This window comes from Triticum urartu, chromosome 2, assembly GCF_003073215.2.
Source record: "Triticum urartu cultivar G1812 chromosome 2, Tu2.1, whole genome shotgun sequence".
NCBI lineage: Eukaryota > Viridiplantae > Streptophyta > Magnoliopsida > Poales > Poaceae > Triticum > Triticum urartu.
Window position 1 is genome coordinate 725,286,948 of NC_053023.1, and position 123,139 is coordinate 725,410,086.

The 123,139-nt window shown below is 44.7% G+C and overlaps 15 protein-coding genes and 1 pseudogene across 16 annotated transcripts; 13 read left to right on the forward strand and 3 right to left on the reverse strand.

Moving 5' to 3' along the window:
• The first annotated feature begins 29,927 nt into the window (after positions 1 to 29,927).
• LOC125540169 (protein Rf1, mitochondrial-like) lies at positions 29,928 to 33,248 on the forward strand. Its single transcript, XM_048703756.1, has one exon. It carries the CDS (start codon positions 30,334 to 30,336, stop codon positions 32,659 to 32,661), a length of 2,328 nt encoding a protein of 775 aa, XP_048559713.1. The 5' UTR covers positions 29,928 to 30,333; the 3' UTR covers positions 32,662 to 33,248.
• Positions 33,249 to 33,902: 654 nt separating this feature from the next.
• Positions 33,903 to 37,466, forward strand: LOC125540171 (histidine--tRNA ligase, chloroplastic/mitochondrial-like). Its single transcript, XM_048703759.1, has 9 exons — positions 33,903 to 34,441; positions 34,655 to 34,784; positions 34,870 to 34,962; positions 35,110 to 35,184; positions 35,856 to 35,973; positions 36,172 to 36,314; positions 36,403 to 36,531; positions 36,855 to 37,015; positions 37,108 to 37,466. Exons 1-9 carry the CDS (start codon positions 33,996 to 33,998, stop codon positions 37,244 to 37,246), a joined length of 1,434 nt encoding a protein of 477 aa, XP_048559716.1. The 5' UTR covers positions 33,903 to 33,995; the 3' UTR covers positions 37,247 to 37,466.
• LOC125540170 (glucomannan 4-beta-mannosyltransferase 1-like) lies at positions 37,424 to 40,095 on the reverse strand. Its single transcript, XM_048703758.1, has 2 exons — positions 39,460 to 40,095; positions 37,424 to 38,985 (listed from the first exon to the last, which is right to left on the reverse strand). The coding sequence occupies exons 1-2, from the start codon at positions 39,760 to 39,762 to the stop codon at positions 37,705 to 37,707; spliced, it is 1,584 nt and encodes a 527-aa protein (XP_048559715.1). The 5' UTR covers positions 39,763 to 40,095; the 3' UTR covers positions 37,424 to 37,704.
• A 5,022-nt stretch (positions 40,096 to 45,117) lies between these two features.
• On the reverse strand, positions 45,118 to 64,966 carry LOC125540172 (protein Rf1, mitochondrial-like). Its single transcript, XM_048703760.1, has 2 exons — positions 62,015 to 64,966; positions 45,118 to 45,132 (listed from the first exon to the last, which is right to left on the reverse strand). Exon 1 carries the CDS (start codon positions 64,610 to 64,612, stop codon positions 62,288 to 62,290), a length of 2,325 nt encoding a protein of 774 aa, XP_048559717.1. The 5' UTR covers positions 64,613 to 64,966; the 3' UTR covers positions 45,118 to 45,132; positions 62,015 to 62,287.
• On the reverse strand, positions 45,318 to 48,510 carry LOC125540173 (protein Rf1, mitochondrial-like). The gene has a single exon (XM_048703761.1). The coding sequence runs from the start codon at positions 48,114 to 48,116 to the stop codon at positions 45,816 to 45,818; it is 2,301 nt and encodes a 766-aa protein (XP_048559718.1). The 5' UTR covers positions 48,117 to 48,510; the 3' UTR covers positions 45,318 to 45,815.
• A 4,170-nt stretch (positions 64,967 to 69,136) lies between the features above and the next one.
• LOC125540174 (nucleolar protein 58-like) lies at positions 69,137 to 71,754 on the forward strand. 2 transcript variants are annotated; one of them, XM_048703762.1, is made up of 7 exons: positions 69,137 to 69,374; positions 69,635 to 69,747; positions 69,826 to 69,867; positions 70,476 to 70,643; positions 70,724 to 70,900; positions 71,031 to 71,228; positions 71,312 to 71,754. In XM_048703762.1, the coding sequence occupies exons 1-7, from the start codon at positions 69,197 to 69,199 to the stop codon at positions 71,537 to 71,539; spliced, it is 1,104 nt and encodes a 367-aa protein (XP_048559719.1). In that variant the 5' UTR covers positions 69,137 to 69,196; the 3' UTR covers positions 71,540 to 71,754. The 2 variants fall into 2 exon arrangements, with proteins under 2 accessions (XP_048559719.1, XP_048559720.1); XM_048703763.1 differs by having other exon boundaries at positions 71,322 to 71,754.
• Positions 71,755 to 72,361: 607 nt separating this feature from the next.
• LOC125540175 lies at positions 72,362 to 72,954 on the forward strand. The gene has a single exon (XM_048703764.1). The coding sequence runs from the start codon at positions 72,519 to 72,521 to the stop codon at positions 72,789 to 72,791; it is 273 nt and encodes a 90-aa protein (XP_048559721.1). The 5' UTR covers positions 72,362 to 72,518; the 3' UTR covers positions 72,792 to 72,954.
• Positions 72,955 to 75,539: 2,585 nt separating this feature from the next.
• On the forward strand, positions 75,540 to 76,179 carry LOC125534384. Its single transcript, XM_048697633.1, has one exon. The coding sequence runs from the start codon at positions 75,760 to 75,762 to the stop codon at positions 76,030 to 76,032; it is 273 nt and encodes a 90-aa protein (XP_048553590.1). The 5' UTR covers positions 75,540 to 75,759; the 3' UTR covers positions 76,033 to 76,179.
• Positions 76,180 to 83,212: 7,033 nt separating this feature from the next.
• On the forward strand, positions 83,213 to 83,852 carry LOC125534385. Its single transcript, XM_048697635.1, has one exon. The coding sequence runs from the start codon at positions 83,371 to 83,373 to the stop codon at positions 83,641 to 83,643; it is 273 nt and encodes a 90-aa protein (XP_048553592.1). The 5' UTR covers positions 83,213 to 83,370; the 3' UTR covers positions 83,644 to 83,852.
• Positions 83,853 to 85,766: 1,914 nt separating this feature from the next.
• On the forward strand, positions 85,767 to 109,773 carry LOC125540179. Its single transcript, XM_048703767.1, has 2 exons — positions 85,767 to 86,268; positions 109,690 to 109,773. Exon 1 carries the CDS (start codon positions 85,936 to 85,938, stop codon positions 86,206 to 86,208), a length of 273 nt encoding a protein of 90 aa, XP_048559724.1. The 5' UTR covers positions 85,767 to 85,935; the 3' UTR covers positions 86,209 to 86,268; positions 109,690 to 109,773.
• On the forward strand, positions 88,943 to 89,480 carry LOC125540180 (annotated as a pseudogene).
• On the forward strand, positions 93,520 to 94,129 carry LOC125540178. Its single transcript, XM_048703766.1, has one exon. It carries the CDS (start codon positions 93,708 to 93,710, stop codon positions 93,978 to 93,980), a length of 273 nt encoding a protein of 90 aa, XP_048559723.1. The 5' UTR covers positions 93,520 to 93,707; the 3' UTR covers positions 93,981 to 94,129.
• LOC125540181 lies at positions 106,147 to 106,705 on the forward strand. The gene has a single exon (XM_048703768.1). It carries the CDS (start codon positions 106,333 to 106,335, stop codon positions 106,582 to 106,584), a length of 252 nt encoding a protein of 83 aa, XP_048559725.1. The 5' UTR covers positions 106,147 to 106,332; the 3' UTR covers positions 106,585 to 106,705.
• LOC125540177 lies at positions 109,199 to 109,773 on the forward strand. The gene has a single exon (XM_048703765.1). The coding sequence runs from the start codon at positions 109,357 to 109,359 to the stop codon at positions 109,627 to 109,629; it is 273 nt and encodes a 90-aa protein (XP_048559722.1). The 5' UTR covers positions 109,199 to 109,356; the 3' UTR covers positions 109,630 to 109,773.
• Positions 109,774 to 114,482: 4,709 nt separating this feature from the next.
• On the forward strand, positions 114,483 to 115,026 carry LOC125534386. Its single transcript, XM_048697636.1, has one exon. It carries the CDS (start codon positions 114,639 to 114,641, stop codon positions 114,903 to 114,905), a length of 267 nt encoding a protein of 88 aa, XP_048553593.1. The 5' UTR covers positions 114,483 to 114,638; the 3' UTR covers positions 114,906 to 115,026.
• Positions 115,027 to 116,333: 1,307 nt separating this feature from the next.
• Positions 116,334 to 116,606, forward strand: LOC125534387. Its single transcript, XM_048697637.1, has one exon. It carries the CDS (start codon positions 116,334 to 116,336, stop codon positions 116,604 to 116,606), a length of 273 nt encoding a protein of 90 aa, XP_048553594.1.
• Positions 116,607 to 123,139: the final 6,533 nt, after the last annotated feature.

Consider the following 123,139-nt stretch of genomic DNA (forward strand, 5'->3'; position numbering starts at 1 on the left):
AGTTGTAAAGGTTGTGACTTATCTCGCTAAACTTGATGCTAAACAGCTGTCACTTGAAGCTTCAACGATTTCCTTAATACTATCTCTCTTCTCAAGGAAAGGGAAATTAAGGGAGCACGTAAAATTGCTTCCGGTAAAGTACCAGCCTCCTGAGATGTTAGGCTGAGGATTGATACAGTACACTTGAAACTACCTACTGAAAAACAAGGTGGTATTCACTTATAGCTGACACAATGGCATAGCCCCCCACCTGCCCTTTTGGGAAATGCAGATAATTCATCCATTCTGTTGTTGCCTGATGTTTGATGTCACGTTCTAAATTAAAATAACAAGCCTGAGTTCTGAGGGTCATATGAGTGTCCCCCTTTTTGTGATTAAGAAGGCGCAAGTCTTAACTGGAAAGTTTGAATATGTCACACATTTAGGCCTATTCAGATTTCAGAGTATCCAAATTTGTGGCAAAGTACTTGGCTGCCTGCCTCTGGGAATACCCAATCTTGGTCTTTACACGCATTTATGCAGTATGATGGCTTGACCAAGGAGTGCAACACAAACATGATATAAAATAGTTTGTTTAACAACTGTGATATTTTTCAGTAATGCCTCTCTCAACAGTAGTGCTATTTCTTGGGGGGAAAGTGTTAATTGCGTTGTATTCATGAGGTGCAGACTGGTAAACAGAATTGAACTGTGTTAGTCATCTAAAATCTACTCCTAGTTGCCAGCGGTAGTGCACTTTAGTTAGTAATTTGATGTTACTTCAGGGCTATTAAGCATGTTTTTTTGCTACTCCCAGGAACTGCTTATTGACTGTAAAAATACATTGCAATCTCTCCAGTAGGAAATATTTACCTTGATTCACTGTCTATGTTATTTTCTCTGCTCTAGGGTCAGTTTGTTGTACCGCCGTTGGGATTCTCGTCCCAAAAACACTTACCATGGTGCATTCGATGGCGTTGTGCAATTATTCTGAAATCAAATTTTAGACAAACAATTCTGCAGACTGGAGGTGACTGGCTGGCGCGACAAGCCAGAGGAGGCGGTCCTGCAATTGGTGAACGTAGAAGTTGCGACCGGTGACGGGTGGCGCTGTTGACACACGAACACGTCACGTGTACCCTCGACGTCGGGGGTGATGCACCGCAGCTCACGTCGAATGAGACCCGACCGACAGCGCGATACGCAAGACAGTCGGCGGGCGCTTTTGCAGACCCGAAACCCCGCGCACCCGGGAGGGACCCCGTCAGGGATTGCGGCGGCTATGGGCTGCCCTAGGTCGATTCGCTCGCCCCTAGAGCCTCGGAATTCGCAGCTCTCAAACACGAAGAACAGCGAAGAACGAGAGAGAAAAACGGTAGAGAGATAAAACGTAGATGAAAAAGTAGTATATTGATTGGTTCGATTGTGTGTTGTTCAATCGGCCGACACCCCCAACATATATAAGAGGCGGCTGGACTTCCCGTACAAGCAAAGGATTCATCTAGGCTTTCCTTACAAGAAAATTACATCAATTCACGACCTAGAGTCCTAGTTCTGGTCCCACTTGGATTCAGCCCGAATCTAATCCAGTCTTCTGTCTTGCTCCTTGCGCGGGCCGTGGAATCTGCATATGACTTCCGATGGAGATGGTTCAAATATCAATTTTGTACGCTTCGATGAGGCCAACAATCCGTATGTTGACCACTTTTCCAAAATAAGGCCATCTTGAATACTCCACGGGGTCATCTTTAATTTCGAGTCCGACTCGGTCATGTAGCTGACTGGACCATCCGACTCTTGTAGCGTCTCTGTAGGTCGTATACTACGTTGGATGATGATGACTCCAAAAGCAAAGTTGACCGTTTCGATGTTACGAATAACTTTCATGTTGAACACTTCTTCATCCGAGTCCATCTAGATAATCATTTGAGCCCATCTTCAGCGTCTGGTCGGATTGGCCTTGACAGTTTCCACCCAGCAAGCTTTTTCCCAGCAAGTTTTTCAGCCCTGGCATGGTCTTCGCCCGGCAAGCTCTTCCCCCGGCAAGGTCTTCACCCAGCAAGCTTTTCAGCCGGCAAGCTTTCTCCCTCAGCAAGATTTCATACCGGCAAGCTTCTCCGCCGGCAAGCTTTCCACGCCGGCAAGCTTCTCCGCCGGCAAGCTTTCCACGCCGGCAAGGTTTTACCCCCGCAAGGTTTCATTCAGCCGGCAAAGGCCGAATACTTTCTCACTCAGGGCCGGCCCGTGAAGTGTTGCCTCTAACTTTTGCATACGAACCCGGATTCGTGACCATACCAAAATCTGGTGTCAACACATGCCCCCTGTTTTTCGGCAAAGCTTGTGTGCCAAAAAATAACTTGTATTGTGTTTGTTCTAAGAACGATGTCAACACTCCATCGGCCATTTATTTTCCTCAGGATGATAATCAGGTATCGGCCATGTTTGTGCTAAGGGCGATAGTCATATATCGGCCATTGCCCACTTAGGCTTCTTGCCACACACTTGGGTGGTATTTCTTCAAGTACTTGCCATTGAGAGCTCGAGGTAACAGTGCCCCTTGTACGGATTCCACCAAATAAGAGTTTCCGGGAACTATTCTTGCAATTCTAAAAGGACCTTCCCAACTTGGAGACCACTTCCCGAATTTTCTGTCTCTTGAACCAATCGGGAGAATTACTTTCCAGACGAGATCGCCAACTTGAAAATTCTTCAACTTAACCTTCTTATTGTAAGCCCTTGCTACCCTCAACTTGTCCCTCTCTATGGCCTTCAAAGCAGCCAAACGTTTATCGGCAACCTCATCAATATTGTCCATCATCAAGTTATAAAAGTCTACTGCCAATAAATCATTTTGTTTGGCTATTCTCAAAGCATTCAAATTCACTTCCACCGGTAAAACAGCCTCTTGACCGTATACTAGCTCATATGGAGTCACCTTTGTAGCACCATGTCTTGAGATCCTATGTGCCCACAAAGCTTCAGACAACAACTCATGCCATCTCCTTGGATTATCCTCCATCTTCTTCTTGATGAGCTTGATTAAAATTTTATTGCTAGACTCAGCTTGTCCATTGGCTTGGGCATAATATGGAGAGGAATTGAGCAATTTTATGTTATAAGATTCGGCAAATTCTCTAACTTGGTGTGACATGAAAGAGGAGCCTTGATCTGTAGTCAATGTTTGAGGAATGCCGAATCTATGAATAATGTGCTCGGTTATGAATTTAATCACCTCCGTGTGTGTCATGTTCTTGAGAGGTACTGCTTCAGACCATTTAGTGAAATAACCGGTTGCCACCAATACGAACTGATGCCCCTTTGAGGAAGACGGATGAATTTGTCCAATAAAGTCTAAACCCCATCCTCTGAAAGGCCACGGCTTGATAATGGGATGTAACATAGCAGCAGGAGCCAACTGAATATCACCAAATTTTTGACAAGCTTCACATCCTTTGTAATATCTGAAGCAATCATTAATCATAGTCGGCCAATAAAATCTAGCACGTCGTAGCAACCATTTCATCTTGGGAGCCGATTGATGAGTGCCACAAATACCTTCATGGACCTCCCCCATAGCAACTCTCGCTTGGTCCTCATCCAAGCACTTTAGAAGAACATCATCAAGCGTTCGGCGATAGAGATCATCATCTCTCATTGTATACTTGAAAGCCATCCGCCAAACAGCCCTGTCCACCCTTCTACTAGGATCACACAAATAATCAACAATGGGTTTCCTCCAGTCTTGACTTTCTCCTGCATTGAATATTTCATTAGTGGCCGAAACGGTGGGCTCCGGTTCGGCCTCCCCTACGTCGGCAAGACTAGACATCGGCTTTTCAGAAATATGAAACACGCCATGATCAACATGGTAGCCGGATGCCTGTTGTGCCAACTCATTTGCTTTCCAATTGTCATGTCTAGATATATGAGCAATGCTAAAACAATCCAAAGTAGAAATTATATCTAGACATTTATTAAGATAAACATTAAGTGATTCGTCCAAACACTGAAAGACTTTGGATATTTGCTGTACCACTAGTAACGAATCACCATAAGCCTCAATATGTGTAACACCTATAGCAAGCAACATCTCTAAACCGAATAAAAATGCTTCATATTCGGCTTGATTATTTGTGCAAAAATATTCTAAGCGGCATGAGGCTTCAAAAACAGCACCATGAGGAGATATGTAAACAATACCAACACCTTGGCCATTGCTACAAACTGAACCATCAAAATATAATCTCCACGGTACTAATGAGACAAGGTTTATATCAATGTCATACTTGTCATCAATCCGATGTTCAACAATAAATTTAGCAACGATTTGGCCTTTCATAGATTTTAGAGATTCATAAGCCAAATCATATTCAATCAAAGCATAAGCCCACTTGCCAATTCTACCACTAAGAATTGGCCTATGCAACATGTATTTAATGACATCGGTTTGACAAGCTACTATACAAGCACTCGGCACTAAATAATGTCTCAATTTTGTGCAAGCATAATATAAGCATAGACATAGTTTCTCAATAAATGTATACCTTGTCTCGGCGTCCAACAAGCGTCTGCTCAAATATGTAATAGCATGCTCTTTTCCCTCGGTTTCTTGAGTCAAAATAGCACCAATAACTCCTTCTTCTGCTGCAATGTAAAGCCTGAAAGGTTCCCTATGCTTGGGTGCTTTCATCATCGGAGGAGTGCACAAATAATTCTTGATCATATCAAATGCTTCTTGCTGTTTTGCCCCCCAAGTGAAATCAGCATCATTCTTTAACCAAAGGATAGGAGTAAACGCATCAACCTTCCCTGACAAATTAGCTATGAACCTCCTCAAGTAATTGACCTTGCCAAGGAACTTTTGCATATCTCTCTTGCACCTTGGAGCTTCCACTTTCTGTATGGCCTCTATCTTTTTGGGATCAATCTCTATGCCATCTTCATGGATAATGAAGCCCAAAAACTTACCAGCTGACACACCGAATGCACACTTCAAAGGATTCATCTTTAGTCCATAGTTTCTCATTCTTTCAAAAGCTAAACGCAAATCAGCCAAGTGAGATTCAAAAGCGTCCGATTTGACAACAATATCATCAATATAGACTTCAAGTATGACACCAAGTAAATAATAAAAAATCAAATTCATAGCCCTTTGATATGTGGCGCCAGCATTTTTTAATCCGAATGTCATCACTGTCCACTCGAATAAACCAAGAAAACTAGGGCAACGAAAAGCTGTCTTGGACATGTCCTCTTCGGCCATAAAGATTTGATTGTATCCGGCATTACCATCTAGAAAGCTAATAACTTTTTGTCCAGAAGCATCGTTAATAAGCATATCGGCTATTGGCATGGGATACTCATCTTTGGGTGTAGCCCTATTCAGATCTCTGAAGTCAATGCACACCCTCAACTTGTCGGATCCTTTCTTTTCCACTGGGACAATGTTAGAAATCCACTCGGCATACCTGCAAGGTCTAATAAAATTAGCTTTAAGCAAACGACCGATCTCTTCCTTGATCTGGTCATATGTTTTTGGATTAAACTTTCTGGCCGATTGTTTATATGGTCTAAAACCAGCCTTTATAGGTAACCGATGCTCCACTAGCTCTCGGCTTAAACCTGGCATCTCATGATATTCCCACGCAAAGCAACAGACATATTCTTTCAACAGCTCGATCAACTTAGCTTTATGATCGGCTCTTAAATTTGCATTTACAAATGTCGTCCTAGGAGTTGAACCATCTCCTATATCTATCTCTTCTTATGGATCGGCCGATGTAAAACCTTGTCCTAATTTATCCATATCATCTAACTCTTCTATGGACTCATACATATCGTTCTCATTGGACCGATATTCTACAAGTCGCTTTTGTAACCACTCTGAGTTAGGATCCATTTAAACATATCATACCTTGGAGCCGATTGCATTCAGTCGGCTTTAAAGAGACGGGCACGAAACCATTCTTGGTTGCGCTGAGAAAATCGAATTCTGACAAGTCACGTCCCATCAAGCAAGTAGAATTTGGGTGTTGCCAATCCACCGATGCCTCGGCCAAAGCAACACAGGCCGAGTTATCCGCATGAATGACGTCCACTTCATCATCAACCCACTGGATCAAAAACTGGTGCATAGTGGATGGCACGCACTGGTTTGCATGAACCCAATCACGGCCTAGTATGACATTGTAGTTACCTTGTACCTCAGCGACAAAGAATGCGGTAGCCAAAGTTTTACTTCCCACCATGAGCTCCACATACATCACACCTTTGGCTTCAGTTTTCTCTTTGCCTTCAAATCCATTGAGCACCATGTTGGTCTTTATCAACTCTTCATCATGCAGCCCCAATTTTTTGAAGACCGAATACGGCATAAGATTCACCACAGCACCACCATCAACCAGCATCCGAGTGAGCGGTGATCCATTGATATGACTTCTGAGATACAATGGTTTCAGATGCGTTACTGGGTCTTTTGGCTTCTCGAATATTGCATTTTTAGGGCCAAAATCCAGCTGAGCCGCCTCCCCTTCCTCATTGACAGCACGAAACTCAGTAGGTAAGTAATATACCATATTGATATCCATACCTTCATGAACCGGCGTAGACTCATAGTCCAACACATCATCCTCTTCTTCAAGTGCATCCACCGATTCTGAAATGTGTCCAAGTGAAGGAGAAGTAAGAAGTGTCGCAGACGATGTAATAGCTGTCGCATTGTCCTCCTTTGGTGGCGCAGGTGCTGCTATGATAGGTGTAGAAGCAACTGCATCTGGTATTTGCTTAGGCCTCCACACTTGTTTTGTAGGCACCATGCGCCGAGTGTCATTGAACAACTTATCTCTTTGCTTCTCGGCTTCTTGTTCTGTCATCTCTTGACTCCTTAACCTCTGTAATTTCCTCTTTTGTGTTTTTGTCAGCCCTGGAGGACACCACTTTGGCTGAGTGTATTTAGGATCTCTCATCTTTACTTGGCTGGTGTTTCCTTCAAGGTCATTAGCCGAGTGCTTTGGTGCGATAGCAAGTATCAGCTCAGTCGGATTGCTATGCATAATCGGCTGTTGTATGGTGAATGTTTCGGTGCCCAAGATGAGTGAGTCGGCATCGGTTTTTTCCTTGCCTTTGCTTGACTCGACCGTTACAGCACTCGGCGACTTGACACGCCATTCTTGCTTGCCGACCCTTTTTTGATTATCTTGCACTGGCCGATTGACACTATTGTTCAAACGGCCTCGTGTGGGATAAGAAAGTCTCTCATGAACGGGCCTCCTTTGTTCTGCCCAACCCGGATGAAAAGCATAAGGGGCCATTGGGGGCTGCCACCATCCTCCATTGAAGTCTCCCATGTAATATGGTACATAGGGGAGAGGCGGTACCCATGGTCCCGGCGCCCACGACCCATATGGCCTTGCATGATGCTGAAATTCTTCCCGAGGAGGTGACCTTGAGCGCTTCAAATTTGGTGACCGGTTAGAGCTAGAACCGGCTACATGATTGGCATACTTGGACAGCAACATATCAAAAGTTGGCTTGATTTTCTTGCGCTGCACTTTAGCTTCATTCGTCTTCCACTTGCCGACTTCTGGACTTTTGGGCTTGACAAATTTAACACGAGTATTTTCTTGCGCTTGCAGTTGCCCCCCGAGCGTAGGATTCTTGATGGTGATTTTGATTGTCTCCTTGCCACAGGGTTGCTTGTCAAGCACAACCTGTCTCCCCAAGACCTTGTCGCCCTCCTTGTCTTTCCTGGGCTCACCAATAATGACATTAGCTTTATTAGCAGATTCAGCAACCTCCAGCCGAATGAGTAGCTTCTTTCCCTCCAAATCCATGGTATTCATTGGAAAAGGCCGTTTATCAACTTGCATCTCAGAAAAGTTCAATCATCCGTCATTAATGGCCGATTGTATCTGTCATCGAAAAACATTGCAATCGTTAGTAGCATGAGAAAAAGAATTATGATACTTGCAATAAGCACGCCGTTTTAGCTCTTCAAACGGTGGTAAAGTATGAGATATTCTAATAATCTTAGCCTGCAGCAAAGCATCAAATATTCTATCACACTTAGCAATGTTAAAAGTAAACTTTATCTCTTCATCACGATTCTTATGAATCGGTTTCAGATCATTGCAAGTAAAGGGTTTGGCCTTAGATGGCCAAACAAATTCAGTAGAAAAAACATCACCCTCATCGTCCGAGTGATCACTATCATATTCCACCATATTCATCTTTGGACAATCGGCTTTGTATCTATGCACTTCTTTGAGGTCTTTGCTTCGGCTTTCCTGAGCCAAAGCCCTTTGTAAGACTTGGTTGATATTTAAGAACTCGTAGCCTTCTAGCTGTTCTCTAATGGGAGTTCTCAAACCACTCAGCACTAGGTCCGCCAAGTCCCTCTCGGTTATCACCAAACTAAAACACCGGTTTTTTGTTTCTCTGAATCTCTTGACGTAATCGGAGACCGATTTATCATGCTTCTGTTTAACCGATGTTAGATATGACAACTTGAGTTCATTGTCGCCGCTATAAAAGTGATCATGAAACTTCTGCTCTAGCTGCGACCAAACCCGAATGGAACCATGTGGTAAAGAAGAAAACCATGAAAATGCGATACCAGTTAATGATAGAGGAAATAACCGCACTTTCAACTCATTTAGTGAGCCTGCTTCACCTAATTGTGCCAAGTATTGACTAGCATGATCCCATGTGGTTTTTGTGCCATCTCCATTGAACTTAACAAAATCTGGAATCTTATATCCCAGAGGGCACTGGATGGCATCAAAGTACTCGGGGTACGGCTTTTGGTAAATCCGATTCCGAGGTAACTCAACTCCAAAATTCTCTCGAAGCATCTTAGCCATCTCCTCTCTAAGATTAGCTAGACCATCATCCACAGTGGACGATGCAACTTGTGGCAGCAGCATAGGAGGAGTAGGACTACTAGCAGTAGGTATGAACTGTGGCACGTATGCCGAACTATAGTTCGGTAATGGCCGAGTGGTTGTAGCTGTAGGTAGGGTTTGGTTCAGCGTTGCCACCGAACCTGGCATGCTCATAATAGGATTGATGGGTGCAGTCACAATCTGATTTGTTTGGGTAGGATAATAAGCCATCGGCACGGGAGGCGCCGATGCAATAGAGCCATATTAGGGTTTTGCACACTAGCAGCTACACCATCATTACCACTAGACGAGTGAGATGTATTATTCTGAGCATTAGTATTTTCTATGAAAGTTTGGTAGACTAGATTGTTACCATCAGCAATACGACTTTCAATCTCAGCCCACTGCTCAGGAGAAAAGGCAGTACTTACAGAGGGTTTAACCCGCTCGGCTTGAAGAGGAGGGAACTTGATTTCTTCAATTGGAGTGATGTTGCCTTGGCGATCCTTCTTGAACTTTGCAAGGAACTCCTGCAAGTCCTTCTCCTCGCGCGCCTTCTTGTACTCCTCATAAACTTGGCGATGATCGGCCGATATCTCATCAAGACTGGGCTTAATGATGTTATCGGCGTCTACCTCAGATGGCTTGGGAATATCAGACATGGTGGATGATGACGATTGATCTTTGTTCCCCAGCGGAGTCGCCAAAAAGTGTGTTGACACACGAACACGTCACGTGTACCCTCGACGCCGGGGGTGATGCACCGCAGCTCACGTCGAAGGAGACCCAACCGACAGCGCGATACGCAAGACAGTCGGCGGGCGCTTTTGCAGACCCGAAACCCCGCGCACCCGGGAGGGACCTCGTCAGGGATTGCGGTGGCTATGGGCTGCCCTAGGTCGATTTGCTCGCCCCTAGAGCCTCGGAATTCGCAGCTCTCAAACACGAAGAACAACGAAGAACGAGAGAGAAAAACGGTAGAGAGATAAAACATAGATAAAAAAGTAGTATATTGATTGGTTCGATTGTGTGTTGTTCAATCTGCCGTCACCCCCAACATATATAAGAGGCGGCTGGACTTCCCGTACAAGCAAAGGATTCATCTAGGCTTTCCTTACAAGAAAATTATATCAATTCACGACCTAGAGTCCTAGTTCTGGTCCCACTTGGATTCAGCCCGAATCTGATCCAATCTTCTGTCTTGCTCCTTGCGCGGGCCGTGGAATCTGCATATGACTTCCGATGGAGACGGTTCAAATATCAATTTTGTACGCTTCGATGAGGCCAACAATCCGTATGTTGATCACTTTTCCAAAATAAGGCCATCTTGAATACTCCACGGGGTCATCTTTAATTTCAAGTCGGACTCGGTCATGTAGCTGACTGGACCATCCGACTCTTGTAGCGTCTCTGCAGGTCGTATACTACGTCGGATGATGATGACTCCAAAAGCAAAGTTGGCCGTTTCGACGTTACGAATAACTTTCATGTTGAACACTTCTTCATCCGAGTCCATCTAGATAATCATTTGAGCCCATCTTCAGCTTCTGGTCGGATTGGCCTTGATAGTTTCCACCCAGCAAGCTTTTTCCCGGCAAGCTTTTCAGCCCTGGCAAGGTCTTCGCCCGGCAAGCTCTTCCCCCGGCAAGGTCTTCATCCGGCAAGCTTTTCAGCCGGCAAGCTTTCTCCCTCGGCAAGATTTCATACCGGCAAGCTTCTCCGCCGGCAAGCTTTCCACGCCGGCAGGCTTCTCCGCCGGCAAACCCTCACATCGGCAAGGTTTTACCCCGGCAAGGTTTCATTCAGCCGGCAAAGGCCGAATACTTTCTTACTCAGGGCCGGCCCGCGAAGTGTTGCCTCTAACTTTTGCATACGAATCCGGATTCGTGACCATGCCAAAATCTGGTGTCAACAGGCGCGACAAGCCAAACAAGGCGATGCTGCAAATGGTGAACTCAGGAGCTTTTTTTAAAATTATTGTTTAGAAAAGGAGGATCGCCTCCGGCATGGCGATGAGCTGCGACCCAGCAGGCGGTGGATGCAATGCAAGCCAGCCGCCGTCATCATCTCGTTTGGATTCGTCTGTCATACACGTGCTGTTTGCAATCAAACGCTGAAATGAAGCAAGGAAACAAATGTCCTCCTGCTCCTCTGGTTTTCTTCACCAGCTGTCGTAGTACTTGTGGTCTCACTGTCACCAGTCACCGGAAGCGCGTGAGGTGATAGATAAGGTTCTCCAGTTTATTTGGGTTGCTGATGGCCCCGATACTGATAGTCACCACCCTCCTCACCGGCGATCTCTTCTTGATCTCTGCAGCGGCACCGGCAAAGTAGGAGGAGCTGAAATAAAATAAAAAAGTCAAGCCCGAGCCTGATGAGTGCGGAGTTAGAAGAGCAGGAAGGAAAATGAGATGCTTGCTCTGCTACGGCCGGCGGCGAGCAGGGGAAGGGGGAGGAGCTTCCTCGTCCACGACCACGCCGGCCCGTGGCGACATTTTCTGACATTGACTGACAGAAACAAAAAGCATGCTCCAAAAAAAAGCTGAGAAACACTGGCCGAGGTGGTTGAAAAAAGATTTTCCTAGAGAAGATATCTCGATTCAGTCAAGATTTATAACAAGAATCATATGAAATCTATAGCTAACATGCATTGTTACAACAGTATATGTCTACAAGAGCAATGCTACACTTTCAGGCATTTTTCAACAGACTTAAGCTTACGGAGAGGGATGTCATTAAAAGATTGGAGGGAATGGAGCCCCACCCCGGGATTTCAGGGGAGTGGGATGAATTAGTCGCTGCCACCTCCGTCCGTAGGTGTGTTTCTGTGAGTGATGTCCGTGAGTGAAGCAATCATGAAGGTGAGTTTAGTAAATCGACAGAAAGCAACTCACTTATTTTTTTAGAAAAGAAGGATGATCCCTAGCCTTTGCATGTGGGAGATGCATACGGCTATTTTATTGATTATTCTCGAAGACCTTATAAAGTAGTACAACAATATGCCTGAATCCACCATCTTAGCAACATCTGCCGCTACTCCAATCCATATGATAAAGGGTGCAAGCTGGGCCAAATACCCAGACCTCTCACCTAAGCCTAACATCTAAAGCCGGAGTCCCCGACCGAGCCACATACCGGGTCAGGGGCACAAACCGGTCCGACGCACTCACATGTGTCATCGTCGCCATCTTCCACTGGTCCATCTTCAGAGCAGATTGAGGTGCCAACCTTGGCAGGTGCCTCCGCCATCGACGCCAACATGACGCCAAACGATGACCTCCACCTATGCGAGTCCATCTCCAAGCAATGGACGCAGATCCATGCTAGGATAGGGCCGCACCACCGCCGTCGCCCACCACCCACAAGCGCCACACCCAGCCCCAAGGTTCCCAAAGCGGCGCCTTCAAGAAGGGAACGACGCCGTGAGCGCTGTCGCCGCCCAACAAAGTTAGGGCTTTCGCTCGGGAGACCTAGAGGAAGGGGAAGTGAGGGGATCAGTCCATACCGAAGCCTCCAAGGAGGGGAACGACGCCCTCAGGCGTCGCAGTCGACGCGGCCGGCCAGGGATTTTGCCCGAACTAGATCCCCGCCACCAGCAACGCCTTGTGTACAGAACCGGCGATCCAAGGAAGCGCGGCCCGACGAGGCTGGCCCGCACGCCGAACAAGGGAGGAGGGGAGGCGCCAGATCGCGCACACCGGCCATCACAGAAAACCGCCGCCGACCGCCAACGACCACCGGATCCCGCCGCCCGCGCGGCCGAGACGCCAGATCCACCGCCCGCACGGCTACTAGCTGGTCGTGCCTTGCCAATGAAGCCGCCGCTCCAGATCTGTGATTCCCCACGCAGAGGCAGGGCAACCGAGGCCCCGCCGCCACCATCCTTGGCGCCCCGGGCTTGCCCAGCGGCTGCCTCAGGCGGCGGCGAGGAAGGGAAGAGGAGGAGGGGCGGCTAGGGTTGGGATGAAGGAGGAGGAGGGGCGGCTAGGGAAGAGGAGGGAGGAGGAGGAGTTTTTTTTAAGGAAAATGAAAGGAGTTTTGCAAAAGCAACTCACTCATAATTATTTTAAAAAAGAAATTGAAATAGTGATCTTCCATTGGGAAGTGTGTATACATTATACAACACCACTACACAGAGTTATGAATTAGAAATCTGAAGATTATCAAGTAAAAAAACACATCATGAGCAAGGTCCATCACGGGACTAAGATAAATATAATGAGCAATTCATGCTTGATAAAAAGGTATAACTCTTAATGTATCTTTAGTGATTCTATAGCTAGAGCAAATTAGGACATACAATTCCATTACTAACTCTTAAGGCATCAATTCATTTTCTAAGAAGGCATTTTCATCACCATTCTATGTTTTAGAAACTACCCCTACCTGAATGATAAAATCTTAATAAAAGAATACGCAGACTTAAAATCTTAAGAATTGCATTTCAGGGTATATGTAAACACTCTCTTTCGGTAAGGACATAAGGTGGATTGGCAAGTCCCACTTTAAGGGTGAATAACCTGGATTGCGAACATTTTCAAGTGTTTCTTTTAAGTCATATTCATGGTCACCCAATATAAAAGGTCCAGAAAAAATATAGTTATCGAAAATACTGCAAGGCAGCCTGAAGATAATGACGTTCTGCATTTCTAAGACCTACCAACAGGCTTTTCCACTTTGAACCAGACCACCTAATGGGGTCCACTTCACTAATACCTTTAATCATTCGAAATCGCTTACAAAACAAGAGGTAAAACTCAGTAAACATTGTACAAAACTGAATTTTAGTTGAGTTTAAATGGACATACCTGTCATTAACATCTTCATTCCCATACTGAATCTTAAACCTCATTCCAAATACAAAATGGACAATTCAACCGGTATGTCACACTACACATTTATTTGACTTGCAATGGAGCCCTACAAATACGGTGCTAATTAGCTTATACGTAGATGCATACTGGAATTATAATAACCTGATAGGAGGTGAGAAGTTTGCCTCGGCTTCCTTGTTGGTCACCTATGTTTCACCAAAGCCCAAAGGCATACAAGAACTTGCATTGATGGGCAGAAAGAGAGAGAGAGAGAGAGAGAGTGATAGAGATCAGGAGCAAAGGGGGGTTAAGGATTCAGAGAAAGCTCACCTTGGCATTACCGACGGCGCTGCCACCTCGACCTGAGAGCGCCTCCTCGGTCCGCTGGCGGCACAACAGTAGATTGACTGTATCCCTGCACCGCCACCTTGGGCCGTCGCCTTGCAGCCTCGCCTGCCCCACCTTGTTTTCCTAAGGGAAATCCTGCTGACAAGAAAAACATGTGTCTGAGTAAGGCTTGATGACTATATACAAAATTTCCTATTAGAACTCATTGTTAGATGTGTATAGTCTCCTTTTCTGTATATCCCCATTGTATTGTATAAGGGACTTTCTACACTTTACCACACATGTACATATATTGGCCTTTGGCCTCTGTGAATGTTAGTTGCTCATTATTCAACATGGTATCAGATGCTAGGTTAGCCTCTCTCCCGCACGATGCAACTCCGTGCGTGCTTCATCCCAGCCGCCGCCGCTGCTAGGCCCTGTCTCTAGTATGCCTCGTTCCGGCCGCCCCTACTTGGATCCGCCCGCCGCCGGTTGTCTCCGCCCGTCGCTGGCAATCTCCGGCGCCCACGCTGCCTGGATTCGCCCCCTCCTCGTCATGTCGCCGCCGCCTGTCCGTCCGGCCGCTGCTGCCCCCTCCTCGCCCGGCCGCCGCCGCCTGCCTCGTCCGGCCGCCACGCTGCGTCCAGGCCGGCTGGTTGCTATCCGCCGCCTGGCCACTGCGTCCAGGCCGATCCCCGCTCGTGCTCTGGGCTCGGGCGTGCCTCAGCCCGATTCAGATCGGGCCTCTTGTGACAGTTGACTTCAAAAAAAAACAAAGAGCTCAGCATGTCTTCTTCGGGCTATGTCGTTGTTCCTCGGTGCTCGGTGATATTCGATGGCACCAACTATGCTGAGTTTGTGGGTTTCATGCCTATTCACATGCGCGGTCTTCTCCTGTGGGGCGTTCTTTCTGGCAAGGTTCCCTGTCCGCCATGCCCTGTTGCTCCCGTGGCTCCTGCCCCTCTGATGCCGCCTGTTCTTGCAGCTGATGCTTCTCAGGATGATCGGGATGCAGCCAAGGCTCTCGATGCTGCTGCGGTTGATGCTTATGATCAGCAGGTCTCAGCTTATTCTGATGCTCTTTCCGTCTACCACGATGATCTATCTGCTTACTACCAGTGGTGCAATGATGATGCTCGGACTGCTGTTGTTCTCACTGCGAGTGTCCTTCCTCAGTTTGCTTCGGAGTTCATGGGCCTCAACACCGTTGCAGCGATGTGGTCTTATCTCTGTCAGTGCTATCAGCCTGCTCTCTACTTATCTGTGCTGCATCAGGAGCACGCTCTTCAGCAGGGTGACTCTTCTGTTGATGAGTTCTACTCGCAGAGCTCTGCCATCTGGCGCCAGCTTGACTCTCTCCGGACAATTGTTTGTGGTGCTTGCCGTTGCTGCCATACCATGCGATCATACTTGGAGTTTCAACATGTCCATGAGTTCTTATCTCCCCTCCGCTTCAAGTTTCAGCCTCGACGTGCTCACCTGCTTGCTCGCGACCGTGTCCATATCTCGGAGGTGCTTTCTAAGCTTTGTGTTGAGGAGACCCGTCTTCATTCTACTGGGTTGCTTGCGGTTCCCTCTGTGCTGGTTGCCCAAGTTCCTGTGTCGCCTGCTCGCCTCACCGCTCCATCGCTCCTGCCCACACCTTAATGGGGGTGGGTCGCCCTCCTTATGTAGAGAAGGGTCGGTCGCTCCGTGATTCTTTCTATGGCTACTGCTCCAGGCCAAGTCACCCAGAGTCAGACTGTCGCCAGAAGCAGCGAGACTAGAGGTGCTCTTCTTTCCAGTGGGACTCATCTGTCTTCCTCGACCCCGTCACTCACTGACCAGGACATTGTGCGACTCAAGCGCATACTGGCTTCCTCCAGCTCTTCATCAATGGGTTCCGCTACCGTTGTGACTTCTTCCATCTCTCCATCACTGCCGGCGCCTACACAATCAAGTACATCTTCGTGGGTCCTGGATTCTGGAGCTTCTTTTCATATGTCTTCTCATTCTTCCTCACTGTCTTCTCTTCGACCTCTTGATTCTCCTATTAATGTTCTCATTGCCGATGGCACACTCCTTCATGTTGCTAGTCGTGGCACTCTTTCTACTTCGTCTTTTTTTTCTGTTCCTAGTGTTTCTCATGTTCCCCATCTTACCATGATTTTTTTTCCGCTGCTCAGCTTACTGATTCTGGTTGCCGTGTCATTCTTGATACTGATTATTCCTCTGTTTAGGATCATCGCACCAAGGCTCTAGTTGGTGCTGGCCCTCCGCGTCGTGAGTTAGAGGGCCTTTGGGAGGTTGACTGGCTTCGTATTCCTTCGGCTGCCACCACTTCTGCTAGTTTTCATGCTCTTGATGCCTCCTCTTCTGCGTCTTTTCAACAGTGGCATCGTCGACTTCGTCATATCTGTGGCTCCTGCTTGTCATCGTTAGTGCGTCAGGGCCTCTTAGGGTCTGTCTCTGGAGATGTTTCTTTACATTGTGATGGTTGTAGACTTGGCAAACAGACCCAATGAGTTGGTATCTCAGTGTCCTTTTGACTTAGTTCACTATGATGTTTGGGGTCGTGCTCCCTTTGATTTGAAAGGTGGTCATCGCTATTATGTTATGTTTATTGATGATTTCTCTCGTCACACTTGGCTCTACTTTATGAAATCTCATAGCGAGGTTCTCTATATATACAAGCGATTTGCTGCCATGGTTCACACCAAGTTTTCCACGCCCATTCGCACTTTTCATGTCGACTCCATTGGAGAGTATATCTCCCAAATGTTGTGTGGTTTTCTTGCGAAACAGGGTACTCTTGCCCAGTTCTCATGTCCTGGTGCCCATGCTCGGAATGGCGTTGTGGAACGTAAGCATCGTCATCTACTTGAGACGGCTATTGCGCTAATGATCGTCGCCTCTCTTCCACCACACTTTTGGATTGAGGCCGTTTCCGCATCCACCTATCTCATCAACATTCAGCCATCGACTGCCTTGTAGGGTGGTATTCCTATGGAGTGTCTCAATGGTTGTTCTCCTGACTACTCAACTCTTCTTATGTTTAGATGTGTGTGCTATGTTCTTCTTGCCCCACGAGACGCACCAAATTGACTGCCCAGTCGGTTGAGTGTGTTTTTCTTGGCTACAGTGATGAGCACAAGGGCTATAAATGTTGGGATCCTGTTGTTCGTCGGCTGCGCATTTCACATGATGTGACATTTGATGAGTCTCGTTCTTACTACCCGCGGCCTTCCTCCTCGAGCTTTTCTGTGGATGATATTTCTTTCCTTCTCCTTCCCGATACACCCTCCTATGTGCCTCCTATTTCCCCCTTTCTCTGGCACGTCTCACTCTTCCTCATCCACCACTGACACCACCTTCCCCTCCATCCTCCTCCCCACCCTCATCATCCACCTCTCCACCATCCTCTCCAGTATGTCGGCCTCTCTCTCCTCTTCCTCTCCACTACACTCGCCGCCCTCATGTTGAGGATGATTCTACTAACACGCCTTTCACTTTCGGCACGCCTCCTTACACGCCTTCACCGGTTCATAACCTCCGTGCTTGGCCCTCGCCCCCATCCCACTACTAGGGAAAACCTTATACACAGAATCTTAGCAGCAGCGCGGTCTAAAAATAGACGCTCTGCTAATTAGCAGCAACGAGCTTTAGAAAAGAGCGCTGCTAATGACTGAGTAGCAGTAGCGCTCTAGGTGAAAAGAGCGCTACTACTATAATTGCCACGGTGTTGCCTCCAGGCTAGATATAGTAGTAGCGCCCTTCCCGTGGACGCGCTACTGCTAAAGAACTTAGTACCAGCGGTTTTGCTCAAAACTCGCTGCTGGTAAGTATGACCGCAACTAATTAAGTTTAGTCCCATACTGCTAAGCGAACAAGGTGTTTACCACCTTAAATATGTTGCTTCTCAACCTATCTCGAGCACTTGGTCTTCATTGAACTATATGTGTATGATTTGTGGTTGCAATATGAATCCTCACCTGTACCTATACAGGTACAGTGAGGATTCATGTTGACTATTTAGATTATACACAAAAAGATCAATGATGACCAATGTATATTTTTGATGTTTTTACTAAACAAAAGAAATAACTGCTTCCATTAGCAGTAGCGGTTTTTCCCAAAACGCGCTGTAGATAAGTTAGCTATAGTGTGTTTTCTGTACGTGTGCTACTGCTAGTTCGAGTTAACCACCCCCCGCATCAAAATTTCGCTAAGTCCTCCTTCCCCCCCCCACCGGCATGTTCCCCTACTCCCTGTCGCCACCGCCCGAGCCCGAGCGCGCCTGCGCCCTCACCACCGCCGCCGCCGCCCGCCCTCAACCTCACCGCCGCCGCTCTCGACCATACTGTCGCCGCCCTCGACCGAGCCCGCCGCCCTCCCGATCCTGAGCCCGCCCTCGCCGCCCCTCCGTCGCCGAGCACCTCCCCGCCACCGGTCTCTCCCTCTGTAAGCCCCCCACCCCTCCCCAACCCCCTCTCTCTTTGCTTAGTTAGTAGATGATTTTAGTAGTAGTAGATGTTAATTTAGGGTTCATAGATAATGATTTTTAGAAGTAGTGGATATTAATTACTAGTAGTGATGGTAAACTAGTTGTATAATTAGCAGTAGTACATGTTAATTAGTAGTAGATGTAGTAGTTAGATGTTAATTAGTAGTGGTAGATGTGCTAGTTTCTTTCTATTTATAGTAAGTTTATATTTAGTAAGAACTAGTTGAATTAATAGAACTAGTTTAGTTTTAGTTGAACTAGTTAAGTTTTAGTTGAACTAGTATAGTAAGTAAATTAATAACTAGTTGAACTACTTCATTTTTAGAAAGAACTAGTTTTTTTCTTTTTATACTAAGTTTATATTTAGTAAGAACTAGTTGAATTAATAGAACTAGTTGAATTAATAGAACTAGTTGAACATGCCATATTTGGTGTTATTTTTTAGTTTAAGCAATTATTTCATGTTTTGGTTACACCTCCGAGTGGCCTATGTTTTGCCGGAGTGTTGATTAATTTCCGTTCCGGCAAATTTCAGGCGCTCGATATGTCCTTTTTTAGCAAAGGTCATGCCGGATTTTTTCCATGAATTCTGGCATGACTTGTGCTAGAATATGTGAGAAATATCGAGTGGCCTGGATTTTCTTTGAAAAATAATGATCTAATTTAGGTTTTTTAGTACATATATTTAATTGTACAAGTTTAATCTTTGAATTATGAACGTAGGAAATGTCGTACTCGGACGACGACAGTCTCCGGGGGAGTGCAGCTGGTGCCACGACGATCGAGGTATGTGCGACAAGTTCGTTGAGCTGGACGAAGATCGGCGCTTCAGCATTAAGCTCGAGGAGACCTTCGATGTTGAAACGGTACACAACAACGACAAGTGTTTTTTTCCTAATTAAGCATGACTTCAACTATTTCAACGTCTAATTTTCATATTTTACAATTCGACTAGCTTATCCCATGCCATGCAAGACGCTATGTCTTGGAGAGGATGGGTTTTGAAGACCATAAAAATTTTCAAACAAAGAAAATACACCTAAGGACCCATCATGATATCGATTTTGAAGTAAATATGTATAATTCTCAGAGCGTAACCCATTTTGGTTGTCAAAATTGGGAAGCACTTTGCAAAATGTATGGTTTTTATGAGGGTATGATTGTCACCATGGATCTTGGTCATCCTGAGATCGAGCAAGACAATATGGACATTTGGGTCCTTGTTGATACGCTTCCGATTCTACCGCAATGTGAGTTTCTCAAACATAGTTATTAACTAATTTATATTGTTTATTTCAAAATAGTTGACAGCTTATTTCCATTGACAACTTATTTTGAATTTTCAAAGAATGTGCAGAAGATGGTAGACAAAACCCACTACACTGATGGCTCCGAATTAACTTATAAGGAGAAAAATCATCTGATTGCTTATTGTACTTTTTTGAGAATTATAATACCTATTATCGAACTCCTCCAAATTATGGTGAATACGTGCCACTAGTGCATGTGTTGAACCACGATAACTTCTATCGAGATACCCTGGTAAGATATTTTACTATTACGACATCCGTGCATCTTTTGCATACTTCTAAAACTAGTACATCATTGCTAACTACGAAGTTATTACTATGTTTTTCAACAGAAAATCCCGATGGATTGTGTGCCTCATCTGATGTATTACAATGGTCGCCTTGAAGTTCTGAACCTACAGCCAGGTCATCCTACGGATCTCACCTGTGCATATCGAATTTCTGAAACCGGTGAACACATGCTAATCAAAGAGTGGAAAAATGTTTGGACATTCGTAAGGAGGTTCTTGGAAGCAACGTTAAGCGAAAGGCAAGAATTGGAGACAGGATAATCTGCATTCTCCATAATGGAGAGCGAGGGGCTATCTTGTTTTTTGCTATTTTACCTTAGAGAATATAGTAGGTCCTAAGAGAATGTAGTAGGTCCTATGAGGTACAATATTGTTGGGGAACGTAGTAATTTCAAAAAATTCCCTACGCACACGCAAGATCATGGTGATGCATAGCAATGAGAGGGGAGAGTGTGATCTACGTACCCTTGTAGATCGACAACGAAAGCGTTAACTTGGTTGATGTAGTCGTACATCTTCACGGCCCGACCGATCAAGCACCGAAACTACGGCACCTCCGAGTTCTAGCACACGTTCAGCTCGATGACGATCCCCGGACTCCGATCCAGCAAAGTGTCGGGGAAGAGTTACGTCAGCACGACGGCGTGGTGACGATCTTGATGTACTACTATCGCAGGGCTTCGCCTAAGCACCGCTACAATATTATCGAGGACTATGGTGGAAGGGGGCACCGCACACGGCTAAGAATATGATCACGTGGATCAACTTGTGTCCTTAGGGGTGCCCCTTGCCTCCGTATATAAAGGTTCAAAGGGGGGGGCGGCCGGCCAAGAGGAGGCGCGCCAGGAGGAGTCCTACTCCCTCCGGGAGTAGGACTCCCCCCCTTTCCTAGTTGGAATAGGATTCGCGGAGGGGGGGGGAAGAGGAGAGAGAGGAGGAAGGGGGCCGGCCCCCTCTCCTTGTCCTATTCGGACCAAGGGGGGAGGGGCGCGCGGCCCATCTCTGGCCACCTCTCCTCTCTTCCACTAAGGCCCACTAAGGCCCATATACCTCCCGGGGGGGTTCCGGTAACCTCCCGGTAATCCGGTAAAATCCCGATTTCACCCGGAACACTTCCGATATCCAAACATAGGCTTCCAATATATCAATCTTTATGTCTCGACCATTTCGAGACTCCTCGTCATGTCCGTGATCACATCCGGGACTCCGAACAACCTTCGGTACATCAAAACGCATAAACTCATAATATAACTGTCATCGAAACCTTAAGCGTGCGGACCCTACGGGTTCGAGAACAATGTAGACATGACCGAGACACGTCTCCGGTCAATAACCAATAGCGGGACCTGGATGCCCATATTGGTTCCTACATATTCTATGAAGATCTTTTATCGGTCAGACCGCATAACAACATACGTTGTTCCCTTTGTCATCGGTATGTTACTTGCCCGAGATTCGATTGTCGGTATCCTATACCTAGTTCAATCTCGTTACCGGCAAGTCTCTTTACTCGTTCTGTAATACATCATCCCGCAACTAACTCATTAGTTGCAATGCTTGCAAGGCTTAAGTGATGTGCATTATCGAGAGGGCCCAGAGATACCTCTCCGACAATCGGAGTGACAAATCCTAATCTCGAAATAGGCCAACCCAACATGTACCTTTGGAGACACCTATAGAGCTCCTTTATAATCACCCAGTTACGTTGTGACGTTTGGTAGCACACAAAGTGTTCCTCCGGCAAACGGGAGTTGCATAATCTCATAGTCATAGGAACATGTATAAGTCATGAAGAAAGCAATAGCAACATACTAAACGATCGGGTGCTAAGCTAATGGAATGGGTCATGTCAATCAGATCATTCAACTAATGATGTGATCTTGTTAATCAAATAACAACTCTTTGTCCATGGTTAGGAAACATAACCATCTTTGATTAACGAGCTAGTCAAGTAGAGGCATACTAGTGACACTCTGTTTGTCTATGTATTCACACATGTATTATGTTTCCGGTTAATACAATTCTAGCGTGAATAATAAACATTTATCATGAAATAAGGAAATAAATAATAACTTTATTATTGCCTCTAGGGCATATTTCCTTCAGTCTCCCACTTGCACTAGAGTCAATAATCTAGTTCACATCGCCATGTGATTTAATAGCAATAGTTCACATCACCATGTGATTAAGACCCATAGTCCACATCGATATGTGACCAACACCCAAAGGGTTTACTAGAGTCAGTAATCTAGTTCACATCGCTATGTGATTAACACCCAAAGAGTACTAAGGTGTGATCATGTTTTGCTTGTGAGATACTTTTAGTCACCGGGTCTGTTATATTCAGATCAGTAAGTATTTTGCAAATATTTATGTCAACAATGCTCTGCATGGAGCTACTCTAGCTAATTGCTCCCACTTTTAATATGTATCTAGATTGAGACTTAGATTCATCTAGATTAGTGTCAAAACTTGCATCGGCATAACCCTTTACGACGAACCTTTTTTCACTTCCATAATTGAGAAACATATCCTTATTCCACTAAGGATAATTTTGACCGCTGTCCAGTGATCTACTCCTAGATCACTATTGTACTCCCTTGCCAAACTCAGTGGTAGGGTATACAATAGATCTGGTACACAGCATGGCATACTTTATAGAACCTATGACCAAGGCATAGGGAATGACATTCATTCTCTTTCTATCTTCTGCCGTGGTCGGGCTTTGAGTCTTACTCAATTTCACACCTTGTAACATAGGCAAGAAACTCTTTCTTTGACTGTTCCATTTTGAACTACTTCAAAATCTTGTCAAGGTATGTATTTATTGAAAAACCTTATCAAGTGTCTTGATCTATCTCTATAGATCTTGATGCTCAATATGTAAGCAACTTCACCGAGGTCTTTCTTTAAAAAACTCCTTTAAACACTCTTTTATGCTTTGCAGAATAATTCTATATTATTTCCGATCAACAATATGTCATTCACATATAGTTATCAGAAATGTTGTAGTGCTCCCACTCACTTTCTTGTAAATACAGGCTTCACCGCAAGTCTGTATAAAACTATATGCTTTGATCAACTTATCAAAGCGTATATTCTAACTCCGAGATGCTTACACCAGTCCATAGATGGATCGCCGGAGTTTGCATATTTTGTTAACACCTTTAGGATTGACAAAAACTTCTGGTTGCATCATATACAACTCTTCTTTAAGAAATCCATTAAGGATTGCAGTTTTGTTATCCATTTGCCAGATTTCATAAAATGCGGCAATTGCTAACATGATTCGGATAGATTTAAGCATAGATACGAATGAGAAACTCTCATCGTAGTCAACACCTTGAACTTGTCGAAAACCTTTTGCGACAATTCTAGCTTTATAGACAGTAACACTACTATCACCGTCTGTCTTCCTCTTGAAAATCCATTTATTTTCTATGGCTTGCCGATCATCGGGCAAGTCAACCAAAGTCCATACTTTGTTCTCATACATGGATCCCATCTCAGATTTCATGGCCTCAAGCCATTTTGCGGAATCTGGGCTCATCATCGCTTCCTCATAGTTTGCAAGTTCATCATGGTCTAGTAACATGACTTCCAGAACAGGACTACCGTACCACTCTGGTGCGGATCTCACTCTGGTTTACCTACGAGATTCGGTAGTAACTTGATCTGAAGTTACATGATCATCATCATTAGCTTCCTCACTAATTGGTGTAGTAGTCACAAGAATAGATTTCTGTGATGAACTATTTTCCAATAAGGGAGAAGGTACAATTACCTTATCAAGTTTTCTACTTTCCTCCCACTCACTTCTTTCGAGAAAAACTCCTTCTCTAGAAAGGATCCATTCTTAGCAACGAATGTCTTGCCTTCGGATCTGTGATAGAAGGTATACCCAATAGTCTCCTTTGGGTATCCTATGAAGACATATTTCTCCGATTTGGGTTTGAGCTTATTAGGATGAAACTTTTTCATATAAGCATCACAATCCCAAACTTTAAGAAATGACAACTTTGGTTTCTTGCCAAACCACAGTTCAGATTGTGTCGTCTCAACGGACTTAGATGGTGCCCTTTTAAATGTGAATGCAGTTGTCTTTAATGCATAACCCCAAAACGATAGTGGTAGATCGGTAAGAGATATCATAGATCGCACCATATCTAATAAAGTACGGTTATGATGTTCGGACACACCATTACACTGTGGTGTTCCAGGTGGCGTGAGTAGTGAAACTATTTCACATTGTTTTTAACTGAAGGCCAAACTCGTAACTCAAATATTTTACTTCTGCGATTATATCATAGAAACTTTTATTTTTGTTACGATGATTCTCCACTTCACTCTGAAATTCTTTGAACTTTTCAAATGTTTCAGACTTGTGTTTCATCAAGTAGATATGCTCATATCTGCTCAAATCATCTGTGAAGATCAGAAAATAATGATACCTGTCGCGAGCCTCAATATTCATCGGACCACATACATCAGTATGTATGATTTCCAACAAATCTGTTTCTCGCTCCATTGTTCCGAAGAACAGAGTCTTAGTCATCTTGCCCATGAGGCATGGTTCGCAAGCATCAACTGATTCATAATCAAGTGATCCCAAAAGCCCATCAGCATGGAGTTTCTTCATGCGCTTTACACCAATATGACCTAAATGGCAGTGCCACAAATAAGTTGCACTATCATTATTAACTTTGCATCTTTTGGTTTCAATATTATGATTATGTGTATCACTACGATCGAGATCCAATGAACCATTTTCATTGGGTGTGTAACCATATAAGGTTTTATTCATGTAAACAGAACATCAATTATTCTCTAACTTAAATGAATAACTGTATTGCAATAAACATGATCAAATCATATTCATGCTCAACGCAAACACCAAATAACACTTATTCAGGTTCAACACTAATCCCGAAAGTATAGGGAGTGTGTGATGATGATCATATCAATCTTGGAACCACTTCCAACACACATCGTCACTTCACCCTTAACTAGTCTCTGTTCATTTTGCAACTCCCGTTTCGAGTTACTACTCTTAGCAACTGAACTAGTATCAAATACTGAGGGGTTGCTATAAACACTAGTAAAGTACACATCAATAACATGTATATCAAATATACTTATGTTCACTTTGCCATCCTTCTTATCCGCCAATCACTTGGGGTAGTTCTGCTTCCCGTGACCAGTCCCTTTGCAGTAGAAGCACTTAGTCTCAGGCTTAGGACCAGACTTGGGCTTCTTCACTTGAGCAGCAACTTGCTTGCCGTTCTTCTTGAAGTTCCCCTTCTTCCCTTTGCCCTTTTTCTTGAAACTAGTGGTCTTGTCAACCATCAACACTTGATGCTCTTTCTTGATTTCTACCTTCATTGATTTCATCCTCATGAAAAGCTTGGGAGTCGTTTTCGTCATCCCTTGCATAATATAGTTCATCATGAAGTTCTACTAACTTGGTGATGGTGACTAGAGAATTCTGTCAATCACTATTTTATCTGGAAGATTAACTCCCACTTGATTCAAGCGATTGTAGTACCCAGACAATCTGAGCACATGCTCACTAGTTGAGCGATTCTCCTCCATCTTTTAGCTATAGAACTTGTTGGAGACTTCATATCTCTCAACTCGGGTATTTGCTTGAAATATTAACTTCAACTCCTGGAACATCTCATATGGTCCATGACGTTCAAAAACGTCTTTGAAGTCCCGATTCTAAGCCGTTAAGCATGGTGCACTAAACTATCAAGTAGTCATCATATTGAGCTAGCCAAACGTTCATAACGTCTGCATCTGCTCCTGCAATAGGTCTGTCACCTAGCGGTGCATTAAGGACATAATTCTTCTGTGCAGCAATGAGGATAAACCTCAGATTACGGATCCAATCCGCATTTTTGCTACTAACATTTTTCAACACAATTTTCTCTAGGAACGTATCAAAATAAACACAGGGAAGCAACAACGCGAGCTATTGATCTACAACATGATTTGCAAAATACTACCAGGACTAAGTTCATGATAAATTTAAGTTCAATTTAATCATATTACTTAAGAAATCCCACTTAGATAGACATCCCTCTAATCCTCTAAGTGATCACGTGATCCAGATCAACTAAACCATGTCCGATCATCACGTGAGATGGAGTAGTTTCATTGGTGAACATCACTATGTTGATCATATCTACTATATGATTCACGCTCGACCTTTCGGTCTCCGTGTTCCGAGGCCATATCTGTATATGCTTGGCTCGTCAAGTATAACCTGAGTATTCCGCGTGTGCAACTGTTTTGCACCCGTTGTATTTGAACGTAGAGCCTACCACACCCGATCTTCACGTGGTGTCTCAGCACGAAGAACTTTCGCAACGGTGCATACTCAGGGAGAACACTTCTTGATAATTAGTGAGAGATCATCTTATAGTGCTACCGTCAATCAAAGCAAGATAAGATGCATAAAAGATAAACATCACATGCAATCAATATAAGTGATATGATATGGCCATCATCATCTTGTGCTTGTGATCTCCATCTCCGAAGCACCGTCATGATCATCATCATCACCGGCGCGACACCTTGATCTCCATCGTAGCATCGTTGTCATCTCGCCAATCTTATGCTTCCACGACTATCGCTACCGCTTAGTGATAAAGTAAAGCATTACAGCGCGATTGTATTGCATACAATAAAGCGACAACCATATGGCTCCTGCCAGTTGCCGATAACTCGGTTACAAAACATGATCATCTCATACAATAAAATTTAGCATCATGTCTTGACCATATCACATCACAACATGCCCTGCAAAAACAAGTTAGATGTCCTCTACTTTGCTGTTGCATGTTTTACGTGGCTGCTACGGGCTTAAGCAAGAACCAATCTTACCTAAGCATCAAAACCACAACGATAGTTTGTCAAGTTGGTGCTGTTTTAACCTTCACAAGGACCGGGCGTAGCCACACTCGGTTCAACTAAAGTTGGAGAAATTGTCACCCGCAAGCCACCTATGTGCAAAGCACGTCGGGAGAATCGGTCTCGCATAAGCGTACGCGTAATGTCGGTCCGGGCCGCTTCGTCCAACAATGCCGCCGAACCAAAGTATGACATGCTGGTAAGCAGTATGACTTATATCGCCCACAACTCACTTGTGTTCTACTCGTGCATATAACATCAACATATAAAACCTAGGCTCGGATGCCACTGTTGGGGAACGTAGTAATTTCAAAAAATTTCCTACGCACACGCAAGATCATGGTGATGCATAGCAACGAGAGGGGAGAGTGTGATCTACGTACCCTTGTAGATCGACAACGGAAGCGTTAACTTGGTTGATGTAGCCGTACGTCTTCACGGCCCGACCGATCAAGCACCGAAACTACGGCACCTCCGAGTTCTAGCACACGTTCAGCTCGATGACGATCCCCGGAATCCGATCCAGCAAAGTGTCGGGGAAGAGTTCCGTCAGCACGACGGCGTGGTGACGATCTTGATGTACTACTGTCGCAGGGCTTCGCCTAAGCACCGCTACAATATTATCGAGGACTATGGTGGAAGGGGGCACCGCACACGGCTAAGAATATGATCACGTGGATCAACTTGTGTCCTTAGGGGTGCCCCTTGCCTCCGTATATAAAGGTTCAAAGGGGGGGCGGCCAAGAGGAGGCGCGCCAGGAGGAGTCCTACTCTCCTACTCCCTCCGGGAGTAGGACTCCCCTCCTTTCCTAGTTGGAATAGGATTCGCGGAGGGGGGGAAAGATGAGAGAGAGGAGGAAGGGGGGCCGGCCCCCTCTCCTTGTCCTATTCGGACCAAGGGGGGGAGGGGCGCGCGGCCCATCTCTGGCCACCTCTCCTCTCTTCCACTAAGGCCCACTAAGGCCCATATACCTCCCGGGGGGTTCCGGTAACCTCCTGGTAATCCGGTAAAATCCCGATTTCACCCGGAACACTTCCGATATCCAAACATAGGCTTCCAATATATCAATCTTTATGTCTCGACCATTTCGAGACTCCTCGTCATGTCCGTGATCACATCCGGGACTCCGAACAACCTTCGGTACATCAAAACGCATAAACTCATAATATAACTGTCATCGAAACCTTAAGCGTGCGGACCCTACGGGTTCGAGAACAATGTAGACATGACCGAGACACGTCTCCGGTCAATAACCAATAGCGGGACCTGGATGCCCATATTGGTTCCTACATATTCTACGAAGATCTTTTATCGGTCAGACCGCATAACAACATACGTTGTTCCCTTTGTCATCGGTATGTTACTTGCCCGAGATTCGATTGTCGGTATCCTATACCTAGTTCAATCTCGTTACCGGCAAGTCTCTTTACTCGTTCTGTAATACATCATCCCGCAACTAACTCATTAGTTGCAATTCTAGGTATTGGTCGGTGATGCTATGATCATCACCAACGACGACTCTGACTATATTGCCTTTGTTAAGGCCTGCCTTCGCGACCAGTTCCTCATGTCTGATCTTGGTCCACTTAGCTATTTTATTGGGATTGAGGTTTCTTCAACCTCTGATGGCTTCTTCATCTCGTAGGAAAATTATATTCAGGATCTTCTTGCTCGAGCTGCTCTTGGTGATGAGCGCACTGTTGTGACTCCTATGGAGCTCAACGTTCAACTTCGTGCTTCTGACGGTGATCCACTTCCTAATCCCACTCGCTATCGCCACCTCATTGGGAGCCTTGTCTATCTAGTTGTTACTCGTCCTGACATATCTTATCCTGTCCACATTCTCAGTCAGTTCGTTTCAGCCCCCACCTCTGTCCACTATAGTCACCTCCTTCGTGTTCTACGATATCGTCGTGGCACGATCTCTCACCGCCTTTTCTTTCCCCACTCCAGCTCTCTCCAGCTCCAGGCCTACTCCGATGCTACGTGAGCTAGTGATCCCTCTGATCGACGCTCGCTCTCTGTTTATTGTGTCTTTCTTGGCGGCTCTCTCATTGCCTGGAAGACAAAGAAACAAACTGTAGTTTCTTGCTTGAGTACAGAGGCTGAGTTGCGAGCTATGGCTATATTAACGGATGAGGTAATCTGGTTACGATGGTTACTTGAGGATTTTGATGTGTCTGCTACTACACCGACTCCCTTATTGTCAAACAATATCGGTGCTATCAGTATTGCTCGTGACCGGGTGAAGCATGAGCTCACCAAGCACATTGATGTGGATACCTTCTTTGTGCGTGCTGTTGTGCAGAGTAACCAACCGGTGGATTTTGGCCAGCGGCGTAAAAAGGTACGAACGAAGTAGATCGTAGGCACGAAAACGACCGCACGACGCAGATAGCCAAGATGGGCGGGTAGTGTAGCTGGTTTTATAGGAGAAATGAATAAAATTGCAGATGTTTCTTAGAAAAAAAATGTTTGGGTACCGCCTATGATTGGATTGAGGGAAATATCAGGTGCTCCCATCCTTGGGATGCTCCCTATGCTCCAAGGCTAAAACATCAATTTTAAATGTTTCAAAAATTCTGAAAAAAAAATTGTTAATGTTCACAAGAATGTAACTACACCCCATAAAAATTTTAGGCCCAAATTCAAAATGTACATTGAGAAACAAAAAAGATAAATTCAGATGTGAATAGTGTCAAATGTTGCTTTTGTCTTCTTATGACACTATTCATGCTAGATTTCACATTTTTGTTTCTCAATGTGTATTTGAAGTTTGGGCCAGAAATTATTAGGAGTTGTAGTCACATTTCTTGTAAACATTCATATTTTTTCAGAATTTTTTGAAACATTTAAAATTATTATTTTTGAACTTGGAGCATGGGAAGCACTCAAGGAGGATGGGAGTACTTGATACTCCGTATTTCCCCGATTGGATTGGACGAAGGATTCAACGGCGTAAATCCAACTCCCCCACTCCGCCGGCAACCTCACCCCTCTCCGTTCACAGTCTTAGATTCGTCAACCGCCTCCTAGGCCGCTCGCCGGCGGCCAGGACCACCGGAGTTTCTGAGTCCCCTTTCTCTCTGACGGAGGTGCGCTGCTCGTCCTGCGCTTGCCGCTCCTCTTCATCGCCACTGTTGAGGGCATCGATTGCAACCCGCGGCGGCGGCGAGCGGTTCCCCCGAGAGCTTGGTTAGTGCGCGCGCGCGCCGAGCATCGCAGGTGACGCCACTAGAGCGCGGTGCGGCGGCGCACGCACGGTCAGCCTTCCCGGAGGGCAAGACCCGCGGCTGTGGCGGGCCGAGCTCCGCTGGAGACGGCCAGCAATGCCAACCGGCCGGCTGTCCTCCATCTTCACCAGCAATGCAACCTCCTCCTTCAGGGCTCCTTCGCCACAGCCACGAGCCCCCCTCGCCGCCTTGGCTGCCACCACAGAGCGCGTGTGTGCCGGAACGCTAAGACCGGAGGAGGCGCACCACCTGTTCGACGAATTGCTGAGCCAAGCCGCCGCCGTCCCGGAACGCGGGCTGAACAACTTTCTTGCCGCACTAGCCCGTGCTCCACCCTCAGCTGCCTGCAGCGATGGCCCCGGCCTTGCCATCACCCTCTTCAACCGCATGTCCCGAGGCGCTGGTGCACAGGTGGTGTCGCCCACGCTCTGTACCTATTCCATTCTCATGGACTGCTGCTGCCGTGCAGGCCGCCCGGACTTGGTGGTTGCCTTCTTTGGCCGCCTCCTCAGATTGGGGCTGCGCTTGAATGTCATCTCCTTCAACAACCTCCTCAAGGGGCTCTGCCAGGTCAGTACAAATGAGGCTGTGGACTTGTTGCTCCACCGGACACCTGAACTGGACTGTGTGCCTAATGTCTTCTCGTACAGCATCGTAATCAACGGCTGTTTTAAAGAAGGTGAAGTAGACAAAGCGTGCAATCTCTTCCATGAGATGCCCCAACTGGGAGTTCAACCTAATGTGGTCATCTACACCTCAATTATCGATGCACTAAGCAAGTGCGGAGCCATGGACAAGGCAGAAGTGGTCCTTCAGCAAATGGTTGATCAAGGCATTGAACCCAACATCAGGACATATACTAGCCTGATACATGGATATTCCGCTTCGGGTCAGTGGAAGGCGGCAGCTAGAGTATTCAAGGAAATGGTAAGTGTTGGTGTTCTACCAAATGCTGTCACTTTGAACTCATTTATGGATTCACTTTGCAAGCATAGAAGGACAAAGGATGCTAGAGATATTTTTGACTCCATGGCTGCAAAGGGCCAAAAACCTGATATTTTCTCCTACTCTATTATGCTAAATGGGTATGCTAAAGAAGGATACTTCGAGGATATGACTGATCTCTTCAATTTGATGGTACTGAATGGTATTGTACCTAACCACCATATTTTCAACATACTGATCAATGCATATGCTAAACGTGGACTGATGGATGAGGCTATGCACATGTTCGAAGTAATGAGGCAACAAGGAGTAAACCCAAATGTAGTTGACTATGTAGTAGTAATGGATTCACTTTGCAAAATGGGTAGGATGGATGCTGCTCTGGACAAATTTACTCAGATGGTCAATCAAGGAGTTTCACCTAACAAAGCTGTTTACCAATGCCTGGTTCTGGGTTCTTGCTCTCATGGTCATTTTGTGAAAGCCAAGGAATTGATCTCTGAAGCAATTAATAGAGGTCTGTTTTCTAACAGTGTGTTCTTCTATCCTGTAATAAACGACCTATGCAAAGAAGGAAAGGTGAAGGAGGCACAGGATATGTTTGACTTCATTCTAGGTATTGGTCGGCGGCCTGATGTGATTATGTACAATTCACTGATGGATGGATATTGCCTTGTTGGCAAGGTGGAGGAAGCACTGAGAGTACTTGATGCTATGAAGTCTGCTGGCCTCCAACCTACTGCTGTTACGTATGCTATACTTCTTAATGGCTACTGTAAAATTGGCAGGATCGCCGATGGATTGAGTCTTTTCAGGGAAATGTCACTCAGCGGGGTTAAACCCACGACTTTTATGTACAACATTATACTTGATGGGCTGTTTCGCTCCGGGAGAGCAGTTTCTGCAAAGGAAAAATTCCGTACGATGAGCGAAAGTGGCATACCAGTGGGCATTGTCACATACAACATAGTTCTTCATGGATTTTGTAGAAACAATTGCACTGATGAAGCAATAGAGCTGTTCAAGAAACTACGTGGAATGAATGTGAAGATTGATGTCATAACACTCACTACCATGATTTCTGCAATGTTTAAAACTAGGAGAATTGAAGAAGCCAAGGATTTGTTTGCTACTATATCAGCCATTGGGTTGGTGCCTTCTGTTGTGAGTTACAGTGTAATGATGACGAATTTCATAAAAGAAGGGTTGCTGGCAGAGGCTGATGATATGTTTTTAGCAATGGAGAAGGCTGGCTGTGCTCCTGACTCGAGACTGCTAAATCACGTGGTCAGAGTGTTGCTGGAGAATGGTGCAGTTGTAAAGGCTGCAACTTATCTCGCTAAACTTGATGCAAAACAGCTGTCACTTGAAGCTTCGACGGTTTCGTTAATACTATCTCTCTTCTCAAGGAAAGGGAAATTAAGGGAGCATGTAAAATTGCTTCCGGTAAAGTACCAACCTCCTGAGATGTTGGACTGACAATTGATGCATTATTACTTGGAACTTCCTACTGAAAAACAAGGTGGTATTCACTCATAGCTACACAATGGCATAGCCCCCCACCTTCCTTTTTTGGAAAATGCAGAAAATTCATCCATTCTGTTGTTGCCTGATGTTTGATGTCACGTTCTAGTTAATATAACAAGCCTGTGGCCTGAGAGTCATATGAGTTTCCCTATTTTCTGTGATGAAGAAGGCGTAACTCTGATCTGGAAAGTTTGGATATGTCACACATTTAGGCCTATTCAGGGTATCCAAATTTGTGGCAGGGTACTTGGCTGCCTACCTCTGGGAATACCCAATCTCGGTGTTTACGCATTTATGCTTGACCAAGGACAAGGAGTGCAACACAAACACGATATAAAATATTTTGTTTAACAGCTGTGATATTTTTCAGTAATGCCTCTCTCAACAGTAGTGTTTTTTTTTGGGAAAGCGTTAAGTGCGCGGTATTCATGGGTTGCATACTGGTAAACAGGATTGAACTGTGTTGTCATCTAAAATCTAGTTGCCAGCGCTAGTGCACCTTAGTTAGTAATATGATGTTACTTGAGGGCTATTAAGCATGTTTTGTGCTACTCCCAGCAACTGCTGACTGTCAAAATACTACATTGCAGTCTCCCCAGTAAGAGGTATTTACCTTAATTCATCGTATATGTTTTTTTTTTCTTTCTGCTCCAGCTAGAGCTATCAAGGGGAGAGACGAACAGAGCATGAAGGATCAGTGTTGTACCGCCGCTGGGATTCTCACACTACCAGAAACATTTAATACATCTGTTCATTGTCTATGTTTCTTTTTTCTGGTGCAGCTAGAGCTATCAGAGGGGAGATGGAGAGAGCGTGAACGATCAGTTTGCTGTACTACTGCCGTTGGGATTCTCATCCCAGGAAAATGTAGGGCGGCGCATTCGATGGCGCTGTGCATTTGCTGTTAGGGTTCTCCAGTTTTATTTGGGTTGCTGATGACAGAAACGAAAGCCATTTCTTGTGTGCTGATGACATGATGAGTGCGTGGTTACAAGTGTTAGGAAGGAAAATGAGATGCTTGCTCTGCCACGGCCGGCCGGCGGCGACATTTTGTCACATTGACCGACGACCTTCCCTTCCCTTCTTCCTTTCCTCGTCAGGGAGTGGGCGCTGAATCGATGCAAAAAAAAAGGGAGTGGGCGCTGAACTGAACTAGACCGGGGTCGGGCCTGGCCTTGAATGAATGGGCCGGAGAAGCAGGCCCAGAGGAAGGAAGGAAGTTATCTCATCTTCGGCGAGGCAGAGCGGAGCTCCTCCCCACCTCCCTCCCCTCTTCGGCGACGGCGATGGCCTCCGCATCGTCGGCGGCGGCGTCGCTCCGCCTCCTCCGCCGCCCTATCGGCCTCGCCCCCCTTCGCCCCGCCCGCCGCCTCCTCTGCGTCGCCTCCCCCACGGCCGCGCTGGCCACCGACGGCGACTCCTCCCCTGCTTCTTCTGCTTCCATGGCGCAGCCGGCGGTGGTGGACGTGAACCCGCCGCGCGGCACCAGGGACTTCCCGCCGGAGGAGATGCGGCTCCGCTCCTGGCTCTTCGACAACTTCAGGGAGGTGTCCCGCTCCATGGCCTTCGAGGAGGTGGACTTCCCCGTGCTCGAGTCCGAGGCGCTCTTCATCCGCAAGGCAGGGGAGGAGATCACGCAGCAGCTCTACAACTTCGAGGACAAGGGCGGCCGCCGCGTCGTGCTCCGGCCGGAGATCACGCCTTCCCTCGCGCGCCTTGTCATCAAGCAAGGGTATGTATCTATCTACTCCTATCTATGTACTGTATGATAAATGATGGCTGGATTGGATGCCAATCTCAGTTAATTCAACCATTAGATTTGTTTGGTTGGTTGATTTTGCCCAACCTAGGATACTAGATACCAATCTCACTTCATTCAGTTTGTCCCAATTGACGCCTACTAAGTGCATTTCTTCATCTACTTATTGTGAATGTCTCTCTCTAGAAAGTCGGTCTCCCTCCCACTCAAGTGGTTCACCATAGGACAATGCTGGCGATACGAGCGTATGACAAGAGGAAGGCGCCGCGAGCATTATCAGTGGAACATGGACATTTTTGGTATGCCTAAAGTCCGGGTATGTATGTATCTATGCCCATTCTGATTCACCTTGTTCTCTATGATTCACACTCACTTCACTTCTCCACCTTGTTCAAATTCAGGCTGAGGCTGAGCTCATTCAAGCCATCGTTCTCTTGTTCGAGCGTCTTGGGATTACGTCTTCGGATGTGGGGATCAGACTGTCCAGCCGAAAGGTAGCCCTTTCACTTCACTATTTGCCCTCTAATTACTAGTAAAAAATCATGCTGTCCCTTTTCGTTCGATGGCATACATGTCCCATGCATGGGTTTACTAGTACCAATCTCTCTGTTTTGTGCCTCACTGTTCTCTCTTATCTCCAGGTTCTTCAGGCCGTGTTGGATATGTACTCCGTACCACAAAACTTGTTTACTCAAGTTTGTGTTATTGTTGACAAGGTACATCCAAATCCTCCTTCCACCTTCCGATTTGTTGTACCATGATGCCTTCATGCACATCCTACTTTGTTTCAAGCCTAACTTTATCAGCGATGGCATTCTGAATAATGGTATAGTTTGGAAGTTTGCTCCTAAACTGCTTTTGTTCGTATGCTGATGTTAAAAAGGTTCATGTTCACCTCTTTCCACTGCTCATTAAAAAAACATAGTAAGATCTTTATGTTTTTATTTATTTGTACGCACTTTCTTCTTAGCTATGCTGTCCGGGTGGAGACCTAGGATAAGATTGCTAAAAAATCAAGATGTTGATTTTTGTTGGACTTCGTTCTGTTTATCCTTTACTATGCAGTCCATCTAGAAATTTTGGAAATGATCACTGAGTGTTCTTTGTATGACTCAGAACTTGGTAGCTAATACATATCACATGGGCCAATTTCCCCATGCTTGTTTCTCAATTTGTGATTAAAACCCGTTTTCATCTAACCCTCTATATTGTAAATAACTAGTAAAATAGTCATTACAAAACCACAATCCTGTTTGTCTACTGATTTTAAAGTTAAGCACATCATAGTTGTTTCTGTGTTGCATATTTACTCTGTTCATAACTACTAGATGAATTTACATGCACTATGTAATTGTTTATTGCATCATGAATTTACAATATTGTGCAGCTGGGGAAACTGAGTAGGGAAGAAATTGAGAAGGAATTGATTTCAACTGGTCTGTCATCTGAAGCTGTACAGGGTATCATTGAAGTGCTCTCTCTCAAGTCACTGTCCAAACTTGAAGGTCTGTTACTGGCTTTAGCATTCGACATGTGCTTAAACTATTGGGCTGTACTGTGGTACCTTCGTGTTAAACTTCTTGTTGATACTGTCCAAACTCTTTTTCTTATGGCATCCATATTTGTGCAACTTTTTGGAAAAAGAAATCAAAGTCGACCCTTTTATCCAGAAAAGGATCGCTCATTTTGATATTCCCATGCAGAGGTGCTAGGCTCCGGTGTTGAAGCCGTTGCTGACTTGAAGAAGCTCTTCTCGCTTGCTGAGCAATATGGTTATGCTGATTGGATCTGTTTCGATGCATCTGTTGTTCGTGGCCTTGCATACTACACAGGGATTGTTTTTGAGGTCCTAATCAAGTGGCATTCCATCTTTTATTTTATGTTTTGTCACCAACTATTGTTTCATGCCGAACTCTCTTGATCCATGTTTTCAGGCTTTTGATAGGGAAGGGGAACTGAGAGCGATTTGTGGTGGGGGGAGGTATGACAGGCTACTGTCAACATTTGGAACTGAAGATGTACCAGCCTGTGGCTTTGGATTTGGAGATGCTGTTATAGTGGAGGTATGATACTATTTTCCCCCCTTTCTCTGGTTCCTTTTCCCGTGTCGAGCGATGCTGCTTGGTCGAAGATTAAAGTTCCTGTAAAATTGATATTTTGATAAAGATATGAGAAACACTTGCTAATATTAAGTAAAAAAAGTAACAGTATAAAATTCAGAAGCACAGCATTGCACAAGGTTGGGCCAAGATTTTATCAAGTTGAGTAGTGGTGAGAACATAAATTCATGTGGAAAAGATTGTCGTTGTTTACATGTCATTATGAATTTGTGATGCAGTTTGAGTGGCAGTAATACCAACTCTATAATTTACACATTTTCTGGCAGCTGTTGAAAGAAAAGGGTCTTTTGCCTGACCTGCCACGTCAAATAGATGACATTGTGTTCCCATTGGACGAGGAGCTTGAGGGGCCAGCATCTAGTGTTGCATCCTCTCTGCGGAAGAAGGGCAGATCTGTAGACCTTGTAGAAGACAAGCGTCTGAAATGGTATTGCCTTTCCTGAATTTCTACTGTTTTTTCATTGTGTTGAATACTTATGTGGGTGGGTGTATCTGTAATTACTTTTTACTACGCCGCAGGGTGTTCAAACACGCTGAGAGGATAAACGCTAGCAGGCTGATCTTGGTTGGGAAATCCGAGTGGGAGCGAGGCATGGTTCGTGTGAAGATACTATCAACCAGAGAAGAGTTCGAGGTCAAGGCGGGCGAATTGCAGTAGCTGTTAACTGATCTGGTCGATTTGAAGGTTTGACTTGTCCCCTTCTTTGATCATCTTCAACACTGTAGGTTTTGCAATACACGTTGTGTATACAAACAATTGGGTGGCTTTGAAGGCTATTGCTATCTTCTTTCGGATCATTCATCTTGCAACAAACAAAGAAATTGTAGGTTTTGCCATTCACCAACATGTATTGAGAATGCTCATCTGCTTCGAACTAGTGCTGTTCTGAAGCGATTATTTTTGGTTCTGTACATGATGCGAAATAGATGAATGAATATAATGAAGCAAGTAATTGTCTTGCCCTGGAAATTAAGCTGGTATATGTATGGATTGTTCGGTCGGTCCTGCAAAACAGCAAAGCTAGTATGCAATGCAAATTAAGCTGATAGTAGCTTATTCACTAGGGAGAGGCGGCCGGCAGGTACGGGATTTTAATTTGTTTTGTTGGTATCACTTCATTGGGAGCCGACGTAGCCGAATCCGATGACGAAGGCGGCGGCGGACTGCATGAGGAGGTAGACATAGAAGTGATCGTGGCCGAAGAAGATGTCGTAGACGGCGCAGTAGAGCAGGCATAGCCCCATGACGATCTCGGGCGCCAGGATGCTGCTCTGGCTCTTCTTCTTCTTCATTGCCCCCTTGTTGGTGGCCATGGTGGTCGTCGCGGCAGGGGTGGAGGTCACCGAGCCGAGCTTCTCCGTGACGACCCACTCGTTTGCGCGGCTGGCCTCGACGAGCCCGATGATGGTGGCCTTGGAGCGGTGCATGGACATGACGTTCTCGAAGAGGATCCAGAAGACGAGCAGGTGCCAGGACCTCGGGGTGCAGACGGCGTTGAGCAGGGTGATGATGGCGGGCACGTACATGGCCACGTACTTGGGCAGGCGCACGTCCTGGCCGCCGACGAGCACGTAGGCCGGGATGACGACGCAGTAGAAGAGGAAGGTGACGAGGTGCGCCACCACCTTCCTCACGAAGAAGAAGCCGTAGAGCACGTGCACCTTCTTCCACGCCGACACCTGCCGGCTCGCCACGATCTCCCAGAACATCTTGCGCATCAGGTTCGCCGGCCCGCACGACCACCGGTGCTGCTGGTACCGGTACGCCTTGAAGCTGCTGGGCAGCTCGTTGCGCACCTGCACGTCGCCGGCGTAGACGAACCTCCAGCCCCGCATCGACGCCCTCACGGCGAGGTCCATGTCCTCCACGGTGGTGCGGTCCTTCCAGCCCCCCGCGTCCGCCAGCGCCTGCACGCGCCACACCCCCGCCGTGCCGTTGAAGCCGAAGAAGCCGTGGCAGGCCGACCCCACCTCCTGCTCCACCGAGAAGTGGTAGTCCAGCGACATCTCCTGGATGCGGGTCAGGATGCACTCGTCCGCGTTCACGAACCGCCACCGCGCCTGCACCAGCGCCACCGCCGGATCGGCCTGGAGGACCGGCACCGTGCGCCGCAGGAAGTCGGCGTCGGGCTGGAAGTCGGCGTCGAACACGGCCACCAGCTCGCAGTCCTTGGCGTACCCCTTCTTGAGGCCCTCCCGCATGGCGCCCGCCTTGTAGCCGCTCCGGTTGCTGCGGTTCTCGTACCGGATGTGCACCCCCTTGCCCGCCCACCGCCGGCACTCCGCCTCCACCATCGCCCGGATGCCGGCGTCCGTCGAGTCGTCCAGCACCTGGATCACCAGCTTGTCCGCCGGCCACCACAGCCCGCACGCCGCGCCGATGGACAGGCGGTACACCTGCATGCATGCCACCATTCTTTCGTAAGTATGTTGTCACTCCCCACATCGGACAAAGTACCACCGTAGGTAGCAGAGAGAGTTGACTCTTGTCTTTGCGTGCAGTAAAGCATAGCGCTAGCTGTTTCTCTTTTATTATCTTGATGATGAATTTGGATGGACGTACAGGAGTGCAACAACAATGGCAATATTTGTTGTGCGTGCGTGCATGCATGCATGCATATGTTGTGGAAATGGAGCTGTAAAGCAGCGGCTTTTGCATGATGATGGTTGAAGAAGGCAACAAAATCGAGTACACATGCAGCTAGCGTTACCAGCAGCAGTGCACTGCTCGATCGCAGGCAGCAGCAGTGCAGTATACGAGTGATGGGTCATGCGTGCGGCAAGCAACAGCCATCACAGTGGGCATGCATATCATATCATATATCATCGTAGATGAGCAATCGATCGATCATAGAGTACGTACGTACTGACCTGCTTCTCGTTGAACATGGGGATCTGGACCAGGACCACGGGCAGGTCCTCTGCGGCGCCGGACTCCAGGTCGCCGACGTCGTCGTCGCCCCCCTTGTTCCTGCCAGGGTTGCGGCGCTGACGGCGCCGGCGGCGGAGCCATAGCGCCGCGACGACGAGCCCCATGTAGAGGCGCTCGGCGAAGAGCATGAGGGACATGGCGGCGCAGAGGTACACGGCCAGCTGCAGCAGCGGCACCACCACCGCGTGCCGCACCGCCGCCCACGCCGCGCGCGCCATCGTCAACATGCTCACCCCCTTCATCCTTCTTCTTCCTCCTCCTCCAATAGAGAGAGAGAGAGAGAGGAAGAAAGAGATTGAGCTTCTTCTTCTTCTTCTCCTGATTAATTCGAAAGGTTGGATTGTAGAGTTTTGCTAAATAGATCTTGGTAGGTGCGTATATAGATAGATTGGTGGAGGCTAATCTCTTATATAAATTGCATGAAATTGGGGGCCAGGCTAGATTAGGACCCAAAGGGGGAGGTTATAAACTTGGGGCATGGCATTGACCTGGGGACAGCCAGAAAGCACTATCTGGCACAGTTGAGGGCAAGATTAGTACCAGCATTAGTGCTTGCTATCTGTACTAATACAGGGGGTGGGTGGGTGCAGCGGTGCAGCCAGCCACAAAGAGTGAAGACATGCATCACTACTGGAAACGCCACGTGTACAAATTGCCACATATACGTGCAAGCTAAGCTAGCCGAGCGAACCACTGTCTTTGTAAGTATATTGATTGATCGGTGAAGAAACAAACAAACAAGCTCCTTCATGGTGAATCAAGTGTGTTTCGCATTCACATACTACCAACACAAAACAGAAGAAAAGCAAATTCAACTGAGTTTGTACTATGTTGCATGGCATACATCCATCTCTTTCTGTTGTGCATGATTGAACCTATATTTATTTATTTATGCACATTTATGCATATGAACACGCTAAGCTTAGCTAGCCAGGAGATATACCATATATACGCACTGGGAATTAAGCAGAGAAATTAATAAATAAAACCGTGTGCGTGCGTGCGTGTGGGATCCATCTATATGGACTGGAGTTGCCAACCGTGTCGTGCTGCATCCATTCCATGGCAATGGCAGCAGGCATGCACACCATCCATCCATCTATAGTTGTGTGCTAAGCTAGCTGTGGATTCCTCACTGCCTGCCTTATTTGGAGGGAGGGAGGGAGGGAGCTAGGTTTTTAATATGCTACTCCCTCAGTTCACATACTATAAGATGTTCTAACTTTTTTCAGAATCGGACACGACACGTTTTAGTGTGTTTATTATTCACTCATTTCAGTCTGTATGTAATACACAGTAGAATAAAACATATTATATTTGTGAACCATGTTATCTGGCGTCCATCAGATTTTTGGCATCTGCCAGTGAACGCCGTCCCCACCATTGCAAGGATCTCAGCGCAGGGCCGATGCCAAGTTCAGATTTTGAAACTAGTTTGCTATAAGATAAAACCAAGCGAACATTTTATTTCTCAAACGCCCCTGTGCACTACACTTGCTAGCGGCGTGAGCTTGCACATGGAAGACTTGGGTTTGAATCCCAAGCCCTCCTTTTTTGACTTTTTTTACCATGATGGAATTTTATGTTTTTTTGGCTTAGGTACATGGCAAATTTTCTAGAAAAAAAAGCAATATTGCAGTTTATAAATTTTAGAAATACGTCACATTGCAATTAAACATTTTTTCACAAGTCAAGTTTGTTTTTGTACATGGCATTTTTTATTTTAAGATATGACATGTTTATTATTAAGAGACGACATTTTTTATTATTAAGAGATGGCATTTTTATTATTAAAAGATGGCATTTTTATTATTAAAAGACGGCATTTTTATTATTAATAGACGTCATTTTTATAATTAGGAGACGGTATTTTTTATTATGAAGAGATGGAATTTTTTATTATTAAGATATGTCATTTTTATTATTAAGATATGACATTTTTTAATATTAAGAGATGTCATTCTTGTTATTAAGAGGTGACATTTATACTAATAAGTGATGGCATTTTCTAAATATTATTATCCAAATAAAACATTTTTTATCTACAGGATGGTAGTTTTAAAGTTTAGCAACAAGGCAATGATATGTTTCCTAGATCACACGACCTCTTTATGTTTTATCATACTTATTGTAAATTTATAAATTAAAGTAATGTCAGTTTTATAAAGTAGCATGACATTTTCCGTAATTTGTATCAGGGGCAAAATTGTTCTCTACAAGATGGCATTTTTTATATTAATTTCTTTTACATACATCATACACATCTTTCTTTTTGACATTTTTTTATTTTTTTGTAGAAAATAAAACGGTCATTGGGCATGGAGGCCTAGAGGCCCATGGGGGAAGCTAAAGAGGGCCTTTGTGGGCTGGTTCGCTCGATACTTGTTGCATGATTGAGTAGTGATACCCCTCAAAAAAAAAAGAGTAGTGATGGATGCAGACAATCACAAGCCTACTTTGTTTATAGAAAAGAGAGTATAATTTTTGATCCCTAACTGTTGTAGGAATCTATTGTGGCCTCCTCTTATGTGTCATTTGCCGTCTATTCCCTCTGTCCGGATTTATTAGGCCTCCTCATATTTTGAGACAAAGTTTGACCTAACCATACATTTGCATAATAAAATATAAGTTATACATCAAATAAATGGTATTATTGAAAAAATCATTCGAATATGAAATATAACAATATAATTTTATGACATAAAACTTATATTTTGTAAATTAAATCGATGGTCAAAGTTTAGACAAAAATACAAATGGGTCTAATAAACCCGGACGGAGGTAATAATGCACTATTTTAGTATAATGTTGTTTGACTCTTTATTTTTTTAAGGGTAAAACTGTCGATCTATTGATAATCAATCATGATAGTACAATGAACACCAGAGAGGTAACAAAATTTCAGGGCCAGTGGATGAAGCTTGGTTCTAAATCCAAATAAACACATGCTTTTTATTTCTTTTTATTTGTTTACTGAGTGTCTTGTAAAAAAAGACTTGGCAAATACCTATTTTCCGAGTGTTTTCAAAGTCCCTACTTTGTTGAGTGTAGTACTCAGCAAAGTGACGTGAAGTTTCTATTTGCCGTGAGATACTCAGCAAAGACCTTGTTTGCCAAGAACCCCGTGAAAAATCACTCGGCAAACAGCCCAACACTCTACATATAACATTTTTGCCATAGTGTATACATAATTCACATGAGTGACAATCTATGGAAAGAGATGATATATTTTGTAAAATTAAATTTAGTTATGCTCATTGAATCTTGGCCAGAAGTAATTGACTCGACCGGCCAACTAATCCCCTCTTGATTGTAAATATGTGTGTTGCAATAAACGCTGATGATGAAAGCTTCCCCAATTCGAATTCACATTGCCCTGCTCCAGAAAAAATGTTCACAGTGCACCCCAAACCAGTATGCCCGCTTAGGATTCTTCTGGAAGATTATTGCTTCGAGTTGCTTCTCGTCCCGGTAGCGCATACACACATGATTTCATTTTATTCCTTCGAATTATTCCGCTTCCAGTTTCGTTCAAATGAAACCATCCAAAGAACCTCAGGCCCGGCACAGATTATTTCAGCATCCTTAAACGTCTAGTCTAGAGGAAAAAATACTGCATTCTCTGGCATGTCTCTTTCCTTTGGAAGAGAGAGATCAGCAACTGCAGCTCAATGGTTGAAGCTTCGAGTACTAACTTTTTCTCGTCAATTTTAGAAAGATTACTTCACCTTTCTCCAGTAACACCCTGTTTTTTTTGCAACTGAGAGTTGGAGCACAGCCAGTCTTCTCCATTGTTGACAAGATATTGTCTGCCCCTTCCAGCAACCCTCCCTTTATGAGATCCAGTAACACCCTGACCACATGTTTTTTGGCAACTGAGAGTTGAGAGCACAGCTAGTCTTCTCCATTGTTGACAAGATATTGCCTACCCCTTCCAGGTTGAGATACAGGTTGACCAGAAGGTCACAAGACTAACAAAATAATCAACTCATGCGATTTCCACAACAGAAAGCCAAAGAATAATGCAGTATTTATTTGGTTTCAGAGACAAGCATTGTGTTTCAACCAAAGGAGCTACAGACTATGTGTAATGTGTGCATCCATTGGAGGCCTCCAGATTGCACAACTTTTTATCTAAAAAATTTCTTCAAGGTAATCGCACAACACCCTAGAATGCACCAATGTTTGAGATGAGAATCCCGATGGCAGTACAGCACTGATCCTTCACGCTCTGTCTTGGTAAAGAAAGCGAAAGAAGCGCATGATGCACCGGTGTTTGAGATGAGAAGCAAGACTGTAAATGAAGCCTATGGTCAACGGATGGTTGTATAATCTGTAGAGGTTTTGGCATGAATCAATTACAATGTAAATTTTGTAAATAAGTATCATGATGATGACGATGAAAACTGCTGACACTTGAGTTCAAAAATTACAATGCCCTTGCTCCAGAAGGAAATTTGCATTGCCTCCATTTGGTTTGAAGTTTACTATCAAGGATTACTAGCTTTAAGCTTGTAACAAGTTCTGCACTTTGCTGACCGACATCTGTAAGGCTCAAGAGTGATAAGAGAGTATTTTTTTCGGATCACCCTTTTGAACCACGTTTAAACACCTTCTGAACCATGTTCTTCTTCCAGTTTGTACACACGACAATCATAACTCTAACAAGAGTGGATCAAGCATAATTGTATACAGGAAAAACTCCACTGTCATTTACTGCAACCAGAAACAACAGCATGATGTAGCTGGTTTACAAGAAGTACACAGAGACTGTTAACTTTTTTTTTCAGAGAAAAACTCTAGTTTATGCAGCGTTGTAAAGCAAAAAAGAAAAAGGAAACCAAAGATCCAGAAAACATTTATCAGAGCCAGGTTTCGATCCTGGGACCTGTGGGTTATGGGCCCACCACGCTTCCGCTGCGCCACTCTGATTTGTTTGATTTTCAGTTGCACCGCTCTTGTATTTCAACGCTTGCTGATTAACAGCAAAAACTCTACTTTCTGGCATGCCTCCTTCCCTGGGAAGAGGGTCAGCAACTGCAAACTCAATGACTGAAGCTTCAAGTACAAAATTCTTATCATCAATTTCAGAAAGATAACCTCCGGCCCTGATTATCACACCTTTCTCCAGTAACACCGTGGCCACAAGATTTCGCAACTGAGAGTTGAGAGCACAGCCACTCTTCTCCATTCTTGAGAAGATATTGCCTGCCCTTTCCAGCAACCCTCCTCCAATGAGATGGTCACAAGTATAATAAATACTTAATTCCTGTGATTTCCACAACAGCGAACCTGAACAAGAAGCTCTCATGTTCTCTTGGAAATGCATATTTTGCCAGATAGTTCCTTGCGCTCCTTCCAAATAATACACTATTTATTTGATTTCAGAGACAAGCATTGTGTTTCAACCAACGGAGCTACTTTCGCGCATTGACTGACCATGACCATACAGAATACGTGCGATGTGTGCATCCATTGTTGGCCTCCAGATTGCAGAACTTTTTATCTAAAATTTTGCCTTCACAATAATCACATAACGCCCTAGAAGGCGCCATGATAAATGTTTTTGAGATGAGAATCTCAATGGCAGTACAAAACTGATCCTTCATGCTCTGTTCATCTTCCCTTTGATACCTCTAGCTGGAGCAGAAAAAAAGCATAGACAATGAATTAAGGTAAATATTTCTTACTGGAGAGGTCCAGGCATCTGCAATGTATTTTTACAGTCAGCATTTCCTGGGACTAGCTTAGCGCTTCTCATCTTCAAAACATGCTTAGCCTGAACGTAACCAGGATATCACTGCTGAGAAATTGGGTTTAAATGCAATGGTTGCTGAAATTTACAAATGCAAGCAATTAACCTAGAGGAACCTAGCTTTCCGTAACATTACAAAGAGAGAGATCATAGGTTAGTTGAAGTTTTAAGAGTGAACATAATAGTAACTATCATCAACAGAGAGAAAATGCAGTGCATCAACCATCTGACAGTTGTTAAACAGACTGTTTTATATCCGGTTTGTGTTGCACTCCTTGGTCATGCCTTCTTGTTGCATAAATGCATAAACACCGAGGTTGGCTATTCCCAGAGGCAAGTAGCCAAGTACTTTGCCACAAACTTGGATGCTCATAAATATGTAATGTGTGACACATATCCAAACTTTCCAGATCAGAGTTACGCTTTCTTCATCACAAAAAGGGGGGAACTCATATGACCCTCAGGCCTCAGGCTTGTTATTTTAATTTACCACCTTGTTTTTCAGTAGGAAGTTTCAAGTAGACTGTATCAATTGTCAGCCTAACTCTGAGGAGGCTGGTACTTTACTGGAAGCAACTCTACATGCTCTCTTAGTTTCCCTTCCCCTGAGAAGAGAGATACTATTAACGAAATCGTTGAAGCTTCAACTGACAGCTGTTTAGCATCAAGTTTAGCGAGATAAGTTGCAGCCTTTACAACTGCACCTTTTTCCAGCAACGCCCTGACCACCTGATTTAGCAGACTGGAGTTGGGAGCACAGCCAGCTTTCTCCATTACCAAAAAGGTATCATCAGCGTCTGCCAACAACCCTTCTTTTATGAAATTTGTCATCATTAAACTGTAAGTCACAACACAAGGCACCAATCCGATGGCTGATATAGTAACAAACAAATCCTTGGCTTCTTCAATTCTCCTAGTTTTAAACATTGCAGAAATCATAGTATTGAGTATCATGACATTAATCTTCACGTTCTTAGCACGTAATTCCTTGAACAGCTCTATTGCTTCATCAGTGTAATTGTTTTTACAAAGTCCACTAAGAACTATGTTGTATGTGTCAACGCCCACTGGTATGCCACTTTTAATCATCGTATCGAATTTTTGCTTTGCAGAAACTGGTCTCCCAGAGCAAAACAGCCCATCAAGTATAATGTTGTACATAATAGTAGTGGGCTTAACCCCGCTGAGTGACATTTCCCTGAAAAGACTCAATCCATCGGCGATCCTTCCAATTTTACAGTAGCCATTAAGAAGTGTACCATACGTAACAGCAGTAGGTTGGAGGCCAGCAGATTTCATAGCATCGAGTACTCTCAGTGCTTTCTCCACCTTGCCAACAAGGCAATATCCATCCATAAGTGAAGTGTACATAATAGCATCAGGCCGCTGACCAATACCGACAATGAAGTCAAACATATCTTGTGCCTCCATTACCTTTCCTTCTTTGCACAGGTTGTTTATTACAGGATAGAAGAACACACTGTTAGAACACAGACCTCTATTAATTGCTTCAGAGATCAATTCCTTGGCTTTCACAAAATCACCATGAGAGCAAGAACCCAGAACCAGGCATTGGTAAACAGCTTTGTTAGGTGAAACTCCTTGATTGACCATCTGATTAAATATATCCATAGCAGCAGCCATCTTACCCATTTTGCAAAGTGAATCCATTACTACTACATAGTCAACTACATTTGGGTTTACTCCTTGTTGCCTCATTACTTCGAACATGTGCATAGCCTTATCCATCAGTCCACGTTTAGCATATGCATTGATCAGTATGTTGAAAACATGGTGGTCAGGTACGATACTATTCCGTACCATCGAATTGAAGAGATCAGTCATATCATCGAAGCATCCTTCTTTCGCATACCCATTAAGCATAGTAGAGTAGGAGAAAATATCAGGTTTGTGGCCCTTTGCGGCCATGGAGTCAAAAATATCTCTAGCTTCCTTTGTCTTTCTATGCTTGCAAAGGGAATCAATAAATGAGTTCAACGTGACAGAATTTGGTCGAACACCAGCACTTGCCATTTGTTTGAATATCCTAACTGCTGCTTTCCACTGACCCGAAGTGGAATATCCATGGATCAGACTAGTATACGTAATGATATTGGGTACAATGCCTTGATCAACCATTTGCCGAAGGACCACTTCTGCCTTGTCCATTGCTCCGGACTTGCTTAGTGCGTTGATAAATGAGCTGTAGGTCACCACATCAGGTTGAACTCCCAGGTTGATCATCTCACGGTAGAGATTGCACGCTTTCTCCACTTCACCTTGTTTCAAACAGCCGTTGATTACTATGTTGTACGAGACGACATCAGGCGCACAGTCTAGTTCGGGCGTACGGTGGAGCAGCACGTCCAAAGCCTCATTTGTACGCTTGGACTGGCAGAGCCCCTTGAGGAGGTTGTTGAAGGAGGTGACATTCAAGCTCAGCCCCAACCCGAGGAGGCGGCAGAAGAAGGCAAGCACCATGTCCGGGCGGCCTGCGCGGCAGCAGCAGTCCATGAGGATGGAATAGGTACAGCACGTGGGCGACACCACCCGTGCACCAGCGCCTCGGGACATGCGGTTGAAGAGGGCGACAGCAAGGGCAGGGCCATTGCTGCAGGCAGCTGAGGGCCGTGCACGGGCGAGTGTGGCAAGAAAGTTATTCAGCCCGCCTACTGGGAAGGCGGCAGCTTGGCCTAGCAATTCGTCGAACAGGTGGTGCGCGTCCTCCTGGCTTAGTGTTCCGGCGCGCACACGCTCCGTGGCAGCAGCCAAGGCGGCGATAGGGGCTCGTGGTTTTCCTGAATAAGCCTTGAAGGAGTAGGACAGGCGGGCGGTTGGCATTGCTGGCCGTCTCCAGCGGAGCTCGGCGCGCCAGTGCCGCGGATCTCGCCCTATGGGGAGGCTGAGAGACCGTGCGTGCGTCCCCTGACGAGGCGCTCCGCGCTCGGGTGGTGTCACTCGGCGCGCGCGCAGCAACCAGCCTCTCGGGGGAACCGGTAGCCGCCGCCGGCGCGGGTTTCAATCACTGCCGAACGCGCTCAGCAGCGGTGAAGAGGAGGCCCCGGCGCCCGAGCGGAAAGCACGGGAGGAGCAGCGCACCTCCACTGCTCCTCCGTCGACGAGGACGGGAACGCAGGAGGCCGGACTGGTGGGTCTGGCCGCCGGCGAGCGGCTGACGAGTGTGGACTGGAGAGGAGGAGGGAGGACTGGGGAGTGGGGAGATGAATCTCTATGCCGTTGGATCATTCCTCAGTCTAGACGGCACTTCATGATTCAGTATTCTTTTCTCTTCACGGATGGCAAGCTTCGTTCAATTTTTTCCCTTCGAAAAGGATCCAGACACGTCAAGATAGCAAAAATTATACATACACAGTCAAAAAATAAAAATTATACCGAGGTCCCGGGACCATCGAATGAGTCATTGACGCGTCAGAGTCGGCCTGACCTTGTCGATGACAGCCGAAAAGTCTTAGTACACAATCCCCTAAAAACTAACACCCGAAAACCACAGTCTTCATCGTTGAACCCTTGAATCGGTCTGAAGTGTCTGACTGTCACGAATGTGGGGCGAGAAACGCTAACCTCGCAGTACCAAAGAGCTGCCAGAATCTACATCGGACTCGTCGTATCTGTTCTCATGGATGAACTTGAGGAGGATCGAAATGTTGGAAATATGCCCTAGAGGCAATAATAAATTGGTTATTATTATATATTTCCTTGTTCATGATAATCGTTTATTATCCATGCTATAATTGTATTGATAGGAAACTCAGATACATGTGTGGATACATAGACAACACCATGTCCCTAGTAAGCCTCTAGTTGACTAGCTCGTTGATCAATAGATGATTACGGTTTCCTGACCATGGACATTGGATGTCGTTGATAACGGGATCACATCATTAGGAGAATGATGTGATGGACAAGACCCAATCCTAAGCATAGCACTAGATCGTGTAGTTCGTATGCTAAAGCTTTTCTAATGTCAAGTATCATTTCCTTAGACCATGAGATTGTGCAACTCCCGGATACCGTAGGAATGCTTTGGGTGTATCAAACGTCACAACGTAACTGGGTGACTATAAAGGTGCATTACAGGTATCTCTGAAAGTGTCTGTTGGGTTGGCACGAATCGAGGCTGGGATTTGTCACTCCGTGTAAACGGAGAGGTATCTATGGGCCCACTCGGTAGGACATCATCATATGCGCAATGTGACCAAGGAGTTGATCACGGGATGATGTGTTACGGAACGAGTAAAGAGACTTGCCGGTAACGAGATTGAACAAGGTATAGGGATACCGACGATCGAATCTCGGGCAAGTACAATACCGCTAGACAAAGGGAATTGTATACGGGATTGATTAAGTCCTTGACATCGTGGTTCATCCGATGAGATCATCGTGGAACATGTGGGAGCCAACATGGGTATCCAGATCCCGCTGTTGGTTATTGACCGGAGAGTCATCTCGGTCATGTCTGCATGTCTCCCGAACCCGTAGGGTCTACACACTTAAGGTTCGGTGACGCTAGGGTTATAGAGATATTAGTATGCGGTAACCCGAAAGTTGTTCGGAGTCCCGGATGAGATCCCGGACGTCACGAGGAGTTCCGGAATGGTCCGGAGGTAAAGAATTATATATAGGAAGTGCTATTTCGGCCATCGGGACAAGTTTCGGGGTCATCGGTATTGTACCGGGACCACCGGAAGGGTCCCGGGGTCCACCGGGTGGGGCCACCTGCCCCGGGGGGCCACATGGGCTGTAGGGGGTGCGCCTTGGCCTATATGGGCCAAGGGCACCAGCCCCAAGAGGCCCATGCGCCAAGAGAAGAGAAAAAGGGGAGAGTCCTAAAGGGGGAAGGCACCTCCGAGGTGCCTTGGGGAGGATGGACTCCTCCCCACCTTGGCCGCACCCTTCCTTGGAGGAAGGGGCAAGGGCTGCGCCTCCCCCCTCTCCCTTGGCCCTATATATAGTGGGGAAAAGGAGGAGCAACCATACCTAAGGCCTGGCGCCTCCCTCTCCCTCCCGTGACACATCTCCCTCCTCCCGCAGCGCTTAGCGAAGCCCTGTTGGAATCCCGCTACTTCCACCACGCCGTCGTGCTGCTGGATCTCCATCAACCTCTCCCTCCTCCTTGCTGGATCAAGGCGTGGGAGGACGTCTCCGTTCCGTACGTGTGTTGAACGCGGAGGTGCCGTCCGTTCGGCGCTAGGATCATCGGTGATTTGAATCACGACGAGTACGACTCCATCAACCCCGTTCACTTGAACGCTTCCGCTTAGCGATCTACAAGGGTATGTAGATGCACTCTCCTTCCCCTCGTTGCTGGTTTCTCCATAGATAGATCTTGGTGACACGTAGGAAAATTTTGAATTTATGCTACGTTCCCCAACAGTGGCATCATGAGCTAGGTCTATGCGTAGATTCTATGCACGAGTAGAACACAAAGTAGTTGTGGGCGTTGATTTTGTTCAATATGCTTGCCGTTACTAGTCTTATCTTGATTCGGCGGCATCGTGGGATGAAGCGGCCCGGACCGACCTTACACGTATTCTTACGTGAGACTGGTTCCACCGACTGACATGCACTAGTTGCATAAGGTGGCTAGCGGGTGTCTGTCTCTCCTACTTTAGTCGGATCGGATTCGATGAAAAGGGTCCTTATGAAGGGTAAATAGCAATTGGCATATCACGTTGTGGTTTTGCGTAGGTAAGAAACGTTCTTGCTAGAAACCCATAGCAGCCACGTAAAACATGCAAACAACAATTAGAGGACGTCTAACTTGTTTTTGCAGGGTATGCTATGTGATGTGATGTGGCCAAAAGGATGTGATGAATGATATATGTGATGTATGAGATTGATCATGTTCTTGTAATAGATGATCATGGAGCCCCAAGATGGAGATCAAAGGAGCTACATGATATTGGCCATATCATGTCACTATTATTTGATTGCATGTGATGTTTATCATGTTTATACATCTTATTTGCTTAGAACGACGGTAGTAAATAAGATGATCCCTCATTAAAATTTCAAGAAGTGTTCTCCCCTAACTGTGCACCGTTGCTACAGTTCGTCGTTTCGAAGCACCACGTGATGATCGGGTGTGATAGATCCTTACGTTCACATACAACGGGTGTAAGACAGTTTTACACATGCAAAACACTTAGGGTTAACTTGACGAGCCTAGCATGTGCATAGACATGGCCTCGGAACACAGAAGACCGAAAGGTCGAGCATGAGTCGTATAGAAGATACGATCAACATGAAGATGTTCACCGACGTTGGCTAGTCCGTCTCACGTGATGATCGTACACGGCCTAGTTGACTCGGATCATGTAATCACTTAGATGACTAGAGGGATGTCTATCTGAGTGGGAGTTCATAAGATGAACTTAATTATCCTGAACATAGTCAAAAGATATTCGCAAATTATGTCGTAGCTCACGCTATGGTTCTACTGTTTAGATACGTTCCTAGAGAAAAATTAGTTGAAAGTTGATAGTAGCAATTATGCGGATTAGGTCCGTAAACTGAGGATTGTCCTCATTGCTTCATAGAAGGCTTATGTCCTTAATGCACCGCTCGGTGTGTTGAACCTCGAACATCGTCTGTGGATGTTGCGAACATCTAACATACACGTTTTGATAACTACGTGATAGTTCAGTTAAATGGTTTAGAATTGAGGCACCAGATATGTTTTGAAACGTCGCGAAACATATGAGATGTTTCGAGGGCTGAAATTGGGATTTCAGGCTCGTGCCCACGTCAAGAGGTATAAGACCTCCGACGATTTTCTTAGCCTGCAAACTAAGGAGAAAAGCTCAATTGTTGTGCTTGTGCTCAGATTGTCTGAGTACAACAATCACTTGAATCAAGTGGGAGTTGATCTTCCAGATAAGATAGTGATGTTTCTCCGAAGTCATTACCACCAAGCTGCTAGAGCTTCGTGATGAACTATAATATATCGGGGACATGTATGATGATCCTTGAGATGTTCGTGATGTTTGACACCACAAAAGTAGAAATCAAGAAGGAGCATCAATTGTTGATGGTTGGTGAAACCACTAGTTTCAAGAAGGGCAAGGGCACGAAGGGATACTTCATAAAACGGCAATTCAGCTGCTGCTCTAGTGAAGAAACCCAAGGTTGAACCCAAACCCGAGACTAAGTGCTTCTGTAATAAAGGGAACAACCACTGGAGCAGAATTACCCTAGATACTTGGTAGATTAGAAGGCTGGCAAAGTCGATAGAAGTATATTGGATATACATTATGTTAATGTGTACTTTACTAGTACTCCTAGTAGCACCAGGGTATTAGATACCGGTTCGGTTGCTAAGTGTTAGTAACTCGAAATAAAAGCTACGGAACAAACGGAGACTAGCTAAAGGTGAGATGACGATATGTGTTGGAAGTGTTTCCAAGCTTGATGTGATCAAGTATCGCACGCTCCCTCTACCATCGAGATTGGTGTTTGCGTTGAGCATAGACATGATTGGATTATGTCTATCGCAATACGGTTATTTATTTAAGGAGAATAATGGTTACTCTGTTTATTTGAATAATACCTTCAATGGTCTTACGCCTAAAATGAATGGTTCATTGAATCTCGATCGTAGTGATACACATGTTCATGCCAAAAGATATAAGATAGTAATGATAGTACCACCCACTTGTGGCACTGCCACGTAAGTCATATCGGTATAAAACGCATGAAGAAGCTCCATGTTGATGGATCTTTGGGCTCACTCATTTTTGAAAAGTTTGGGACATGCGAACCATGTCTATTGGTATATATGCATGTAGAAACTCCATGCAAATGGACCGTTTTGTACTCACTTGATTTTGAATCACTTGAGACATGCAAATCATACCACATGGACAAGATGACTGAAAGCCTCGGTTTCAGTAAAATGGAACTAGAAAGCAACTTGTTGGAAGTAATACATTTTGATGTGTGCAGTCCAATGAGTGCTGAGGCATGTAGTGGATATCGTTATGTTCTTACTTCACAGATGATTTGAGTAGATGTTGAGTATATTTACTGGATGAATCACGAGTCTGAATTATTGAAAGGTTCAAGTAATTTCAGGGTGAAGTTGAAAGATCGTCGTGGCAAGAGGATAAAAGATCTATGATATGATCATAGAGATGAATATCTGAGTTACAAGTTTGGCACAGAATTAAGACATTGTGGAAATTGTTTCACAACTAATACAGCCTGGAACACCATAGTGTGATGGTGTGTCCGAACATCATAACTGCACCCTATTGGATATGATGCATACCATGATGTCTCTTATCGAATTACCACAATAGTTTATGGGTTAGGCATTAGAGACAACCACATTCACTTTAAAAAGGGGCACCACGTAATTCCGATGAGGTGACACCGTATGAACTATGGTTTAGAGAAACCTAAGCTGTCATTTCTTAAAAGTTTGGGGCTGCGACGCTTATGTGAAAAAGTTTCAAGCTGATAAGCTCGAACCCAAAGCGGATAAATGCATCTTCATAGGACACCCGAAACAGTTGGGTATACCTCCTGTCTCAGATTCGAAAGCAATAAGGGATTGTTTCTAGAATCAGGTCCTTTCTCGAGGAAAAGTTTCTCTCGAAAGAATTGAGTGGGAGGATGGTGGAGACTTGATGAGGTTATTGAACCGTTACTTCAACTAGTGTATAGCAGGGCACAAAGAGTTGTTCCTATGGCACCTACACCAATTGAAGTGGAAGCTTATGATATTGATCATGAGACTTCAGATCAAGTCACTACCAAACATCGTAGGATGACAAGGATGCGTACTACTTCAGAGTGGTACGTAACCCTGTCGTGGAAGTCATGTTGCTAGACAACAATGAACCTACGAGCTATGAAGAAGCGATAGTGGGCCCGGATTCCGATAAATGGCTCGAGGCCATGTAATCCGAGAGAGGATCCATATATGAAAACAAAGTGTAGACTTTGGAAGAACTACTTGATGGTCGTAAGGCTGTTAGGTACATATGGATTTTAAAAGGAAGACGGACAATGATGGTAAATGTCACCATTAAGAAAGCTCGACTTGTCGTTAAGATGTTTTCCGACAAGTTCAAGGAGTTGACTACGGTGAGACTTTCTCACTCGTAGCGATGCTAAGAGTCTGTTGGAATTATATTAGCGATTACTGCATTATTTATGAAATCTTGCAGATAGGATGTCAAAACATTGTTTCCTCGACGATTTTCTTGAGGAAAGGTTGTATGTGATACAACCGGAAGGTTTTGTCAATCCTGAAAGATGCTAATAAGTATGCAAAGCTCCAGCAATCCTTCTAAGGACTGGAGTAAGCATCTCGGAGTTGGAATGTATGCTTTGATGAGATGATCAAAGATTTTGGGTGTATACAAAGTTTATGAGAAACTGGTATTTCCAAAGAAGTGAGTGGGAGCACTATAGAATTTCTGATGAATATATGTTGTTGATCGGAAATGACGTAGAATTTCTGGAAAGCATATAGGGTTATTTGGAAAGTGTTTTTCAATGGAAAGCCTGGATTAAGCTACTTGAGCATTGAGCATCAAGATCTATAAGGATAGATCAAAACGCTTAATAGTACTTTCAAATGACGAAGGACGAAGATCAAGCTCGACCGCGGCAGAATAGAGAGAAAGGACGAAGGTCGTCCCCTATGCTTAAGACATAGGCTCTACAGTATGCTATGCTGTGTACCGCACCTGAAGTGTGCCTTGCCATGAGTCAGTCAAGGGGTACAAGAGTGATCCATGAATGGATCACAGGACAGCGGTCAAAGTTATCCTTAGTAACTAGTGGACTAAGGAAGTTTCTCGGTTATGGAGGTGGTAAAAAGAGTTCGTCGTAAAGGGTTACGTCGATGCAAGCTTAACACCTATCCGGATAGCTCTGAGTAGAGATACCGGATGCATATAATGGAGCAACAATTTAGAATAGCTCCAAGTAGAACAGTTATTTGGAATAAGCTCCAAATAGAGCGTGGTAGCTACATCTAGGAGATGACATAGAGATTTGTAAAGCACACACGGATCTGAAAGGTTCGGACCCGTTGACTAAAACCTCTCTCACAAGCAACATGATCAAACCTAAAACTCATTGAGTGTTAATCACATAGTGATGTGAACTAGACTACTGACTCTAGTAAACTTTTGGGTGTTAGTCACATGGCGATGTGACTTGTGAGTGTTAATCACATGGCGATGTGAACTAGATTATTGACTCTAGTGCAAGTGGGAGACTGTTGGAAATATGCCCTAGAGGCAATAATAAATTGGTTATTATTATATATTTTCTTGTTCATGATAATCGTTTATTATTCATGCTATAATTGTATTGATAGGAAACTCAGATACATGTGTGGATACATAGACAACACCATGTCCCTAGTAAGCCTCTAGTTGACTAGCTTGTTGATCAATAGATGGTTACGGTTTCCTGACCATGGACATTGGATGTCGTTGATAACGGGATCACATCATTAGGAGAATGATGTGATGGACAAGACCCAATCCTAAGCATAGCACTAGATCGTGTAGTTCGTATGCTAAAGCTTTTCTAATGTCAAGTATCATTTCCTTAGACCATGAGATTGTGCAACTCCCGGATACCGTAGGAGTGCTTTGGGTGTGCCAAACGTCACAACGTAACTGGGTGGCTATAAAGGTACATTACAGGTATCTCTGAAAGTGTTTGTTGGGTTGGCACGAATCGAGACTGGGATTTGTCACTCCGTGTAAGCGGAGAGGTATCTCTGGGCCCACTCGGTAGGACATCATCATATGCGCAATGTGACCAAGGAGTTGATTACGAGATGATGTGTTACGGAACGAGTAAAGAGACTTGCCGGTAACGAGATTGAACAAGGTATAGGGATACCGACGATCGAATCTCGGGCAAGTACAATACCGCTAGACAAAGGGAATTGTATACGGGATTGATTAAGTCCTTGACATCGTGGTTCATCCGATGAGATCATCGTGGAACATGTGGGAGCCAACATGGGTATCCAGATCCCGCTGTTGGTTATTGGCCGGAGAGTCATCTCGGTCATGTCTGCATGTCTCCCGAACCCGTAGGGTCTACACACTTAAGGTTCGGTGACGCTAGGGTTATAGAGATATTAGTATGCGGTAACCCGAAAGTTGTTCAGAGTCCCGGATAAGATCCCGGACGTCACGAGGAGTTGCGGAATGGTCCGGAGGTAAAGAATCATATATAGGAAGTGCTATTTCGGCCATCGGGACAAGTTTCGGGGTCACCGGTATTGTACCGGAACCACCGGAAGGGTTCCGGGGGTCCACCGGGTGGGGCCACCTGCCCCGGGGGGCCACATGGGCTGTAGGGGGTGTGCCTTGGCCTATATGGGCCAAGGGCACCAGCCCCAAGAGGCCCATGCGCCAAGAGAGAGAAAAAGGGGAGAGTCCTAAAGGGGCCTTGGGGAGGATGGACTCCTCCCCCCCTTGGCCGCACCCTTCCTTGGAGGAAGGGGCAAGGGCTGCGCCTCCCCCCTCTTCCTTGGCCCTATATATAGTGGGGAAAAGGAGGAGCAACCATACCTAAGGCCTGGCGCCTCCCTCTCCCTCCCGTGACACATCTCCCTCCTCCCGCAGCGCTTAGCGAAGCCCTGTTGGAATCCCGCTACTTTCACCACGCCGTCGTGCTGCTAGATCTCCATCAACCTCTCCCTCCTCCTTGCTGGATCAAGGCGTGGGAGACGTCTCCGTTCCGTACGTGTGTTGAACGCGGAGGTGCCGTCCGTTCGGCGCTAGGATCATCGGTGATTTGAATCACGACGAGTACGACTCCATCAACCCCGTTCACTTGAACGCTTCCGCTTAGCGATCTACAAGGGTATGTAGATGCACTCTCCTTCCCCTCGTTGCTGGTTTCTCCATAGATAGATCTTGGTGACACGTAGGAAAATTTTGAATTTATGCTACGTTCCCCAACACGAAACTCGAAAAACCAACTCGAAGGTGAGACACCGTCATCCGCCAGTACATCATCCCTATGAGAAAATAGCCTAACCTAAATTACTACCTGGAGCTAAGGTATTGGGATTTCCCTCCCTACCATCGGCTGCCAGAGTGGCAGACAGAGGGAAGGAGAATCCACGGGCGGATCAGTGGAGCCAGAAGGGATTGAATAAGTAGCTGCGGTCGCTTGCCTGGAGCGAAAATAGCCAGCTTTGTTCATTTGTAAATATAGTCACATCATCCACGACGCTTGCGAGAATAAATCTAAAGGATAATCGTCCCAAATACAAGAAATAATATAGGTTAGTAAATAAACTTAGCTAACTGTGGATGAATTGATTTGCTTCTTGGACGCAGTGGCTAATAACTATGTTCCCAATGGACAATGACCAATGTTGGCACAATTACTAGTTGATTCACTCCACCACACTTCTTCACCAGTGCATGCCCTGATTACACATAAAGAATCAGCTTCAGCTTGCATGTTCTTGCACCCCATGGAACTAACCAGTAGAAGTCCCATTGCATTGCAGTCGCATTTGTTGTTAAGGCACACGATGCACGACCATGTGAGAGCAGGTGGCCGCAATAAAATTCCCATTTGAGTCCCATAGAATGCCTCTCGTCGCTCTGACCCCTTTCTCTTCATAGAATGTTGCATCGACCAACTTCAGGAATCTCGCATCATGTTTACTCCATTCCTGGTTAGTTGGTCTAGGAGTTCTATGATACACCAGTACACAGTTTGATGCAAAAGTGAATATGGAAAACGACATGTTTGCCGTCACTGAGACACGTTCACTAAGAACATGAGATGTTTGATAACATCGAATTTTTGGAGTCGCTTCCAAACCTCTTGTGCTGGCTGACATAAGAACATGAGATGTTTGATATCTTGTGAAGCATTGATTACAAATAGTACAACTACCATTTAGCCATATGAGGATTTGCCAAGATCACCTTGACCAGAAGTCCGGAATAGCTCTATGTAACACCTTCCAACAGAAGATTTTCACTTTTGCCTGTGGTACATTCTCTGTTTTGAACAAGGTTCGACACCGACGAACCAACTCCACTTGAAAGCATTATCAGATTTTCGAACTGGTGGTGACACTCCACCTAGCAGGCCGACCTGACACTAAATGTGCCAATTCTCGTAAAGTACCATGCTATGAAATCTTCAAAGCAGTTCGTGATCTGCATGATGCGACATGCATCCAACGTTTTAAATATACTACGAACAAGGCCTTCATCCCATGTCCCGGTCTCAGGCATGATAAGATTAGAAACTTTCTGAATGACACTTGTGCCTCGTCTCATCATTTCCTTCCTGATCGGGCTAGAAGGAATCCAAGGATCCAACCAATGTTTATACTACTATACTACCATCTTCAATCCTCCAAATATAGCCCCGCTTGAATGTTTGAATGCATGCATACATGCGTTACCAGGTGAAAGAAGAACCCTTTTCAGGACACGCCTTAAGAATATGACATTTGGGGTCATACTTTGTTTTGAGCACTCTTGGAACGAGTCTGGTTCCATGATTTATCATACATTTAAACGCATAATGTATTTAAAAATGGCTGTCATGTATCTTCAAAATTATTTATTGTGTATTTCAAATATATTCATCATGATTTTCAAAAAGGTTCATTGTGTATTTAGAAACTATATTTCACCTGGTATTTAAAAAATGTTCATCCTATATAAAAAAATTATCATGTTTTTTAAAAGGTCTATCATGCATTTAAAAATTGTTCATCGCGTATATAAAAAATGTTCAACATGCATTTAGCAAATATATATCATGTATTAAATAATGTTCTTCGTCTATTTTCTAAAATTGCATTGTGATTTAAAAGTTATTCATCACCTATTTTATAAAATGTCTGTCGTGCAAGTACTCATCGTGTATCTTTAAAAATGTTTGTCACGTTTAAAATAATGTTCATCATGTTTTATAAAATGTTCATACTTTTTATCAAATGGTTATCACCTACTTTGGAAAGTGTTCATCATGTTTTTAGAGAACAAGTTAGATGTCTGTGCGTTGCAAGAAAAGCAAAAAAAAAACTAGAAGTGGCGGCATTTTTGTAGAGAGGAAGCACAAGTGGATTTGAATATGACACTTAGATTTGTCGCCTTTCGATTTTTGCAATTTTAGTATTCATTCTTAATTGTGAAATTTTCTCAAAACCACCGGGGACCTTATAACACTTTACCATCGGTTTTGTGTTGTACAACACATAGCCACATGTTTTGGGCTAACAAGTTGAGACCTAGCTGACACCAAAATTGGCAACTTGGGCCCATATGTCGGGTCCGGCAACACCCCTGCACATGGATCTCAGCACAAGGCCGATCACACTTCAAATTTTGAAACTAGTTCGCTATAAGATAAAAGCAAGAGAATGTTTTATTTTTCTCAAAACACCCATGCACACTACACTCGCTAGCCGCGTGAGCTTGCACATGGAAGACTTGGGTTCGAATCCTAGACCCTCTTTTTTTGCCCTCCCTTCTTTTACCATGATGAAAATTTATGGTTTTTTGGCTTAGGTACATGTCATTTTTTCTAGAAAAAGAATCTACATGGCAGTTTATAATTTCTTGAAATACGTAACATGGCATTTTAAACATTATTTTCACAGTCAATTTTTTTTGGTACATGGCAATTTTTATTATTAAGAGATGGCATTTTATTATTAAGAGATAACATTTTTTATTATTAAGAGATGTCATTTTTATTTGTTTTTAGTTATTAAGAGATATTATTTATTATTATTAAGAGATGGTATTTTTATTATTAGGAGATTACATTTTTATTATTAAGAGATGGCATTTTTTATTATTAAGTATTGCCATTCTTAATATTAAGAGGTTGCATTTTTATTAAGAGATGGCATTTTTCTAAGTTTTTGTTTTCCAAATAATACATTTTTCTCTACAGAATGGCAGTTTTAAAGTTTAGCATGGCAATTATATTTTTCATAGATCACACGACCTTCTTTATTTTTTATCATACTTATTGTAAATTTATAAATTAGAGTAATGGCAGTTTTATAAAGTAGCATGACATTTCATAATTCAGATCAGGGGCAAAGTTGTTTCGTATAAGATAGCAATTTTCTGATACTGCTTTTTTTTTACATACATCGTGCAAATCTTTCTTTTTTACTTTTTTTTTAAATTTTTGTGTGAGATACTCAGCAAAGGCCTTGTGTGCAGTTTGCCGAGAACCCCGTGAAAAATCACTCGGCAAAGAGCCCGACACTTTGCATGTAACATTTTTCCATACTGTATAGATAATTCACATGAGTAACAATCTATGGAAAGAAATGATATATATTTTCAAATCAAATTTAGTTATGTTTATTGAATCTTGGCCAGAATTAATTAATCTTTACTTATTAATTGTAAATATGTGTGTTGCGACAAGCGATGATGATGAAAGCTTCCCCAATTCGAATTCACATTGCCCTGCTCCAGAAAAAACGTTCACAGTGCGCCCCGAACCAGTATGTCCGCTTCGGATTCTTCTGGAAGATTATTGGTTGGAGTCGGTTCTTGTCCGGTAGCATACACACAAATTAAACCGTCCAGAGAACCTCAGGCTCGAGACAAATTATTACAGCTTCCTTATAAACGTCCAAAGGAAAAAAAAACGACTATTTTCTGGCATGTCTCCTTCCTTTTGAAGAGAGAGGTCAGCAACTGCAAAGTCAATGGCTGAAGCTTCAAGTAGTAAATTCTTCTCATCAATTTTAGAACGATAACCTCCGGCCCTGATTACATCACCTTTCTCCAGTAACACCCTGACCACATGTTTTTTTGCAACTGAGAGTTGAGAGCACAGCTAGTCTTCTCCATTGTTGAGAAGATATTGTCTACCCCTTCCAGGTTGAGATACAGGTTGACCAGAAGGTCACAAGACTAACAAAATAATCAACTCCTGCGCTTTCCACAACAGAAAGCCAAAGAATAATGCAGTATTTATTTGGTTTCAGATACAAGCATTGTGTTTCAACCAAAGGAGCTACTTTTACACCTACTGGTATTGACTGACTGGCTGATCATGACCATACAGAATATGTGTAAATGTGTGCTTCCTTTGGAGGCCTCCGTATTGCACAACTTTTTATCTAAAAAATGTCTTCAAGGTAATCGCTCAACAGTCAACACCGTAGAATGCACCATGACAAATATTTCTGAGATGAGAATCCCAATGGCAGTACAGCGCTGATCCTTCATGCTTTGTTCATGATTAGTCAGTTAGTCAATACAATGAATAAACGTAAATATTTCTTACCGGAGAGACCTAGGCGTCTGCAATGTATTTTTACGGTCAGCAGTTCCTGGGAGTAGCTTAATGCTTCTCATCTTCAAAACATGCTTAGCACAGAACATCAAATTACTAACTAAAGTGCACTAGCACAGGCAACTAGATTTTAGATGAAAACACAGTTCATAACACACTTAACGCTTCACAGAAAAAATTAGCACTACTGTTGAGAGAGGCATAACCGAAAGTAACCAGGATATCACTGGTGACATGCAATGGTTGCTGAAATTTCAAAAATGCAAGCATTTAATGTAGAGCAACCTAACTTTCTGTAACATTATGAAGACAGAGATCATAGCTTAGTTGGAGCTTTAAGAGTGAACATAATAGTAAGTATCATCAACAGAGAGCAAAAGCAGTGCATCAACCATCACACAGTTATTAAACAGACTATTTTATACCTGGTTTGTGTTGCACTGCTGGGTCACGCCTTCTTGCGGCAGGAATGCATAAACGCCAGAGATTGGGTATTCCCAGAGGCAAGTAGCTAAGTACTTTGCCACAAACTTGGATGCTGATAAATATGTAATGTGTGACAGATATCCAAACATTCCAGATCAGAGTTACACTTTCTTCATCACAAAAAGGGGGAAACTCATATGACCCTCAGGAGTCAGGCTTGTTATTTCAATTTACCACCTCGTTTTTCAGTAGCAAGTTTCAAGTATACTCTTTCAATTGTCAGTCGAACTCTCAGGAGGCTGGTACTTTACTGGAAGCAACTCTACGTGCTCCCTTAGTTTCCCTTCCCCTGAGAAGAGAGATACTATTAACGAAATCGTTGAAGCTTCAACTGACAGCTGTTTAGCATCAAGTTTAGCGAGATAAGTTGCAGCCTTCACAACTGCACCTTTTTCCAGCAACGCCCTGACCACTTGATTTAGCAGACTGGAGTTGGGAGCACAGCCAGCCTTCTCCATTGCTAAAAACATATCATCAGCATCTGCCAGCAACCCTTCTTTTATGAAATTCGTCATCATTACACTGTAAGTCACAACAGAAGGCACCAACCCAATGGCTGATATAGTATCAAACAAATCCTTGGCTTCTTCAATTCTCCTAGTTTTAAACATTGCAGAAATCATAGTATTGAGTATCATGACATTAATCTTCACGTTCTTAGCACGTAATTCCTTGAACAGCTCTATTGCTTCATCAGTGCAATTGTTTTTACAAAGTCCACTAAGAACTATGTTGTATGTGTCAACGCCCACTGGTATGCCACTTTCATTCATCGTATGGAATTTTTCCTTTGCACAAACTGTTCTCCCAGAGCAAAACAGCCCATCAAGTATAATGTTGTACATAATAGTAGTGGGCTTAACCCCGCTGAGTGACATTTCCATGAAAAGACTCAATCCAGCGGCGATCCTTCCAATTTTACAGTAGCCATTAAGAAGTATACCATACGTAACAGCAGTAGGTTGGAGGCCAGCAGACTTCATAGCATCAAGTACTCTCAGTGCTTCCTCCACCTTGCCAACAAGGCAATATCCATCCATCAGTGAATTGTACATAATAACATCAGCCCGCTGACCAATACCTAGAATGAAGTCAAACATATCCTGTGCCTCCTTCACCTTTCCTTCTTTGCACAGGTCGTTTATTACAGGATAGAAGAACACACTGTTAGAACACAGACCTCTATTAACTGCTTCAGAAATCAATTCCTTGGCTTTCACAAAATCACCATGAGAGCAAGAACCCAGAACTAGGCATCGGTAAACAACTATGTCAGGTGAAACTCCTTGATTGACCATCTGATTAAATTTGTCCAGAGCAGCATCCATCCTGCCCATTTTGCAAAGTGAATCCATTATAATTTGATAGCTAAATACATCTGGGTTTACTCCTTGTTGCCTCATTACTTCGAACATGTGCATAGCCTCATCCACCAGTCCACGTTTAGCATATGCATTGATCAGTATGTTGAAAATATGGTGGTTAGGTACAACACCATTCTGTAGCATCGAATTGAAGAGACAAGTCATATCATCGAAGCATCCTTCTTTCGCATACCCACTAAGCATAGTAGAGTAGGAGACGATATCAGGTTTTTGGCCCTTTGCAGCCATGGAGTCAAAAATAACTCTAGCTTCCGTTGTCCTTCTATGCTTGCAAAGTGAATCCATAAATGAGTTCAAAGTGACAGCATTTGGTAGAACACCAACACTTACCATTTCCTTGAATACTCTAACTGCCGCCTTCCACTGACCCGAAGCGGAATATCCATGTGCCAGGCTAGTATATGTCCTGATGTTGGGTTCAATGCCTTGATCAACCATTTGCTGAAGGACCACTTCTGCCTTGTCCATGGCTCCGCACTTGCTTAGTGCGTTGATAATTGAGGTGTAGATGACCACATTAGGTTGAACTCCCAGTTGGATCATCCCATGGAAGAGATTGCACGCTTTGTCTACTTCACCTTGTTTAAAACAGCCGTTGATTACGATGCTGTAGGAGAAGACATTAGGCACACAGTCCAGTTCAGGTGTCCGGTGGAGCAGCAAGTCCACCGCCTCATTTGTATGCTTGGCCTGGCAGAGCCCCTTGAGGAGATTGCTGAAGGAGATGACCTCCAAGCGCAGCCCCAACCTGATGAGGCGAGCGAAGAAGGCAAGCACCAAGTCCGGGCGGCCTGCGCGGCAGCAGCAGTCCATGAGGATGGAATAGGTACAGAGCGTGGGCGACACCACCCGTGCACCAGTGCCTCGGGACATGCGGTTGAAGAGGGCGATGGCAAGGCCGGGGCCATCGCGGCAGGCAGCTGAGGGTGGAGCACGGGCGAGTGCGGCAAGAAAGTTGTTGAGCCCGCGTTCCGGGACGGCGGCGGCTTGGCCAAGCAATTCGTCGAACAGGTGGTGCGCGTCCTCCTGGCTCAGCGTTCCCGCGCGGACACGCTCCGTGGCGGCAGCCAAGGCGGCGAGGGGAGCTCGTGGCTTCCGTAAAGAAGCCTTGAAGGAGGAGGCGAAGACGGAGGACAGACGGGCGGTTGGCATTGCTGGCCGTCTCCAGCCGAGCTCGGCGCGCAAGTGCTGCGGGTTGCAATCAATGCCGACCGCGCTCGGCAGCGGCGACGAAGAGGAGCGGAAAGCGCGGGAGGAGCAGCTCACCTTCGTCAATGAGGACGGGGGCGCAGGAGGCAGGACCGGTGGGTCTGGCCGCCGGCGAGCGGCCCCGGAGTCGGCTGACGAGTCTGGAGTCTGGACGGGAGAGGAGGGAGGCCTGGGGGAGATGAATCTGTGCCGTTGGATCCTTCCTCTGGCCTAGACAGGCACTTCATGATTCAGTATTCTCTTCTCTTTACGGAGGATGGCAAGCTTTATTCAACGGTGCGTTCTGCATTTGGCTCACTCTGCTACTCCGATGGGCGCTTCTAAATTTTTTCAGAGCTAATTCCCGATGATGCAGACTTGCAGAGCAAAAAAATAAATAGATAAACAAAAAACGAAGCAACAAATTATCAGAGCCAGGTTTCGATCCTGGGACCTGTGGGTTATGGGCCCACCACGCTTCCGCTGCGCCACTCTGATTTGCTTGTTTTGTTGGTGCAACATGGTATATTATTTATACTGCCTGATCAACAGCATGACCAATGAACACCAGGCCTTACTTCTTAGTTATGTCCCAGGAAAATTCTGCTCTTTCAGCACTGGCAGCTTGTAAACATGATCTTGTAATTTAGCAAACAGATGAAACCTGGCTCTATTGCAAGCCAAACAAAATTATGCAACAAACCCAAACTTACATGATCACCATGTCAATATGCCACTTGAAGCTAGCGCTAACGCAAACCAGCACGGATAGCTGTATAATCCATACAGATTTAGGCGTGCATGATTGTTCTTCCTTGAGTTGAGGCGTGCATGAATTAGAATGTAGCTAAGTAGCTCACAGAAATTTTGCTGGTCTATCTTACAATGTAAAGAAAGCCTATCGGAAAAATCTTATATTTTAAAATTTTATAAAAATTCTGGGTTAGTTTGCAAGCTGAAAAAAATAACTACAGACAAAAATTTCTGTGAAACTTTAGCCATTTCTTTCTTCTCCCTCTCCATCCCTCTCATTCTCCTACCAATGGCACAGCCGCGAGTACTACTTTCGCACGTGCAGTTTCCATGAAAACAAAATGCCCATTAGTGGGCAGCCCTGTGTGTCTTGTCCATCTGCGCCCTATCCCCCTTTGTTTCCTGTTAGAGTGTCCTTTTCGAACCGTTTTTCCCGCCAGAATATGGTTATATAAATTGACATTTCTTATAATTAATGACTGGGATGCTAGTGTACCGTGGGTCACATTTTTTCAAATCGAGTTCCCCGCTCGCCACCACGCAGCCATGCTCATCCATCTTTCTCTTCCCCACCCACTATTTTTCTCCACGACCACCTCGCCTAAGCCATGTAGTGTCCAAGCCCTCCTCGTGAGTCCTTCTCGGGCAAGACGAAATAAGAATGTGCCGAACAGTAAATACTGACGAACAAATAAAGACACTTACATGTGGGTCCACAAAATATGGAGTTTTGAGTTATGAAACTCTGTGTTCACGCACAATCCTCAAAAAATTATGAAGCCCGGCATAAAATCGTTTTGGAGCCTATGAATACGACACATCCACTAGAATTCATCTTTCTGTAGTTTTTCAATGCAGAAATGAAGCATGTGGCCTTTGGTATGATGGGAACCGTGTCCCTAGCCTCCGGTTTTCCTTGTCTTCTCCAATATTTGTAGTTTGTGTTCTCACTGTCACCGATCATCGAAGGAGAGCATGGTAAGACTCTTCGGTTAAATTGGTGTAAAAAACTTAAAAGGCCACACCTACATAAACATGGTTATGTTGCATATGCCTAAATAGTTTATCCCCATTATTTAGTTCTATTTCTTTCGACATGCACAAATCCGACCTCGTCACACATGACACCTAGTTGTCCACGCCATCAATTACATGCAATCCTTTATATACCTTTATGTAGGAGATGAGTCATCAATGTCATCAAGCACATATAAAGCCTTCACATCATTAAGTTTTACTAGCAAAACGGCCAATGCGTTACAACGGGAGAAAAAAAATTCATAATCTCCAACGACCATGATCACATTTTGCTGCAACAGCAAGATACACTATCACTCTCATATTCATGAAATTGTGAACAATTTTTGAAAATCATGAACATTTTTCTAAACTCGTGAACATTTTCTATAATCATAATTCATGAACTTTTTTATTGTATTAGCAAATTTTTAAAACAATTTTCTTGAATTAACGAGCATTTTTTGGAAATTGGTGGAACAATTTTTTAAATTAACGAATATTTTTTTGATTTAACAAACATTTTCTAGAATGCATTATCATTTTTTGAATCACTGAACATTTTACGAATGAATAACCTATTTTGTAAGTCACGATCAGTTTTTACATTTTAGATTATTTTTCAATTGATGAACATTTTTTGATTTGGTGATTGTTTTTTCAATTTTATGAACATTGTTTAATACACAAACTTTTAAAAAATCATGACCATTTTTAAACTTGCCGAACATTTGTTTTCAAAATTGTGATTTTTTTAGAAAATCGTCAAATGTTTCTGAATCGACAAAAAATTATGAATTATGAAATATTTTATTTCAAATTTCTATTTTTTTAATTTTCGGAACTTTTTGAAGTGCCAAATTATTTAGAGTAGGAAAAACAAAGACGAAAAAAACAAAATTTAAAAACAGGCCACCCGGACATGGGCTGGTCCAAACAGGCGCACTTTGTTTTCTGCCAGCGTGCATAACGTAGTATAGAAGGTTCCTACTGCATGGGCCGCCCAGGCGGAGTGAAACATTTTTATCACTTATAGGTGGCATCGATGGATAATGTTTTGCAACTTTTGGGGCAATTTCGGTGACGTTCCTCCAGAAGCAATAGCCCATTTATTATTAGGCATGAATTTTTTCAACAACAAAACAAGCCCCCCTCCTCCCCTCCTCCCGCTGAAGTCACAAGGTCACGATGTACTACAATGTGCAGCCAACTTCCATTTACTGCTAGGTATGTACCGTTCATATATGACGAGAATGTAGAGGGGCATTATTCTCATATATTCTAATTTTATTGGTGACAAATTTATGGCTATTAATTTCCACAACAATGTGCGGAGATATTATCTAGTTTTCCTCATGATGAATCTTTTCTCTTACAGAAATAGGAAAAAAAAAGTAAAGACATTTTGAGGACTTGTTTTTTGGTGTACGATGAAAAAAACATGCATGAAGATTTTTTAATTAGGAATCATGTAATTTATGTTAAAAAAAAGTACACTGTTTCGAAACCAAGGAAGGTGCAATGCCTTTGTTTTAGGCGGGGAAGGTGCAATGCCTGGTTTTTCCTTCACGGGTTGGAAGTTTCCGGGAGCAACTAGTTAACGATCGCTCCTTCTCCTTCGGGAGCCTTGCAACGATCAGCGCCACTTGGCGCGCTCTTAGCCATTCGCCACGTGTCGTGCTCTGGACGTTCCCTTCGGATTTTGTTTTTTATTTTCCCGCACGCGTTTTCGGCTTTTTAAACGGTTTTTTCGACGTTTTGGTTTTCTCCCAGTCTTTCTTAACTTTTCGATCAAAAATATTTTTCGAAAAAAAAACTTTTTGCGCGAAAAAACGCGTTTTCTTTTTTTCCTTTCGCAAAAGTCACGGTTTTTCTTCCGCGAGAGGCACGGTTGTGCTTTATCGAGAGTCACGGCCGTGCCTTTCGGAAACGAAAAAAAAACGCGTTTTCTATTTTTTTTTCTTTCGTGAGAGTCACGGTTTTGCTTCCGCGAGAGGCACGGTTGTGCTTTCGCGAGAGTCACGGCCGTGCCTCTCGGAAAGAGAAAAATAAAACGCGTTTTCTGTTTTTTTTTCTTTTATGAGAGTCACGGGTTTGCTTCCGCGAGAGGCACGGTTGTGCTTACGCGAAAGTCACGGCCGTGCCTCTTGGAAAGGGAAAAAATACGTGTTTTCTGTTTTTTTCTTTCGCGAGAGTCACGGTTTTGCTTTCGCGAGAGTCACGGCCGTGCCTCTCAGAAACGGAAAAAAACGCGTTTTTTATTTTTTTTTCCTTTCACGAGAGTCACGGTTTTGCTTCCACGAGAGGCACGGTTGTGATTTCGCGAGAGGCACGGGCGTGCCTCTTTCGGAAAGGGAAAAAAACCGTGCTCCCGGTTCGGTTTTTTCGCCCGGTTTTTTTGTCAGGTTTTTTCGTGAAAAAAAGTTTTTCAAAACCTATCAACATGGGATCTAGTTTTGAAGATCTCGACGCGAGAAATCCAATGGTGAAAACGGTTCAAGATTTGGACGTACGATTTAAGAGATAAAACGTTTTGAATAAACGGATCTACGAAAAAAGGGAAAACTCCCATGTTGCGACAAGTGGCGCGCTGCATGTGCGCCACTTGTCGCGACATGGGAAAGTGGAGTGTTCTTTGCAACAAGTACTCCTTAATTAGTGATTTGGGAAGTTTCCTCTCATGTTGGTATAGCCCCCTACCTTAGCCGGCCCAATTGCCCCCTCCATTCACTGGGCTTCGTTAGGCCGCTGTCGGGCAGTGGAATTTTGTTGGAGTATATGGTATTGGCGGTTCCCCCATTCACGCGGCAGCAAATCCCAATGCCTCCTCCCGTCGTGCGGCGCCGCGGGCCTGCCACTCCGGCGCCGGATCCTTCTCCGGCGGGTCGTCGTCCTCCTCCGGCGCGTCGACGGAAGATTATACCCGGTACTTTTGGGGAGCTAGCCGCAAGTATAGGTGAGCAACCAGCCCGCCGTCATTATCTTATCCTCTATCTCAATCTGCCCCAATGGAAACCGTGGCGGCAGAAAGGTTTTTCCGTCTAGGGAACAAATTACTATGCATCCGATCCCACATCTTGCCCTCTATAGATCGGCGTGTTAGGGTTCGTGGAGGACCTTTCACCTCGGATCTAGGCTTCACGCTTTTGATATCTGGATGAGGTTTTTGTTTCCCTTCCTTAATCCAGCTTGCTTAATTTTGGTGTGTTGGTATAGGCGATGACTTTGCGAACAACAATGGGGTGCTCTTGGTGCTGCTAGAGACGCCATCCGGCTTTGCGGTTTTCAATTTCTGTGGGATTTACCTCTACTTACCAGATGCAATGCAGGTTAATTATTACTGATGTGCTTGGCTTCCTCTAGTCGTCGATACTAATAACTAACCTATATTTCATCCTTGTCTCCAGAGTATGTGGGTAAAATTTGCTAACTATTATAGGGCAAGGCGGGTGAGTCTTTCCTTTCCTTCCCTTCCCTTCCCTTCTTATTTGTCACGGCTTCTTATTTCGTTCTTTGTATGCTTATCGCCAAATCGATTCGATTAGGAACCTTGCATCGTTTATGATTGACATTTTTTTTCTGTTTGTGTTGACGGGGGCATATAAACACAATTCCGCTCTTTACTAATTAACAGGATGAAAACTTCCCTGGGTCTGTAATCCATGTAGCATGATGCTCCAAAATTTGTTTTGCTAAATGGTCACATGACGGCTGCAAGGTGATTTGTAGATGATATGCACCCAACCTGGTGGTGGGTGTCTTTGAACCAATTTATTGGGCCTTGACGTGGCGCTACTAGTTAAGAAGTGAATAAAGTCACTGAGCTTTATTTCCAAAATTACAATGCTTTACCTTAGAACACCAATCTTTTCTGAATTACACTGCAGAGTTTTGACAAACGAGGGCTTGAAAAGGGGTACATATTTACAATGGAGATGCACCTACCGAATTTTGTTACAATGTCTTAAGTTCTCCTAATTAAAACATTGCATGCTTTTTAATTAATTGTTTCTCCTTGCCCCTGAACCTGCTTATCTTTGGTTGTCTCTTTTATCAGGTTGTTTGGCTGAAGGAATTTCAAACTTTTGATGACAAGTCCAGCGCCATTAATGTTGATACTGGTGTTAACAAACAACTCACTGAAATGATCTTGAAGTGGCGCCGTCCTGGGCAGGAACTACTTGTTGGAAAACCGGAATATAAATCAATAATTGAATTAAGCTTGGTAAGTATAAGCTCCTTGTTTCTTATACTATTTCTGAACAACTTTGAGCGCCATTTTTCATATATGTTACTTCTTTTCAGGGAATACCCTGCCGGCATGATGAACTTGTGATGGAGGTAATGTGGGGCATGAAGCGTTTCATGCCTAGTTTGGTGCGCAGAGAAAAATCAGAGCTTCCTAAAGAAGATCTGCTCCCAGTGAGTCAAGGACTACAAATGCTATTGAGTAGTTACGGCTTCGATGTCAAACCAGAGATGGTGAGTTTACCAGCTGCCATGCTTTTGCCTTATTCTCACTGAGCAAAGCTTTGGATGCAATATCTTGTAGAGTAGAATAAATTTCCATTGCATTTTCATTTAAATGATGAAGCAACATCTTCGTATCCAGGTCAACGACAAGATTGTTGTGACTGCATCCGTCTTGTTTGATTGTGATGCTGCTGAGAAGGAACAGTACAGAGCCTTCCATGCTCTTGGTCGCCACCTTAAGAATGTGTCTGGCATAGAGTATGAGAACTGGGACCTTCTGAAACTCGCGACGGCTTTTAAGATCATATGCAGCCGTGAAATTGGTGATTCGGATGAGGTAAAAACCATACTTTGCAAATGGGTTCTCAGCTGCTCGCCGTGCATTTCATATACACTTGGGTTGAGTCATGTCTCTTGCAGATGCTTTCAGAAGACGTGCAAGCAAAGTTGCTGAATGATGCGGATAAATACGAAAAGAAGATAAATAAGCTAGCCTGCATGTTGAATCACAGTGAATTAGTGTCTAACTATCAAATCAAGACTCGCCACAAAGATATGTTGGCTGGCTTGGTAAAGAAAGCTAAAGAAGCGCGCGTCCGGTGTCCCATGAGAAGAAGTAAGAAGGTAAATAAAGCCTATGGTCAATGAGGGATGTCTGTATAATTCATAGAGGCGTAGACATGCATCAATTAGAACGGTAGTAAAGCAGTTCATAGAAATTTGATGATCTTGCTTCCTCAATGTAAAGATTTTTTTTAAGAAAATCATACTGTATATTTTAAGGTCTTACGAAATTGCTGAGTTAGTTTGCAAGTTGGGAAAACAGCTAGTACTAAGCAGTTGATAGATGATGACTGCTTTTACTCGTTTCATCTTGATACATGTTCTCCATCCATTACCCCTGTCTTGTCTCGGCCATCTTGGTCTGGTGGCAGTGGACAAAACCGCATCTTTTGGCCTGAATAACAAAGATAAGACGGGCTGAGGTGGGCAGCCACTGCTAAGTACCAACAACCAGAGGCGCGCCTGGTTTTTCTCATAAACTTTCGATCTTATTTAACTTATAAGCTGGATCAATTTTCATTTTTGAAATGAGATCGAATTTAGGTGGGGAGCCTTCTCCTGGTGACAGCTTCAAATGAAAAGTGTATGAGAAATAATGATACGGCTATTTATGTGTTGTTGTTTCTAAGATGTCTGGTATAAATCACTCGCAGAATCAAATTTTCTTTCGCTCACCGAATCATGGCACTCATTATCTACACGTCATACCAATCTTATCTCTGTCGGATTGAGCCGATCCCAAACTCTTGCAATGGACAAAACTGCGGCGAAAAAACAAAACACCAAGTTCCACTGCACCGGCCGGGACGACAAGGAGAGCTGCGGCGTACACAAGCAAAGTGACCCTGACACCGACAGCACCCGGTATCCTGGAAAACCAACGTCCCAGCCTCCTGTTTTCCTCTGGCCCTCCTGAATATAACACCATCCGGCTCCCACTCTTCCTCTCATCAACACAAGCAGCCAGTTCTTCACTTACTCAACAGATTCTACACTCGACTACCGCCCAATCTTCAGGCATCACAGAGTTTTCCACCAGCGAGACAAGAAGAAGAGGGAGATCATGGCGGGTGCGGCGAAGGCGTCATGGACGGCGGCGATGAGCGTGGGCGCCGTGGAGGCGCTCAAGGACCAGGCCGGGCTCTGCCGCTGGAACTACACGCTCAAGTCCGTCCACAGGACCGCCAAGGCCAGAGTAAATGTCCACGGTGGCGCCTCGCAGAGCACCAAGCAGCTTCCAGCGTCTGCCGCAGCGGTGGCGGAGAGGCGGCGAGCGGAGAAGGCCGAGGAGGGGCTGAGGACCGTCATGTACCTCAGTTTCTGGGGTCCCAATTAGTAGTAGCTAGCCAGAGGTGTTTCTAAAGTTCTGCTAGCTTCAGCCACCAGCAACGACAACCTTGCCGTATGACTTGGCTGGTTAATTCCCTCACGATTGTAAATATGTCTCACCATGATGATGATGATGATGATGAAATCTTCCCCACTCTGAGTTCACATTACCCTGATTCAGAAAAATGTTTGCATTGCCTTCCAAACAGGTCTGTGTGCTTAGGATTCTTTTGGAAGATTATTGCTTCGAGTTGGCCACACACTTTGCCTGTTGCTCTGTCCTGTTCGCTGCCTCGACAGGCAAAGCAAGATCGGAAACCCAAAAAATTGATCCTGGTCCTTTTGCTATTTCTTAGGTTCAGTTTCATAAACAAACGAGGGATATGTTTCCACTATTCTTTTTTTTTTTGAGGGATATGTTTCCACTATTCATTGGTCGACTTTGTTGTGTTGCGTGACCATTAACGAACAACCCCTGAAACGAAGCATCCGGCTCCTCTGGTTTTCCCCTTGTCAACTCTCATACATGTGGTCTCACTGTCACCTGTCCACAACATGAGCGTGGGGTGATACAGATAAGATTTTCCAGTTAAGTTGGCGCAGAAACTTAAAATATTTTGATACCGCACTGAAAAGGTGATTGCTCTTAAATAAAAATTTGTACAATTAACATTTCTTGTCTTTACATGTCACACCAATTTTTTTAAACAACTAAGGTCATATCTATTAAGTACTATCATAAGTCCTTACAAACACACTTATACATCAAAAATTACATTCAAATGCTTGGCCCTTGCGGATTGCCGTGCCGAAGTCTTCTCCCTCTCGAATCTTGGAAGTCGTTGATGTAGGCGCCCTGGAGAAGAAAATGCTGATAAAGGCAAGTAGATACTCTGAAGAGCACAAAAGGCGTCCGAATCCAGACGGTCTACCAGAACCTAAACCAACCGGATCCTGAAAGACCCATGAGAAACATGCCTCCACACACCCTACGATGGTGATAGCCACACCAAAGAAATAGTGAAAGAGCGGGGAGAACATTATTCCTAGTTCCTACATTGAAACCACACCGCTGTCTCGCCGACCCAAACCAAACTCGAAGAGTCCCTAAAGAATACGTGAAAAAATCATTCAAGCCGCTGCACAACAGGCCAAATGTCAAGATTGTTGCCAACTATGACCATGCATCAACTCCTTATTCTCCGGTGACGTAGCGAGGTCGGGCCACCTATAAAATATGCCGTGCTGAATCACCAACGCCGCCATCAAGCACCACCCAACAAAGACTGTCACTCAACCACACATCTGTAACTGCAACCCTCCAATGCCTCCACAAGCAGGATGCCCCCGATCAGGACCTCCCCTCTACCGTGCCGCACAGGCTTTTGCCCGGCGACACGCCCTGGCGGCAGCGAGAGGGGGAGTAGATGGGGCAGCGATTAGGGTTTCAGTCGCCGGTCCTCTCCTCACGAGATGTTTTCTTGTACTTATGGTCCGTCAGTTGTCAAAGTATCTAACTACGATGTGGGAAGTTTCTGGTCTCCCAAGTGTCAAATTGTCCAGATTTGCATCTTAAACCATTTACAATTGTCTTACCATAAAGTTGGCATGATAATTTTGCATACAAGAAATTCATATTAATTCTTAGATAAAAATATGGTTCTTCAACTATTGTCAAAGCTTAAATTTGGCTCTGCATTTCCATCGTGGAAAATTCTTTGTCCAAGTGTCAAAACCGTCTAGATTTGGTATTTTGCCCCATTTAAAGTGGTTTTGACAATATTGTGGCATCGGTTTTTTTCATATGCAGCAGCATAGTCACCACAATGTTTTATTTTGGACAAAGCTCAGGAAAGATGAGAAAATAGAAATATACTCCCTCCATTCACTGTTATTAGATATTTTGGATGTTTCAATATGGACTACATACGGACTGAAATGAGTGAATAAATGCACCAAAACATGTCTACATACATCCGATTTAAAAAAGGTTAGAACATCTTATAATAGTGAACGGAGGGAGTACAACATTAGAAAATAAAATCCCACGCAACTAGAAAACTAGGGAACAAACAAGTCAAAATTTCAAACATTTGGTGAACAATATGTTTACTTTAGCAATTTACAAGTCTATAAACACAACTTCGGAAATGAAGAGTTACAAGAAATTTGGTAAAAAATGAAGGATTTTAGAACAATCTGGAATATTTCAAAATTTAATAAAACAAAAGGAATTATTAAATGTGAAAGAATTAAAATTTGGCAAAATAAATCTTTAGAAATTTTCCAGATTCCATGGTTTCCAGAATATTTATGATAGCTATTCAATTTCTAAATTTCTAGAATGTCAGTTGATTATTTTTATGTATTCCCTGAAAGTATTTTCATTTCCCCATTTTATTCTTGTTCCGTTTCAATTTTATTTGCACACTCAGCTACGACATGTTCAAAACCACCTCTATGGCAACCTCAAACAATTCTGAGTTTCTGACATTTGGGACAAAAACGAATTTTGACTATGCATAGTGGAGGGGCCATCGATGTTTTTTTAAAGACAATTATGTATCCGTCATTCCAATCTTATCTCTGTCGGCCTGCGCCAATCCCAATCCCGGACTCTCGCGATGTCCAAAACCGCCACTTCCACAGCGAACAAAACGCCACGAAAGCGATAGGCGCGGCGTGAACAAGCAGAGCAGCAGCAGAGTGGCTCCGGAAGCACCCGGTATCCTGCAAAACCAACGTCCGCGACCACTGTTTTGCTCGGGAACTCCCAGCCTCCCTCCGTCCCTCGTGTATATAATCTCGTCCCAGCCCCGCTCTTCGTCTCATCAACACAAGCATCAACCAGCCTTCAGCTCAGTTCATTCGTAACCACAAGGCCCACAATCCTCAGTCGACTGCTAGCAACCAATCTTTAGGCATCATATAGTTCAGTCAGCGATGCTGTCTCCACCAACGCATATAGAAATATCATGGCGGGTGCGGCGAAGGCGTCTTGGATGGTGGCGACGAGCGTGGGCGCCGTGGAGGCACTCAAGGATCAGGCTGGACTCTGCCGCTGGAACTACGCGCTCAGGTCCATCCACCGGGCTGCCAAGGCCAGTGCCAACGTCTGCGGCGCCGTCTCGCAGGGTGCGAAGCAGCTTCCGGCCTCTGCGGCGCCGGTGGCGGAGAAGCGGCGAGCGGAGAAGGCCGAGGAGGGGCTGAGGACGGTGATGTACCTCAGCTGCTGGGGTCCCAATTAGTTGCTGCAACTTGGTAGTACTCCAGCTAGGCGTGTCTGTGTTTGCTGCAACAACCATGGCCTGAAACCTGGCTGGCTTCCCGTGGAATCCCCCATTGTAACATACCACGATGACGATGATGATGAAAAATGATGTTAATTGAGCCCATGTCTATTTGCTCATTATTATCTTGGTGAGGAATATGCATACATGCTCTGATTTGGTGTCTGCTTACAACCCAGAAAGAACTTACAAGTACACTTCACAAATCGTAGCAAATTGTAACGGTCAACGGGTTAATAACCTATTGGTAGCACACACCGAATAGGTTCAGATCAATTTTTCAGTGTCCAACAAGAGGATTTTGGGATACAGGGACAGCAAGAAGAGGAGAGCAGGTGAGTTCTATCTCAGTTCTGGATAGATGCACTCCCGGATCCAGACCATTCTTCAGTTACATACAGATACAGTAGGCATCAGCCTCCAATCTTCACAGACATGCTGAATTTCTTCAGTCCGCCGCACTTTGTTGAAGTGACACACGCAATAAATCCTCGTATCAGTTGTACTCAAGGTGTCATCAAGCAACCAATCCATTTATAGTACTTATCAGTTTTGTTTGGACCTGTCTTCGGTTGCTTTATTAGTCCAAAACCAGAAGTACTTTGAATTGGTTGAAAGTACTTTCTTTCTTATTCTTTTTTGCGCATAGGTTGAAGAAAGTACTTTCTGTGGCTCCAGTCGACCTGATGTGCGACGAGGTCGAACAAATATATTTTGAATTTCTTTGTTGTATATTCGCTAAACTGACACAGTAGTAATTCAACTAAACATGATACAACTCCTGAATAGTAGAATAGACCACATGTCCACATTAATAAGTAAACATGCTTTCTGGTCATAGCTATCACTGAAATTATCATATGAAACCAACATTCGGTGGAAACCGATGAAAACCACGTGAAAAATGATGTTTTGAAGTATTGAAAAAATCTTTAAAAATTACGGAATATTAAGAGAGTGACGTTCTATTGCCTTGCAAAATTTTAAGTTCAAACACATTACGAGATATGAGCTATGAAAAATAAAACAAATTCAGCAATGAATAGTGACAAAAATCAGCATTGAATAGCGCCGAACAGTAGCGTCACTATTCATTGCTGAATTTGTCTTTTTCATAGATTGCACCCCGTAATGTGTTTTGACTTGAAAATTCACATGACAATAAAACATCATCCCCTTAACATGTCACATTTTTTCAGAATTTTTTGAAACCTTCAAACGTGGTTTCCACGAAGTGTTCTTTGAATGTTGGTTTCCGTATGATTTGTTCTCATTACGCTCTCATCACAGAGTGAGGCACATCAAGGTTACTCCATATCTTTCCAGGTTCCACTGAAAGACCAACAATTTGGATTTTTCCCTAGGGCCATGAAACCAAAAGAGAAGAAAAACAAATAAAATCAGAGATTCAATTAATAGGTACATCGGGTGCACAATAGTTCCTTCCAATTAATATGCTGATTTATATAAGATAAAGAATACTTACAACTAAGATAAACAAATTGTCCTCCACAAACTTGTACTAAGATATTTGATAGCCGCTTATATTATAGAATTCTATAGGAAAATATCCAAAGGTAACAAAATAGATGCATAACTAAAATTATTTTGTATATGATTGATCATCTAATTTTTCTCTTATATGTATGGAATTTAACTTACTTAAATTATCCAAACATATTTGAAAAATAATAATATAAGTTTTACAACAAATTGGAGTTGGTTTGTCATTATAGTAATTTCAATTTTTTTTATAATATTCAACTATAAGTTACTACTTGGGGTTCATTTTGTTAGGTATAGAGACATTTTTTCTAAATGTTTTACCCTCTCCGATAAAAAATGTGTCTTGAAGTAAAACTACGACACTTATTTTGGATCGGAAGGAGTATCAATTTAAAACAAAATTACGTATAGTACATTTGATATATAAAATAAATAAAAGGGTTTGGTATAAATAAGTTATCCCGGCGGACAACGAGGATGCCGTCAATAGTGGCTGCGTCCCGGCGGACGAACATGTTGGTGCCACCCATGGTGGCTACGTCCCAACGAACGATGAAGTTGGTGCCGCCCATCGTGGTGGACCAAGAGGAAGTGAAGGCCGACCGGACGGAGGGAGTTGTGGCGCCGTGCCGTGCGCCAATGTTGTGTGATCGAAAAGACTCGAAGAAGAAGTCAGTAGCGCCATGTCATGCGAAAGCAGAGGCATCAGGGCCATGGTCCTCGCCATACTGGAAGCACGGGGCAAGTTGAATCTATGGTGGGGGAGAGGAGGCGGTGGCGGTAGAAGAATTTGATCCTGAAAGCGCTGGGCGGGAGAATCCGCGGTGAGGGTGGGAAGCCGAGACGAGGGTGAATAAGGTGGAGGCGTGGGGGCGGCATAGGACTGGCCGCCACATGGCTGCCGGTGTGAGAGGGAAAGCTCGAAGCTTTTAAGATTTGGGGATTTGTGAATGGATGCCACCCCGCAAGGATGAGGGCGTCTTTAAAGCATTCGGGGTGCGGGTGCGCGGAGCTAGACAATGCTGTGAGCGATCTGCGGCGTGAAAAACCTAGTTACTTTTCCTTTGTTTTGGGAGGGTAAAAGCATTGATAATACTGGATGGTATCTGCTTCTACCACTCTGTCTGCACTCGGAGCTCTTTTACGATACCCTGGTACTTCCTAAGGGTCCTGTGGAGTACCAACTAAATCCATCATTGATATTAAAGGGTATTATAGAATTTTACAATTTATGCTGGTGTTTCGATTAACTTTAGCCTGCTCAATTTCTGAAACCTCCACAACAATCCAATCAGCCACCGCCAGCTTCATTCTGAATCGGCTATCACCGTTACGACGAATCGGGCGGCGCCGATGCGATTGAATCAGCCGCCATTGCCTCTTACTGGTTACTAATTCCCATTTTCAATCAAGGGTGTTGCGAAGATTGAATCGGGAGTGTTGATCACAGCTGACCTGGTTAAGAAATACTCACCATTTCGCGCGGTTCGGGGGACACTTGAATAAGCTGCCGGCACCCGGCTGCGTCTTTACCCTTATCCAATTTTTGGGCCAATTCCCCCTTCGTACTACCAAAAAATGAGATTCTTGCCGAATCCAAGTTTGCTGTCCCAACCATTACAAAACTTATTTTGGATTGTTCCTAGCTGCATGATTTTGTGTTTCTCTAGACCAACAAAGCAAAGAAATAGGGATTAATCAAGTCGAATGATGCTAATTCCAAAATCAGGTCTCTCCAGATCTGCCTGATAATGGATGAATCATAACTCTCTCCCATGCAAATAACTTGGCACAATTATCGGATCGGTGCATGCATGCAAGATAGATCTCATTGCAGGAATAGCATATCATAGTCATTAATTTATTTCTAAAAATATCATAAATCCGTATCCTGAGTTTGACTCTCTTAAATGACAAATCTACCCTTAGAATTAGGTACTCCCTGATTTTCAATTATAGTACTCCTTAATGCTTACAATGGAGCAAGAAGATGGGAGCAGGTGAGTTCTATCTCAGTTCTGAATAGATGCACTCCCGGATCCAGACCAATCTTCAGTTGTGGCACTTTGTTGAAGTGACACCAAGGTTTTGGTTACCGAATGGGGCATTTTTACCGAGGGGGGCCAGTAAATGTGGTTACCACGATTACCATGAAATTTTGAGAAAATTTTGAACGAATTTCGAATGAAATTTATAATTGAATTTTGAATTCAAATTCTTTCAAAATAGATATCGATAGCACAGGTGCTGCCACACTTTACTATACATTGAGCATTTGAATTCAAAAAATTCAAAAATTCAATTTTTTTTGCTGGAAATGCCCATTTACTGAGGGGGACTGAAATATGCGGTAACCATGGTAAATCTCGAAATTTCGAGCGGTAACCAAAACTCTGAGTGACACACGCAATAAATCCTTGTATCTGTTGTACTCAAGGTGTCATGACGCAACCAATCCATTTAGTTCTTAGTACAGTATCAGTTTTGTTGGTGGACCTACCTTCGGTTGCTTTGTTAGTCCAAAACGAGACCAAACGAGAAGTACTTTGAATTTGTTGAAAGTACTTTCTGTGGCTCCAGACCTGATGTGCGATGAGGTCGTGGAGATTATGTTTTGAATTTCTTCATTGTATATTCGCTAAACTGACACAGTAGTAATTCAACTAAACATGATATAGCTCCAGGTTAGACCACATTAATAATAAGTAAACGTGCTTTCTGATCAGAGATATCACAGAGTGAGGCGCATCTTTGTAGTTTCCACTAAAAGACCAGCAATTTGGATTTTGCCCTAGGGCCATGAAACACAAAGAAAAGAAAAATAAATAAAACCAGACTTTCAGATAATAGGTACAATCGGGTGCACAGTAGTTCTTTCCTTCCAATTAATTAAACAGATTGATATAAGATAAAAATATTCTAAGGTAATAAACTTTTACTAAGATATTTGTTAGTTGCTTATATTATAGAACTCTATTGCAAAATATTCAAAGGTAATAAGACAGACGCATAAATAAAATCATTTTGTTTATGAATGCTACTTCTATCTTTTTCTCTGATAAGGATGGAATTAACTTACTTAAATATCCCAAACATATTAGGAAAAAATAATATAAGTTCTAGAACAAAATGGAGTTGGTTTGTCATTAAAGCAATTTTGATGGTAATTTTTGTTGATAAATGTTAACTCTAAGTTACTACTTGGGATTTATGTTGTTAGGTACAATTTTTTTGTTTTTCTAATTAATTTAAAATGAAATAATTTATAGAAAATATGACATATATATATATATATGTATATATAAGAAATAAAAATGTTTAGTATAAATAAGTTATAATCATTGACGAAACCAATCAAGTTTTGTCAAGGGGGACGTACGATGACATTGCTCAATTAGTTTATTCCCATTGGTCATTATGTATTGTAGGTATGAATCGTCATCGGAGACCCGAGGCGATCGACCATGCGCACCCCGATGGTGAATCTGGCTCTAGTGATAATCATATTTTAAACTGCATGGGCAATTAAAATTGATTATTCTAATCAATTGTTTATGATTTCACCATGTTTTGCGATTTTTCTCTTACTATGTGTTGACCTTAGTATGTCATCATTGTTATCTTCAACACTATCTAAAAAGATGCAATATTTCGTCTCACGTTTTACATCTTCTCTTTCATCCGATCTCCCACATCTCTGCATCCCCACTTCGTCTGCCTTTTTTTTGTACATATCCGCTTTATTTTCGTGTGACTCCCATTCTTGGTTCGCTAGGACGCAACCCACCACAATCGATCGCTACCGACACCTCCCTCACCCTTCTTAGTTGGTCCCAAAACCTAGGGTTCCCAGCCCCCACTACTACAAAACTGAATAACACCGACTTGCCAAATTATATCATTATTGTTCACTGATGCGCTAACGACACGTTAGTAGTTCCTGGCCGGTGATGATTTTATCATCACTGACGAGCCCGGTGGCCAAACAGTGATGATGACTACTAGTTGAATGGTTGGTCGAGAAGCCAAAAAGTTGAGGCACACTAACTAAAATGAACTTAGGGGGGGGGGGGGTCAACTTTTAAAGAAATGTTGGTTGTTTAGAATAACCCTTTGGTTCATATTCCAATCCATCAAAGTGAAACAAACATCAGTTGCCAAAAATGAACTAGGGGAAATCCAGCTTTGAAAGAAGCGTTGGTTGTTTAGAACACCCCAGCCCTTCGGTTCAGATTCTAGCCTTCTTAGCCAAAAGTTGGCGGCTTAAACTGAAACGGACACAAGCTTGTGGTCTCGCTATCATCACAAGAGCGTGTGGTATTTTGGTAAAACTCTTGTGATTGCCGTGGCCCTTGCGAAATGTCAAGAGATTTGAGCAATGAGGAGATGACGGTTTTGCATACGTAACAACATAGCTGCCACAAACAATGGACAAAACTCAGAAACAGAGGACATAAAAATTATATTTCATTTTATGGAAGCTCAGCGAATATCAATAATAACTCTAGTAAATTTATTATCTTTGAGTATTAAGAAAACAAATAAAAATGCAGGATTTCATTTAGATAAAACTTAAAAAAAATATTCAGAAGGAACTCATAGCAAGGAAATAAAAATAACCAAAAACTCCATGATATTCTAGAAAAACATTAAAAATATGGGGACATTAAACTAAAACTAGGAGAAAACTGCCACCGCTTGATCTCGAGCAAACAGCTGTGAGGGGGTTCATTGTGAGCTGCCTCCCGGGGAATGAAAGCCAGTTAGCATAACTGAAACCAAAAGCTTCTAATTTTGATCTAACTCTATGTTGTTCATAACATTTTTTATTTTTTGCACACTTAAATTTCTTAAATATTTTATAATGATCTTTCTCTTCATTTTTTCTTGACTGATTCGAATTTATTTTCTCACCGGGCTGCCATGGAAAGTGTTGCCTGTGTTAGCATTAAAATCACTTTCAGTGAAGCAACATGCGGATGTTCAATACTACTAATGTTCTAAACGATATTATATTTCTTTACAAAGGGAATATTACACATGCTTGGGAGACAAAGAAAATATTTCATCAGGGCTAACCTGATGCCAAAACTTATAAGTAGCTATTGTAGTAAAGCAATTTGTTTTCTAAACTGTGCATGAATTGAAGTTCTATAAAATTCTTAATTTCTTTTCACGCCGATAACAAAACAGGAAGCAGTATGGATGAGCCAAAATTAGATGATGATCGTTTCTTATTTGAAAATAGAAGTCGTTCAATTTTTCATGTGCCTGAGAAACAATGAGAGGGCTATTTGAATTATTGATGCTATTTCTAGGACGACAGGTTCAGTGGCTCGCAATAAGAAACTCGATTATGCTCGTTGGATATTGACACAGGCTATCTATGCGTCGTTCCAATTTTATCTCTGTCCGATCCCAAACTGTCGCAATGGACAAAACCGCTACTTCTTCCGCCAGGAATAAACAAAACAACACAACGGTATCCTGGAACGACAGCGAGAGGTGAGCAAACTAACCCTGAATTCTGAAAGCACCCGGTATCCTGGAAAACCAACGTCCGCTGCCGCCTGTTTTCCTCTGCCCTCGCGTATATATAACACCATCGGCTCCCACTCCTCTTCTCATCAACACAAACAAGCATCGTTTAGCTTGCAGCTCAGTTCCTTCACCACCACAAAATCCACACTTCACTGCTATCAAGCATCAGAGAGTTCAGGCAGACCATTCAGCGGCATCATCTCCTCCAACGCGGCGAGAAAAACAGAGTTACAGTCTTACAGAGAGATCATGGCGGGTGCTGCGAAGGCGTCGTGGATGGTGGGGATGAGCGTGGGCGCCGTGGAGGCGCTCAAGGACCAGGCCGGGCTCTGCCGCTGGAACTACGCGCTCAAGTCCATCCACAGGACCGCCAAGGCCAGAGTAAATGTCCACGGTGGCGCCTTACAGAGCACAAAGCAGCTTCCGGCGTCTGCTGCAGCGGTGGCGGAGAGGCGGCGAGCGGAGAAGGCCGAGGAGGGGCTGAGGACCGTGATGTACCTCAGCTGCTGGGGTCCCAATTAGTACTAGCTACCAAGAGGTGTTTTCTCCTAGCTCCAGCCTCTGTTAGAAACCTCTAGCAACAACCACGCCGTGTGACTTGGCTGGTCAATTCCCTGCCGATTGTAAATACGTATCACTATGATGATGATGATGATGATGAAACCTTCCCCCACTTCAAGTTCACATTATCCTGCTTAAGAAAAAGGTTTGAATTGCCTTTGAAACTGATCTGTTTGTTTCAAATTCTTTGGAAAGATTATTGTTTCGAGTTGGGCGCAAGCTTTGCCCGTTGCTCTGTTCGATGGGCAGAGCATTGATCCCGGTCCACATTTTTCCGCCAGCTTGTACAGATGATAATCAAAACCTTTTGTTTTTTCTGCGAATTAGACCCGACGGTTCAGTTTTATAAACATATGAATATGGTAGTACATTATGCATCTTTCAACTATTCGTCAACCTCACATGCGTTTCTTTATTGTGTTGATTCATCAGACGTATGCGTGACTGTTACCAAACAAGCGCTGAAACCAAGCATGTGGCGCTGAAAGTGGAAACCATGTGTTGCTCCTCTGGTTTCCCCCTGGCAGCTCTCATACTCGTACGTGGTACTCCTCACTGTCACAAGCGAGGTGAGACTAAACATTGTTCACTGCGGGTGGCAGCGCATCATCTTTAATACTGGTTGGTGCCTCCAACCGGGGGTCTTTAATATCGGTTGGAGCCACCAACCCGTACTAAAGGCCGGAGGTCTTTAGTACCGGTTGGAACCACCAATCCGTACTAAAGGCCATCATCTTTTTAGTACCGGTTCGTGCCAAGATTCGCTACGAACCGGTATTAATGAGCGCCGCCCGCCAAGCCGTTGGAATCGGCACTATTTGTCACATTAGTGTCAGCTTAAATACAAACCGGAACTAATGAGCTAAACATTTGACCATTTTTCTACTAGTGTAAGTTTCTCCAGTTAAATCGTTGCAGAAACTTAAAATATTTGGCTACTACGCTGAAAAGGTGATTGCTTGCTTAAAAAAAATTGTAGTACAATATTATTTCGAGAAAACTTTTGATCTATTCATCAACTGTCATGGTAGCACAGAGAACACTAGAAGTAAAATTTACATCCAAGTCCGTAGATCACCTAGCGACAATTACAAGCACTGGAGTGAGCCAAAGACGCGTTGCCGTCATCGCCTCTCCCTCGTCGGAGCCGGACAAACATTGTTGTAATAGACAATAGAAAAGTCATTGTAGCAAGGCCCCATAGGACCAGCGCACCGGATCAACAACCGCCGCCGATGAAGAGAAGTATAGATCTGAAGGATCCAACCAGCAGACACACCGACATAGACGAACGAAGACCAGATCAAGGCGGAACCATCGAAGACAAACGCCGACCAGATCCCACAAGATCCGCCGGAAACACACGTCCACACGCCCTCCGACGATGCTTGAAGCATCAACGGGATGGGGGCTAGGCGGGAGAACCTTATTTCATCTACAAGAAGCCGTCGCTGCCTCATCTTCTTAAGCATGACACAAACCCTAACAAAACTCTGAAAAAGCACGTAAAAACGGAGCCCTCCCGCCGGCAAGGGCCGGTATCCATCGCGCCTGCATGGTCTAATCTTAAATTTGGCTCTGAACCTAAAAAAATTCTTTCTTCAATCAAGTATAAAAAACGTCTAGATTTGGTATTTTGCCCCATTGAAAGTGGTTTTTCATACATGGTAGCATAATCACCACTCTGTTTTTTTCTTGACAAAGAAAGGGAGAGTGAGAAAATAGAACAATAAAAGTTTCAGACATTTGCTGAACTATATATTTATTTATTTTAGGAATTTGTTTGTCTATACAAAAAACTTTGGTAATGAAGAGCTACAGAAAAAATTTGTTTAACACACGTTATCTATCCGTCATTCCGACCTTATCGGGCCAGCTTGGGTCAGTCCCATACTCTCGCAATGGCCGAAACCGCCAGTTCCACGGCGAATAAACAAAACGACAGGTGTGGCGTGAAGAAGCAGAGCAGCAGCAGAGCGACGCCTCCAAAAGCACCCGGTATCCTGGAAAACCAACGGTCTGCGACCACTGTTTTGCTCCGGACCTCCCAGCCTCCCTCCTCTATATAATCTCTTCCCAATCCCACTCTTCCTCTCATCAACACAAGCATCAATCAGCCTTGAGCTCAGTTCATTCACAACCACAAAGTCTGTGCTCTACACTCGACTACTAGCTACTACTCTTCAGTCATCACCTAGTTCAGAATCAACAGATCAGTCAGCGCTGCTGTCTCCACCAGCATAGAGAGGGATCATGGCTGGTGCGGCTAAGGCGTCTTGGATGGTGGCGATGAGCGTCGGTGCAGTGGAGGCGCTTAAGGACCATGCTGGGCTCTGCCGCTGGAACTACGCCCTCAGGTCCATCCACCGGGCCGCCAAGGCCAGGGCCAACGTCCGCGGCGGCGTCACGCAGGGCGGCAAGCGGCTTCCGGCCTCTGCGGCGGCGGTGGCCGAGAAGGAGCGAGCGCAGAAGGCCGAGGAAGGGCTGAGGACGGTGATGTACCTCAGCTGCTGGGGTCCCAATTAGAAGCTGCCTACTTGGTAGTACTAGCTAGGCGTCTCTGTGTTTGGTACTATGGCCTGAAACCACGATGCAGAAACTTGGTACTAGCTGGCTTCCCATGGAATCCCCCATTGTAAAAACCACAATGATGACAAATTTCTGTTACTTCAGCTCATATTACTCTCCTTATCTGTTTGCCTTTTTGTTATGTTGATGAGAAATACGAATTGATGCTTTACTTTAGTTTCGGCTATTACCTTGTCTCTGAACCCGGCCATTTGGTCGTATGTCATTACAACTCACAAGGACTTCATTTTTGCCAATTTGCTGAGCGACCGAGTTCATAGCAAACATGCTGTATTTCTTCAGTCTGCAGCACACATGAAGGTGTCATCTGCAGGTGTTGAAGTGACACATTTGATAAATTCCCAGTACTGAAGGTGTCATCAAGCAATCCGTTTTGTTTCAGTTTTGCTCGTTGACCTGCCTCCAATTACTTGGTTCGTCCACATTAAATACTACTCCCTCCGTCCCGTAATATAAAAACATTTTTGACACTACACTAATGCCAAAAACGTTCTTATATTATGGGACAAAGGGAGTAGTTAACTGCGGGAGGGTTTGTGATCCGAGCTATAGGAAGAGCCAAAAAGGCAGGTCACGCGTTTTTCTTTCTAAGTTTCCTAGGGTCATGCAGGCAGATGAATTGGCTTTTGAACAAGAGGAGTCCCCATACGTTTTGAGTGCTACAAGTTTTTCTTTTGAACCATGTTAACCTCTTCCCATTAATAGCTTGACGATAATACAACAGTGTCGGTATCAGCATAGTATCAATACCACGAGTTTCTCGGAAGTAACCAACATGTATTTATATTACTCCTTCTGTTTATTTTTGTAAGTCATTTCAGACAATTCAAAATGGATTGTTTTGTACATTGTCTAAAATGTCTTCCAGGTCTTATAAAAATAAACAGAGAAAGTATTAGTAATAAATAGTCCCTCCGTTCCAAATTATTCGTCGCAGAAATGGATGTATCTAAAACTAAAATACATCTAGATATATCCATACCTGCGATAAGTAATTCGGAACTGAGGGAGTAATAATGAAGATGTTTTGCCTGAGGCGCACACATGGATGACTCCGGTGTCTCCTCCATCAGACGCTCACACTGCCCCTGGTATGGTGGAAACCATGTATTCCAGCGTGTGCGTGGCCCAAATCACTATTCTGACCTTTTCAGCAATCTTTGTCACAAACTAAACTCGACATAAAAGTATTTCACGATCTGACCCTTTTAACAACACCATGATACTCGTGGCGTTTTTGGGCCACACAAAAACGCCGAGCTAGCTCGCGTTGCAGCCCTGACCTACGGTCAGGACGTGGCAAGCTGGAAACGCCGAGCCATTTCGCGTTGCTAGAAACGTCAGGAACCTTGCGTTTCATCCCAAAATACAAACGCCGGGGTCTTTGGCATTTCAGATCAGGCCCACCGGCAGGCGTAGCTGGAGTGAGTGGCGGTCAGAAACGCCAAACATTTTGGCGTTGTTGAGAATGGCATGCCTCCTCGCGTTGCATTTATGAGTCTCGAGAGAATGCATGTGATCGATACGGCGCAGTGCATGCATGAATGGGTTGCTTTCTTCAGAGGGGGGGGGGTGTTTATTTCTTCACGGAATGGGTTGGTAGCCACAGTGGGAATAACTTCAACAATAACATCGAGTCCAACTCAGCAAATTTACTTATGTGGCAATGAGTTAATGAGGAGAGAGGTAGTTGTAGTAACTTAGCTAGTTACTGTAACATCACATGTCTCAATGCAATATGAGTCTATAACCTAATAAATGAATCCTTGCATGTTACCACACTTAAGTTACTACCCACCACTATGAAGGTAGTAGTATAGTCTAAGGATACATGTATGTTACTCAGTTCCCTTTCTTCTAAGAGCCAGCGCATGCATGGATGCATGCATGGATGATGGGTTGCTGTTAAGTGCTAGTATCATCTGTAACGCCAGCTATCTTGGACTGGTTTCAAGCTAGCTAGCCAACAAAGTTTCCTTTCTTGTAGGAGCCAGTGCATCCATGCCTGTTTCAAGCTTGCTCGCCAGCTAGAAACGCCAAAGTTCATGGCGTTTCGGCCTGTGCAGCAACGCCAACTCTCTTGGCGTTTTTATGTGAAGCAAAAACGCGAACTACTTTGACGTTTGAATGTGGAGTTAAAATGTGAGCTATCACGACATTTTTATATGGAGAAGAAACATCACGGACTGTGGCGTTGCTAAAAGGGTCAGATCGTGAAATACTTTTATGACAAGTTTATTTTATGGCAAAGATTGTTGAAAAGGTTAGAATAATGATTTCGGCCCGTGTGCGTCACCCCTATATCTTGAAGATAGAAGTCTTTCAATTTTTTATGTGCCTGAATTATTGATGCTATTTCTAGGACGACAGTTTCAGTGACTCATCCGCAAAAAAAAAAGTTTCAGTGACTCACAATTATCAATGCATCGTTCCGATCTTATCTCTGTCGGCTTGCGCCGATCCCAAACTGTCGCAATGGAGAAAACCGCTACTTCTTCCGCCGAGAATAAACAAAACGGCACGAGGTGAGCAGCCCACTGCAACGGAACGACAGCGAGAGGCGAGCAAACTTGACTCTGAATTCTGAAAGCACCCGGTATCCTGGAAAACCAACGTCCGCTGCCGCCTGTTTTCCTCCTGCCCTCCCGTATATATAACACCATCGGCTCCTACTCTTGTTCTCATCAACACAAACAAGCATCGATCAGCTTGCTGCTCCGTTCCTTCACCACCACAAAATCCACACTCCACTGCTATCAAGCTTCAAGCATCAGAGAGTTCAGGCAGGCCATTCAGCGGCATCATCCTCCAACGCGTCGAGAAGAAATATATGGCAGGTGCGGCCAAGACGTCGTGGATGGTGGCGATGAGCGTGGGCGCTGTGGAGGCGCTCAAGGACCAGGCCGGCCTCTGCCGCTGGAACTACGCGCTCAGGACCATCCACCGGACAGCCAAGGCCAAGGCCAACGTCGGTGGCGGCGTCTCCCAGGGCGCAAAGCAGCTTCCGGCTTCCGCGGCGGTGGCCGAGAAGCGACGAGCGGGGAAGGCTGAGGACCGTCATGTACCTCAGCTGCTGGGGTGTTTTCTCCTAGCTCCAGGCTCCAGCCTCTGTTAGAAACCTCTAGCAACAACTTGGCTGGTTAATTCCCTGCCGATTGTAAATACGTATCACGATGATGATGATGAAACCTTTCCCCACTTCGAGTTCACATTATCCTGCTTCAGAAAGGTTTGAATTGCCTTTCGAACTGATCTGTTTGTTTCAAATTCTTTGGGATAATTATTGTTTCGAGTTGGGCACAAGCTTTGCCTGTTGCTCTGTTCGATGGGCAGAGCGTTGATCCTGGTCCTCATTTTTCAGCCAGCCTGTATAGATGGTAATCAAACCTTTTTTTTTTGTTGCGAATCAGTCTCGTAGGTTCAGTTTTATACACAAATGAATATGATAGTACAGTGGACATGGAGTATGTGAGCTCGAGATCACATGCACCGTTTGCTATAGTAAAATCAAAAATTATTTAAGAAATTTGAAAAAATCTGAATTTTTTTGTCAACAAATATTGGTGTGTGTTTCACTTGCGTGCAAATTTTCGTGATGAAATGACATTTGTGGAGGCCTCGGCAAAAAAGACAAAATCATGCTCGAAAAAAAACTGTTTTTCAAAGCATTTTGGAGCATCGATTTTGTTTTTTTTACCGAGACCTGCATGAATGTCATTTTGTCATGAAATTTTGCACGCATGTGAAAAACACATCAATGTTTGTTGTAAAAAAATTCAGATTTTTTTGAACTTTTTAAGTATTTTTTTCGATTGTACTGTAGCAAAGGGTGAGCTCACAAGAGCACTTTCGATAGTACAATATGCATCTTTCCACTATTCGTGCAACCTCACATGCGTCTTTTTTAAGCGCAGAAACGAAGCATGTGGTGCTGAAAGTGGGAACCATGTGTTGCGCCTCCGGTTTCCCCCTGCAAGCTCTCATACTCGTATGTGGTCTTATTGTCATATCTCCATAACATGAGCCTGAGCCCTGAGGTGATAAGTTTCTCCGGTTAAGTCGGCGCAGAAACTTAAAATATTTGGCTACTGCATTGCAAAGGTGATTGCTTGCTTTAAAAAAAAGTTATACAATTTTCTTAGAAAACTTTCTATCTATTCATCAACTGCCAAGAAGGTAGTACATAGAACAGTAGAAGTAAAATTTACATCCAGGTTCATAGATCATATAGCAACGACTACAAGCACTGGAGCAAACCGAAGGCGCGCTGCCGTCGTCGTCCCACCCTCTTCGGAGCGGGGCAAACGTTGTTGTAGTAGACAGTTAGGAAATCGTCGTGTTAAGACCCCATAGGACCAGCGCATTAGACCAGTGACCACCGTCGATGAAGAAAAGTGTAGATTGGAAGGTTCCAATCTACAAACACACAGACGTAGACGAACGAAGACCAGATCCAGGCGGATCCACCGAAGACAAACGCTGACCGGATACCACGAGATCCGCTGGAACACACCTCCACATGCCCTCTGATGACACTTGAAGCATCACCGGGATGGGGGCTAGGCGATGAGAACCTTATTCCATCTACAAGAAGTCGTCGCTGCCTCGTCTTCTTAAGCATGACACAAACCCTAACAAAACTCTAAAAAGCACCTAAAACGGAGCTCTTCCATCGACAAGGGCCGGTATCCACAACGACTCCATGGCCCAAGGACCATAGGAGATGAGGCAGACTGGTGGCGGCACCGGTGAGAGGCAAAGAAACCTTATATGAGAGTTCTCACGATAGCAGGAGCGAAGAAGAAAAGTTGTACAGTTAAAATTTCTTGGCTTTAGAGCATCTTCAATAGAAGATGTAGAGCATAATTGGTTTGGTGCCCAAAATCGGCATGCCAATGTTTGGTATTGTGCCAAATATTAGCTACTCATTGGTTGGGTAACAAGTTGTCTTGCCTATCTCACATAAAGTTGTAAACATTTGGAAAGTCTTGGTATTGCCAATATTTGGCAATGCCAACATTTGGCTAGCCAAATATTGATATCAAACCAATCATGCTCGTAGATACAAACATAACTAACTTTTACATCATGAAGGCCCAAAAATGCTACTCCAACAGATGATGTAAAATACAACACTTGAAGATGCAAATTTATATCTCCATCTCTTAGGTGATGTAAAACTCTGATCACACGCCAACCGCCGGCCGCTGCTTCATTTCAGTTCCCCCGCCAGCCTCCCTCGCAAGCAATTTCTGGCCGGAAACGTTGTCGCCGCGACCCCACCAGCCATCCCCGCTGCCCGTCGCACCGCCGTAGCTGCCGAGGACCGCCGATTTGAGTTTGTATTGCTATACTTCCGCCGCCACGCCGCTCGCCCACCGCACCATGCCGCCGTCGCCGCCCCCATTGCTAGATCCGACTGTTCCACCACCCCGCCTCTAGATCCGTTGCCGCTTCGCCGCCACCCCCCACCAAATTGGTTGAATTGGTCGCCCCTCCACCGCTGAATCACTGCCGCGCCGCCACATGATTGGACCCCCTCCTCCCGCTGCCCCACCGCTGCCAGATTCGAGCCGCACACCCGCCGCCAGACTCGACCTTCTCGCGTCGCACGGCCGTCGCCTCGCTACCCCGTCGCGACCAATCCGCCACTCGATTCATAGTCGAGCCGCCTACCATCCGAGCTCCCGTCGTGCACATTCGACCTCCCCACTCTCGTCGCTCGGCCGCCGACGCACTTGTTACCACTGCTCCTCCCGGCTCTTGGCGCTCGGCCGCTGACGCTCATGCCGACTATTTTTACATCTTCAAATACATCATCTATTGGAGTTGGACTTTTACATCACGAATATACATCATCGGTTGGAGTTGCCTCTTTTTTGGAGATGTAAAATACACTTTTTTGTGATGTAAATTATACAACACATATTTTTACATCTCCAAATTTGCATCATCTATTGGAGATGCTCTTACATATCACAAGTGGTTATACCTTTTTATTAATTTGCAGGGCCATGGATTATATACTTTTTTTTGTATATTTTAAGAAATATATATTTTGCTCCATCAGTTGTCAAAGTATAAAACTACAATGTGGGAAATTTCTAGTCTCCCAAGTGTCAAACGTCTAGATTTGCATCTTGACACATTTATAGTTGTCTTACCATGAAGTTGACGCGATGATTTTGAATACACCGAATTCATAGTATTCCTTAGGGAGGGGAGGTGATTCTCCAACTATTGTTAAATCTTAAATTTGGCTCCGAACGCAAAAAATTCTTTGTCAATCAAGTATAAAAAAAAATCTTGATTTGGTATTTTGCCCCATTGAAAGTGGTTTTGCATAAATGGTAGCATAATAACCACGATGCTTTTTTCTTGACAAAGCAAGGGAAAGATGAGAAAATGGAACAATAAAGTTTCAGACATTTTCTGAACTATGTATATTTATTTTAGGATTTGTTTGTCTATACAAAAAACTTTGGTAATGAAGAGCTACATAAGAAATTGGTCAAAAGGAACAAATTTGTGAACAATTTTTTATATTTCAAAATGTATTACAATGGACATAATTTTAAATTTGAAGAATTAAAATTGAGGAAATTAAATCTTTTGAATTTTATCAGATTATATGGTTTCTGAATATTTATGATAATTATCTAATTCTAAAATTCATGAAACCTGACCTGATTTTTTTTGTTTTTCCTAAAATGCATTTTTCATTTACCCATTTTTTTAATGTTCTCTTGCAATTTTATTTGCACACTTAGTTACCACATGTGCAAAGCCACCTCTATGGCAACCTAAAAACTGCGTTCTATGAAGCAGTAACTTCAACAATTCTAACGTTTTAGCCTAGAACTGTCGAACAATAGTTCTACGGCATTTCCATGGATGCTATTTCAAGTCTACCTAGACAACCAATGTTCGTACTCCCAAGTCGCAATAAGATTTGATCTGCTTGCTGGATGTTGGCACACATTATCTATCAGTCATTGATCTTATCTGTGGCGGCTTGTTCCAATTCCAGACTGTACCAATGGCCAAAACCGCCATTTCCACGGCGAATAAACAAAACGACATGGCAACGATACGTGTAGCGTGAACAGGCAGAGTAGCTGCAGAGTGAGTCCAAAAGGGAAGCACCCGGTATCCTGGAAAACCAACGTCCTCGACCACTGTTTTGCTCCGGACCTCCCAGCCTCCCTCCTCTATTTAAGCTCCTCCCGGTCTCTCATCATTCATCAACAACACAAGCATCAATCAGCCTTCATCTCAGTTCATTCACAACCATCAACCGCCATCTCAGTTCATTCACAACCACAGGCACTCATACACTCTACACTCTACACTCGACAACTAGCTACTCTACTACTCTTCAGTCATCACCTACTTCAGAGTTTCAGACAACCAGCACACAGAGTGACAGAGAGATCATGGCGGGTGCGGCTAAGGCGTCTTGGACGGTGGCGATGAGCGTGGGCGTGGTGGAGGCCCTCAAGGACCAGGTCGGCCTCTGCCGCTGGAACTACGCCCTCAGATCCATCCACCGGGCAGCCAAGGCTAGGTCCAACGTCCGCGGCGGCGTCTCACAGGGCGCCAAGCAGCTTCCGACCTCTGCTGCGGCGGTGGCCGAGAGGCGGCGAGCGGAGAAGGCCGAGGAAGGGCTGAGAACGGTGATGTACCTCAGCTGCTGGGGTCCCAATTAGAATCTGCCTACTTGGTAGTACTAGCTAGGCGTCTCTGAGTTTGCTGAAACAACCATGGCCTGAAACCTGTCTGGCTTCCCGTAGAATCCCCCATTGTAAAATACCACCTCTATGATGATGATGATGAAAAATGATGTTACTTGAGCCCATGTCTATTTGCTTATTTATTATCTTGGTGAGGAATATGCATACATGCTCTGTTTTGGTTTCTGCTTACAACCCAAAAAGAACTTACAATACAAGTACACTTAACAAATCGTAGCCAATTGTAACGATCAACAGGTCAAGGACCTAGTGGCAGCACACTGAATAGGTTCAGATCAATTTTTCAGTGTCCAACAAGAGGATCTGGGGATACAGGCACAACAAGAAGAGGGGAGGAGAGCAGGTGAGTTCTATCTCAGTTCTGAATAAATGCACTCCTGGACCCAGACCAATCTTCAGTTACATATACAGTAGGCATCGGCCTCCTACCTAGGCACAGCCAGCTCACCCACACGCAATTTGCTAAACAGACTGGGCTGTCTCCGTTTCCCTTTGATCTTCAGTTAATGCAGTGGCCCGACCCACGGGCGCGACACAAACATGCTTAATTTCTTCAGTCTGCAACACTTTAAAATGGCACACAGGATGAATCCTCGTATCTGTACTCAAGGTGTCATCAAGCAACCAATCCATTTAGTACTTATCAGTTTTGTTGGTGGACCTGCCTTCGGACAAACGAGAAGTACTTCGAATTGGTTGAAAGTACTTCTTTTCTTCTTCTTTTTTTGCGTATAGGTTGAAGAAAGTACTTTCTGTGGCTCCAGTCGACCTGATGTGCGACGAGCACGAATATATTTTGAATTTCTTTGTTGTATATTCGCTAGACTCACACAATAGTATGTAGTAATTCAACTAAACATATGATACAGCTCCAGATTAGACCACATGTCCACATTAATAAGTACACGTGCTTTTTGGTCACAACTATCACTGAAAATATCATATGGAAATCAACATTCGGTGGAACCGATGAAAACCACATGAAAATGATGTTTTGAAGTATCAAAATCTCGAAAAATTATGGGATGTTAAGAGAGTGATGTTCTATTGCGGTATAAAAAAAATCTCAAAAAATTATGGGATGTTAAGAGAGTGATGTTCTATTGCCTTGCAAAATTTCAAGTTCAAACACATTACAAGATATGAGCTACGAAGAAAAACAAAATCAGCATTGAATAGTGCTGAACAGTAACATCGCTATTCATTGCTGAATTTGTCCTTTTCATAGCTCGCATCCTGAAATGTGTTTTAACTTGAAACTTTACATGACGATAGATAATCATCCTCTTAATATTTCACATTTTTTCAGAATTTTTTGAATCGTTCAAACATGGTTTCCATGAAATTTTCTTTGAATGTTGGTTTTCGTATGATATTCTCCCATCATAGAGTGAGGCACATCAAAGTTACTCCGTATCTTTCTAGGGCCATGAAACCAAAAGAGAAGAAAACAAATATAATCAGACATTCAGTTAATAGGTACAATCGGGTGCACAGTAGTTCCTTCCAATTAATAAGCTGATCGATATAAGATAAAGAATACTTACAACTAAGACAAACAAATTGTCCTCCCCAAACTTGTACTAAGATATTTGTTAGCCGCTTATATTATAGAACTCTATAGGAAAATATTCAACGGTAATAACATAGACACATAAATAAAATTATTTTGTATATTAATGCTCATCTAATTTTTCTCTTATATGGATGGAATTTAACTTACTTAAATGTCCCAAACATATTTGGAAAAAATAAGTTCTACTACAAATTGGAGTTGGTTTGTTATTATAGTAATCTCAATATTTTTTTAATAATATTTAACTCTAAGTTACTACTTGGGGTTCAGGCTGTTAGGTATAGTAGACAAATTTTTTTAAATGTTGTACTCTCTCCAATAAAAAAATGTCTTAAAGTAAAACTACGACACTTAGTTTGGATTGGAAGGAGTATCAATTTAAAACAAAATTATGTATAGTAAATTTAATATATAAAATAAATAAAAGTGTTTGGTATAAATAAGTTATCCCGACAGACGACGAGGATGCCGGCCATGGCGTCCCGACAAACGACAAGGTTGGTGACGCCCATGGCGATGGACCGAGCAGAAGTGGAGGCCAACCGGACGGAGGGGGTGGGGGCATCGCGCCGTGCGCCAGCGTTGGCTTGTCAAAAAGACCCAAAGATGAAGACCATGGCGCCGTGTCGTGCGAATGTAGAGGCATCGGGGGCTACGTCAGTGCTGCACAATGATCGGGACTGTGCGTCTGCAACGATGGTGATGGCATTCCAAAGGGATGCCCATCTGAGATGGTGCCGTCTGGCTGTGGTGGTGAACCTGCGGCGGTCGGCCCATCTGGGTGTGGTGGTACTACGGTGGTCGGCCCGTCTGGGCGTGGCGGTGCTCGGCCCGTCTGGCCGTGGTGTTGAGGGTGCTGAGAGTTGGGGGAAATGACTGACCATGGTGGTGGAGGAGGCCATGGTCTTAACCGTATTGAAAGTGCGGGGCAGCTGGTTGAATCTGCGGTGGGGGAAGAGGTGGCGGTAGTGGAAGGATTCGGTCTTGAAAGCGTTGGGCCGGGAAAATCGGTGGCGGGGGCGGGAAGTCGGTACATGGGTGAGCAGGGTGGAGGCATGGGGGACGCGGATGCGTCATAGGACTGGCCGGTGGCTATCACATGGCTGCCGATGTGGGAGGAAAAGCTCGAAGGTTGGCAAGATTTTGGACTGGGGTATTATGAATGGATCCCCACACCACAGGGATGCATGCGTCTTTGAAGCGTCCGGGGAGTGGGTGCGCGGAGCCAGACAGTGTAGCAAGCGAGCTACGAGGTCAAAAGCGCGGAGCCAGAGTGGTACGGCAACCCTGTCTTGGAAATCATGTTGGTAGACAACGGTGAACCTTCGAACTATGAAGAAGCGATGGCGGGCCCGGATTCCGACAAATGGCTAGAAGCCATGAAATCCGAGATAGGATCCATGTATGAAAATGAAGTATGGACTTTGACTGACTTGCCCGTTGAACGGCGAGCCATAGAAAATAAATGGATCTTTAAGAAGAAGACAGACGCAGATGGTAATGTGACCATCTATAAAGCTCGACTTGTCGCTAAGGGTTATCGACAAGTTCAAGGGGTTGACTACGATGAGACTTTCTCACCGGTAGCGAAGCTAAAGTCCGTCCGAATCATGTTAGCAATTGCCGCATTCTACGATTATGAGATATGGCAAATGGACGTCAAAACGGCATTCCTTAATGGTTTCCTTAAGGAAGAATTGTATATGATGCAGCCGGAAGGTTTTGTCGATCCTAAGAATGCTGACAAGGTGTGCAAGCTCCAACGCTCGATTTATGGGCTGGTGCAAGCATCTCGGAGTTGGAACATTCGCTTTGATGAGATGATCAAAGCCTTTGGGTTTACGCAGACTTATGGAGAAGCCTGCGTTTACAAGAAAGTGAGTGGGAGCTCTGTAGCATTTCTCATACTATATGTAGATGACATACTTTTGATGGGAAATGATATAGAACTCTTGGACAGCATCAAGGCCCACTTGAATAAGAGTTTTTCAATGAAGGACCTTGGAGAAGTTGCTTATATATTAGGCATCAAAATCTATAGAGATAGATCGAGACGCTTCATAGGTCTTTCACAAAGCACATACCTTGATAAGATATTGAAGAAGTTCAATATGGATCAATCTAAGAAGGGGTTCTTGCCTATGTTACAAGGTATGAAATTGAGCTCAGCTCAATGTCCGACCACGACAGAAGATATAGAAGAGATGAGCGTCATCCCCTATGCATCAGCCATAGGTTCTATTATGTATGCCATGCTGTGTACCAGACCTGATGTAAACCTTGCCGTAAGTTTGGTAGGAAGGTACCAAAGTAATCCCGGCAAGGAACACTGGACAGCGGTCAAGAATATCCTGAAGTACCTGAAAAGGACTAAGGAAATGTTTCTCGTTTATGGAGGTGAAGAAGAGCTCGTCGTAAAGGGTTACGTCGACGCTAGCTTCGACTCAGATCTGGATGACTCTAAGTCACAAACCGGATACGTGTATATTTTGAATGGTGGGGCAGTAAGCTGGTGCAGTTGCAAGCAGAGCGTCGTGGCGGGATCTACATGTGAAGCGGAGTACATGGCAGCCTCGGAGGCAGCACATGAAGCAATATGGGTGAAGGAGTTCATCACCGACCTAGGAGTCATACCCAATGCGTCGGGGCCAATCAAACTTTTCCGTGACAACACTGGAGCTATTGCACTTGCCAAGGAGCCCAGGTTTCACAAGAAGACAACGCACATCAAGCGTCGCTTCAACTCCATTCGTGAAAATGTTCAAGATGGAGACATAGATATTTGTAAAGTACATACGGACCTGAATGTAGCAGATCCGTTGACTAAACCTCTCCCTAGAGCAAAACATGATCAACACCAGAATTCCATGGGTGTTCGATTCATCACAATGTAACTAGATTATTGACTCTAGTGCAAGTGGGAGACTGTTGGAAATATGCCCTAGAGGCAATAATAAAAGCATTATTATTATATTTCCTTATTCATGATAATTGTCTTTATTCATGCTATAATTGTGTTATCCGGAAATCGTAATACATGTGTGAATAACAGACACCAACATGTCCCTAGTAAGCCTCTAGTTGACTAGCTCGTTGATCAACAGATAGTCATGGTTTCCTGACTATGGACATTGGATGTCATTGATAACGAGATCACATCATTAGGAGAATGATGTGATGGACAAGACCCAATCCTAAACATAGCATAAAGATCGTATAGTTCGTTTGCTAGAGTTTTTCCAATGTCAAGTATCTTTTCCTTAGACCATGAGATCGTGTAACTCCCGGATACCGTAGGAGTGCTTTGGGTATACCAAACGTCACAACGTAACTGGGTGACTATAAAGGTAGACTACGGGTATCTCCGAAAGTGTCTGTTGGGTTGACATGGATCAAGACTGGGATTTGTCACTCCGTATGACGGAGAGGTATCACTGGGCCCACTCGGTAATGCATCATCATAATGAGCTCAAAGTGACCAAGTGTCTGGTCACGGGATCATGCATTACGATACGAGTAAAGTGACTTGCCGGTAACGAGATTGAACGAGGTATTGGGATACCGACGATCGAATCTCGGGCAAGTAACATATCGATTGACAAAGGGAATTGCATACGGGGTTGATTGAATCCTCGACATCGTGGTTCATCCGATGAGATCATCGTGGAGCATGTGGGAGACAACATGGGTATCCAGATCCCGCTGTTGGTTATTGACCGGAGAGTCGTCTCGGTCATGTCTGCTTGTCTCCCGAACCCGTAGGGTCTACACACTTAAGGTTCGGTGACGCTAGGGTTGTGAAGCTATGTATATGCAGTAACCCGAATGTTGTTCGGAGTCCCGGATGAGATCCCGAACGTCACGAGGAGTTCCAGAATGGTCCGGAGGTAAAGAATTATATATAGGAAGTGCTGTTTCGGCCATCGGGACAAGTTTCGGGGTCACCGGTATTGTACCGGGACCACCGGAAGGGTCCCGGGGGTCCACCGGGTGGGGCCACCTATCCCGGGGGGCCCCATGGGCTGAAGTGGGAGGGAACCCAGCCCAAAGTGGGCTGGGGCGCCACTCCCCTAGGGCCCATGCGGCTAGGGTTGAGGGGAAACCCTAAAGGGGGTGCCCCCTTGCTTGGGGGGCAAGCCCCCCCACCCTTGGCCGGCGCCCCCCCTAGGAGATTCCATCTCCTAGGGCCGACGCCCCCCCTAGCACCCCTATATATAGTGGGGGAGAGGAGGGACTTCATACACCAGCCCCTGGCGCCTCCCTCTCTCCCCGTTACGTCTCTCTCTCGTAGTATAGGCGAAGCCCTGCTACTGTGACGCCCTGCATCCACCACCACGCCATCGTGCTGCTGGATCTTCATCAACCTCTCCTTTCCCCTTGCTGGATCAAGAAGGAGGAGACGTCTCCCGTCCCGTACGTGTGTTGAACGCGGAGGTGCCGTCCGTTCGGCGCTTGGTCATCGGTGATTTGGATCACGTCGTGTTCGACTACATCATCACCGTTCTTTGAACGCTTCCGCACGCGATCTACAAAGGTATGTAGATGCATCCGATGACTCGTTGCTAGATGAACTCCTAGATGGATCTTGGTGAAACGAGTAGGAAAATTTTTGTTTTCTGCAACGTTATCCAACAAGGGTTTCGACCCGTATCTGCCCCGCAAACCCGTAGTTATACGGCTCCGGGGGCACTACTAGGGAAAAGCTTAGCAGTAGCGCGGGTCAGATGTCTATCAGTAGCGCGGGTGGGCGCGCTACTGATAAGGCGCGACAGCTAACTTTTAGCAGTACCGTGCTTTCGCGCTACTGCTAGCGTTCCTCAGTAAACGCGCTACTGCTAATAGCAGCAGCGCCTCTATAGTCGCACTACTGCTAACTTTTCTTGTATTTTTATGCAGCATATTGGCGTTGTATTTATACTACTTTTATACAGTAGTCTCATCATATGATTTTATAATCATGATGAGTTACTATATATATACAGTAGTCTCTTTCACCCACTAATATATATAATAACTCATCATGCTCATATAACAGTAAGCATCATCATCATTAATAACAACTCATCATCGTTATCATAATAAAAAGTCATACTCCTCATCAACATAGTCATCTAATAACTCATCATCGCTATCAGAATAACAAGTCATACTCATCATCATCATAGTCATCTAATAACACATCATCGTTACCATAATAACAAGTCATACTCATCATCATCATAGTCATCTAATAACTCATCATCGTTATCATAATAACTAGTCATACTCATCATCATTATAGTCATCTAACCAACCCTACTTAATTGTTTTTAGCACATGCTCATGAGTATCAGCTAGGAGCTACTACCCTCTCTAAGGTAAAATTGCATAAAACAAGATAGGCCCTGACGCTCCATTATGGAGAATGAAGATTATCCTATCTTCAATTCTCGCGCTTCGCACAATGTTGCTTCCAAGTAGCTCCCTATGATTTTCCATACATTTTTTTCATTCTTTGATTGTCATGTCTTCATCGGTTTTAGAAATCCGGTATGAACAATGGTGAAGCCTAGGCAGACTTGGTCGTAAGCTAGTAACATCAAGGTGACCTTTCGGAAACATCAGATCAGGCACACAATCCTTCGGGATTTTCTGTTGAAAAACATAATAATAACATCGTAGTTAGTAATGTAGTTTAGCTTTAGAAGAATATATGCAAAAGATGCATGGATGTCGTAATAGTAAATAATCTTACCATGCCATCTCCATGGATGTTACCGTAGTTCAACACGTGCACTAGCTAGTGGCACGTATTGACCATAATATGCAGGAGTTTCATAATTGATATTATAATTCTCAACATCAATAATGAATGAGATAAGATGATCTTTCTCCTCATGAGTTAATTCAGCGTCATCAGTGTAGTAGGTTCTGTCTACCATCTTCCGTACATTTTTTTAATAATGAAAATAAGCTGTCAACGGAAATAAGTTGTCGACTATTTTGAAATAAACAATATAAATTACTTAATAAGTATGTTTGAGAAACTTACATAGAGGTAGAAGTGGAAGCGTATCAACAAGGACCCAAATGTCAATATTCTCTTCGTCGATGTCATCTTCAGGATCACCAAGATTGAAGGTGACATGCATACCCTCCTGAAAATCATACGCCTTGCACAATGCTTGTTGGGAAACGTAGCATGCAATTTCAAAAATTTCTACGCACACGCAATGATCTATCCATGGAGATGCATAGCAACAAGGGGGAGAGTGTGTCTACGTACCCTCGTAGACCGTAAGCGGAAGCGTTTCACGACGCGGTTGATGTAGTTGAACTTCTTCGCGCTCCAACCGATCAAGTACCGAACGCACGGCACCTCCGTGTTCTGCACACGTTCAGGTCGGTGATGTCCCTCGCCTTTTTGATCCAGCAAGACGTCGAGGTAGTAGATGAGTTCCGTCAACACGATGGTGATGGTGAAGTGATCCTCGCAGGGCTTCGCCTAAGCACCACGAAGATATGACCGAGCGTGTAAACTGTGGAGTGGGGCGCCACACACGGCTAAGCAATTGTCTGGGGTGTGCTAGGCGCCCCCTTCCTCATATATATATAGGTGGGAGGGAGGGAGGAGCAGCCATAGGAGGCGCCTAAGTAGGAGGAATCCTACTTGGAGTCCCTCCCAAGTCGCGCGCCTCCCTGCCATATATAACCGAGGGGGGAGGAAATAGGAATCCTAATCCACACTTTCCTTGCCCTCCCCTCTTTCCTTTTCCTCCTCATAGGGCTGGCCTCTATAGGGGCGCACCAGGGCTGGTGTGTTCCCTCACTTGGGCCATAAGGCCCATATCTTTGCCGGGGGTGCCCGAAACTCCTTTCCGGTAACCCGATAAGTACCCAGTACCCTCCGGAACACTTCCGGTGTCCGAATACCCATCGTCCTATGTATCAATCTTTACCTCTCGACCATTTTAAGACTCCTCGTCATGTCCATGATCTCATCCGGGACTCCGAACAACATTTGGTCACCAAATCACATAACGCATATAATACTATAGTCAACGAACGTTAAGCGTGCGGACCCTATGGGTTCGACAACTATGTAGACATGACCGAGACGCCTCTCCATGTTGGGGAACGTAGTAATTTCAAAAAGATTCCTACGCACACACAAGATCATGGTGATGCATAGCAACGAGAGGGGAGAGTATGTCTACGTACCCTCGTAGACCGAAAGCGGAAGCGTTTATCAACGCGGTTGATGTAGTCGTACACGTTCACGATCCGTCCCGATCAAGTACCGAACGTACGACACCTCCGCGTTCAGCACACGTTCATCTTGATGACGTCCTCGCCTTCTTGATCCAGCAAGAGGGGCGAAGTAGTAGATGAGTTCCGACACCACGACGGCGTGGTGACGGTGTTGGTGAAGAACAATCTCCGTAGGGCTTCGCCTAAGCACTATAAAAACTATTACGGAGGATAAACTAGAGGGGACGAGGTTGCCGGCACATGGCTTGGTGTTTCTTGATGTGTCTTGGGTGCTAGCCCTACCCCTCTATTTATATGTTTAGCCTTGGGGTCAAAACTTGGAGTAAAAGCCTCCACAAAGTCGGTTTCACCCGAAAGGCAAGAGTCCTTCTCGGACTCCAGGGCCAGACGCCAGGGTTCCCGGCGTCTGGACCCAGACGCCTGGGACCCTGGCGTCTGGCCCCTGGACTCTGCAAAACTTTCTTTTGCGCTTTCCAAAAACCTTGTGGGCTTCCCCTTTGGCCCAAATAAAGTGTTCTCGTACCCAAACATTTCGGGAAACATCCGGAACCCCTTCCAGTGAATTCGGGAACCCTTTGGGTGACCAAACACTATTATCCCATATATCAAGCTTTATCTTCGGACCATTCCGAAGTTCCTCGTCATGTCCGTGATCTTATCCGGAACTCCGACCAACATTCGGTTACCAACATACATAACTCATAAATACTATATCGTCAACGAACGTTAAGCGTGCGGATCCTACGGGTTCGAGAACTATGTAGACATGACCGAGACACTTCTCTGGTCAATAACCAATAGCAGAACATGGATGCCCATATTGGCTCCTACATATTCTACGAAGATCTTTATCGGTCAAACCGCATAACAACATACGTTGTTCCCTTTGTCATCGATATGTTACTTGCCCGAGATTCAATCGTCGGTATCTCAATACCTAGTTCAATCTCGTTACCGGCAAGTGTCTTTACTCGTTCCGTAATGCATCATCCCGCAACTAACTTATTAGTTACATTGCTTGCAAGGCTTATAGTGATGTGCATTATCGAGAGGGCCCAGCGATACCTCTCCGACAATCGGAGTGACAAATCCTAATATCGATCTACGCCAACTCAACAAGTACCATCGGAGACACCTGTAGAGCACCTTTATAATCACCCAGTTACGTTGTGACGTTTGGTAGCACACAAAGTGTTCCTCCGGTAATCGGGAGTTGCGTAATCTCATAGTCATAGGAACATGTATAAGTCATGAAGAAAGCAATAGCAGTAAACTAAAATGAACAAGTGCTAAGCTAACGGAATGGGTCAAGTCAATCACATCATTCTCCTAATGATGTGATCCCGTTTATCAAATGACAACTCATGTCTATGGTTTAGGAAACATAATCATCTTTGATCAACGAGCTAGTCAAGTAGAGGCATACTAGTGACACTCTGTTTGTCTATGTATTCACACATGTATTATGTTTTCGGTTAATACAATTCTAGCATGAATAATAAACATTTATAATGAAATAAGGAAATAAATAATAACTTTATTATTGCCTCTAGGACATATTTCCTTCAGTTTCCCACTTGCACTAGAGTCAATAATCTAGTTCACATCTTTATGTGATCAGTTCACATCTCCATGTGACTAATACCCAAAAGGTTTTACTAGAGTCAATAATCTAGTTCACATCGCTATGTGATTAACACCCAAAGAGTGATCATGTTTTGCTTGTGAGAGAAGTTTAGTCTACGGGTCTGCAACATTCAGATCCGTGTGTATTTCGCAAATTTCTATGTCTACAATACTCTGCATGAAGCTACTCTATCTTATTGCTCCTACTTTCAATATGTATCTAGATCGAGACTTAGAGTCATCTAGATCGATGTAAAAAGCTTGCATCGACGTAACTCTTTATGACGAACTCTTTTATCACCTCCATAACCGAGAAATATTTCCTTAGTTCTCTAAAGATAATTTTGACCGCTGTCCAGTGATCTACTCCTAAATCACTATTGTACTCCCTTGCCAGAAAAATGCTAAGGCCAGTTATCTCTTTTAACACTAAGCATCAGGCAGCCAAGGCCAGCGCCAACGTCCGTGACGCCGTCTCGCAGGGCGCCAGGCAGCTTCGGGCCTCTGCGGCGGCGGTGGCCGAGAAGCAGCGAGCGGAGAAGGCCGAGGAAGGGCTGAGGACGGTGATGTACCTCAGCTGTTGGGGTCCAAATTAGCAGCTGCAACTTAGTGCTAGCTAGGCGTGTGTGTGTTTGCTGCAACAACCATGGCCTGAAACCACGATGTAAAAACTCGGTATTAGCTGGCTTCCTGTGGAACCCCCCGTCGTAAAAACCACAATGATGATGACAAATTTCTGTTACTTCAGTTATCTGCTTGCCTTTTTGTTATCTTGATGAGAAATACGAATTGATGCTTTACTTTAGTTTTGGCTATTCCCTTGTCTTTGAACCCGGCCTTTTGGTCGTATGTCATTACAACTCACAAGGACTTCATTTTTGCCGATCTACTGAGCGACTGAGTTCATGGCAAACATGCTGTATTTCTTCAGTCTGCAGCACACATAAAGGTGTCATCTGCAGGTGTTGAAGTGACACACATGATAAATTCCCAATACTGAAGGTGTCATCAAGCAATCCGTTTTGTTTCAGTTTTGCTCGTTGACCTGCCTCCAGTTACTTGGTTCGTCCACATTAAATACTAGTTAACTGATCCTTACCATCGGGAGGGTTTCTGATCAGAGCTATAGGAAGAGCCAAAAAGGCAGGTCACGTGTTTTTCTTTCTAACTTTCCTAGGGTCATGCAGGCAGATGAATTGGCTTTTGAACAAGAGGAGTTCCCATACGTTTTGAGTGCCACGAGTTTTTCTTTTGAACCATGTTAACCTCTTTCCATTAATACAACAGTGTTGGTATCAGCATAGTATCAATACCACGAGTTTCTCGGAAGTAACCAACATGTATTTATATTATTAGTAATAAACAATAATCAAGATGTTTGCCTGAAGCGCACACATGGATGACTCCGGTGTCTCCTCCATCTGACGTTGACACGAAGCTCACACGGCCCCTGGTATGGTGGAAACCATGTCTTCCTGCGTGCGCGTCACCCCTGTCTAATCTTATCTCTCTGCCTTGTCTGGTCATAACGGACAAAACCAAGGCCCAATGTGCCGGAACGAGAGCGACGGCTGCGGCGCAAGCAAGCAAAAGTGCTCGCCTGGGAGCCGGAGCACCCGGTATCTAGAAAACCAGGGCCCGCGGCAGCCTGTTTAGCTCGGGCTCTCTTGTATATAATCCCGGACCACTACCACTCTTCCTCCCATCAGCACGGACAAGCATCCGCTTCAGTGAGACAGTTCAAGAAATCAACTCCTTCTTTCAGTACCACAACTTCGCAAGTCCACTACCACTATACACAAGGATTCAGTATCCTTGCCAGCAGCCAAGCAAGGACAAAGAGGAGGAGAAGAGATGGCTGCTCAGGCGAAGGCTTCGTGGATGGTGGCCATGAGCGTGGGCGCGGTGGAGGCGCTCAAGGACCAAGCCGGGCTCTGCCGCTGGAACTACGCACTCGGGTCCATCCACCGAGCTGCCAAGGCCAACGTCCGCGGTGGTGTCTCGCGGGGCACCAAGCATCTTCCGGTCTCCGCGCCGACGGTGACGGAGAAGGCCGAGGAGGGGCTGAGGACGGTGATGTACCTCAGCTGCTGGGGCCCAAATTAGGAGTAGTAGTATCTTAGGGGTGTTGTGTTCGTTGCAGCTTGTGCGTATGTGACAACCCGATGATCGATTGTAAATACAGCACGATGATGATGATGAAAATTTCGGCTATGAGTTTATATCACCCTCCTTGTCCATGTGCTTCTATGACTGTCTTTTGAAAGGCCAAAGGTTGATGTTTGTCAAGAGAGGACCTGTTCAGTTACATGGGGAGCGCAACTCAGCAAAACGAGGCATACAGAAAACAGAGGAACTTCAGCTGCCTATACCGAACAGCCAAACTCTGAAGAAAGGATAGAGCAGGGGAGTTGGATCTCGGCGATACACCCGGCTGCCCTCCCAAGATTTCACATCTTCTTTGATCAAATTCGAACACCTCCGGGTCACTGCAAGCGGTGGCTGTTAGAGATTATAGCTTTGTGTACTTTGATGGAGTCGACCTGCTGGATGTGCTTCTAATTTTTGTTAGTAAACATTGACAAAAGTTTTGATTGCTTGCGAAGTTTCATCATGGCATGACATTGTTGGAAGACGTGGAAAAAACAAAATCGATGCTCGAAAATTCTTTTGAAAATAACCTTCTCGAAGCATCAATTTTATTTGTCAAAACTGCCACTACTGGGAGCAGTCCCTCTGCACCGGGACGATAATGAGAGGTGCGGTGTACACAAGTGAAAGACCCCGAAAGCACTGGGGGATCCTGGAAAAGGAGAAACAACGTCCGTCTCCCACTCTTCCTTTCATCAACACAACCAGTCAATTCTTCACTTACTCAACAAATTCTTTTTTTTAGGGACACTTACTTAACGGATTCTACCCTCCACAGTAGAGAAGCAGCTTCCGGCGGCCGCCGCCACAGTAGAGAAGCGGCAAGCGGAGAAGGCCGAGAAAGGGTCGAGGACCGTCCTAATGGTGATGTAAACGGTCTTATATTAGTTTACACAGGAAGTGCTAGTTAGCAAGAGGTGTTTTTGCAGTTCTGCTAGCTCCAGCCTCAAGCAACAACCATGCCGTGTGACTGTTTAATTCCCTCCCGATTGTAAATATGTCTCACCATGATGATAATGATGAAATCTTACCCCACTTTGAGTTCACATTACCTGATTCAAAAAATAAGGTTTGCATTGCCCTTCAAACAGCTCTTTTGCTTAGTATTCTTTTGGAAGATTATTGCTTGGAGTTGGTCACAAGCTTTGCCTGTTGCTCTGTTCTGTTCGCTACTTCGACAGGCAGAGCAAAAGCAGAGACCCGAAAAATTGATCCTGATCCATAAGTTTCCTGCCAGCCTACAAATGATAATAAAAACTGTAAATCATCAGAGGAAAACTAAAATAAAATAAAGCGGAACATAATGAATCATGGTAGGCAAGAAAAATGAGCAAAATCGGTGCCCCTTGTTCTCCTCTTTACATGTCAGATGTGGTTAGTGCCTTTTTTAATTGGCAGGGCCATGTATCTTTTTTTTTTGTATATTTTAAGAACTATATATTTTGCTACATCAATTGTCAAAGTATAAAACTACAATGTTGGAAATTTCTGGTCTCCAAGTGTCAAATTGTCTATTTGTATCTAGACACATTTATAGTTGTGTTACCATCATGTTGGCCCGACGATTTTGCATACACAAAATTCATATTATTCCTTATGGGGAAATATGGCTCTTCAACCTTTATCAACCCTTAAATTTGGCTCCGCGTCTCCAATGAAAAAATTATTTGTCCATAAAGTGTCGAAACCTCTAGATTTTGTATTATGACCCCATTGAAAGTGATTTTGCAAACATCATAGCATACTCACCACAATGCTTTTTTGACAAAAGCATGTGAAAGATGGGAAATAGAAGAATAAAAACTTTAGACATTTGCTGAACAATATATGTTTATTTATGATTTTTTTCTATAAAATACTTGGAAATGAAGAGCAGTGGAAAGAAATGGTCGAAAGGAATAAATTTGCGGACAACCTTTTATACTTCAAAATGTATTGAAACTAAGAAATATTTAAATTTGAAGAAATAAATTCAGAAAATTAAATCTTTTGAATTTTATCAGATTGCATGATTTCCTGAATATTTATGATAACTACCCAATTCCAAATTCTAACATTTTACCCGATTTTTTATGTTTTCTAAAATGTATTTTCTTTTACCCATTTTATTCATGTTCTCTTCCAATTTTACTTGCACACTTAGTTACTACGTGTGCAAAACCACCTCTATGGCTACTACAAAATTGCTTTATATGAAGCAGTAACTTCGACAATTCTCACATTTTTTAGCCTACGAACAATAGTTCTACAGTATTTCCATGGATTCTATTTCTAAGACAACTAATATTAGTACTCGCAAGTCGCAATAACATTTGAATATCTACACACATTACCTATCCGTCATTCATATCTTATCTCTGTCGGCTTGTGCCAATCCCAGACTCTCTCGCAATGGCCAAAACCACCGCTTCCACAGGGAATAAACAAAACGGCACGACAGCGATAGTTGCGGCGTGAAGAAGCAGAGTAGCAGCAGAGTGATGACTCCGGAAGCACCCGGTTTCGTGGAAAAACCAACGTCCGCGACCACTGTTTTGCTCCGGACCGCCCAGCCCCCCTCCTGTATATAACCTCGTCCCAGCCCCGCTCTCCCTCTCATCAACACAAGCATCAATCAGCCTTCATTTCAGTTCATTCACAACCAGAAATTCCGCACTCTACGCTCGACAATTACTCTTCAGTCATCACCTACTTCGGAGTTTCAGACCAGCAGCACAGAGAGAGCTCATGGCGGGCGCAGCTAAGGCGTCTTGGATGGTGGCGATGAGCGTGGGCGCGGTGGAGGCGCTCAAGGACCAGGTCGGCCTCTGCCGCTGGAACTACGCCCTCAAATCCATCCATCGGGCAGCCAAGGCCAGGGCCAACGTCTGCGGCGGCGTCTCGCAGGGCGCCAAGCAGCTTCCAGCCTCTGCTGCGGCGGTGGCGGAGAGGCGGCAAGGGGAGAAGGCCGAGGAAGGGCTGAGGACGGTGATGTACCTCAGCTGCTGGGGTCCCAATTAGAAGCTGCCTACTTGGTAGTACTAGCTAGGCGTCTCTGTGTTTGGTACTATGGCCTGAAACCACGATGCAGAAACTTGGTACTAGCTGGCTTCCCTTGTAAAAACTAGGATGATGATGATGACAAATTTCTGTTACTTCAGTTCATATTGCTCCTCTTGTCTGTTTGTTTTTTAGTTCCCTCGATGAGGAATATGCATTGTTTGCTTTAATTTGGTTTCACCTTACAGCTATTCCGTTATCTCTGAACCCGGCCTTTGATCGTATGGCATTACAACTTACAAGTACTTCATGTTCCTACTTCCTAGCAAACATGCTGAATTTCTTCAGTCTGCAGCACACATGAAGGTGTTATCTGCAGGTGTTGAAGTGACACATGATAAATTCCCAGATCTATATTGAAGGTGTCATCAAGCAATCCATTTAGTTTCTGTTTTGTTCATTGATCTGCCTCCAGTTGCTTGGTTCGTCCACAATAAATAGTTAACTAGTGCTTACCATCTGCAGGCTTTCTGATCAGAGCTACAGGAAGACCCAAAAAGGGAGGTCACACGTTTTTCTTTCTAAGTTCCCTAGGGTCATGCAAGCAAATGAATTGGCTTTTCAACAAGAGGAATCCCCACACGTTTCCAATACCACAAGTTTTTCTTTTCAACCAGGCTAATCCCTCTCCATTAATAGCATGACGATAATACAACAGTGTCAGTATCAACATAGTATCCACCCGCAAAAAAAAAGTATCAGCATAGTATTAATACCACGAGTTTCTTGGAAATAACCAAGATGTATTTATATTATTAATAATCAAAATATTTTGCCAAAGGCGCACACATGGATGAGTCCGGTGTCTCCTCCATCCGACTATGACACGAAGCTCACACGGCCCCTGGTATGGCGGAAACCGTATCTTCCAGCATATGCTCTCTGCCTTGTCTGGTTGTAACGGACAAAACTATGGCCCACTGTACAGGAACGAGAGCGAGAGCTGCGGCGCAAGCAAGCAAAAGGGGGCTCTCCTGAAAGCTGAAAGCACCCGGTATCTTGGAAAACCAGCGCCCGCAGCCGTCTGTTTTGCTCCGGCCCTCCGGTATATAACCACGTCTCTCTCCCACTCTTTTTCCCATCAACACAAACAAGCATCAATCCAGTGAGACAGTTCAAGAAAATAAGCTTTGCACCGCAACTTCGCAAGTTCACTACTACGATACAGAAGGATCACAAGTCAGTCTCCACTATCCAGCAGCACAGCAAGAACAAGGTGGAGGAGAAGAGATGGCTGCTCCGGCGAAGGCATCGTGGATGTTGTTTCTCCATATTTTTTTTCTTAATTTTTCCTTTATACATTTCTCAAAGGGTCACCAGTTCGACTAACCACAAATTAGAAGGTTTCTAATCACAAAAAATAGTCCTATTAATACATGAATAATATTTGGGAAATACAAAACTTTCATAACAAACTCGTCAAAATAGAAATTTGTTTTTATATTTGGACTTTCAAAACAAAATATTACTTATAGAAAAAAAAATACATACTATGTTATAATTATTTTCAATCATAAATTTTATATTTGTGTATCTCACAAAAAGAAATCGAATGAGTATCAAAATTGTTCGCGTATAATATGCATGTTACTTCCATATATTTCACCAATTTTTTTTATAGTTCACAAAACATGATAATGTTGCTCACAAGGCTTTTCATGATTTTTACTTAAGAAATACTTGTTTTGATTGATCAAAAATATGTTCATGGATCTTAAAATTTTGTTTCGTAATTCACAGAAAAATTTCTTTTATTCATAAAGCAAATAACACAATGAACAGTTCCTACGCTACATACATTTAAGAAATAATGAACATTTATGTGGATATTTTCAAGAGAAAAACAATGATTTTTTGTATTGAACTGTTGTTTTGTTGTAGAGAATAAATTCATAACATGGAGTGAAATAATTTATATTAACTAAAACATTAAATAAAACAATACGAGGAGGCGCTGCCCTAGGCGTCCTCGTCGTTGTCGGGGTCGGTGAGCGTCGGGGCCGGGCTAGCCCAACGAAACGTCGTCGACCAGGCTCTAGCAACATCGTCCGCCGTGGTACCGCCGCCGACTAGGTTGGCCCACCACAGGCAAGGCGCTCCTTCTCCACGTCGCGCTCTACCTGCTCGAAGTACTCGCCCTCACGACGCTCCTCAGCCAGCCTTTGCTGCTGCCATTGGTCAAGGTAGGCCTGCTCCTGCGCCGGCGTCGCCCCCAACCAGACCGGTGGCACGCTGACCCACTCGCACACCACTCCAATCCATGAGTAGTGCTCGATGGGGTCGGTACCGGCTCGGCCTTGACGGGGACGGCGCCCTCAACGGCGGCACGATGCAGTCGCCGGCCACGGAGAGCGCCATGGCCTTCATCATGCGCGCCTGGTACGCCTCAGTCTCCTCCTACTCCTTGCTACGCTCCTCCTCCTCGCTTTCACGGAGGACTGCCGCCAGCGCTGCCTGGTAGGCGGCCTCCGCTTCCTGGTCCTCATCATGCACGGCGAGGGGCGGCAGCGGGATATACCGCACATTGTGGACGCCGCGCCTCCTGGCCTCCTCATGCTCGAACGCGAACCACTGCTCCCAAAGGGGAGAGTCGAGTGCATAGGCGGGATCGTGACGCTGCTCCGGCGTCAGCAACTGCCACCGGCGCCGCACCTCCTTCGCGTGCGCACGCCCGACCGCGGCGCTGCCGGCACTGGGATCCTCTTCAGATCCAAGTGCCAGTCGTGTGGCAGCGTCATGCCGGGATATGGGAAGGGGACGCGGTGCTCCCAGTGCCACCTTGCCTGGTGCACTGGGACGTTGAGACGCTCCCGAGGTCGGTTTGAAGACGTCAGCGGAGGCGGGGGGGGGGGAGAGGGGCAGCGGAGGCCTTGCCCTTGTCCTTGTCAGAGAAGAAGCCCATGGCGGTGGCTAGGGTTTGTCACCGACGGGGGAGCACAGTGGGTGGTGAGATGGGGATAGAGGCGTCTGGAAGCGGATGAGGACAGCCCCCCACCTCACGCTCGGATTAAAAAAAGGCTGACCGCCGTCGCTGACGCGTGGACCCGCGGTGGGCAGTCGTCATTAATAAAGACGACCGCGGTAGTTCGGCGGCCGCCGGGTGGGGACATGGCGGACACCGAGATGACGTGTGGAGTGTCCGCTTCGCGTCCGCGCCGACGCATTTCAGCCCTAAATTTGAGCCGTAAATTTGGGCCGCAAATGGGTCTATGTGAACACGAAGCGGACACATTTTGAAAATGAGTCGGCGTGTTGGGTCAGCATTTTTGTCCATGGTGGCCCAAACGAACGGTGACAGACGAATTAGATGCGCTGGAGCTGCTCTTACACACTGAGGGAAAAAAGCTATATATAAAGGGTGACGCTAGGCGCCGGCGCACCGGCCCAAACGGTTCGGCCGGTCCAACCCTAACCACCCGATCCAGCGAGCAGCCGTCCGATCTGTGCGTTGACTTCTCCCTCTCCTTCTTCCTCTCCGCGCGCAGCGCGAGCGCGGCTCCCTGTCGCCTGGCTGTCCCCCTGGCCCGTCGGCCGCTACCCCCTCACCTGCAACCCCTCTCTCCGCCGCTCCCGTGCCGCTGGATGCCGCACTCGCCGCCGTCCAGATCCACGCATGCAGCAAAACTTCGCCCGTGGGTTGCAGCTCCCCTCGTTGGCGATGGATGCGGCTCCGGCAACACCAGACGCCGGTTGCAGCTCTGCTGGATGCAGCTCTTGTTGCCGCCGGTTGCAGCTCGACGTCTGCCGTTGCTGCTGGGATGTGGCTCCCATGACCGCCCGTTGCAGCTTTCTATTGCACGGTCGTAGCAAATGGAGAAAACGGTTGCAGCAAAAAATTCTGACACCGTCGTCGCCGTTTGTAGCTCGTCGTTGCATGTAGCAGCCATTGCGTTCTAGAAAAAGAATGGATGAAGCAAAAAGCTCCAACGATAGTAGCAAAATCCTACTACGGTTGCAGCAAATCGTCGTTGTCATCGTCGCGAGGTCGCAGCTCCACCTGATGGATGTAGCAAAAAACTTCGCCGGTAGTAGCAAAATCCAACTACTGTTGCAACTTTCCTTTATTGTGCAGTGCCATTAAAGCTTTCTGTGTCTATGGTTGAAGCTTTTTTCAACAGCTGTTGAAGCTTTCCTAGGTGACGGTAGCAACACTTTATGCGGGTTAGATCCAAGCATGGCGGCAGGCAGCCATGGCGGCCGGCGAGGGGAGCTCCTGGCCGCCGGCGATGGAGCTTGTGGTGGCCCATCGCAGCCCGCGAGGAGGGAGGAGGAGATGTGCGCTTGTGAAGGCTGTATCTAGGAGATGGACATGGCCATGGCAGCAGGCAGCCATAGCGGCTGGCGAGGGAGCGCCTGGCCGTCGATGATGAAGATCGTGGTGGCCCAGTTACAGTCCAGGAGAGGGAAGAGGGGGAGGGATGCGCACGCGTAAGGCTGAAGGTAGGGGATAGAGACACATAGGAAAAAGGCGGGGCGCGCGGGGCCACTGCGTATGCGCGTTTGCCAGCGTGTGTGCGAACCGGCCAAAAGTTCGGCCGGCGCACCGCGCCCAATCGTTTCCCATATATAAAAAGAAAATGAAGTATCTCATATATGCGGATTTGGTCTGGTCCCATCCCAGTGGACAAAACCAGCCGCTCTGCCGCAAAAAAAACAAGACCGGCCGGGCGTCGACAGCGAACGGTGCGGCGCAAGCAAGCAAGCAAAGGTGGGTCCAAAAGCACCCGGTTTCCTGGAAAACCAGCACCGGCAGTCGCTTGTTTTGCTTCGTCTCGCCCGTATATAACCCCGTCCGACTCCCACTCTTCCTACCATCAACACAAACAGGCATCAACTCACTGAGACAGTTCAACAAAATCAAACTAGCTCTGTTCAACTTCGCAAGTCCACTAGTAGTACTACACACAAGGATCACAAGTCAGTCTCCACTCTCCAGCAGTGCAGCAAGAACAAGAAGCGCAGGAGAAGCAATGGCTGGTCCGGCGAAGGCGTCGTGGATGGTGGCCATGAGCGTGGGCGCCGTGGAGGCGCTCAAGGATCAGGCCGGGCTCTGCCGCTGGAACTATGCCCTCAGGTCCATCCACCGGGCTGCCAAGGCCAACGTCCGTGGGGGCGCCTCGCAGGGCACCAAGCAGCTTCCGGCCTCCGCGGTGGCTGTGGCGGAGAGGCGGCGAGCGGAGAAGGCCGAGGAGGGGCTGAGGACCGTCATGTACCTCAGCTGCTGGGGCCCAAATTAGGAGTACTAGTAGCTTAGGGATGTTGTGTTCGTTGCAGGTTGTGCTTATGCACAACCCCATGATCGATTTGTAAATACAGCAAGATGATGATGATGAAAATTTCGGCTATGAATTTATCTCACCCTCTTTGTCCATGTGCATCCATGACTAATTTTTGAAAGGCAAAAGCTTGATGCTTGTCAAAAGAGGAACAATGTTCAGAGTTACAGTGGGGAGAGCAACAGAGCAAAATGAGGCATAAAGAAAACAGAGCTCAGCTGCCTGTACCGAACAACCAAACTCTGAAGAAAGGGTAGAAGAGAACAGAGGAGTTGGATCTCAGCGATACACCCGGCTGCCCTCCAAGATTTCACATCTTCTTTGGTCAAATTCGAACACCTCCAGGTCGCTGCAAGCGGTGGCCGTTAGAGATTATAGCTTTGTGTACTTTGATGGAGTCGACCTGCTGCATGTGACGAGATTGTGGCGAACATGTTCTGAATTTCTTTGCTCTGCAGTCTGCTCAAGGGACACGAGATCTAATTAAAGTGAGCCTGATCAGAGTGATGACATTAATAAGACAGTATTAATAAGTTAACTATAAACATGTTGTCGTTTTCTCTGTTCACAGTGAGACAGACACTCCTCTTCCCAGTTGCAGACGCGCCGTGTAGAATATGCGCACGATCATGGTGTCATGGAGAGGATGCATCCTGACCAGTTACTAATTTGACGATTTTCTGAATGATTTTGGGAAGAGGATGGATACAAGTTGAAGAAAACACCTTACTGCTACGCTATTCTAAGAGGTACTTCTACTAGATTTAGGGAATTTTTCTTCTTATTCATGCTCTCTTTTTTTTGCGCATATTCTTCTTATTCATTCTACACAGAGAAGGGCATATATATAGCCGGATAGCTCAGCGATTATAGAAGTAAACCATATATGAGCTCAATACGAATAGCACTAATAGCCGTTGGATCTCTCCATCAAATGCGCACCATTGGATAACTGAATGTGTCGGCTCACTTCTTTATCTCTGAAGGATAACTGAACCAGTCGTGTTGAGATCCTCTCCTTGCTAGGGCCTGAGCCTGACACATGGCCGGCCGGCCTCATACGAGTCTCCCCGATAGCATGTGTTCCCAAAAATGTTATAGTTAACCTACGTGAGTACGAGTAATCAAGCAGATCGATGTATGGCGGATTATTAACCTCCTCGCGGTGTTTAGGCCCCTGGTATCGTGGAAACCATTTCCTCGAGGCTCCAGCATGCGACAATTCAACAAAATTAGCTCTGTTCAGACGAGCATCAATTCAGTGAGACAGTTCAACAAAATTAGCTCTGTTCTTTCATCACCGCAACTTTGCAAGTCCACCGGTACCAGACACAGCAATCACAAATCAGTTTCCACTCTCTAGCAACGCGGCAAGAACAAGGAGAGGCGATGGCTGGTCCGGCCAAGGCGTCGTGGATGGTGGCCATGAGCGTGGGCGCGGTGGAGGCCCTCAAGGACCAGGCTGGCCTCTGCCGCTGGAACTATGCGCTCAGGTCCATCCACCGGACAGCCAAGGCCAAAGCCAGTGTCCGCGGCGGCGTCTCGCATGGCAAGAAGCAGCTTCCAACCTCTGCGGCCGCCGTGGCGGGGAGGTGGCAAGCAGAGAAGTCTGAAGAGGGGCTGAGGACGGTCATGTACCTCAGTTGCTGGGGGCCAAATTAGTAGCACTGATAGCTAGGGAAGCATGCAGCCATGGCCCGCGACCCTGATCGATTGTAAAGATACCACGACGACGACGATGATGATGATGATGAAAATTTCCGCTACGAGTTTAGAATTTATATCACCCTACTTGTCCGTTCATGTGCTTCAGTGACCTTTTTGAAAGGCCAAAGGACGATCTGTATCAAGAGTGGGAGAAAGTTCAGAGTTACACATAACACATGGAGAGTAACTCAGCAAAGCGAGCCTTTCTACAGAAAATAGAGCACCTTTATATGCCTGTACAAAGCAGCCAAACTCTGAACAAAGGGCAGAACAGTGAAAAACAGAAAAGGAGTTCGACCTCAGCGATACACCCGGCCGCCCTCCAAGATCTCAGATCTTGTCTGATCGATTCGAACACCTCAAGTTCGCTGCAATGGAAGCCGTTACAGATTCTGACGTTATGTTTCTTGCAACATAGGGTGTGACTAGGACACATCTAGATCTGACATAACTATGTCACATCTAAGATGATGTCATCCATGTTTGTTGCCCGTTGACAATTTTCTCTGGCTGTTTCGTTGTTTGTTTATTTTGTTTTTTTATTTGATTGTCCAGCCAGTTTCTCCTTGACACAGATAGCGCAGGCCTTCGCCACTGAGCCGGCTCACTGTACGCACCCAAGTGCGTTGTGTTTGAGCACACAAAGTCATAAAAAATGCAGCGCGTAAAACATAAGTGTACCCTGCGTGCCACTTTCTTTTGTTATCATCAAACACGACAAATTAAGAAACATACGTGGATGTCTATTGGTTTAGAAACGGATGTAGTCAAGGTGAGAGCTTATAGTTTAGTCCAGTACGTGTAAAGCTCAAGAGATGATTAGCATTTGTGAACAATTTTTAAAAAAGAAACATTTTTTAAAAATATTTGTATGTTTTTAAACCATGATCATTTTTTCTAAACTTGCGAGCATTTTTTGAAAAATGTGAACTTAATTTGATATTTTTGACCATTTTTTGAGAAACCCAAATAACTTTTGAAAAAACAAAAGTTTTTTCAAATTCCAAATACTTTTTGAAACAGAATAAATGAATAAGAAAAAGAAAATTATAAATTATTTTTTCAATGAAAAAAGTAAAAAAGGAAACGAAATCTGGTGAAGAAAAAAAATGAAAAAAGAATAAACAAGAAAAAATGTGAAGAGAACAAACAAACACACAAGTTGGGAGTCGATGGTCTGCTTGCAACTGGGGGCACCGACAAACATACACACCCCTAGTTGCAACTGGGGACCCTCTGTAAGTGCATCTAGTGCCACCCCTAGTTGGTTTTGGAGTATTGACGACAAACCTAGTTGAGGGACTAACGTGTTTGTGAGAATTGCAGGAAAACACAGGTAGAAGTCCCTCATTGATTCGGTTTTACTACCAGAGATGACCCCTAAAAATGTACGAAGACATTGAAGACAATGGTGGTTTATGAAGATATTCATATTGAAGACAATGACATGAAAAGACTCCCTATGAAGCTTTTGGAACTCGAAGACCTAGATCCTTCGTAGTTTTATTTTATTCATGTTGTGTCATAGGAACCACCGTACTGTTAAGTGGGGTCGAAGAGAACCAGTCAGAATGACTGAAGTGATGCCTAATTCAAATCCTATGTCTTCGAGCGAAGACTTTGAGAGAAAATCTTGTCCAGAGTCAGACAAGTCAGCTTTACTTGTAGCCCAAGTAAAGTTGCCGTGTGAGTTCAAAATTCGACCGTTGGTACACGTGTCAGTTCCTTAGTGACCCAGGGTCATTTCGGACAAATCAGGTCGGGTTGCCAAGTGGCTATAAATAGTCCACCCCCCACAACCATAAAGGTTGGCTGCTCAGATTTCAGTGCACGGCTTTTGTCGTTTGAGAGCAACCCACCTCGAAGCCTTTGAAAGAAAAATTCCCAGTGAGGAGAAAAGCCCTAACCACCCAGAGCTAGAGTAAATTGGGCATCACTTAAGTCTTCGTGTCTGTGTGATCTGAAGACTTATTACGCTTGAGGACTGTGCATCCTCCAGACGGTTAGGCGTCGCGTTCTGAGCATCCAAGAGAAATTGTGGATTGTCAGTGAACGAAGTCTGTGAAGGTTTGGGAGTCTACCTTGAAGACTTACCTGAGTGATTGGGCGAGGTCTGTGTGACCTTAGCTCAAGGAGAAAACGGTGAGGACTTGGTGTCTTGGACTAAGTGTCCTTGACTGGGTGTCCGGGACTGTGTGTCCTTTGGTTTAAATACCTAGCCGCTCCAACCAGACGTACAGTTGTCACAGCAACTGGAACTGGTCCAACAAATCATTGTCTTCAACGTGTCACTGGTTTCATCTTCACTTCCTTTCACTTACAGTTATTCATTGTGAAGCCATTGCATGCTTGCTTTATATTTTGTCTTCACAACATGAATGTATGATCTGTTCGGCTTCATAACTTCTTCCTACCTGATCCTTATTACACTGAAGCTGTTTGTCATTGCGCTTTCACTCTATTGAATACATGACCATGGCTGGCTTAGTGTAGTCTAACTTCCGCTGCATAGTAATAGGCATGATCTTCACTGTTTGTCTTCACAACTCTCACGTTTTGAAGACTTTCATAAAAATCGCCTATTCACCCCCCCTCTAGTCGATATAACGCACTTTCAATTGGTATCAGAGCAAGGTGCTCCCTTGTTCTGTGTGATTCGGTTTAACCACCTGGAGTTCTAGCTATGTCGACTGCAGGGATAATCAAAGTCTCCGCTGCTTGTCCCGTCTTCGATGGAACTGAATATCCCTACTGGAAGAATAAGATGCGCATGCATCTTGAAGCCATTGACGTCGACCTATGGTATGTCGTCGAAAACGGCGTTCCCAAGGCTGGAGAAGGTGTCACTGCTACTGATGTCAAGAAGTTCGTTCAACTGGACTCTACTGCCAAGAATATCATCTGTGGTCATCTGACCAAAGGACAGTATGGCCGTGTGAGTGCCTTGAAGACATCCAAACTGGTCTGGGATTGGCTCTCCAAAGTTAATGAAGGCATATCAACCCAGAGAGATCAAAGAATCAGTGTCCTTCGCAATCTCTTCAACCGCTTCAAACGAAATGACAATGAGAATGTCCAGCACACCTTTGATCGGCTCACTGACATCACAAATGAGCTTCAAGCCCTCGGCGCTACTGAGATCACCAAACATGAAATAGTCAAGACGCTGCTGAGATCACTTGATAGTTCGTTTGACATTCTGGCCCTGATGATTCAATAACGTCCTGATTTCAAGACACTCGATCCGTCTGACATACTTGAGAGGCTCAACACACATGAGTTTCAGCTTTCTGAGAAAAGAGATATCTACGGTCCAAACTATGGGCGAACTCGTGCCTTGAAGGCAAAAGCTGTCTCCTCATCTGAAGAAGAATCTGACTGCAGTTCTGATGATCCTGAAGACATTGGAAGAGAACTTGCAATGCTAGTGAAGAAGTTTCAAAAATTCACCAAGAAGAAAGGCTTCAAAAAATCTTCACGAACAAGCTCAAGGAATGATGAAGCTTCTGCTCATGACTTCAAGAAGAAAACATGTCACAAGTGCAAGAAAACTGGGCACTTCATCTCTGAGTGTCCACAGTGGGACAATGAGAACAGAAGGAAGAAGAAGAGCAAGGAATATGATTCTGACGACAAGAAGAAGAAGAAACACTCAAAGTATTCTTCCAAGTCTTCATCAAAGTCTTCATCACACAAGAAGAGCTCATCTGGCAAGGCGCGTGCGTTTGTAGGCAAGGAGATGGATTCAGAGGAGGAATCGGCATCTGAGGAGTCTGAGGAGGAGTCTGATTCGGGCATTGCGAGTCTGGCTACAGCATACGTCGCCAAGTCCATCTTCAATACTGAAGACAATGACTGCATCACCGACACCGACGCAAATGACAAGAACGACTCCACTCCTACCTACTGCTTCATGGCACGCGGTGCCAAGGTAAACTCACGCACCACTCGCTATGAAACATCCAGTGACGATGACTCTGAATGTGATTCAAAACCCAGCTACAAAACACTTGCTAAAATTGCAACTGAACAACAGAAAGCTATGGAACATATTCAAAAATTGTTAGACAGAAGCGATGATCTGTTGGGTGCTGAAATGACTCGATCTGAATCCTTAATTGAAGACATAAAAAACCTTCACGTTAAGTATCAGGAACTTGAAAATCGTCATGATACTCTCTCAACAACTCATGAAAAGCTTTCCTATGATTATCTTCATAGGAAGCAAGAACTTGAGAAATTGAGGGTGGCTCATGAAGATCTTCAAAAGGAAAACGAGTCACTTCGCGCTGAACAGATCAGTCCCGCTCAGGAAGGATTTGAACCACCATGTCTTAAATGCATTGAGCGTAATAATACTAATTCTGTTGCTGAATGTTCCACTGCTACTACTGTTCCAATATCTTCAACTGTTGATGTGGCAACTTACCCCTCTGTTGAGGATACCACTGCTATTGCTGATGAGAATGCTAGGTTGAAGACATTGCTTGAAACAGGGATGTACAAAAGTCTGAAAGGGCATCAAACATTATGTGATGTCCTTAAGAAGCAGATTCTGAACCGAAACCCTAGGAAAGAGGGTGTTGGGTTCGAGAGGAGAATTAATGCAGATGGCTCTTACTGGAAACCTGAGCAGTACCCCAAAACCATATGGGTTGCTGCAAAGGAATCCTCAGTAGATCCATCCAATCTGTCTGGTTTCACTTGTGCTAACCCAATTATCATTGATGAATCCTTTGATGCAAACTATAAACTGTTTAAGAATCAGAATGGTGAAGTGTTTGCCAGGTACATTGGTACTAACTGCAGGAATGGACCGCCTATGAAGAAGATCTGGGTTCCGAAAACATGTCTGGAAAATCTTCCTGTGAATGTCTTCATGACACCTCACTTGAAGAAGACAAACCTCGGTCCAAAGGCTTCATACAGACAGAGGACTCACCTGAGTCACACTAACGCAAATGTTTTGCAGGGAAACCGTACTCAGGCATATGAATATGAGAGCGGTTCATCGAACCGTCATGTTCACATGACCAAAAATTATTCTGCTTATTCCTATGAGTATTATTGTCCCCCTGCTAGACTGTTTGCTAAGTCTTCAAAGCCAAAATTCTCAGATGCTGCACTTAGACTCATAGCTTCTAAGCCACCCTTGAAGATGTGGGTGGTTAAGAAAGCTTAACTCTCTTTTGCAGGGAAAGGTCTCCAGCACAAAAACAAAATCTTCTGATGCTATTGCTGGAGACCATAAAAATCTTGTGGGGCGCAAGATAAACTGCCCAAATGGCATCATTATGTACTTCGTTCCTGAATCGCAGGCTACTCTCCCCATTAGTCCTAATCTGGATCTAAGTTTTCATAACCCACTGGTTCGTCAAATGTTTATGCTTCACAACACTCTTCGTGAAGCCTATCCCCCTAACTGCACTGTAGGGTACGATACCAGCGACTTCAAAGTCTTCAGAATGGATTATTGACAGTGGGTGTACAAATCACATGACTGGCAGAAGAAGCCTTCTTATGGACTCAACTTTACGTCCATCCGACAAGAGCCACATTACATTCGCTGACACTGGTAAAAGTAAGGTATTGGGTCTAGGTAGAGTTGCAATCTCAAAGGATCAACACATGGATAAAGTCATGCTTGTTGAATCCCTTGGCTTCAACTTAATGTCTGTCTCAATGCTTTGCGATTTGAATATGATTGTAATGTTTGGCAAATATCGCTGCCTGGTGCTAATGGAATCTGACAAATCTCTAGTATTTGAAGGGTATAGGAAAGGTGATTTGTATGTGGTAGATTTCTCAGCAGGACCACAACTTGCAGTATGTCTCCTTGCAAAAGCTTCAGAATGCTGGCTTTGGCATCGAAGGCTTGGGCATGCTGGCATGAGGAACCTCCACACCCTTGCGAAGAAAAAGCACGTCATAGGCATCGAAGGCGTCAAGTTCAAGAAAGATCACCTATGCGGTGCCTGTGAAGCAGGGAAGATGACAAGGGCAAAACATCCTTCGAAGACAATCATGACCACTACTCAACCCTTCGAACTGCTTCACATGGATCTTTTCGGTCCCACTCACTACTCAACTTTTACTACTTCTGCATGCCTCCATGGCTTCGTAATTGTTGATGATTATTCTAGATATACTTGGGTGCACATAATCCTTTACAAGACTGAAGTGCAGGATGTCTTCAGACGCTTCGCAAATCGAGCTATGAACAATTTTGGCGCCAAGATAAAGCACATCAGAAGTGACAATGGCACTGAATTCAAGAACACTGGCCTTGATACATATCTGGATACCTTGGGCATCACACATGAATTCTCAGCTCCATACACGCCACAGCAGAATGGCGTCGTCGAACGCAAGAACAGAACACTCATTGAGATGGCCAGAACAATGCTAGATGAATACAAGACTCCAAGAAAATTCTGGACTGAAGCCATTGATACTGCATGCCATACAATCAATCGTGTTTATCTTCA

Bases quoted from the DNA above. Each gene is read 5' to 3' on its own strand.
- LOC125540169 (XM_048703756.1), top strand. From the start codon at position 30,334: ATGCCAACCGGCCGGCTGTCCTCCATCTTCACCAGCAATGCAACCTCC.
- LOC125540171 (XM_048703759.1), top strand. From the start codon at position 33,996: ATGGCCTCCGCATCGTCGGCGGCGGCGTCGCTCCGCCTCCTCCGCCGC. The intron at 35,185-35,855 runs GTACATCCAAAT...AATATTGTGCAG, and splicing joins TTTGTGTTATTGTTGACAAG to CTGGGGAAACTGAGTAGGGA. The intron at 36,315-36,402 runs GTCCTAATCAAG...CCATGTTTTCAG, and splicing joins ACACAGGGATTGTTTTTGAG to GCTTTTGATAGGGAAGGGGA.
- LOC125540170 (XM_048703758.1), bottom strand. From the start codon at position 39,762: ATGAAGGGGGTGAGCATGTTGACGATGGCGCGCGCGGCGTGGGCGGCG. The intron at 38,986-39,459 runs GTCAGTACGTAC...GCATGCATGCAG, and splicing joins CCATGTTCAACGAGAAGCAG to GTGTACCGCCTGTCCATCGG.
- LOC125540173 (XM_048703761.1), bottom strand. From the start codon at position 48,116: ATGCCAACCGCCCGCCTGTCCTACTCCTTCAAGGCTTATTCAGGAAAA.
- LOC125540172 (XM_048703760.1), bottom strand. From the start codon at position 64,612: ATGCCAACCGCCCGTCTGTCCTCCGTCTTCGCCTCCTCCTTCAAGGCT.
- LOC125540174 (XM_048703762.1), top strand. From the start codon at position 69,197: ATGGTATTGGCGGTTCCCCCATTCACGCGGCAGCAAATCCCAATGCCT. The intron at 69,748-69,825 runs GTTAATTATTAC...CCTTGTCTCCAG, and splicing joins ACTTACCAGATGCAATGCAG to AGTATGTGGGTAAAATTTGC. The intron at 69,868-70,475 runs GTGAGTCTTTCC...CTCTTTTATCAG, and splicing joins ACTATTATAGGGCAAGGCGG to GTTGTTTGGCTGAAGGAATT.
- LOC125540175 (XM_048703764.1), top strand. From the start codon at position 72,519: ATGGCGGGTGCGGCGAAGGCGTCATGGACGGCGGCGATGAGCGTGGGC.
- LOC125534384 (XM_048697633.1), top strand. From the start codon at position 75,760: ATGGCGGGTGCGGCGAAGGCGTCTTGGATGGTGGCGACGAGCGTGGGC.
- LOC125534385 (XM_048697635.1), top strand. From the start codon at position 83,371: ATGGCGGGTGCTGCGAAGGCGTCGTGGATGGTGGGGATGAGCGTGGGC.
- LOC125540179 (XM_048703767.1), top strand. From the start codon at position 85,936: ATGGCTGGTGCGGCTAAGGCGTCTTGGATGGTGGCGATGAGCGTCGGT.
- LOC125540178 (XM_048703766.1), top strand. From the start codon at position 93,708: ATGGCGGGTGCGGCTAAGGCGTCTTGGACGGTGGCGATGAGCGTGGGC.
- LOC125540181 (XM_048703768.1), top strand. From the start codon at position 106,333: ATGGCTGCTCAGGCGAAGGCTTCGTGGATGGTGGCCATGAGCGTGGGC.
- LOC125540177 (XM_048703765.1), top strand. From the start codon at position 109,357: ATGGCGGGCGCAGCTAAGGCGTCTTGGATGGTGGCGATGAGCGTGGGC.
- LOC125534386 (XM_048697636.1), top strand. From the start codon at position 114,639: ATGGCTGGTCCGGCGAAGGCGTCGTGGATGGTGGCCATGAGCGTGGGC.
- LOC125534387 (XM_048697637.1), top strand. From the start codon at position 116,334: ATGGCTGGTCCGGCCAAGGCGTCGTGGATGGTGGCCATGAGCGTGGGC.